This window comes from Hirsutella rhossiliensis (assembly GCF_020360975.1).
Source record: "Hirsutella rhossiliensis strain HR02 chromosome Unknown scaffold00011, whole genome shotgun sequence".
NCBI classification, from domain to species: Eukaryota; Fungi; Ascomycota; class Sordariomycetes; order Hypocreales; family Ophiocordycipitaceae; genus Hirsutella; species Hirsutella rhossiliensis.
The window spans coordinates 1,837,926-1,970,660 of record NW_025408677.1 but is presented as its reverse complement, the minus strand read 5'-3'; the positions used below and the strand labels follow the sequence as shown (position 1 = coordinate 1,970,660).

Below are 132,735 nucleotides of genomic sequence, written 5' to 3'. Positions count from 1 at the left end.
GTGTAGTGCGCCGCCAGCCGGCCATTACTGAGCCGCGAGGGGGGCGTGCTGAGGACGGTGGCGTTGCGGGGGGTGGCCATGTTCTTGAGAAAGGGGATCTTGGATATGAGCCTTGGCCGTTGGTGTTGTTGGGCCGAGGCGGATGAGGACGAGGACGAGGGGGGGGCGGAGGAGGAGACGGAGCCCTCGCTGTCGCTCGTCTCAGATGCTGCGGTAGTCGTTGACTCCATGGCGCCAAAGTACTGCTCGGCCAGCCCAACCGCCACGTCATGCTCCACGCCGGCAAAGGCCAGCACCATGCGTTCGGGCTTGTAGAGAAGGTCGCGATACCTAACCACAGTACCGCGGTCGATGCACGCCAGTCGATCCTCCGGGCACAGCAGCGGGTTGCCAAGCGTATTATCCTTGAAGGCGGCCGAGTGCAGCAGCTCCGGCAGGATGAGCTCGGGCTTTGCCCAAATCTCGGCAATCTCGTACCGCGCCGTCTCGAGCTGCTCGGCCACCTCTTCCGACGTGAGGCACGGGTCGCGGATCGTGTCGGCCAGCAGCGCCACCGTCTCGGGCACAGCGCGGTTGAACGTGGCGGCCTGGTACATCATGGACTCGCGCGACGAGGCGCACTGGATGTTGCCGCCCAGGGCCTCGACGCGCTCCAGCATCTCGTCGGCCGAGTGGCGCGACGTCGACTTGAAGGCCAGCCGGTCCATGATGTGCGACACACCGCGCATCTGGGCGTCCTCGAACCGCGACCCGGCTTCGACGTAGACACCCACGCCGGAAAAGGAGCCGGGCAGCGCCTCCGAGGCGACGCGCAGGCCGTTTGGCAGCGTCGTGATCTGGTCCAGGTCGGTTGGTTCCTGCAGGGGAGCCGCCATGTCAGTCACCAAAGAAGCACCATATAGCATACAGCGTGGAGTCATATCTTGCCTTGGGGATTCCCTCGACCGCCACCGTCGCCATGGTCCTCGTCGGCAAAGCAAGCCCTGCAGGCCGCTGCCGCAGCAGCCTCGAGCACGAGGCCGCGCCCCTGCGTAGTGGCTGTAGCCGAGTGCTCACGTGTCGCAACATGGTCGGGCTGCGAGTTGCGACGGTTTGCCGGAGCCCTCGTTATTCATGGCGAGCTGGAAGAATGGGTTTCGCAGAAAACCCATTAATAAGCAGGCCTCCACCACCCGCTCAGCGATGCGTCGGAACATTGCGGCGCCGACACAGGCACAATGACATCAGAACAAAACTGCGTGCAGTTGATTGATTGATATTCGCAAGCGCCTATGAGAATCACCAGCAGAGACCTGAAAAGGAGCCGATCTTTGATTATCAAGCCCCTGTCCACAGACACACCGCTGTCAATACCCCTACCAGGACCTGGCCGCAGCAAATCACTCGGCAGCCAGGCCAACATGCCCGTGACCATGTCCCTGCTTTCAGTCGGCCGCATTGTACAAGATGATCGCCGCCCACGTTGTGTCAAGCCATGTACGCAAGTACTCCGCCGCTACGTACGAAACAGAAAAGGGGGGAGACCCGACCAAGTGTGAATGAAGAAGATCGTTTTGCCAAAACCCGTCCGCCATGCCAAAAAGAAGGATTCCTCGCCAGCGCGATTCGCTGCCCAGAGACTCATGACCGGCTCCAGCAGCCTCTCAACTCCGTGCCGGGACCGCAAGCAAGAAACCATGGCGGAACCCCTGCCAATTCACAGTCTGCTCGCAATGGGATCTCCCTCTGCCGCCTTGGGCGGCCACCATGCGAAATGGAAGAGTAATAAAAAGAAGGCCTTTTCGAGTCCCTGCTGTATGCGCTGTCGTCTGCGTCCGTCGAGTAGATTAGGAAGAGTCGTCGCTTGGATGGTGACTGGTGGCGCCCATCTCGGCTGCCGCGTCGAGGCTTCGCATCCCGGTAGTAGCATCCACCGCCCGGCGTCCTGCACTGCCGTCAAACACCCACGGGCCAGCATTGTTTCTCGGGGTGACCAGGCCCTCGCCGTTGGCACCCAGCGACGGGGAACCGTTTTCCCGCAGGCGTCCGACCCTGCCGGCGCCCGAAACTGGGCTGCTTATGGGCAAAGGCTCCGTAGTCGCGTGGTGCAAAGGCGGCCGGGCGGCCGGGCTCTCCGATGTGCCAACGGCGACCGTCACGTCGACGGCATCGGCATCTTGAACCGTTACGTCTGCAGGCTCTGGCGCCGATGCCGGTGATTGGCTGCCCGAAGGCTCTTCTTTTCTTTCCTCGACGTCCTCCTCTCCGCGGCCCTCCTCCTCGAGCTGCTGCCACTCATCTGAGGGCTCGTCGACGTCGGCCTCGAGGTCCGCTCCGGCTCGGCAGTTGGGGCAGACGAATATGGGATATTGCGGCGACGTGAGCAGCGACCGCACGCACTTGAAATGCCACGTGTGCGAGCACGGGGCCACAAACAGCGACTGGCATGGCTAAAGGATGAGCAAGTCAGCCGAGCACAAACTCGACTCCGCCTTGACATGAGAGAGAAGATGGGGCGGGGCGAGGCGGGGAGGACAGGATTGAGGTGGACAAACCGCAATCGAATTTAGGCAGATGGAGCAGTCCTGGGAGTTTGAGCTTGACAGTGCCGAGGCTGCACCGTTGGAAGCCATGGTCCGCAGGCGCTTGTGGGCGGCGACGCTGGAGAGAAGAGGACGGTCAGCGGGAGCGCTGAAGGGAACCGGACGGAGCCAGGGGGATGAGCGACTCACTTGAAGGTGTTGAGCTTGTTCTGCCATCCGCGGTTGAGCTCGAGCCTCATCTTGACACAGCGGAAAATCATCTCCTCGCCGCCCTTGAAGTCGATGCCGAGCTGGACAATGTCGCCGTCGTTGACAGGATAAGCCTTACTCTCCTGCGAAGGCGGGCTGAGGCGGATGTGATTGAGAAAGGTGCCCGAGGAGCTCTTGACGTCTCTGATGTACCACTTGCCGTCTTCGCACCAAAACTCGCAATGGCGGCGGCTCACCACCTTGCTCTTGAAGCCGACGGGGGCGGCCGAGGGTTGGCTGCCCAACATGGTGGCGGCTGCCTGGCCGTCGCGCTCCGAGTAGCGGCCGACGCGGATGACATCTGAGGCGGCGGGCAAGGTGCGGGAGATGGGGGCGAAGGAGAGGGACGGGCGCGTGGATCGCGGGTCGTAGTAGGCGGAGAAGCGGATCGAGGGCGCCGTGTCGGGGCTTGCGGACGAGGCAATCTCGGCGGGCGAGGCGGTTGTCCTGGCCATGGGGGCGAGCTGGGACTGCTGGGGTTGAGGCGGCGACGGGGACGCGTCTCGAGGGTCCGAAACGACGACAGCGGTCGTCTCGGGGATGGGGCTGGCCGACGAAGCTCGCATCTGTGGGGCCCTGGGGCGGAGGGGCGCGTCGGGGGTGGAATTGATGAGGGTCAATCTATTGGAGCCGTGGGCGGCCGTCGAGGCGAGCGAGTAGCTGACGGATCGGGTGAGGTTGTGCGGGGAGGCGGCCGGGGAAGCGGCCGAGTGGTGGGTGTCGCGCGACAGCAGGTGGTTGTGCGTGTAGTTGCGCAGGTAGCTGAGGCCACGCAGGCGGCTGGGGCGCGACGTGGTGACGGGCGTGGCGGACTGAGGCCCTGGCGGAGGCGACGAGACGGGCTGGGTGAACATTTGGAGATGGGAGAGGGGATTTGTCGCGCTAGCCAAGAGACGAGGAGAAATGTCTGACGTGTTTGGGTCGCGGCGACCAGCAGGAGGAGATGGAGGAGTGGAGCAAGAGCGAGATGGAGAGAGAATGGGAATGAGGCAGAGAGCAGATGGAACGGGAGGGGCGATGGACAAGTTGGCGAGGTGGAGGTGGTGGGAGAGAGGATGAAGAGGGAGAGAGACGGTGAGGAAGCGGAGAAACCAGACTCTCCACTCCCAAGTGAGGAAGGGTAAGTAATAATAATAGGTGTCGAAAAAAAAGGTTCGAAAGAAAAAGATATCCAGCGGTGGATACGGGGAACGGGAGTGGTGTGTTATTGTCTGGCTTGACGGTGGAGGAGGAAGAGGAGGAGGGGGGAGGGGAAAGGGTCCAACAGTCGATGGGCGGGTAGGGGTGGGATAGAAGAGGCAAGTTGGCGTTGGGGTTGGATGTCGAGTGGCTTTTTTCTTCTAATTTGTTAATTCGGATGGATGATGCGCTGGGACCGTGTCAGCCGGCAGCGGCTCTCAGTTGACTTTGCCTCGGGAGCGGGGGGGGAGGCGGATTGCCTAGCGAGGTGGGGGGTGGAGGAGAGAGAGAGAAGCAGGACGAGGAAGATGGAGGACCGGGCCTCGGACGCTTCTGAGGGCGGGGAAAAGGGTGCGGAGTGAAACAAGTTCAGTGGGGGAGAGGAGGAAGAGCCGGAGAAGTGCGTGTGTGCTGCTTGTACGCGTAAGAGGTTATCTACCGAAAGATGCGCCCACACTCTTTCGTGCTGTGTCGCCCTTTGTTGGCCATGGACAGAGAGCCCGAGGCAGTGGATGGACCCGCTGGCTGCAGCAGAGATGAGCCGCAGCGGAGGTGCTGTACTGTACTGTAGACTGCAGTGTGCAGCTGCTGGGGGACCCCCTACAGTACTAGCAGCAGTGCCCTCGGTTTCAACGTGGGAGGTAAGACGGCGGCCTGCAACTGGTCGTCCAACGCAAGCAACGGTTACATGTGAGAAAAATTTCAGAAAAAAATAAAATAAAATAAGGGACGCACGACACTCCCGCTATACACCAAGCTTTGCCCCTTGGTCAAGTCGAAATGTGAAGCGACAAAATGCAAATAGACGAGACTTGCACCGGGCCACTGGCGACGAGGAGCACCAGCAGTGGAGACTCCCAGCAGCCTGCCTGCACAGTGGAGTCGGGACGGCCTGGGGCCAGCACGTGGGCCCACACCCACCTCGCCGGTTACCAGCCCGGTGCAGGTGGAACACCCTCCCTCAGTGGTCCGGGGCCGAGCTCCAGCACATGCACCCACTGTAGCCCGCCTGCCAGCACAAATCTTCATCTCGACCAGCGTCACAGACACCATGGCAGGTATTTATCTTGTTCCTCGCACACGCTGCGTCGGGAGCTGGTGGCACGACCTCGCGCCACAACCAACAAGCTGACCAACAAAGCCCTGCAACAAAAGCCCTGCTGCCGGCGGCGCATGGGCGTTGCTTCTTCTTCTTCTTCCCGTCCCGGCTCATTACGGGCACTACAGTAGCATCAGTGGTATTCGTCTTATTAGGGGCCTGCTAGCCTCTACAGGGCTTATGACCAGGTCATGCCTGGGCCGAGCGTGCACAGACGCTTGTCTGTCTCGACACTCGCCCACACAAAGGCCTGTCGGCGGACCCGTGCTCAGACAAGGCCAAGTCTTTTTTTAGAGAAGAAAAAGGAAAAGGGCAGCGGTCCGTCGCCTTGCTTCGGCAGCTCGGTCCGCCGCTCGTCAGCAAGCTTGTGCTTATTATGAGACGTACGGAACACAGTAGTGACTTACGACGCGCAGTAGTAGGTACGTACTTCGTATAATTACACATCCCTGATGAATCTCTTTGAAAATGGTTGTAAGTTAATTACTCCGTAATTCCACGCCCTTTTCCCTCTTCAACAGAAGCTGATGATGCATATATGCATGTGCGCTGAAATGATCAGCGCCGCGCATGACGCTGCCGTCGCCCCGTCGAGAATCTCGATGTACGGATATGACGTGCTGCTCCTCAGCCCATCCATCCATCCAGATATGTATTCTGTACATGGCATGGCACGAGACGTCGACACGTGCGTGCAGGCATTCTCGCTGCTGCCGCATCCCTTCCCGTACATACAGAACATGCGCAGAGTCATATTGTGTACTCGTGATATACTGTAATGTAGTCTGTACTGTACTGTACATACCTACAGCAATGTCGATAGATGCTGCTTCAACCAAGTGCCGCGTAATTATTATCCATCCATCCCTTGTCGGTCCGATACTTCATCGACGACAGATCAAAAAGCCGCCGCCGCAATCGCGTCAATACTCGCGGCCACCAACGGCACCGCTCCCCATGTCTCGACATCGTCCCCAACCGATCCCGTTGGCCCTGCAACTCGCCTGCCACTGTGAGACCGCTTAAACGGGCCGTCGGCTGGGTATGGCGTCGCCTAATGTCTCGCCCTTGCCGTGGTCCAGCTATTAATGGAAGCAGCGCCATCTCACAACCAACAAACAGCTATACATACGCCTTGTCCATGGCTCATGACAGCCATCAACGCCTTCAGGATATACGTGGTAAACGGAGTGCGCTACAACTCACAAGCTGGGCCCGGAAGCTCTCACCAGCCCATCACCATCTCCAGCAATGGGGGACACCCACCCCCTTCAGCTACAATGTGAAGGGGGCAAGTGGAAGCACCAACTCGTCTTGAAGCTCGTGTACACATGTGGCCAATGTATGCCTACTGAAGTACTCCGGGCCCTGGTGGAAACCTCATCTTGGTCCGCTCGAGCCATGCGAGGCACATGCCGTCTCACATAAGCTCCGTCGAGAAGCATCATCGTCGACCTGAAGCCCTGTCTTCCAACTCAGCAACCGCCCATTACTTCCTGAACACGGCCATGCCCAGCCTCTCAATCTCCCTCCCCTCTGCTGATCCTCTCCCCGCCGCCTCCAGCAGCCTCTGCCACGCCTCGCCGTCCTTGAGCCGAACCGCCTCCTCCGCCGCCTTGGTACGCATCCCGCACTTTTCGTACATGGCAATCGTCTCCCCCGCCGCCAGGCCCGAGCATTTGGGGATGAAGACGGCCGCCAGCCGCGGGTTGCCTGCCTGCAGCGTCAGGTTGAAGAATGGCTGGTGCCCGGCGTCAGCTGTAGTCCCGCCCGTACACGGGGGACACGGAGCGAGAACACTCGACTCACCTCCCACCCAATCGGACTCTTCTTGGCCTTGGCCATTTCCTCAATCTCGTTCCATTCACGCTTCGCCACCAGCGCCCGGAGACTGCAGGCAAGCGCACGTGCGCGTCAGTTCAATCTGCTGCCTTGGTAACTCTCAGTTGAACCTACCGGATCCACCACGCCACCTTATCCGGCACCTTGAATTCGCTTTGGACCTTCTTGGCGTGGCTGTTGAACCCGAGCCGTATCAGCTTGAACAGCGTCTCGTTGACGCTGAGTCCCGTAAACGAATCTGCCAGGTCGCGCCCCAGCGACTCCTGCATCCGCAGCAACGCCGTCGTCTCCTTGAGTGCGTGAAGCTCTAGTGCCCTCTCCTTGGAGTCGGCCAGGAGCTTAGCCGCCAGTGCGAGCTTGTCCGACGCCGTCCGTGCGTCTGGCTGCCGGAGCGATTCTCGGATAAAGACGTTGGCCCCGTCTACTCGCCGGTCGTCTTGGTAGTACAAGTCTTTCAGCAGCGCATTGTCGCCCTCTCTCATCGCCGCCGCCTCCACCATGGCCGTCGCCGTCGGCCGTGCGTTGATGACGCGGAAAAACGCCGCCAGCGGCAGCTTCTTCTTGAGCTGCATCAGCACGACGAGGATAAGATCCGTGTCTCCGCTCTCAATGGCCTTGTCCAGGGCGAGCTCGTCTTCTTCCATGTCCAGGAGCAGCGGCACCTGCCTTCCACCGCGCGGCTCGTGGTTGAGGAGCTCCGTGGCCAGCCGGGCCCGGCCCTCGTGGTAAGCCGCCCGCGCAATCTCTTCGAAAGAAATACCGGGCTTGCCCGAGAGCCTCTCGACCACCAGCCGGCAGATGGTGTCGTCGTCCTCGGCCCCGACGCGGACCTTGGTAGATGCCCAGTGCACGTAGATGCGGTCCGAGGGGAGCTTGAGGTACCCGGCAATCTTGAGCGCGAGCAGGTAGTCGTGGCGGTTGAGCAGGCGCTGTATTAGCCGCTCGGGCGTCAGGCGGTGGTACTGCTCGTACGACAGGGGGATCCCAATTTCGTAGTCGCGCACGCCATTCAGCACTCGCAGCGTCTCGCACATGTCGACAAACTCGTCGCTGTTGTAAATGTCGAGCACCGACTTGCCAAACGAGGCGGCCTTGAGCAGTTTCTTCTGCCACCGCGTGTCAAACTCCCGGCCAGCGGCGTTGACGCACGTATCGACGGCCTCGGTCAGGTTGGGCCGGATGAGCTGGATGTAATCGTCGGCCTTGGGCGACTCCAGCTCCAGCTGGCCGACGGCGTCGAGCAGGATGGACGCGGGCGAGGATTCCGAGGCATGGCCGAGCACCTCGAGGGTATCGCTCGGCACCCTTTCGACGAACTCGCAAAAGTCGTTTGTGATGAGTCGAGCACCATCATATTCTGGAAAAATCAGCAACGCCTCGGCCGACAGGCACGCACGGGCTGTCGGTACCGGAAATGACGTGGACGCGGGTGCTCTCGTAGATGAAGGACGAGGACTGATCCCCTGGCCCAATAATGTGCACCTCGTCCTCCCAGGCAATGAGCGCATCGCTGCCGCACCATTCTACGTACTTGGGCGGCGTCTGCGAGTCGGCATCGTGCTCGAATATCTTGTCCTGAAAATCGCTCGAGATGACGTGCGCTTTGCCATTCTTCCCGTACAGATTCGCATACCGCCCGTCGGGTGAGACGCTGATGTGGCTAAAGGGGCCAATGTCGAGCAGCCGATCTTCGCAGTCTGTGGCATCGACGACGTGGACGGTCGAGCCGACACTCAGCAGCACCTCGACAGACCGGGACAGGGTGTGATCGGGCGAGATGATGGCCCACGAGTGGATTTCGCCCCCGGGGCAAGCGGCTAGCAGCTTGGGTCGGGGCTCGGCATAGGACGAGACGGCGACGAGCGAGTTGTTGCCCAAGAGAGCAACCATGCCGTTGTCGTAGAACCTGGGAGAGGTGAGCGACGTGGCGTGCGAGCCGGGGAGCCGCGGCAAGCATACCGGCAGGATTCGACGCCATAGTTGTCGGCGCCGTGGCCGAGGGAAAAGTTGCTAAAGTCTCCCTGGAGATCGTAGCAGCGGACGTTGCCGTCGGCGGTCACGACGAGCAACGACTCTTGTTCGGACCAGCCAAGCCCCTTGACGACCGTCTTGTCCCAGGGGATGCTGCGCAGCTTCTTGCCCGCCAGGCTGTAAATGTCGATGGACGGCTTCGAGGATATGCCCGGCTGGTGGGCCTGGAGCTTGGTATCGTCGCGCCATAATGCTATGGGCCTGTCAGTCCCCATTCGACTCGTCTCCTTTGCAGTGCAGCATTGGCCATGTCCCTGGCCATGTCCCTGCGCGTGTGCTGATCAAGACAGCAAGGACATACCTAGAGCACCAGCATAGGGAGCTCCCGCCACGAAGTAGTTGTCGAGATCCAATTCTTGGTCAAAGACGGCCGTGTACTGCTGCGTCTTGCGGAACCATTTGTCCCCCACGCTCTCCCAATCGGCTCTCGCGTGCAGCGCGTCCATCTCCGATGCGCGCGTCATCTCATGGTGGGCGTGTGCAGCTCGTCCCCTTGAGCTCTGGTGGATTGTCGGTGACGATGGAGGGATGGAGCTCCGGGTGCGCGGAGGTTATTCTTCGGCTAATGAGGGGCTGGCTCGGCAGGCCACTGTAACCAAGGGTAGCTGCTGCCCCGCCATCGATGATGATGGCATCGCTCCATTCTCAAGACGTCAGTCGCACCAGCCCGCACGCTGCGACGCCCACCATCAGCACCCTCATACGCCTCCCTGCGCGTCACTGGGTCTTCAAGGCATCAGCAGCGCCAGCAGACCGTCTCCTCTCGTCTCCTGCAGTCACCATGCCGGACTGGAGGGATGAGTACCTCGCGTCCCTCAAGGATGTCGAGCTCAACAACCCAGTCAACATGGAGCTCGTCCAGGCTTGTTCGGACTCTCCCTCTCTGCATGACTACCTTTTGCTCCGGCTCACAAGCGACAGGCTCGCAAATGGCCGACCGCATCTCCGCACTCGAGGCGGAAAAGGTAGCGCTGCAATCCCGGCCGCCGACTACGAGCACATCCAAGCACCCGCGCCCCGGTGGTACACCCTCGGACGACGCTGGTATCGCACAGCTCCGCCTTGACCTCGCCGAGACGCTGCGAGCCAAGGGTGTGGCCGAGGCACGGCTCCGCACGGCAGAGGAAGAACTCGGCAGACTGCGGGCAAAGACCAAGGAGGACGCCCGGGCCGTCAAGGACCTCACGGCTGATCGAACATCGCTCATCTTTCGGGTCAAGGACCGCGAGCACGAACTGAGAGAGAAGCGCAAGCTGCTCGAGGTACTGTTCGACCCGTGGGACCTTGCCGGTCTGCGCATGTGCTGACACTCGGACGCAGCAAGTCCAGGACGAGCATATCGCCCTGAACCTGCAACTGTCCATGGCGGAAAAGGAACGAGACAGGGTCAAAAAGGAGAACAAGGAGCTCGTCGACAGATGGATGAAGCGCATGGGGCAGGAGGCCGATGCCATGAACCTCGCAAACGAACCGCACTTGGAAAAGAATCACTGAGAATACGCAGCCGTGACGCGCAAAGCAAATGGCATGCGAGTATGACCCGCATTCAGATGGTATGTCCTGTACGCTAAACCCCATTCACATGCTCATGATGCCATGTTCCAACCCAAACATCTCGCGCAAGATCCGCTGACGAGGCCCTGCCCCCCCGGCCTACTTGCGTGTAGAGATAAAGTACGGCCCGCCCGCGTTGGTCCAGCTCACGTAGCCCTCGGGATACGCACATTCCTCCACGTTGAGAATAGTGCTCCCGACGTCGTTGATGTTGTGGTTGCTCTCGGCGACAAAGGACCGGAGCGAGACGACCTTGCAGCCGGGCTTGAGATCGAGAAACATGCGCACCAGGTCGTCATTGAGCTGCGAGGTAAAGGCCTTGTTATTGACCAGCACCACGTCGGCCCGCTTAAGCGCCTCGTGGATGGCCGTGTTCTTGCGAAAATCTCCCCGCTCGAGGTGTACCTTGCCAGGTTTGATGCCCCAGAGCATGCTTCTCGCGGCAAACTCCTTGGCCTGTGCCTCGGCCAGGTTGCAAGCGTTTTCCATCATCTCGCAGCCCCAGCTCTCACACCCAATCTCGAGGGCCGCCTGCAGGCAGACGTTGCCCACGCCCGACCCCAAGTCGACAAACACCTGGTCAGACGTCATGCTCATCTGCTCAACGAGTATCTTGGAGATGAAGGGGTGCAGCAGCTCGCCGTATACGTAGTCGGTGCCGTTTTCATACTTGGACAGGAGCTCCACCTTGGGAGCCACGGTCCGGTCATAGACTTGGTCGAGAATAAAGGCGACGAGGCTGCGGGGCAGCTCATGCATTGCGTCGAGATTCCGTTCGACGACGCCGTCCTCTATGAGGCCAAGCAGCGTCTCGTTGTACTCTTGTAGCGCCGCCTTGAACCCGGCCAAGTCTTGGATGTTGCGGTTGGAAGCCTTTTCCAGGCGCCGTATCAGGCCGCTGTGCTGGTTGGTGAAGGGCTCGGCTTCTTCGTCGTTGAGATATGTCTCGGCGACGTGGCGGACGATGCGGATGCTGGCCTCGACGGCGTCGATCTTGTCCTTGCCCCATACGAGCTCGAACCTGCGAGGCGGGGTTAGCTTGGGGGACGTGAGGAGAATACGGGCCACGTACCTTTCCCTAGGCTGCAGGCTCGGGTACTGCAGCTCTATTGCCACGTCCTCTTTCTGGGCGCCCATGACGGGGACGCACTTTGCCTCGAGGGAGGCGACTTGGACGGCATGAATAAACTGCAGCTGCTCGTTGCGGCCTTCGAAAGCCCTCGAGTTGCGCAGCTTGCGGTTGGGATCAACGAAGCGACCGTCGGCGGTGCCCTGGCGTTGCCTTTTGCGGGAGTCGAGGCTCATCCAGCCATCGTCCTCGTTGTCGCTGTCCTTGTCAAAGGCGACGCGGTCACTGGCAGGCGAGGGTCGCGACGCGGCGGCACTGGCGGCCTTGCGTTTCCGCGCCAGCCGCCTCTCGTCGGACGAGGGAGGATGTGGCGAGTTGCTGTCGTGGCGGACGGACGGCAGTCTCGGCGACGGGCGTGAGGCGGCGGGCGAGGAGCTCGAGGAGACGGAGGCGGCAGCGGCGGAAGATCGGGAGCGAGGCTTGGGACTGGGCTTGGGCTTGGGCTTGGGCGGGGCGGGACGTTCGACGACGACCTTTTCGATGCGGATCTTTGGAGGGTCGACCTTGAACTTGTTGCCTTTGCCGCCGAGAAGAGGCATGGCGGCGGCGGAGGGTGTGCGAGTGCGAGAAGCAGGGAGAAGCCTCGTGTTTCGGTCCCCTCTGGTTGTCACGCTCGTCTCTGATGCCCCTCTCTCCCTTGAGGCGTCTTTTTGCGTGAGCGGTATGCACGTGCCGAGTCGAAAGCGGTATGATGCGCGAGTTCCAGGCAAGACACGGACTGAGTCTAGGGGTCTCCGTGTGGGAGGGGGCTCCGCTGGCGGAGGTACGGGGGAGGGCAGAGGTAGATTTGATGAGACAGGTTTGCAAAGAAGGGGTTTAAAAAGGAAGACTCCCTACATGAACAGATGCAGAAGTGGAAAAAATGACGCGGCTCATGAACAATGTTGTTGGTGGTGGGGGGGGGACGAGGCTTCTCTCGCTCGGTGAGGGAGGGTGGCGGTTGATTGGGGAAGAGTGTGTGTCACAGCCGCAATGCCATCTCGCCTCGAGGCCAAAAAAAATGCTGCCTTGGGCGTGCAGGCGGCGTGCAGGCGGCGTGCGGGCCTGCTATTACAGCAGGTTCCCGCAGTGAGGGGGTTACGAGCTGGGGGGGTTGCAGCGCGGTAGAGATACTGTACTAGAGCGGATGGGGCGGTGAACTGGCAAGATACAGCTACTTGACGGCAGCCCTTCAGGCAAGTCCCCCTCACCGGGTACTACCTGAGACCCCTACTGTAGAACCCGAAGAAATGGTTGGGGGGGTCCCGGACGGGGGGCATCGCCCGACGTAACGGGCGCGAGAGCCGCCGGGACAACCGTCGGCCCGCGGCGACACAGGAAAGCCCGCAGCCACCTTGGGCGGTGGTATCTCGTGACTCGCGACAAATGCGATCCGCCGGCAAACAGGCGGGCCAGAAACCTAACATCATGCCACCAGCAAACGCACCACCCCCGGGCGACGCTCGTACATGCGCGGTGCAAGCCAGGGCAGCCGTGTAGGTACACGCTTCGTACACGTGGCGCAGAGCGTCAGCCAGGACGAGCCGAGGGCGTGCGTGCTGCTCCTGCACCTCGACTCGTTTTCCTCCTCGCGGGGCCCTCGTTCTCTCGGCCCACCACGTCGCCGCTGGCTTGAAACAGGACGAGCTGCAGCTTACTGACTGAGTCCAGGGACTACGTCAGATTCCTGGGTGTGTCTGCTTGCTGTACGTACCTCCTGACAGGCCTGTCACGGTAGCCTGTTGTTGCATGGTGTTGCTGTTGCACTGCAGCCGTTCCCGACGCGAAACAAGCGGATGGGACGACTACGTCATGCCCAGGACCTTGGCCGGCGGCATCTTGGCTGGCCCTGGTTCTGCACTCCGGTTCAAGAGCTGCTGCACCCCGGAATCTTCCCGGTAGCATTGCAGGCGACAATCTTGCACCCAGTCTCCTCCCAATGCACCTCGGAACCCGCCCAAGAGGTCTACGAGTCCGCCCTGGCCGGCGGGGTTGTCTACTCAACAAGTTCCATTCTTATACAACTCACTCTTCTCCAATTAGGCAAGAGAGTCGAGGGAACCGTGTGAGGCATGCACGACCTCTATTAAATTAGGATATACATCTAAAGTTAGATAGATGCTTGAGAAACTACACGTACGTAGTGGCCCCTGTTAGCGCGCCAGCAATGCTCGTCGAAGGGCAAAATGAGTAATGTCCAAGGCTTTGGTTGCCTCTTCATTCAAGTCCAAAACTTGGCAATCAAATCGTCGGGCAGCGCCTTGGCGTCCTCTTTGGCGGCAAAGATCTTGATGATGCGCGGTCTCAGCCCCCGCTCACAGATTGCAACGCACGCCCTGGCCCCGTTGCGCCTGACTACTTCCTTGAGCCGGACCAGCACCGTGACCAGCTTCTGCAGATGGACCTGCTGCCTCGTCTCCCAATCTGTAAACTCTGCGGCGACGTTGTTGAATGTAACGTTGGTGAATGTTCCGTCGACGTGGCGGCCGACAATGAGCCACGGTGTGCGGCCGAACCAGAGCTGCGGGAGATAGGTGCCGGAGCTTTTGTACTTTCCAGCCGTCTTGACCTCTGCTGCTGCGGATTGGGGCATAGCCATGTCGTGGTCGGATGCGGTGCTCGTCACTTGGGTGTTTGTGCTTGCGGTTCTTGGTCCGCACTTTATTGATGGTCGTCTTACTACTTGGGAGACGTTGGCCTTCGCGCCTGACTTGGCGCTGCCCGGCCCATTGTAGCACGCATCGACCTCGAAGCGCACGGCACAGCGCAAATGTCCAAGCGGGTAGAGCAGGACGCGGTGATGTCCCGTACTGTCCCCTACTCGAGGAGGGTAGTCGGTAAAGGCCCTTTCAAAGTTGTGGCCGTATCCAGAGACGAGTGCTCCAGTGGTGCGCTCGCGCGAGCTCCTTTCCCAGCGCTCAATCAGCAGCGAATTGTGGACCAGGGTAAGCTTGAGACGAAACAGTCCGTCGCTCCGGTCGGCGCAGAAGTTGAGCAGCTTCCGCAGACTGCTCCGGTCTGACACGACGTCGACGTCGTTGAAGCGGAAATCTGGGTTTGTGGAGGCGGCGGCTCGGAAGAGCGGCTCCAGGGGGTGTCGTGGGACTCGGGCAGAGTTTTGGTCGATGAAGAACGTCCCTCGATCCCTGGGGAGGGTGACTGGCAAGGGAATGTTTCTCCATGTCGGGGCGATCCCTTCAACATTGTCAAAGGTGAACATGCATGAGATGACATATTGGGGATGAGGGAGACTCTTACCAGGAACAAAGATGTGGGCATACGCGAGATTACGCCAGTTGTATGTGCAAAGCAGCTGAGCTGCCGACGCACTCGAGACTCTGGATGCCGAGGGGTAAAGGCTGCGCTGGCTGATGATTTTGACGGGGTTCTGGTCTCGTAGGCCATCACGTATCCAAGAGTCGCGAGAAGCTTGCCTGCGCGCCGTCGAGACCGCGGTACCAAGTGCGGCGGGTAGACGACCGGCGTGAGCGGAATTTCCACGTCGAGCCGTCACCGCTGCTTTCTTCCGAACCGAGCCGGCTCTTGAATTGAGTCCACGATAACAAGAGAATACGGCAGGTGATGATGAGGCAGCGCGGACTCGGCGACACATTGTCTGCCCAGCCGAGTGAGTGAGCCTCGGACACAAGACGGGGCCACAGCGTCCAATGGGCTGGACAATATAGACTGACGAGCCTGCCGGTCTCGGCACCATGATATTGGGCAACACTTGATTCATCCGAGGTGAGAGAATGCTTCAAGTCGCTTGTATCTTCATCCCAGCAAGTCATGAAAACACGACATGGAAGAACGCGGGTCCCTGCAGCCTCTGGTTGGTCGCCCCTGACGTGCGGCACGCCATGAGGGGATGTCTGCGTGGAGGCGTCCGGAGGTGTGCGTTGGTGGAAGCCTCTGATGATGTTGGAGCCGCCCTTTCACCACATGTAATTGCTTGCACGTGATGCAGCACGTGACTCCCCGCTCCTTACTTCACGGCCCTTCTGAGTTCTGACAGAACCAAACCACTCTCTCTTCGCCTGCGCAGTACATACAGGAGGCACGAACTCGTTGGTGAGTCTCGGCCGGCGGGTCTTTTAGTCTGCATCTTCGTCTAATGTGTGTGTAGTTGAGCTGACCCTCCCCCTCGGGCCCTCAGTCTCACCATCACTTAAGCCCGTTGCTATGCGTTGGGGATGCGCCGTGTTCAGCATCGCCGAGAACGGCTTGTGTTGAGCCCTTGCAGCAAGGAAGAGAAGTCTCGGGTCGCAAGCACAGTTCGCGTGGAGGCGGCATTCCGTGACCCAATAGCCACCACACTTATCACGCAGGGGGCCACCAACACGCCTGAGCTCACGCAACGATGAGTTGGCTTTAGATGAGCATGCCTGCCCTGATCAGTCTTTTTGAGACTCGAAAACAAATTTCTGTGCTTGGTAGACACTACGCTTCGCGTGTGAAGATGGACCTATTCGTACACACAAGTCTCGTTCTCAATGTCCAACTCCACCAGGCCCTGATTTCACTCTCTCCACAGTCTCGGTGTATGTGGAGGAAGAAGCAGGAAGCCAAGCATCCATCGCCAGTTCCTCCCACCATCCTCAGACTCCGAAACTCCTCCGCAAAAGACATGCGTAACGCAGAGAGCAGCCCTCATCGCCATGGCCCTCCACAAGCCTCGACAGTCAGAACAGCAAGCCCGAGGGCCGGCAGGCACAGATTCGTCGCCCGGCTGAGCACACCGTCGGCTCAAAGGCTCCGATTTCGTCGGCGAGCGAGGTGCTCACTGGGTTGGCGCGGTCTCGCCCGATCTTGCCTCGTTCGTGGACTGTGGAAAAGATTGTGGATCTGTGAATGGGGAGGAGGACGATGTAAGCTTTGCAAGAAGACACAGGGTGTGGGCGTCGTTGCCCTTTGACTCATCCCCATGAATAACAAACGTGAGAAGACGGGAGAGAGAGATGGGGGAGAGAAAGGGTAGATGCCGTACTGAAACTTGATCAACGTGATGCCCTCGCAGATGTCGACGACGAGATGCAGCCCCCCGACACTGACGTACGCGGCATCAGCATCTCGCGACAAGCCGTGCTGCGGCAGCGGATCCGAACGGCTGCCTCGCCAGAGATCAATAGGCCGCCGGTGCCCACAGACATGGCACAGAATAACCAGCCCGTCGTCCCCATGGCGGCCCTCGCCCGAGATGGACGACGCCCGGTGTCCACACCCCGGCTCAAACAGCGAGTCCCCGCGGGCCCGGTGCGCCTCCTCGAAGAGCGCCGTCTCATCAGGCGCGAGCGCGCCGTGGTCGCCGGCCAAGATGCGGTCCCGCATCGTCGGCAGCAGGCCGCGCAGGCCGCCCACGCCCTCGGCCGCGGCGCACAGCACGCACAGCAGGACGCCCCCCTGGTAGCCGAGGCCGCAGCGCGGCGGCTGCCCGGTGCGCAGGATGGTGGCGCGGCGCGCCTCGCGCAGCCTGTGGGCTGCGTGGTTGATGGCGCGCTCGAGCACGCGCATCAAATGGTCCGTGTCGCGGCGGCGCCACTCTTCGGCGTGCTTGGCAGTGCGGAGCGATGGCTGGTCGGGGTCGACGCCCGCGCCTGCGGCTCCGTCGAGGTCGGCCGGGTTGATGCCGTCGGCGGCGGCGGCGGCGGCCAGCTCGTGCTCCAGCTCGGGCGCCCCTGAGCGACGGCGGTGCCACCATCTCGCCAGGCGCAGCAAGTGGCCCATGCAGAGCGTTGAAAAGGGGTCGTGGGGATAGGCCTGGTACAGCTCCAGCCTCATCAGATCGTCGAGCTTATGCGGCACCGGGACCTGAATCACCTGGTGGAACGGCCGGCCTGACGCCGACCATCCGTTGCCCATGCCATGTTGCTGTATGCCTGCAGATTCACCGACGGGTCAGGGCTCTCGCCCTCGGTCTGGACTGAGGGCCGTGTGTTTACCTGGTCGAAAAGGCAGCGGTCGAGGCTGCGGGGAGGGAGTTGGAGGGAGAGGCCGCGGCATGGCGGCAAAGTTCAAAGGAGGAGGCGTGGTTGACGATGATGATGCCTCGGTATTGATGCCTCTGTATCGGAGAAACAATGAAGAGAAGAGACGCGCTTTCTCAGAGGACTCAGGATGCTCTCGTAGCCAAGGGCGTTTCACTGCCTGGCACCTGGTCTGGTTGCCCGGAGCGAAGCCCGGCCAACCCCTGAACAGCTCGACAACGCCACACTCGCTCTCTCCAATGACGACAGCCAGAGGGCAGTGAGCCGAACCCGGCTGCCTCTCCAAAACACATTGCCTCGGCGTTTGAAGGGGGCGAGGCGGAGAAGTCTCCCCTTCCACAGAACACGACCGACGCCCCGGGCTGAACAACGGGTTGTGTTTATTTTTTCCTTTCTTCTTTGATCTTCGCTCGTCTGGAGTCCGCTGAGCCTGGATCCGCCTGCCAGAGGCCTCGTGCAGCAAGGCAAGCAGGCGAACCGCCCTCGACGTCTACGCCCCCGGGTATGCCAGCTGGTGGATATGGTCTCCGAAATACCTGCTCCGAGTCTGCCGTCCGCCGTGGGCTCCCGACCAAACACCCGTGTAGTTTCCGTTCTTGACGAGGTAAACTTCGTCGTCTTCCCTGACGCAGACCTCGACGCGCCGCTGGATGCCTCGGCCATCCTTCTCGCCGCTCCCTGTATGCGGGCTTGCCACCTCCCCGTCCTCTACGTACGTCGTTTCGACCGCGGCCCCCTCGCCGTCTTTTCTGCCGACTTGAGACATCGGCGTCGTTGGGCTGTCTTGGTTGCCATCGCCAGACTCGCGGATCCGGCTTGGCCCTTCCATCCAGCATGGTAGGATGATTGCCATGTTTGCCGTGACCATCGCGGCAAAGGCTTCGCGCGCCTCCCATTTACGCGCGAGTCTAAGATCCCTAAAGCTCTGCGCACATGCATCGGGTCGGTAAGTAAAGAGCTCAGCTCCCCAGCCCATGGCCACCACGAAAAGAGCCCTTACCGAGACGACAACCGCGCGGTTCACCGCAGCCAAGCCAGCCAGGAAGCCACACGCCAACAGAGCGGCCGTCAGCAACTTGTGCCTCGCGGGCGCCCCCGTCTGAAACAGAGACGGGGCCGGCACCGCCATCAGGTACAGATAAGTCGCCACGCCGAGGCTCATGTATGTCCAGATGAGCGCCGGCGACGAGGCGGGCTGGCAGGACGGCTCCGGCGCCGGGGAGAGCCGCCACATTCGCGTCATGGGACGACAGCTCAGCAGCAGCGTCAGCGTTGCGCCGAGCCAGCTGGCGCCGACGAGAGCCAGGCCCAGCAGCGCGGCCGGCCGGCGTCGGCGGTGCTGGGTGCTTGCCAGCCTCAAGCACAGCACGCACACGGCCGCCTTGAGGGACCAGATGACGATGGAATGGCTGGCCCAGCTGCCGAGTTGCAGCTTGGAGCCGAGGACTCTATAAGCAGTCAGCATCCTTCGCGCGCTGGGGGCTCATGCCAGCCGGTCGCTATCAGATCACGGTGGTACCTCTGCCTATGCTCTCTGCCGCCAGTCTGCGGCGCCATGGCTGCTCTCGTGCCGTCATCCATGAAGCTGCTCGTCAAGCCATTCGCCTCATTTTCGGCAACGTATGCCAGGGCCGTCTCAGTCCCGTAAGCCACCTTTCACCCATCCCCAGTCAGTAACGAGTCTCTGACAGAACGGGGCCAAGGGATCCTCTCATACCGCTGCCAACACCACGAGGCAATCATCAGACGCCAGGCCCTTGAGTCCTCCAACGGCGCGAGCTCGCAGATACAGCCGAAGAACCACAGCCGCCAGCCCGACGGCCAAGAGGGCGAAAATCTCGGCGTTAAAGGCATAACGGGGCGCGCTCATCGTGGCCGTGACATGGGCGCCTCTCCGGGCCACAGAAGGTCCAATCACAAAGGGTTTCAGCGAGGGCCGGGCCGGGTGTAGTAATGAATGGCGCGGGGCGCAACAGTAGGCATGCTCCCCCTTTTTTCTCTCCTCGTCAACTATATCCGACGAGGCAGTTGAATCGACCAAAAGGCCATCGATGCTGGAGCTCCCAGGAGTCGTCCGGGGCCCTGGCTTATCAGGAAAAGACACGGCAGCGACGGCGCCGGTGCATAATGTCCATTATGCTTTGCCTAGCAGAGACAAACAAGCAACCATCTGCAGCTGAGCACCTGTCGACGGAGCAGACGCGTGAGAATGGGTGTGCGTCAGAGCACACAGACTCAATGCAACGGCCAATACCTTCCGGGGCGTCTCCCTCCCTGTGCGGCTGATGATGAGCTCTAGCTACGCATCAAGTCGGCCCAAGGAAGACCAGCACTAGTAATCAATAATCAAAGGCCTCAAGGCAAGGCCAGCCTATGTGTGTCGAGCTTCCATCCTCTTCTCGTCCGTCCGTCAACGTCCAAGACATTCAGCCGCGTGGCTGTTGTTCAGGGGGCGTGAAAAGCAAGCGACCTCTCGCGCCCACTCTATGGCAAGGCAGTCGCGTGGCCGTGGTCTGGGAATAAGAAAAGAAAGCAAGGATTGAGACACCACATGGCTTCGCCTTTCAACATACTGTAATTACTTGGCTACCGGCTCGAGGCGCTTCGCAGGACCGAGTGGCTCGGGTCGTCCACGTCGATGTACAGACGACAAGACTGGGTCTCATGCAAGGAGCAGCCATGCTTCCTTTTTCTTCGCCCCGGTGCTGGTCCAGACCCGGTCCTCGTCGCGCACTGATCGCTAGTGCACGAGCAAGCATCAGCATACATACAAATGCTGCACCTCGCGCTTCCCCCTTGCATCCTCCGAAACTGTGCCTGTAGCCCGGAGCCCAACTGCCGTCCAGTGGAAGCAAGTCGTCCGCCGAGCATGCACGACACTCTCGGCCCGGCCATCGGGACCGAGAGAGAGGTCATCGCTTCAGCGTCTTTTGCTTCTCTGCGTCTGTCGCGACGAGCCGGCCCTCGACCAGCAGACCCTTCTTCCGCCTGACCCCGTCCATATACCGCTTCGCCACATTCTCCTTGTCCGCCAGCTCGCCCAGGTCCTCTAGGTCGTCCTCGGTGAAGGGCACCCAGAACGGGTCCTCGTCCAGAATCTCGAACCCCGCAAAGATCAGCTGTGGCTGCGCCGCTCCGCTCGTGCGCTTGCGCATCTCGTCTGCAAACCCGAAGCTCTCGGCCACGGGGAGCAGTGCCTGGATGGTGAAGAAGGGCGTGCCCTCCTTCATGGTCTCGGCCATGACGCGTCCGCGCCGCCGGGTCAGCACGTCATACACGCGGCCGAGGACCTCGGTCGATGCCTGGATCTCGACCGAGTACATGGCCAGCATCAGGCGCGGCGACCAGTCGAGAAAAGCCGCGCGGACCGACGACTGTAGCGACTTGATAATTTCGCCCGTCAACCTGCCGAGCCTGTCGTGGGCCGACGAGTCGTCCTCGGAAAGGCTCAGGCCGACATCCTCGATGAAGACGGCAACTCCTTGCATGGGCTCGTGGCACAGCGGCCCCTGCGCCGTCGCCAGTTGGAAAGCGTAGGTAATCTTGTCCGACAAGTGGGAGGCTCGAAGGGTCTCTTCTGCCCGAGGGGCATCATTGAAGCTTTTGTTGGCCGTGAATACCTTGGGCAAAATGCCGTCCTTGGTCGCGTCGACGAGCAGGTTCGGCCCCGTGCGTCGCGGCCCAAACGCTGCAATCTGATTCACGCGGCTCTTCCACACATCGCGCCCCTTGCCCGTCTCCAGCTGTTGCTGGAGCTGCTGCTTGAACTCGTCGACCGACAGTGTATTGCTAGCTGTGACCGCCGTGTCCGGCACAATGTTCTCCTCGCCGGCTCCGTTGCTGCCGCCATCCTCGGTGGATCTGCGTTCCGTGTACAGCCGCTTGATGGAGTCGCCGTTCTTGATGAGAAATTCGGTGACATCTGCCGGCAGTGGCCGGACGCGAAGTGTAATTGTCACCTGTTTCGAGCTCGTAACGCCGACAACGGCCCCCCGTCCGAGGTCTTTGTTTGCCGGCGGTCGCATCTCCTCTGCACGAACGATCGTCTCCCTGTAAGGCACGATGGGCGCGCCCGCCTGAATGTCGCAGCAGGCAAATCTTTCCTTGAGGTCCAGGAGGCATCGCTCGAGATGCAGCTCACCGGCGGTCAGCAGGACGTGCTCGCCGCTGGCAAACTGTTCGTACTCGGCGCAAGGGTCGCTTTGCACGAGAAGTTGCAGCCCCTTGATCATCTTGTCGAGGTCTGCTGGGTTTTTTGGCTCCAGCGCTACCCGCACAATCGGCTTTCCAGTCAGGCTTACGCCCGCGAGGTTGACGGCGCCTTGCAGGCGGCTGCAGAGAGTTCCGGATTTCAGAATCTTGCCTTCCAGCCCGCCAATGCCAAACACCACACCCGCCGGCACCGAATCCAGGGGTTCTAGGTTTCTGCCCATGAACATGTAGAGCGCGGTCACGGTGACTTGTTGCGGCTTAGCATCCGCACGAGGATCCGCAGGAGACCACTTGGGAGGCACAACGTAGAGAGTGTCGCCGACGGAAAGGTGGCCAGAGTATATCCGGGCGAAGCCCACCAGGCGCTCAGGGTCCGCCTTCTTCTCCTCCGTCTCTGGGACAGCATCGTCGATGTTGGCGGAATCGACAGCCTCCGTGAGACTCCCGATCCCGGTTTCCTCCCTGGCAGCTTGTGCTCTTGTTGCTTCGGCCCTCTTTCTCCGGGCCAGCTCCCGTGCTTCTTCTCCGCTCATCTGGCCCGTGGTTCTCCTTTTGTTCTCGGGGAGCTCGTTCTCGGGGATGGAGACCATCTTGCTGACGTACGCGACGACTGGATCTGACTTTTCGTCTTTGAACGACACCACGGCGTCACGGACACCCTTGTCAATGCATTGCGACCCCGGCGAATGCTCGAGCAGGTCGGGCAGACGTTCGGCTTGCGCCACCGGTGGGGATGGCAGGGATTCGACGACGGATACCAGCAGCGCCGTCGACAAGGGCAGCCACGAGGCAAAGACGGTCGTCAAAAGCAGCCTCGAATCTCTCGCCCGGATTACATGAGGCGGAATGGTAATGCTCAGGGACTTTGTGACCTTTTCGAGCATGTCCGGGTCTCCCTTACCGCTGTCTCCGCCGCATGTAGCCTGGTAGACGGTCCAGATGGGCTCGAGAACGAGCTGCACAAACATGGGCTTCAGGTTTCGTCCTTTGAGGTGCTTTGGGCCGAGAATTTTCTTTGTCTTGGGGTCGAGATAAAAGTTGCCCCAGAGAACTTTTTCCATGACGCCTCTCCTGATGCCGAGTTTCTTCTCGTATAGACTGGCAAACTGCCGGCAGGTAAACGCCCAGCCGTCGATGGCGCTGCTGAAGATGACGTTGTTCTTTTCCGGCGCAAAGTAGATGTCTTCGTCGTCCCGTTCTTCGAATTGGAGCTCTCCCGTCTCGCTGACCGTGTCCTCGGCCGCAGATGCTTTAGCGGCGGCCGCGGCGTTGACGCGCTCCTCCATGGTCTCCCTCCAATTCAGATCCTCCTCCATTCGTTCGCCTTGAAAGAAACTGCCCAGCACGGCATTGACCTGCTCAAGCAGCTTGCTTAGATGAACATAGGCCTCTGCGGGGGACATTTTCAGCTCCGTCACCAGCCGGTCCATCTTGTTAATGACGAGCAGGGGCTTTAGCTTTTCCATCCACGTTTGGCGAAGAACAGTGACGGTTTGGCTGCAAACCCCTTCAACGGCATCAACGAGGACCACGGCCCCATCGCATAGTCGGGAAGCTGTGGAGACCTCACTACTGAAGTCGATGTGGCCGGGTGAGTCAATCAGATTGATGAGATACTCCTTGGGGACAGGGTCCGCGCCAGGGGCGGATCTCCGGAGCATGGAGAAGTAGAGCGAAATGGCCGACGACTCCATGGTGATGCCGCGGGTTTGCTCATCAGGGCGCGAGTCAAGGTACCGGATCTTGCCGGCCAGTTTGGGCGAGATGATGCCGTTGGTGGCCAACAAGGCATCAGTCAGGGAAGTCTTGCCGTGATCAACGTGGGCCAGAATACAAATCTGGCGCAGAGCATTAGCGAACAGCTAATCTGCCGGGCGGGCGCGTGTCCTACATTGCGGATATCATGGGACTGCCGCTGCAGGCTCGCGAGCCGTTCAGGGCTGACAACAGGCATGATGGGTGAGCGTGTGGCGAAGCACAGAATATGTCAAGCTGAACAGGGCGATGAGAGATGCTCTCGAGCTCAGGGTAACGGCAGCGTGGGCCGCCTCTAAGGTCTCGGGTCTTGAAGGTTATGTTTATCTGGGAAACAGGGCTCTCGAGGGCGGCGGTCGGGAGTTGTCCTCGGCTGGTTCATGATCATCCGTGACTCTTGTCCACCCAAAATTGCCGCACGGCCAAAGGGGATTGGTGGTGACTCGTTGTGACTCAGCGATGACTTGCAGTTGGAGCTGAATCGGTAGATCCCAGAATCCAGTCACACAAGGTCGAAGACACATTAATTCCCCTCTGATATTCACGGAAGCGGCGGAGCATTGTCGAAGCACTTTTTCGGCCTCCCAACTTGACTCCGATGCATCTCTTGCCGCTGCCCCGCTTTGAGATGGCCCATGCCCCACAATCATAACACCCGATACGTGCATGGGCCATGCATCTATGCCGTCTGGCGTCACTCGGTAAGGCCATATCGGCACCACAAGCCCTAACACACTATCGGTCACCAAAATTCTGCCCGACGAAGCCTCAACGCCCCTCCGCGAGCGCAGAAAATTCGGTGCCGCGCTGCCTCTCTGCCCTCTGCTCCCTCGGCCCAGCTCGCACGAGGCGAAGACGAACCTGCCTGCACACGATGGCGACGTATCAGAACGGCGTGGCTCCGGCCCGCGCCCTCAATGTCGACAGCGACGACGAGGAGGCCTTGGTGGCCGAGTACAAGGAGCACGTCCAGTACGAGGACGGCGAGGAGCTGAGCCAGACCACGTCATTGACCATGGCGCAACAAACAGACGATATCCAGGCACGGCTGGTCCAGGCCGCGCAGCCGCTGGACTTTTCGGCGCCCCTCGAGGTCAAATTCCAGAGCTACGACTCGTACTGCAGCCTGTTCCACTTCATCCTCAACTCGGAAGGCCCGGTTGACCTCGAGCCCCCGTCGGTGCGTATGAAGCGACCTTTGCGTCCAGAAGAAAGACTAACGTCGGTGCGCGCAGTACTACTGGGCCTGGGACGTCATCGACGAGTTCATCTACCAGTTCAACTCGTTCAGCTCATACCGATCTCGAATCGCGCGCCAGGCGTCCAACGAGGAGGAGATGCAAATCCTGCGCGAGAACCCCAACACGTGGGGATCGTACAGCGTTCTCAACGTACTGTACTCGCTCATCCAGCGGTCGCAGATTACCGAGCAGCTGGCTGCCATGAAGCGCAACGAGGACCCCATGGCCGTGGCTGGCGAGTACGGATCCAGGAACCTGTACAAGATGCTGGGCTACTTCTCCATCATCGGCCTGCTGCGGATCCACTGCCTGCTGGGCGACTTTAGCCTCGCCCTCAAGACGCTCGACGACATTGAGCTCAACAAAAAGGCCATGTTTGCCCGGGTCATGGCGGCCCACTTCACGACGTACTACTACGTCGGCTTCTCGTACATGATGATGCACCGCTACGCCGACGCCATCCGCATGTTCAGCCACATCCTCGTCTACGTCTCGAGGACCAAGAACTTCCAAAAGAACGCCCAGTACGACTCGATTACCAAGAAGAACGAGCAGATGTACGCCCTGATTGCCATCTGCGTCGCCTTCCAGCCGACGAGGCTCGACGACACGATCCACGGCGCGCTGCGTGAGAAGTACGGCGACCAGCTCCTCAAGCTGCAGCGGGGCGGGCCCGACTCGCTGCCCATCTTCGAGGAGCTCTTCCGCACGGCCTGCCCCAAGTTCATCTCGCCGGTACCGCCAGACTTTGACCACCCTGAGTCCAACGTGGACCCGGTCGAATACCACCTGGCCGTTTTCATGGACGAGGTCAAGACCAACATGTGGAGCCCGACCATCAAGTCGTACCTGAGACTCTACACCACAATGGACCTCACCAAGCTCGCCGGCTTCCTCGAGGTGAAGCCCGAGGAGCTGCGGTCCTGGCTGCTGGTGACGAAGCAGCGGACGAAGCAGCTGCGGTGGCAGGACCAGGGCCTGCTCGATGGCGATCTCGTCAATGTCAGCGACCTCGACTATGCACTGCAAGGGGTAAGTGGAAGCCATGATGCGATTCCGGATAATGGCAAATTGCTGACAAGGACGCCACTATGCAGGACCTGATTCACATTTCGGAAGCCAAGGTTGGCAGGAAGTTGGTGGACTGGTATCTCCGCAACCTGTCCCGCACCTACAACTAGATGATGCCGGGAGGGCCCCGATGAAGCATCTCGCCCCGACCTCGTTGCGGTCAGCTCCAAGGGAAAGTTGGTGGCAGGAGCAGAAGCAGGGGGTTGGGCCTGGTGTACGCAGGGCCATCTGGCAGGTCGCATGGCACTGGCGTCACGGAGTTGGGGAAAATGTCGCTTGCACGGAGCTCGAGGCCGGCCGCCGGGAGACGATGTAATGCCGGGACCTCGTGGCCTGGGAAAGGCCGCAGTTACATAACAGATTAAGAAGAGAGCATCATCTCGTCGCTGAGAGGGAGTTGCATACAACGAGGGCGCGGCTTCTTCCGCCACGTCTTGGCCCCCAGGACTGCTGGGTCGAAATGCGCACTGCTGCCGAAACGCCACGCGGCGGGATGACAGCACGAGACATTCAGCTGCGAACCTGTGCAAGGCTTGGCAGCGTAGGGGGATGATGCTTCTGACGAGGGTCTTGGTCCAATGAGGGAGATTTGATTTGTCACTGGCCCACGCGGCCGTAGACATGGTGGGGCTAGGCTTGCCCGTGGCCTCTGTGCGTTGGACGGGGGAGAAGCGTGCGTACAGGTCAAGCATGTAGGGAGAGGTCCGGACGATTCTATTACGACACGTTGCGGCACCGTCGGATTGACGAGAGGCCTCGTTAGCTGCGAGTAGAGTTAAATTAGAGTCCCGGGCTCGCAGACGATGGATCTCTGATCGATGGTGACCTCAGCCCTGGCCCCATGCAGCCAGCTGCCGAGGGGGACGCCACTAACAGCTCCCTAGCTTCCTCCCTATTCATCCCAGGACTTGGCTCGACTTGTTAGGCGGGGGTGGCGGCAGGCGGGCGGGCAGTCGATGACGAAGCAATACAAGCCCACGACGCATTTGGCTGGAAATGGCCGCGTGATCGGGCAGCCGTGGGGCTTTTTCTGTCATTACTTGGCCAGTCTTTCTTTTTGTTGGTCTTCTCGGTTACCCACCTTTTGTCTTCGACGCGCTTGCTTGCCCCCCTTAGGGTTTGAAAGGCGCGGGGGGTGGGGAAGCGAGGGACAGCACACGCGGACTCGGTTTACCCCGTTTTCTAGTCAAGTAGCTTATTTTGCTAGTGGCTCTCGTCCAGCAGGCGACTTACACGGGGTTGCGATGACTCATGACAAGGGCTACCGTCGGATCTGCCCTTGGCCTCCTCTGAGCTCCGCGTCGTTCTCCCCTCTCTCGGCCTCATGTATAAAAGCTTCTTTCTGCTATTCTCGACACAGACAGGCATCGATGCTACGGTACCGGTAGTCCCGTCCTCATCGTGGGACCCACCCGCGCCGCCAGGCTTCGGACCCGAGGCAAGACATCCGTCAACCAACCCGCGCAGCATCTGCCGCAGTGCCGCTCCGGTTTGATCGCCACTTCTGGCGCCTAGCACCCGAGGCTGTCCGCCCCCCCGCCTCAGCCCCGGACGAGAGCAGGGCATTGCACATGCTTTGTACATATCCGTACTTGCATCCTTGTCTTCCCCGGGGCACATCATGCACGGCTGATGGAACCCGACGGTGCGGCGGCGGGCGGTGGCCTTGGCGACGTGCGTGCGTGTCTCGGTGTCGACCAGGCCTTGACTGCAGCAGCATGGCACTAGGAGTACTCTGCTGCGGTCCCCAGAAACTGCTTGCCTGTAAGGCGGTGCGAGGACATGTGGCCTAGCGCCTGTCACGGATTCGGGAGCTTAGCCTTGGAGATAGTCTTTGAAACGAAGCTGGAATGGATAAGGTTGGTAGGTAATTAGTCGTACTCCGTGGATGAGGTAGGTAGGGTTGGGCTGGGCCGGGCTGCTCTGCCTCTTGCGTCTTCCCCTTACCTCGCCGATTATTTGTCCCCATTTCCTTCTTTTCTTTCCTCTCGCGCAGACGTCGGTTGACTCACCTCCATCCCCTCGGGACGGTTCGTATACTGGAATGGAGGGGGAGCTGCGTGGCGGGTGGCTGGTGGTGGTAGTGGTGGTGGTGGTAGTGGTGGTGGTGGTGGTGGGTGGCATGACCCAGGCTCTCAGGCTTCTTTGCCTGCACAAGTCGACACGCCTCGGGACGCTGGGTCGGTCTTGGCAAGCTCGACTGCGTCCAATGGACAGCCGGCGGACGAGTCGGGCATGAGACGGCGCTTCTCACAACTGGACTCACGCGGTGGAATGCGCTGGTATATAGACCGGCGCCTTGTCCAAGAGGGAGGGGCGGGACCGACTCTGCACCGGCCGGCCTCGGTTCTCACTCACGCTCTGGTGTCTTCCCGGTCCACGGCCACCACTTGCCATCGCTTGCTGTCTGTCAAGTCCTCTTTGGGCAAGCCCGAGGTAAAGGAGAGACTCGAGGTAAGGCGCGGGCTTCCCCCACGAACACATGCATGTCTCCGCCCCCTGGCCCGACCCGTGGTCCTCGAGCGGTACAAACAGCACCGCGTGTGTAATTATATCATCTATGCATCCGGTACATGGCCACCGGACCACGAAGGGGACAGGAGGAGGGAGAGGCGGCGGGAGGGGCCCTGCGCGCATATCTTAACGGCGTCTCATCTCATGGCAAACGGCTTGGCAGTCGAGGAAATCTGACACGTTTTGACTATAGATTGTCCATCCTCCACCCCTAAAAGGTTGCACGCCGGTTGCACGCCGATTGCACGCCGATTTCCCTGCAGCGCCGCACCGTATCAATCAAGCCCCACGATGCGAGTCTCGGGCCCTCGTCGCCGTACCGCTGTCGTCATTGTCACTCCATCGCTGCAGCAAGAGGCCGTGGCCGTCCACTGTATTTCCCCGGGGGCCTGACATTGACTGAACCCGAAAGCGCTCTGGCTGGCCTGGAGATTGGCGCGTGCCTCCCGGCAGCAGCAACACGGCTCGTTCTGTTGGGCCTATACCGACATATATATGAGACGGACCGAACTCGTCAATCAGCGCACATAGAGCCCGCCGTCTCGGATCGGATATCTGACCAGAGGCCTCCATCGACTGCCGCGGACGAAGACGACCAATCCCCACGCAGGCCGTGTGCGTGAATGCGCGTGGATGTGCGTGTATGTGCGTGGCATGCATGCACATGCGTACATACAGTACATGCAACTTACATGTGGAATAAGGTAGACGCAGAGTAGCGAGGCCACCAATATAAGCCTTGGGAGAGGAGACGGACAGAAAGCAGAGACGGGAAGCAGTGCAGACCTCGCTGCCTCGTGCAATTCTTCATCTCGCCACACAGGACACAGCAACGCCAACACCGCGACAACTGTCCTCGGGAGGGAGCCAAGGCCAAGACAAGCCAAAAGCCCAGACCCAAAGGGGGGAAAGTCACAAAAGGAACTGTTGCGATACAGGCGAGAAATAAGCTCAAGCTCGAGCCCGTCGGCCATTGTCTTGTGTGTCCGCCTCGGCCCGTCCGTCAATAGCTGACCGGGGCAAGTGGACAGACGCGGTTCACAACGCCAACTGTCAGGAAAACTTGCCATTTTCCCCCATCATTTCTTATCTTGTTGACCTGCTGTTCCTCCCTCTTCGCTGTGCAGCAGCGGCAGCAGAGTGGCGGTGCTTTGCTCGTGGTCGTCCTCGGAGGAGAGCTGAAGACTCGAGGCAAAGTTACTTTTTGGGGTCCTCAACCACCAGCCGCCTCATTTCTCGACAAGTCAAGGAAGAAAGAAGAAAAGAAGAAAAACTGGAGGCAAAGAAGGATCGAGAAGCAGACAGCGCGAGTGCAAGAAGCAGGCACTCTCCCTCAGCCTGGCTGGCTAGCCCGAGGTACCTTGCTCGGTGCCTTGACTGCGCTTCTCGTTTTTCCCCTGCCTCTTTTTCTTTCCTTTCCCTGCTTGTTTTCCTTCTCCCCCGCGTTGCCCCTCCTCTCGTCCCCTTTTCCGCTTCTGGGCTTGTTGATGCCCCTTTCTTGTCTTGACTTGTTGGCGCCAGTGGCTGTCGCTTGGGACTGCCCAACAAGGCGCCGCCACCACTGCATCAGCAGCAAGCCGCAGCAAGCAAGCCCTGAGGAGCACTGCAAAGCCCCCGAACCTCAGGCACCACCAGCCCTGGCCCAAGCTCCTCCTCCCCTACAGACACCCACCCCATCTCCAAATACCGACACCCCCCCCCCTTTTTCTTCCTCCAACATATCCACCATCCCGGCACTGCAGCTACCACAGCGGGACTCAACAGCAGATAAAGCATCCTTTTTTTCTTCTTCTCTTCTCTCTTGAGCTTTTGGACCGACGACTCTGGGGCTCTGCCCTTCGGATTCGCTGTGGCGCGCCATCATCGCCACCACCATCATCGCCTCTTCTCGTCGTCGTCGCCTCGTCTCTCGCCTTTCCCCAACAAAGCTTCCTCTTCTCATCTCCCGCAGATTTCGACTCGGCTCGCGGGCTCGTCCATCTTGACCCTTGCACCGCCTCATCTGGTAGTGCTCTTGGCATCACGAGGGACCCTTCGATTCTTCGTCGTCGACGTACCTTGGCCCGGCCGACATTGCAGGCACAAATCTGCCTTGCCCTGGTCCTCCTGCCTTTGGCTTGCCTAGCCGGGGCCTGGCATCATTCGCCGTGCAGCAGCTGCGCCTTGGCCCATCCCCGTCATTCGGCTTTTGTCTCTGCGCCTTCCCGCCTTGTGCTTCCCTGGTCGGCAAATTTATGCCGAGCCGTGACACAAACTGATCACCCTGTCTCATCCTCCCGCTGCTCTCGACCTCGGCCAGCACTCTCGCAGGGGCGGCGACGGCAGCACTTGCAGCAGCAGCAGCAGCAGCAGCGAGCACTTTGCTGCTTCATCGACGCGGCGACGACTGCATCTCTCCCGTCGTTTGCTGTTTTCTTTGCTGGCTTCATCGGTCTTTGCTGGCTCTCGCCCTCTCTTCACTGCTCTCCCTGGTCCTCATATTCTGGTTCTGGCTCTCTCAAAACAAGGCCGCTTTGACGCGAGGTCAGCAGACGAGGCGGGCAACCAGCCATCGGCAGGGCAGAAAGAAAAGGGTCAAGGGAGGAAACAGCAGAGCAAACTCGACGGAGAGCCCATTCGCCTTGGCTTGCAAGGTACAGTCAGCACGCAGCTGAGCTCCAGCCAGTCCGGAGGCAGACAGCAACCGCATAGAGCCAATCATGGACTCGCCCAGGCCGTCCCCCAGCCCCGAGTCGGATGTCTCGCCCATGTCGTCAGCTCTGGCCTCGAAGCAGCCCGAAGTCAATGCCGACTACTTTTCTTCTTCGTCAAACACGTCCAAGAGCCAGGATGGACCAGACGCCGGAGCTGGCACCACCTCTACCGCTAGCAGCAGCGCCACCGTCGACTCTCCGCTCGCCTCGACGCACCCGCGGCGCAAGTCGAGCGTTTCCTTTCCTACCGACCTCCCGAAGTCCGATCCCCCAGCAGCCGCAGACGACGGCTCGGAGGGAGCCGCCGGCAGGAAGTCGTCGGCTTCGTCCATCACCTTTCGACCACCCAAGGATCCCTCCCTTCCGCAAGGGCACCAGCGGCAAACGGGTGGCTCGCGTATCCGCGCGAGCTCTCCGCCCTACCAACGGTAAGCTTTTTTTCTTCATCGTCTTCCTTGTTCCCCATCAAGACTCGGAAGGATTATCTGCGCATCAAGAAGCAACGTCGTCATGTGCCTGCTGCGGCGAGTGTTCCACGCAAGAGAGCACTGCCTGGACGTCAGCGGGCTTGTGCATGAAGTAAGAACTCTGCAGCGGAAAGATAGATGGCTCCCGCAAGTGCGCCGTACTGGGTATTTAATTGGCCTCCGGTTGCCCCATGTGCTGCACACCACGTTCGGCATCTTGATCCGGCCGCGACACCCTCTTGCGTCCGCTCTTCTTACCCGTCATGCCTCTGGCGTGTCGGTGGTTGCCGGGCTCCCCACACCATGGGTCGTCGTCTCGGCTCGGGTGGAGCGTCCCGCGGACTCGGCGGCGCGGCGGGCGCCGTTCACTGGCCGGCCCGTTAACCTGGATCCCTGGCCGACGGCTCTTGTCTCAGGAGTGGGGGATGAGAATCTGCCCTCGGGGCTGGGCTGAGGAGGAAGGGTTCTCTGCCGCCCGCTGCCCGTGGACGCGCTCCTCCCACATGGAGAGAGGCTGTGCAACGCCAACTCGCTCGGGGCCTCCTTCGAGCCGTGCTTCTGGGCCTACAGATGGGTTTCGGAACGTCGCCAGAGGCCATCTTCGCCCCACACGTCACTGCAAAGGGCATGGCGCCCTCTGAGGACCAGCTGCTTACCCCGCCGGGAGAAACCTTCGCTGGTCGGCTGATGACTCGAGGCGCCGCAAGCATTTCATTTGTTGTGCCTCGTCGCGCTCTGGGCTGGTTGAGGCTGTGCCGTTGCAGTGCACCGGGCGGCCTCATGCTCCACCTCCGAACCCGCACTCACATGCCCAACCCGTTCCTCTTCTTCCTTGGTTCCCTCCTCCCCAAGTCCCTGTTTCAAATCGTCTTCGCCGCACCTTGCATAGCCGGCTCGACTGTCCCGTCTACAGGCCTTTACTATTTACTTGGTGGCGATATGGCGACGCTAACCGAGACATCCAACGACAGGTTTCAGCAGCATGTCGGCTTCGACAACCTGCCCAGCGGCGAGGCGACCAAGAACAACACCCTCTCATTAACTCTCAACGTCAGGCACAAGGGCTACCAGGCGCGGCGCAGATCGCGCACCTTCATGGTCGGCGTCGACGAGCACTCATACTCGGACTATGCGATCCAGTGGCTCCTAGACGAGCTGGTCGACGACGGCGATGAGATAGTGTGCGTCCGTGTCAATGAAAAGGAGATTCGCTGCAACGACAAGCAGTACCTGGAAGAGGCCAACCAGGTCATGGAGGGCATCCTGGCCAAGAATGCTGCCAACCGCGCCATCAGCTTTACCCTGGAATATTCCGTCGGCAAGCTACACGCGACGTTTCAGAAGCTGGTGCGTCCTGTCTCCCAAAGGTGCGAGGCGGCCAGATCGGCGACTGACCCCGTGCCTCCAGATCCAAATGTATCAACCCGCCATGCTCGTTGTCGGCACCCGAGGCCGGTCGCTGGGCGGCATCCAGGGCCTCGTCAACTCCCGAAACTCGTTTTCCAAGTACTGCCTCCAGTACTCGCCAGTCCCCGTGGTCGTGGTCCGTCCGACCGAGAAGCGCATCAAGAAGAAGGTTAAACGTGCAAACGATTCCACTCGGCAAACGTACCTCAGCATGCTGGCCGCAACCCACGGGCGACACGAGGCCGACAGCGAAGCTAGTAGCACCTACGAACTCGAGATACAAAACTCGCCCGACGAGGAGGCGCACCAGGTGGCCAAGGTGCTCGGGCTGCCGGCCAAGTTTGATCCGACCATTAAGCCCCTCGCGTCGTCCCTGCGGCCTCGCTCGCGCCCGAGCAGTCCCCCGCCCAGCGCCGACCCCCAGCGCGCCGCCGACGCATCGCCCACTAGCGCGGGAGGCGAAAGCTACGACGACGACGATGACGACGACGATGCAGAGTTTGAGGTGACGGATGGGCGGCAGGCCCTGAACCAACAGCAAAAGCTGGCGCAGCTGCATAAGATGGAGGCGGGAGAGGCGGCCGCCCTTAGGCAGAGATTGGACGAGGACGACGAAGATGAGTCGGACAAGGCAGAGGACAAGGCAGGAGACAAGCCGGAGCAGAAAAAGGACGCTAAGAACGCATCATAGAAAGTGCAAGCTGGCCAAGACACCGGCTCGGCCGACACCCCGGCCGTGCTCGATCCTCCCAGGGGCGACGGGTGCGAAAGCCCAAGACCAAGAGACACGCCATCTCCAAATGAGGCCGACGATGTTGACGTGTATGCCGACTGGCAGATTTACGCCGGGCAAGGGAGCGATGAGACCCCGAGACAGGAACTACGACAACCAGGCTCAGGCGGCGAGATCCTGGAACGCAAGCGCTCCGTAACCGGAGAGACCAGCAGCATCACGAGACAAGGCGAGTCGGACGTCGATACCGGGGATGGCGGACAAGCCGAAGCCCGAGAGCCGGCTGTGGCATTGGGTCGACGCTCCGATGCCGAGGCGGGATCCCCGGCGCCCGAGACATCGCCTGCGGCGCCGGAAACGGGAAGCGAACGAGGCTGCAACCCGGCTGCTCGAGTCGCTGCCGGAGCTGATGGCGGCTCCAGCTCTGGGATCAGTGGACCTGCTCTCCGCAGGCGTGGCGCGATTTCCTGCCGTACCGACTATCGGTACTTGAACACCCGGGTGGAATTCATGCTTCAAGGCAGCGAGATCAGGCAACACGTGGCACGAGCCGATGCGATTCAACGGCGGCAGGACCTGGCTGCCCATCGGATTGCCGTCCGAGACTTTGCCTATGAAAATGGCGACGGGACGGCCACGAGTCCTCAAGGCTACTCGAGGGCACCAAGGATGGTGACGGGCCTCGAGGAGGGCGCCGAAGATGCCGCCGGAGATGCCGCCGAGGATGCCGTCGAGGATGCCGTCGAAGATGAAGTCAAAGATGAAGTCAAAGATGCAGTCAAGAGGCGGGGGAGGGGACGATGATGACGAAGTGACGAGCAGCGAGTAGGGTTACTGGCCAAAAGCATCGCAGCTGTTGGGCCAGTGTTGGGAATTTGGTGGCCAAGTGAGGCTAGGGTTCGAAGGCCGGGCGGATGCTGGGTTGGGAAGCACTCAGCTAATCTGTGCGTTTTGGGGCTGTTGAAAGCGAATTTACTGTCTCCTGGGACAGAAAGCGAAAGTAAATGTAGTAGTATATGACAAGAAAGCGTTTTGCACGGTGTGACTTGGGCTTGAGGTGATTGCATTACTCGGTACGCGGATATGCAGGGAGAGAAGGCAAGGATGGATGGCCAAGGAGTCATGTTGAAGTAATTACGTAGTGTATTCATGGCTCGGTGGGGTGAAGCGGGTCGAAAGGAATTCATGATAATGCCGTGAAGATTTTCGAGGATGGGCTCGATAACCGGTAGAAGCAGGGATCTACCGGCGTCATCGACAGCAGGCTTTGCATTGGCTTGAAAAGACTTGAACTGCGTATACATGGGGCGACTATAATGACAGAGTTTGTTAGGGAAAGTGTCTTGTTTACGGTACGAGGATGGGCGTAAGATGGAGGAACACGGGAACATGAATGGCCGACAGAGGGTGGGAGAAGAGATGAAGCAGCAAGGGTCTGTTTCTGCAACCCCGCAGCAAATGTGTTCAACCAGGGTCTTGTTTCCCTTGTCTTGAAACGGGCGAAGAAAAGAAAGGAAAGCCGTAGAGGCTGGAGGCGGAGTGATTCGAGAGGCACATGGCGGGCCGGGATGAGGCGACAGTGCATGGCTCGCTGTGCGGGGTGGTGGGAGTCGAGAGGGCAGAGTTCTAGTACCGGTACGGAGTACAGAGCATCTGTACTCCGTACTTGCAAGCGAGTAAAATTCGGCAGCCCACTCCACTGCCAGGCCTGAACCTTGCTTCCTGTGGGTACTTGTACTCCGTACTCCGGACATGGGACGGCGCTGACGTTATCGCCTAGACCCCGAGTGCCGAGTAGTTAGTAGGTGTGCCATAGCAAAAGTTATTAGTTGTCCCACCTCCATCCTCACTCAACCTTGCCTCGTCCGGCCTCGCTCTCGACTTTTCCTCTCCCCGACTGCGCGCATCGCTTCCCGACCGGAACTCCTTCACACGAGCCTGAATGTTCGAGACGCACGTCTGCTGCCGGTAACTTGGGCGACGCAGCCCTCTCCAGATATCTTGTCGGCTGACGTCGGCATCTCGACATCCACCGGCCGTGTCATGACCACGGAGACGACTTCTTGAATCTTTATTCGAACACAACTCCTTCTTCATAGTCTACCCGCCCGGATGCCCGCGAGACGGGCTCGGCGGCACCTCGACCCGCTGCAGAAACACCACCAAACAACCCATCGCAACGCGCCATCATGTGGCCGTCGATGATCTTGTTCTCGTCGGGCTGCGACGACGCCGACGCCTGCGCCCCCTCGGCCCCCGGCGCCTCGTCCATGTCCGCCTCGACCGTCCTCGCCCTCGTCCCCTTTGCCGCCGCCTTTGCCCTCGTCGACGCCCTGGCCGTCCGCCACGTATTCCCAAAGCTCAGCTCCGACGACGGCCGCGATGGCCACGGCCACGTCCTGCCCGAGCATGCGCCAGCTGCCCTGCGCCACGCCCACGCCGAGCATGCCGCCAAGACCTGGCGCCGTCGCGCCGTCGCCTGGACCTTTGGCGCCACCGTGGCCCTGGCCGCCACCCTCGGCCTGCTCATCATGGCCGAGATTGTCGAGGCCGTCGACCCGGCCGCCCGCAACCTCGCCCTCGCCCTCACCGTCCCCACCCTCCTCTTCCTCCTCGTCCTCCTTGTCCCCTGGCTCGAGTGCCGCTCGCTCGTCACTGCCGCCGGCTGGACCTTTCATCCTTCAAGGACGGGCTCCCCGCCCCGCGTCGCCTGGGCCCTGAACCTCGTCCTCTTTGCCGCCTGGCTCCTGGCCTTTTGGTCCGTCGGCAGGGCCGTGCCCGTCACGGCGACGTCGACGCCCGCCTCGGCAGCCCTCGGCCGGCCCTTCTCCGAGACACTGACGCGCGCTTGCCTCGAGAGGGTCGGCGTCGTCGGCATCTCGCTCATGGCCCTGCTCGCCGGCTTCGCCTCCGTCTCGTCGCCCTGGCACACCCTCCACGACACCGCGTCGCGACGCAGGCGGAGACCCTTGACCGAGGTCGATGTCCAGCGGAAGCAGGTCGGCCTCGACGCGGCCAACGAGATGTTGCTGACGAAGCGCCACCAGCTGCAGGCGCTCGAGAGAAAGGCGTCCCGTGCCGCGCCCGCCGTTGCCGCCGGCAGCGGGCTCATCGGCAAGATGCTCGGGTCGCTGCGGGCCGTGGCGGGAGGCGACGAGGCCGAGATGCGGGCCCTGCGCGTTGAGATCGCTGGCCTCGAGGCCATGGAGGCCAGCCTGGCGTCCAAGCTGTGCCTGCTCAAAAACGACCGGGCGGCGGCGGCGCGGGCCTCGACACCCCTCGGCCGGCTGCTGCTGGCGCCGTCGTACGTCTTCAGCGTCTACTGTCTGTACCGCATCGTGGCCACGTCGCTGACGACGCTGCGGCGGGCGTCGTCACCCTCGGCCAGCTTCGCCAGCAGCGATCCCATCAACCGCTTCCTCGGCCTCGTGGCGCGGCACTGGGACCCGACGCTGGACCAGGCGGCGTGGGCGCGCACCATCAGCTTCGCCCTCAGCGGCGTCATCCTCGTGGCCAGCGCAAACAGCGCCGTGCAGACCTTTCACCTCTTTGCGAGGTGGACCCCGGGCCTTTTACGCCACGCCCAGGCCAACCTGGCCCTCGTCGTCGGCCAGATTGCGGCCACGTACGTCATCTCGGCGTCGCTGCTGCTGCGCGGCCAGCTGCCGGCCGACGCGGGTGGCGCCGCCGTGGGCGGGGTGCTGCGCGGCGCCCTGAGCCCGCAGTTTGTCGACGGCTGGTTCGAGGCGTGGTTCCTGCTCGGCAGCGCGCTGACGGCGCTCGGCCTCTGGGTCGGCAGGCGGCTTGCGGCGGCGGGGGGCGCAGGAGGGGACGAGGTGTGGGACGACGACTATGGTGCCGAGGAGATGGGCGCCAAGAGGATGTGAGGGCCATGTCTTGTAGCAAAAAGGGGGGGGGGGGCATCTGGTCGGCGTTTTGTCACTTTCGTGTCGTTGGTATGCTGTTTTTCCGCATTTGCATTGGGTGCGAGCGGGGGGCCGGCTGTCCAGTCCTCCCTCGGTGTTTTGGTCTTTAGAAGGGGACATGAGTCGCTGTTAGTGTACTATACTATAGAATGTAGGCATAGTCTGTACGTGTATGGCATCTGTGGTGTATGCGTACATTGGTGACTTGCTCGACGAGAGGTGAAGTGAAGCCAGGTCATGCCGGACAGCCTCGAGGACAGCATTTTCCTGCACAAGACGGCGCGGGCCACGGCTTCTCCCATCCAACTACGACGCCACTCCGTGTCACGGCAACAAGGGTAGATGAGTAGCAAGCCAACGGCCGCACCCTCGGTGTGTGCGTGCCCTCAACGTCAAGGGCCCAGACGAGACCAGGCGAGCAAACAGATAGTGGTGGACGAAAGACCGCGGACTACTTACTGGTCTCCCCCCCCCCGCGGGCAACGATTTGAAGAAACAGAATAAGGGAGCAAGGCGGAAGAAAGCAAGGCTTTTCGAAGGGGGAAAAAGCAAAGAAGGCGCGGGAGGAGAACCGCCGGCGACGCGGAGGGCCGTGCCGGGGCGGGGGGGCGCTGTCCTCTGCCTTGGGGGAACAGCTGGCTCCCCGAGCTGCGGCGCGGGGAGGTGCAAAAACAACGTCGTCGTCGTCGAGATGGCTCCTGACGCTGCGTGTTCGCTCTCCTCTCAGATGCGGGACGACGAGTCAAGGGGAGAGGCTCGGCACTGAGATGCACGCCACGAGAAGCAGAACCAAGTTTTCAAATTAAAGGGAAAATAGACAATTCTCATCTCCTCGTCGGCTTCGTATGCTATTCTCGTCGAGCATCCCCCCGTGCCAGGAAAGAAACAAGAGGGGAATCAGACATCAGGGCAGTCTCTCCTCACAGGCTTCCTCTCTCCCTCTCTGAAGAGCCCTCGTCCATGGCAGCGAGCTCCGCTGAGCTTGAGACACCACGAAACCCTCCGACCCTCGAAACCGACAGCCACCATGGGAGCCAACAGAACCCCCCCCCCTTCCGGCATGGGAGCCATGGTGCGAACAGCGGAGGCAAAGGAGACGATGCTTCGTCAATACGGCCCGCCCACCTCACTTGGCCCGGGGGCAACCCGCTGGCTGGCGCATCTTGCGACACCATCTAAAGTCGCCAAAGCCCCCAAAATAAGCCGGAAATGCGCACTAAATGTACAGTCTCCTTTTCCCTCAGTCCTCGCGCTCCCTTTTGTCTCCGAGCCTTGCCTCTTTTGTCTCTCTTTGGTGCCCTCACGACGCCACGGGGCGGCCTTGGCGGCCCTTTTTGTTGGGCACCGTCGTCCAGCCATCCTCGTCTGGCGAGTTCGGGGACTCGACCGGCGACTCGCCCGCCGGAGCCGCCGGCTGCGTCGGCGAGCCGTTGGTGCGGCCCCCACGACCCTCGACACGGGCGCCGCGTGGGGCCCCGCCGCCCCGGCCGCCCCGTGGTCCGCTGGGCACCCCGCGGCTCGCGCGTTGCTCCGTCGACGCCGACCTCCAGCTGCCGGCCTCGGCCGCTCTCGACTTGGGGTTTGCCACTTGGTCCTTGGGCTCGCGGGGCTCCTGGCTCCGGATCGGCACCTTTTGCTCCGCCGACTCTCCGTTCTGCTTCTCTGCTTGCGCGCTGTCCGCCTTGGCCTCGGCCGCAGCCTTCTCGGCCGCCGCCTTCTCTTCCAGTTCCTTGGCACTCTGTTCCTGAGCGTCGGCCTCGGCCTTGGCCGCCGCCGCCTGCTTGGCCACGCGTCGCTCTTCCTTGGCCTTCTCCTCAGCCTCGCGCTTCTCTCGGACGCTCTGCTGTCTCTTCTCCTCAATCTCCTTTTCCTTGGTGGCCGTGTCGATGGGGCGGGCGGCGCCAAACGGGCTCGCCTTGGTGTCGCCGCTGCCCGTGGGAGTGATCACGGACTCTGTGACCTCCGACACGGTCCGCTTTTGCAGGTTCAGGCGCGGGCGCACGGCTGGGCCGACGGCGGCAACAGCCGACGGCATAGAGGGGGATGACGGGGCTTCGCTGCCCTCGCGGGATGGCGGCGACGACTTGACTGGCGCATCGGGGCGCATCCGATCTCGCCACTGCGTGTCCTTCTCGGCTGCAGTGACAACGCGCTCGGGCTGATCTCGGCGGGGTGGGCGAGAGCCCTCTTGCCGGCCCTCGCCCCAAGCGGGGGGCCCTGGTCGATTGCCGCGGAACGATTCGCTGCGTTCGCCGAGCCCCTCCGGGGCAGGACGGGGGCGGCTGTCGTCGCGAGGCCGGGGTGCAAACTCCTGCTGGGCCAGCGGAGACAGGGGTCCTCGGCGCTCCCAGGTCAGCTCGCGCTGGGGTCGAGGCTCCGCGGCGGGCTCACGCGGGCGGCGGTCACCAAAATCAGACGGCTGGCGGCTGGATCTCTGGCCAGGAAGGTCGGGAAGCGGGCCCTTGCGGGTCCAGTCGGTCAGGTCGCGGGAAGAGTCCATTCGCCCGTCGCCTCCGCGGGCTGCACAGATAAGTCAGCGGGATGAAGAGCGTAGGGAGCAGTGGAGGGAGCAGGTGAGCACGTACGAGGATCGGCCACCTTGATCTTGATCATTCTTCCCTGGAAAGACTGCCCATCGAGGTCGAGGGCCTTCTTAAGTCCGTCCACGTTAGCAAACTCGACATAGCCGAAGCCCTTGGGGCGCATCATCTCGCGGTCCTCAATGATTCGGACGCTGGCAACATCGCAACCCTCAAAAAATTCCTCCACGGTTTCCATCGTGGCGTCATAGGAGAGATTGCCAAGGTGAGCAGTGTAAGGTGGCTTGTCGGGGATAGGCTGGGGGCCAAAATCGCGGGGAGCGTATGCTGGTCATGGTCAGCGGGGAGCCGGAAAGGGCTAAGACAAGCGCCCATGATACTCACCTCGGTCCTGCCAGGACGACATGCCACCCATGGGGCGAGGCCTATCGCTGGGCGGCAGCGGCTGGGTGCCTGGTGAAGAGTCTGATCAGCACGTCGGCCGAGGACGACAGGCGAGGGCAACGTGGCACGTACCGGTAACTACATCATCGCGTCAGCGTCAGTGGTAAGAGACAGGACAGTAAAAAGGCACTCACCATAGGTCTCTTCAACCTCGTCGGCCCAAGAGCCTCCACCGAAGCCTGGCAGCGTGTTAGCAGACGCTGGATTGAGACGGGGGGAGCCCCAGAAAGCACGGAACTCGTCGGCAAGGGGCAAGGGCATGTGACGACGGTGCCGTGAACAATTCGGCGGGAGGTTTGCGCGGGATGACGGACCTGAGTCAGTCAGAAAGTCCCCGAGGGACATTTTCTGCTGTTGTTCCTTCTTTTTGGGAGCTGTTGAGACGGCATCAGCAAGGCTTGCTCGGGGGCCATCGAGAGACAGGGGGCGTACCCATGATTGCGGTTGGGCAAAGGCAGGACGGCTACGCGCGACGGATTCGAGGACCGCGGCGCGTAGGCGGGCGGGCTGCTGCTGACAGAGGAGGGGCTTCCACGACAGCTCCGGTGCTCTCTCGCAGCGGGGACGAGAGGGAGGTCGGAGGGATCCTGATGGGAGGCTCGACTGAATGGTCGGAAGCGCGCGGGTGTCGGTGCGTGACGTCTTTGGCGTCAAGGCGGTGCCGTGACGTGGGTAGGTCAAACGAAATTTGCTCGGCCTGGGGGAAAAAGAGGTCGTGAAGAGGCAGGACGGCGAGGGTTGCCCTCCAATTTTCACCCGCCAGCGAGTGGGAGCCGCTAGTCCGGTTGTGGAATAGCCTTTTCCTTCGTGCAAGCTCCGGGCCCTCCAACTGCTTTCTACAGTGAGCTCCAGCGCATCAACGGCCCGCGGATGGGCCTTTTGGCGCTCCGCACAGGGGCAGCCGCGCCGTGAAACCCCACCTAGCCCTGGCGGAGGCTTGCCTTGGTTGCTTGAGTGAGGTATCTGTCCTGTACCGAGCTCTTAGGTACACACCACGCAGATAATGCTACCTCTAGACAAGAGTCAGGTGCCACGCTAACTCTCAGACATCATCCGGCAGGTACACACTCACTGTGGCGGAAAAGGCATCAAACTCATCATCATCCACCCTCATTCCAACAAAGAAGCCGCCTTGAGTGGTCACCAATTCCTCCTGAACTCGGCGCGGCTCTCATCGGGGCCTCATGGTCTGCCGCATCTTTAACGCCAGACCCTGACTTCCTCCAAATCCCATCTCGATGGGCACGACTCCATCCCAGGATGAGCCCCGGCCGGCTTCCTCGGCGCCACAGCATCAGAGGCGAAGCCTGCTGCCCCAGGGGGTCGTGGAACTCCTCGTCCCTCCCTTCAAGGTGGCCGCTGGGTGCGGTACGCGGTGGCTGTCCAGCTCTTATGCCGAGTTTCTGACGCCTACTCAGGTACGGCCGGTGTCCTGGCCGGAGTCGGGGCAGCCGTTGCCAGGGACACGAACCCTTACATGAGCGGATTTGCTTCGGGTACCCAATTCTTTACTCTCGGATACAGTTACTGGTGTACGTCTTTGTCCCAGCAACTCTGTTGGACATGGAACCTCGGCTCACAGCGCGCGTCAAGTCGCCAGGACAGTGGCGATTAGATCGTGGGGAGGCGAGGAAGGGATGAGACCCGTCGACAAAATCACGGTCAGCGCCACGGCAGGCTCGGCGGCCGGTGCAGTCGCGGGCTTGATGCGTACGCTTCCAGGGTCTTCCCCCTCCCGTTGCCGTTGCCGTTGCTGAAACAGCCTCAGGTGGCCCTGCCAAAATCCTACCAGCCATGATATTCTGGGGGGTTCTCGGTGCCGGCGGACAGTCCGTTGTCAATCACTTTGGCTCCAAGCCCAAGGGCACGGGCGACAAAGAGGGCTGGCTTCGATGGATCCCTCTCAAGAAGCTCACAGATGACGAGTACATGGACATGATGAATGAGAAGCTCTTGAGGGTCGAGGCAGACATTGCACTCATCGACGAGAGAATAGCAGAGCTTGCGGTAGCCGAGAAAGCAGAGATGCGGCGTCAGGACGTCTCGACGAGAAAATGTACGAGGCTCTGACCTCAGACCAGCGCTTGCGGTTCCTCATGGGCTTTGGACAAGTACGGCCATGTCAGAGGTTGCCGCTGTAGTATGGAATGCAGCTTAACAGTGACGCCGCGAGTAGATGTGACGTAGTCTACAGTGAGTACGGCGCATGCGCGTGAGAAGCAAGATGCAAAGTGTAGACGACCCCAGGACCCAGCAACTCGACCGAGAGAGATATAGACAAGCCTGCCCCGCCTTGCTGTGCTTTTGAATGTCAGACTCCCGTACCGGTGGTTCAGGGCAAGTCTGAGCAGCTGCCTCCTTCTGGGGAGACATGGCACGGCTCCAGGCTCGATTGGAATTGCAGTCACTGGCCGCAGATGGTGGGAAGCGGGTGATTGACTTGTCCATGCATGTACAGTTGGTTTTCCTGCCGTGATGCGCCGCGGGACGGTCCAGTGGGTCCCCGAAACTGCACAGCTCTATGACGCCGTCGCCGCCTCGGGCTTCGGAGCTGTCCGAGCAGGAGCCTGAGCTCGAGAGCTTTCTGGACGTGTGCCTAGAGAGGCGGGTTGGTAGTTGAGTAGAAAATGTCATCCTGCAATTCGGATCGTCACGCAAGACATGAAATGATTTCCAAGGTCCATTTTTTCTTTTCATCACCATTAGCGCATCTGCGATGACCTGTTGAGCGTGTAGCAGTACCTGTAGTGGGGGCGAATTTGGCGCCAAGAGCTCGGCTGCTTGCTTTGCGATAGGTTCCGGGTACCAGAGACAAGGTGCCTGGGGATAGCAATAAGTCACGACTCCCTTTCCAACACCATCGTCATCATATATTCGGAACTGCAACCTCCTCCGCCTTGCTCTTCACCTCGAGCACCGCCCACCACCTCTCGACACCGCCGCCAACTCCATTCCCCGTGTCTCCAATTATATCGCTTCCTCGAACTCGGCCGATCCTTGCGACTCTCATCTCCGCGCCCGTTACGCTTGGCCTGAAGCTCCGACGAACAGACAAGCTAGCTCCCTGCGACGCCGCCGCTGCTCTCCGCGCGCCGTCTCGCTGGACTTCGGGCCTGGCTCTCCCATACCTCAATCGCATACGGTCTGCGTTGCTCAGCGCTCACGAAAACCGCTTTCTGTTTCGTACTCGACCTTTCAAGTGCCAGCGGTACGCGCTTCAAGAGGCCGTCGAGGGCGGGTCTGCCACCGCCTCCCCTATCAGACGAACCTTGGAGTTCGAATACCATATATATCCTCCTGGATGGCATAATCATGTTGCAGGTCACTCGCAGCCACCTCTAACGATTTGTGTCATGGTCCATCTGGCAACAGCCCAATGTATGCTTCCGCCACGTCGCTCCAAGCTGCGCTCTTGCTGATGCGTCCTACTCTGAACAGTGACATAACTCTCGCTGGCCCTCGCTGTCCTGGCCATCATGGCGCTCCTCAACCCGACCTTTCTCCTGGGCCTCATCGTGCTACTCTACCTTTCGTCCTTTGTCATCTTCGCCGTGATTCGAATCATCACCGGCGTATCCATCCAGCGCATCGGATACCTATCGCTACGCCGCCTCGCATACACGCCCCGAGACGGCTTCACGGTCGAAATCCGGGGCCTGGGGCTCAACATCCACCGCCCCACGTTTGCGCAGCCGACTTGGATTAGCCTCGTCCTGAGTGAGCTCGTCGTGACAATCGATGTTCGAGAGATTCAGCGACGAAAACAGACAGGGGACAGAGAGGCCGGGAACGAAGCAGCTTGCGAGGATGAGTCTTCTTTCGAGTCGGCACCGCTGCATGAGAAGCGATCCGCACACCCGAATGCGCAGGCAGCGTCTCGAACCGCCATCTGGAAACATATTGTCAAGTCAAAGCAGAGGGTCCAGCGGCTGCATCGCAATATCAAATGGCTGCGCATGGTCGACTTGGTTGCGACAAACTCAACCATCAGCGTTGTGGACGTGGGTCACGTCCAGGTCGGCAGCTTCACCATTGCCGTCGACACTAGACGCAAGATGGTCGACCGTGCCCGCTTCTCCTTTCAGAAATCGCAATCGCAGAAACAAGACCACCGCCAGGCCGAGTGGATCGTCACGTTGCGAAGCCTCTTGTTCACTGCCGACGGCAACGAGTCGCTAGAGGTACTCGATCACGCGCTGCTCAATATACACGGCTTTCTATACGAATCCAAAGACGGACTGCGAGAAGCCACCGTCGCCCTAAAGCTGGGCAGAGTCCACATCCCCTACGACGACATCCAGCTGTGTGTGGCTAAATTCAAGCGGTGCCGCGGAGCCCCTGCGACCTCGCCTTCGGACGAGCCCCTGGACATTGCCATGAGTCCAACCGTGCCGAAATCGGACGAGCCTGGCAGCGAGAGCGCGGACTTGATGAGGACTGTTTCCGACTCGAAGCAATTCTTCAGCTCCATCTTGCGGGGCATCAAAGAGGTTCAATTCGCCGTCAGCTTTGTCGGCCTCACAAAGAATGTCACCTCGGTCAAGCCCGCCTCGAGCCCCATCCTTCTCAACGCCTCGATGAAGGAAGTTGGCTTCGACCTCCACCGCCTCGACTCCAAGTCGCCGGCCCATCGCATGTACTTTTCGTCAAAGGACACTGCCCACGAGGCCCTGGCTGCCGCCCTGTCCATCTCTCTTGGCATCGACGACGGGCACGGCAAGCTGGAGAGGCTGGTCTACGTCCCAATGGCCACCACAACCGTCCGCACCACGTTGCCGTCGAAGACGGTCCAGCTGGCGCAGGATGGCATCATTGATGAGAAGAACGCAAACATTCTGTTTGCCAACTCGGTCGTCACCTCACCATCGGTTGACCTCGATCCTCGCCACCTACCGCTTCTCATTGCCCTGATGCAGCCGGAACCGGCACCCCCCAAGGCGCGGCGCAACAGGCATTACAGCCTCATCTCACGACTCTTGCCTAAGGCCAACATGAAGCTCTCCATGCATGAGCCCGTGGTTCGGATCAAACTCAAGCCCTTGCAGGACACACAAGATCCGGACGATTTTGACCTCATCATTTCGTCGATATCATCCGTGTCACTAGACGTGGAGTCGTCTCATTCCTCGGTCGAGGACCTGCACTACTTCCTCGACGGTGCAATGAGGTTACAGTCTCATCGCCTCTACTACCAGACCTGCTCCGGAGAAATCTTCAATCTCATCACAACCGAGTCCCTGGACCTCAGAGTCCATCTGGGGGCCCACCCCGACGTCTGCGTCGATGTCACCGGCAACATTCAGTCCTTTTCCATCAGCATGGTGAGGCAGGAAATATCGGATGGCCTGCGGCAGATTGTCCGGCAGCTGCGGACGGACGTCGAGCCTGAAAAGCGCGCCACCTCCAAGACGATCCACCGCCAAAACTTCCTCCGCTCCATGCCTGACTGGCTCATCCGCTATCACTTCGAGGCAGCAGATTTCAACGTCGAGGTCGCCGGCGTGGACGAGGACATCTCGGACGACACGAGGGGTGTTTCTCTGCACCTCGACTCCTTCTCTGCCGAGTACCGAGCACACAAGTTTGAAGGGCCGCAGCGGCAGCCGACGAGGAGGCGGACGCACAGTCGGTCCATTAACCAGTCTGACTCCGACTTGGCCTCCACTCCGACGTCCCCGAGATTCAGGAGGAAACCGCAAAACACCGGCGATGGCCGTCGGCTCGCCCTGCACGCTCGTGGTATGGAGGCCCAAATCGTCGAGGCCGCAGACCGCCTCGAGGCCGAGCCGTTTGTCAGTGTCCCGCGCCTGGAACTCGTTTTCTCGGCATCGAGCGACGGCCATGGCCCGGTGTTTCACATGCAGTCGTCGGTTCGGACCGTCATGATGCAATATTCCCTGTACCGACACTATGCAATGGGCGTCGCCGTCATGACCTTGCGAAGGGCCTTCCTGAGGACGGGCCGAGACGCCCCAAGGCCTCGGCAGCAGAGCTCGTACCTGAGCCCAGACCAAATTCCTGCCTCGCCAGGCGTGTCCGATACGATCAGTGCATCGACGGTCAATCCTGAACTCTTCACGGTAGACGTCAAAGCCGCCTTGGTCCAGGTAAAGGCGGAAATGCCCCACGAGCCGTTGATGATGCTCCATGTCTATGGCCTAGAAGCAGGTCGCCATCGATGGTCCACTCCTTACCTATCTGCCAAGCTCGTCCGCCTCTACGTCGAGCCCCCGCGCACGCGCAATGTGTGGGCGAGGATCGTCAGCGTCAAGAACGGGCGCATTGATTGGCGCGAGTCGAGACACAAGCTGGCTCTCGGGGGATACGCCGAAGAGAAAATGATTGACGTTGCCACCGAGGCTATCCGAGTCGCAATTCCTCACGAAGTCATTGTCAATCGAATCACGGACAACATCACTAACGTCATCAAGGCGGTGCAGCAGCTTCATCATCGCTTCAAGACGGGGACCAACGAGTACATACTGGAAAAGAAGCCCCAGGGTCCCAGGAAGGTGCCCAAAATATCCTTTAGGTCCCGAGCCCTTCTCTTGGAGCTAGAGGACGGCGCGTTTGAGTGGAAACTGGGCATCATCTATCGCACCGGCCGCGTGGAGCAGATGCAGAGGCTAGCCCGCCAAGAGGCTTTCCGGGTCAAGTCAAAGAAGGTACGCGAGGAGGCTGCGGGACGGGGAAGCAAGGTCCGCTCCAAATCGGCGCGGCCCCGTGGCCGCCCAGACCAGTCATCCTCGTCGTGGTTCAGAAGTCGAAGCCTGGACAGCTACCAACAAGACGTCCACGGCCTTTCTCGAGGGACCATGCCGCGATATGACCCAGACGGCGAGAGCCTTGGCATCCACGGGCATGCAAAGGTGTCGGAAGACGAGGCGCGCGCCCACTTGGATCTTTTTGACGCCCAGTCGTGGAAGAAGCGGATCGACCGTGCGTACAAGGCGTCTCAAGCCAGCATGAGGGAGTTGCGTGGAATGTTCTGGGGCCTCAGCCAGACGCCCGAAGACGTCGAGGTGACCGAGAACATCCTCGAGGTGCCCCAGAGGCCTGCTCTCATGTCCACTATGATATTCGACTTTCACCTCACCATTGACAAGCCGACTTTTGCCATGAAGGACCTCCCAGCATTCATCCACAAGGTCGGCAAGGGGATGCCGCTGGACACAAAGTACAGCCTCCTAGTTCCCATGCATGTCTCCATCGGCATGAGCGAGGCTCGGTTTAACCTGCGCGACTATCCGCTGCCGTTCCTGCATATACCAGCCTTGAAGACGGGACAGTCGTCCAGGGTGCAGTCCGTCTTGCTCAAGGCCAACTTTGTCGTGGGCGAGGAGTTTCGAGGTGTCGAGTCGACTCGGCGGGTGAGGGTCAACGTGATTCCCCCACGGAACGCCGACGCCGCCTCACCCAATGACGGGGGCTTCGCCATCGAGGTCCGGCGCACGATTGGGCCCATCAAGTCGTTTTCGGACGTGTACATGGACATCAATACGGCCCTGCCAACCCGAATCACGTGGGGCCCTTGCTACCAGCCCGCCGTCCAGGACATGATGATGGTGGTGGAGTCCTTTACGAAGCCGCAGGTCGACCCGTCAGAGCGAGCAGGCTTCTGGGACAAGCTGAGGCTCAACACCCATTCTCGCATCCACTTGGCGTGGAAGGGGGGTGGCGACATGCACCTGTCGCTCAAGGGCACCCGCGACCCGTATCGGGTGACGGGCAACGGAGCGGGCTTCCTGATGTGCTGGCGCAGTGACGTGAGGTGTAACATCAACACCGAGGACGACGCGAAGCGTTTCATGACGATTGACAGCGGCGAGTATATCCTAGCCATACCAGACTACAGCCACCTGATCCGGGAAGCGGCGCGCCGACGCGAGGTCGACGAGGGCCTGCTGACGGAGGACAGCGTCAAGGCAGGCGCCATGTTTAAAAAGGTAGTCATGAAGCTCTCGGGCAAGGTTCAGTGGATCACGGGCATCATGTTCGAACGCGCCATCGAGGACGGCAAGCGGAGCTTCGACTTCAAGCCACACTACGAGGTTGTCCTGCGGAACCCCATGTACGCAAAGTCGGAGGACGGACTGCCTTACGACGCCCTGCGGGGCTTCCGCAGCCGGCACATCCACTTGTCCGTCGCGGTGCGTGCGCCTGCGGACCGTGACTGGATGGCACAGAACCCCGAGCCGTCGAGGAGCTACAACTCGGTGCATCTCACGCCTCGGTTCTTCACGCACTTTTTCGAGTGGTGGGGCCTCTTCAGCCATCCCATGTCGCTGCCGATCCGTCAGGGTCCCCTCTTCCCCGGCCGCGAGAGGAACAGCAGGAAGTTTGGACGGCACATGGCGACGGTCAAGTACAGCCTACTCCTGGCCCCCCTTTTCCTCAGCCACATCTACAAGCACAAGGACGCTGAGGACTACTCGGAGCACGCCGTGTCGGCAACTGGTCTCAAGGTCCGGTTCGATAGCTTCATGCTCGATCTTCACCAGCGAAGGGAGGAGTTCAACACGCTCGGCAAGGGCAAGAATGCATCCAACAGGACATCCGGCATCAAGGTCCACGCCGCACAGCTCGACCTCGTCAACGCGGACGTCCGAGCCGTCTCGGCTAGCCTCAAGGGCACGACGACGGAAGCAATCAAAAAAGGGTCCACCACGATGCTCATAACCGAGCAGGACGAGAAGCCTGACCTGTCAAAGTTTACCATTCCCGACAACGACTTTAGCTGGATCGACATGGACGACTTTGTCGAGCTGGACTGGATTCTCCCGACGGAGCCTCACCCGGAGACCCAGATCCTGCCCCTGGCCTTTGCCCCTCGGCTGACGTACTTTGGCCAGACGGACATTGGCGGCACCATTGCCGGGGATCCCATGCGGACGAGCCCCTTTGGTAACGAGCCGACACACTTTTGCATCATGACGCACGATGACGATCCCAAACGCGTCCAAGGCCAGCTGATCCAGGAGCGGCTCGACCAGCTCGAGGTGCAGATGCTGACGCATTCGAGAAACGTGGGCGAGGCCGAGTTGAAGGCAGTGCAGACGGATTCGCAGGATCCCGAGATCATGGCGGACCTGGAAGCTCTGAGGAAGCACACTGGTGTGTTGAAAGAAAAGAAAGCGTCTCTGGAGAACATGCTCGAGCAGATGAACGCCCCGACGCCTGCAAACGGCGACGGCAAGCGAGGGTCGGCGATGTCGGCCGAGAGCGACGGCGTGCTCGACATACCCTCGGCAGCCGAGTTTGAGAGCGACTTCAAGAACCGCTTCGTTGTGCACAACATGCAGCTCAAGTGGAACAACTTGCTGCGCAACATTGTGCTTCGCTACATTCACCAAAACGGGCAGCGGCGGGGCTTCATCTACTACCTGTCCCGGCCGGCAGTCAAGTTCATCCTGGACATTGTGGAGGAGCAGAACAAGGCCAAGTCGAGCAAACCAGCCAGGGCAGCGTCGGTGGCGGGCACGGCGTCGCCTAGCCTGAGCACCGCGGAGAGGGACAGCATCCACGACCTCGAGGACCGCATCAAGAACATCCTGGGCGATAGGCGACGAGGCACAACGGGCGCCAGCTTCGCGGCCAACGCGGACGGCACGTGCACCTCGATCGAGGACCTGGAGAGTGGCATCTCCAAGGAGTTTAGCCCTCAGCACGGCTACCACGTGCGGCTGATTGCGCCGCAGATCCAACTGCAGAGCGACAAGAACAAGAAGCACGTGGTGCTGGTGACGGCCAAGGGCATGGAGCTCAAGGTGCTGGAGGTCATGGACAAGAAGCGGATCTCGGACACTGTTAGCGGCCTGGTACAGCGCCGGTTCCTCGTCAACATGGACAGCACGCAGTTCTTCGTCACCCACCAGAAGTGGTTCCTGACCAACCTGGTGTCCATGTACGCGGGCAGCAAATACGGCACGCCCCGGGGCTCGTCGTGGCCACCCTGGGTGCCGATGGAGGTCATGTTTAACTTCACGGCGGACCCCTTTGGCTTCAAGCGCGTCGTGCAGAAGACGTCTGCCATGCTGCGCTACGACAAGTACAACAACCTGCGTCTCAAGTACAACGACGAGGTAAACACGGACGAGGGGGCCAGCCTGACGTCGCCGGAGAGCACCGAGAGCCGCGCCGACAATCTCTGGGTCGAGTTTCCCCAGGCGCGCGCGCTCTGCAACTCGTCGCAGTACTACGCAATGTACGTCATCGTGCTGGACCTTCTAATGTACAGCGAGCCGCTGGAGAAGACGCGCAGCGAGCGCCTGGAGAAGATAATCCTCGCGTCCGACTTTAGCGACCTCAGCGGCGCGCCCCAGATGGTGCAGCGGCTCCAGGAGCGCATCAAGCAGCTCGAGGAGATCAAGCAGCACTTCCAAATCTACTCGAAGTACCTCGACAAGCGGGCGTGGGAGGACCGGCTAGCGCTGGAGCGCGACCTCGCGGCGTGCGAGGACGAACTCTTCTTCATGATGAAGGCCATCACGACGTCCCAGCGCAAGTACGACATTGACAGCGACACCAACGCGTTGCTCAAGTGGAGCATCTCAGCTCGTGAGATCGTGTGGCACCTGATCCAAGACTCCAACGAGCCCTTGGTGGAGCTGCAGCTCAAGGACGTCGAGTACGACCGCACCGACAACTCGGACGGCTCGCACATGAACCTGATTCGCGTCGGCAAGGTGCTGGGCCTCAACTTGCTGCCGGACGCGACGTACCCGGAGATCATCGCGCCCTACTACGGAGACGAAAGGGCGTCGTCTGCGCCGGCCGCCGGGCAGCCGCAGCAGGACAGGGACATGGTCCGCGTCTACTGGCACATGCTGGAGGCGATTGCGGGCATACCCGTCATGGACCGGTTCGAGGTCAACCTGTTTCCCGTCAAGGTGCAGCTGGAGCGCGAGGCGGGCAAACGGCTTTTCGACTACATCTTCCCCGGTATGGACGGGGACAAGGTGGCGACGGCGAGGAACCACTCGCCGTACATGATCAAGCAGGACATGGTCGGGCTGGAGGAGGAGGACAGCGAGTCGCTGGCGAGCTCCAACAGCCGGCTCGGCACGCCGTCAACGGGCGACCGGGAGCCGGCAGGGTTCTCGACGAGGGCGGGGTCGCTGGAGCTGCGGCTGCGGCCGACGCTTTCGTCCAACGCGGTGCAGGAGCGCAGCCCGAAGAAGGCCCTCAGCGTCAACAGCGGCGAAGGCCACGGGTTCCGTCTGTTCCGCTCGGGAGGGACGGGGCGGACAATGCTGTCCAAGAAATCGTCGCACGACTCCCTTCGCGGCTCGGGAACGCCGCGGCCCGGGACCTCGATCGGGCGGACGTCGACGGGCTTCTCGTCGCGGGACGGGCGCGAGCCGGACGGCAAGAAGGGGACGCGGTTCGGGCTGCGCGGCAAGGGGCAGGCGGACGACAAGCAGCAACAGCAGTCGGACGACCTGAGCAAGATGATTACGCGGGCGAGCAACTACATGACGTTTGCGTACATACGCATGCCGTCAGTGGTGCTCTGCCTCAGCTACAAGGGCAAGGACCAGCGCAACTTTGAGGACGTGCACGACTTTGTCTTTAGGCTGCCGACGATGGAGTGGCAGAACAAGACGTGGTCGAACCTGGACCTGGCGCTGGCGCTCAAGAAGGCCGTGGTCAAGGCGCTCATCTCGCACACGGGGGCGATAATCGGCAACAAAATCTCCAAGCACCGGCCCAACGCGGAGCAGCGCAGCAAGCTGAGGGAGCTGGCGAGCAGCTCGGTGCTCATCTCGGCCATGCCGGCGGCGCAGCACTACGCGGGCAGCGTCAACGACAGCGACGACTCGTCGAGCATGTACGGGACGTCGCCCGTCGACTACTCGCGGTCGCCGCCGCAGTCGACGCGCGGCAGCACGCACAGCAGCATCCCCGCGCCGCGATCGTCGAGCCGCAGCAGCAGCGTGGCGAGCGGGCGGTCCCGGCGGACGGGCGGCGGGGGCGGGGGCCTAGTTGGCAACGTGCCGACATACCTGACCATGACGCCGCCCACGCCGGTGGAGGGGAGGGCGGAGAGCCAGGGACTGGGGCTGGACCTGCTACGGCCGTCGTCGAGCAGCAGCCCGGGGCCATCGCACCGGCGGGCGCTGAGGAACGTGGGCGTGGCCGACAGTCGGCCGTCGACGAGCGCGGGCCATCTCGAGACGGGAGACCGGCGGAGGACGACGGGGGGTGGATTGAGGGACAAGCTCAGCGCGCTGACGCATAGGAAGAGTCACCGCGAGGATCACAGCGGCGGCGGGAGCAGCGGGTAGGGGGGCGCAAGAGAGGGGGGGGACTGTTTGGAGGAGGGGGACGGTGACACGCACGACTGGACACAGCGGCAGCCGCAGCGGGCGCTGAGGCAGCCTGATTTACTTTGACGCCCCCTTTTTTATAAATCCTTTTGGAGTGAAGAGAGATAGGGGTGGGGGGGCAAGCTTGGTGTTTGCGGATAAGCGGGGAGCATGCATCCAGGATGGGACGGCGCGTGTTTTTGAGGTTGAAGAGATGGGAGATGGTGGAGGCGGCGCGTGCGTTTGTCTATCTGATGTGGCGGCAGAGGGCGGTTGATGGAGGGCTGTACATATTGGACCTTGATGACGCATCTGTGAATACAAACAGGATACGCCTACACTATCGTCCCTTGCAAGTACGGACAGGTGGAGCGGGATGTGGTTCCTTTTTCATGAAGGGTTGCGAGGGCGAGGGGGAGGAGGTGCGTTGAAGATGGTCATGGTCTGTCTGCCGGCTCGGCATTGCACCGTCGACGGTTCTATTCCGTCTCTCGGCGTGAATGCCCAGCCGGCAGACGTCTTGCTTGACGGGCCCGCGCGCGGGACGGTCTTGGCCACCCCTTCCATTCGTCGTCATCCCCCCCCTGCAGGGTCCGGGTCCGAGCGGGGGAGCACCCCTTTTCCCTGAATGCGAAGGATGGTCGCTGTGAGGTGAAGTCATGCGTGACATGGCCTGGGCTTGGCGAGGCACGGCATCAAGCCCGGCCAAGAAACCAGGGACGTTTGTTTGGATCTTTGGATTTTCCAATCTATCGCCAGAGGAGAGCGGCAGAGCTTGAGAGGAAGAGAGTGATTCGGATGGAAACAAGGGGGGGGGTCACGGAGCTGGTCATCTGGCCACACACACACACACCACACACACACGCGCGCGCGCGCCCTGTTCCGGAGACAGACACGATGAGCGTGTCGGGGGCTGCGGGGGCGCTTCAGGTTTCTCTTTGTTCATCCAGACTGGCCGGCTGGCCATGCACACGAGTTTATTGTTGCGGCTCAGGCGAGCATGTATCTGGACGGACGGACGGCTTGTGTCGGCTTGGCTTGGGGAAGGTGGGCGGCGAGATGATGGGGGTGAATGAAGATGTCGAGGACCAGGCATGCTGAATAGGAGGCATGTACTGTACTGGAGGAATACACGTGCAGTACAGTAACGGTACAGTGAAGGAAGTGGAAGATGACGAGTTGAAACAGGTAAAGGGCCTTCTCGAACGGAGGAGAGAAGGGTGGGAGGATGCGGGGGCCGGGCTGTTTGGAGACACTATGGGGTCAGGTACTGGGAGGGTACCGGAGTGGTACAGGGCGAGTGAGAGGAATACCGCTACTCTACCGGGTAGCAGGTCGATTGTTAGCTGCCCTCCGTCTGTCGTGTCCCCGCATCTTTACACCTCGGTTGCATCAGCCGTTGTTTTGTGGATGAGCAAGGGTCCAGAGAGCCGAGGGTATTAATTTACTGTATGAAGTAGTGGACTTTGGGCATGATGGCTCTTGCTGAAGCATATGCACATTTATTTATACTGCAGACTGTACAGGCGTTGTTTGTATCTCGGCCAGGGCGAGCCGGACGCAACGCTCCAGGACGCTCCAGGACGCTCCAGGACGCGTGGTTGCGCAGAGAGACGGGGGTGCTGCATCCGCATTCGCTTTGCCAAGATGCATTTAATTATACCCGCGCCGTCTTTGGCCACACTCTAGAATCCATCTTGTTAACTGTACAGTACTCTCTCGTTGGCTCGGATGGCCGGAAAGGCTTTCTTCGAGGTGTCACGCGGCGGCGTACAGAGGTAGAGGTGCCTTACAGTGAGTGGGATAGATAAGGTGCAGCAGGACGGACGGACGGACGGACGGACGGACGACCGGTGGGCCAACCAGCAACAAGCTTAAAAAGTTCGATTGCAGACTGCGACGGCTGCCTACCTTGATGTGTGTCTGTTAGGTAGAGATAAGGCAGTCGGTCCCATGTGCGCCGCCTGCTGCCGTGTGTCCTTGGCCGTCGATAACGGCGTGCCACCGTGCGAGCCAAGAGCGCTAGTACAGATGTCCAGTCCAGTTGACTGACTGGGCGCTATGGCACAGGTGATGAGCACAGGGCACTCATCTCTTCTCTTCCCTGTCCAAATGCGCTGGCGCGAATGGGGAGGACCTGACAGACGCGCATCTACCCAAGATGCCTCCCGACCCCCCCGTCCGAGGCAATGCGTCCTCGGGCCCTTTTTGCTGCCTGATTCCCAACCTGCAGCGACGATGCTTACAGTCAGGACCCCTCGGCAGGGGACATGGCGCTACCTGCTCCGAGCCCGCGGCCCACCGTCGACGCAGCGCTGGCCGTTGGACAGCCATGTAGCTCGAGGTGTAGCTCGAGGTGTAGCTCGAAGTGCCCTCCACCACCGCCTTTTTCGGCTTCGAGAAGCGTCTCTCTGTCCTTTAATTAGCCTCTTTCTTACTTGGGGGGTATCCTTAGTAGGGCCTGGCCTCCGAGTTTGACCTTTGCTTCAGCCGGCGACTCTGCCTTGCCACAAATACAGCACAAAGACAGACGTTTTACCTAGACATATCTCTTGCTTGCTTTTACTTTTTCTGCTTCCTTTTCTCCGCCTCATCCTTCATCATCGTACCATGTTGAATTCACCTCCTCCCTCTTTTGGATCCCGTTTGCTGCCTCCCCGCCAATCGACGCAGCGCCTCAGACCCCACACGCACTACCAAGCCGGCGCAAGTCCTCAAGTCACTACATACACCCCCCAATCGCAGTGGGGCAGGATTGGCTGGCCCTCGTGTTTGTTGCTGCTGATAAGGGCCCGTATCATCATTCACACCCCTTCCCCCGGGGGCTTGATTCATCGCCCATTCCCTACCCGGGCTTATCGAGACCAAAATCCTCCTGATCCATCCGTCCTCCTTCTTTTCCAGCTTCTCCTTCATCCCTTGAACCGTCGTCTCTTGCCCTGCCCCTTCCTATCTTCCTATTTCTTCCTATTTCTTCCCATTTCCTCCCATTTCTTCCCCCTTCACCCACGCTCCATCTCTGCTTCAGCCCGGCCTCTGGCGTCTGCCGCTGCAAGGCACCCGTTCCGTCGCCCGTCGCTAGGGCCCTTGCTGGCGCACCACCGAATCCTCCACCGTCGTCGCCTTACGTACTCGCCGCGCAACCTGCAGCTCTAAAACCCATCTAGAACAAAAGTTACAACACCGCCCGCCGGTGCAACCGCCAAACCTGCCACTGCAGCAAACCAACGGCAGTGGGTGCCTGGCGTCACAGCAGCTGCCGATCCCCGCTAACAAAAACAAGCCACTGGGTCCTCTGCTTCCACCCTGCTTCCATCCAGCGTCGCACCACCTCGAAAACCCTCTCTTCCTCGTCAGCGTCTCTCGTCCTCAAACGACGCCGAAAGCATGCACCAGTCCGTCGCCGCCGCCTTAGTCGCCTCCACGCCGCAATGATGAAATCGCTTCTCTTTTCCCGGCACTCGTCCGACTCGCCCATACCCTCGTCGACTGGCTCCCCGGCTTCCGCCGACTCCTGCCGCCCCGAGGCCCTCGCGACCTCCAAGCCCGCCGCAACTCCGCCCCAGCAGCGAGCCGGCAGAAGCGGCAGAAGTAGCCCGAGATTCACCACCAAGCACGCCCTGTCCAAACCCGACGTCAGCGTCGTCGCAAAGTCGGCCTCGTCGTCGTCGTCCGACGTCGACGTCGCCATGTCCAGGCGTGGCAGACCCAAGCGCGACTCCTCCACCACTCCCTCGCTCTCCAACCTGACCGAAGCCTCGGCCACCGTCACGCCCACCGGCCCTCTTCAGATCCCCAAGCACGCCAACCGCGAGGCCAAGCGAGGCCAGCCAACGCACCGGAGGAGATATCCGCGACACGTCCACTCGACCGAGTCCATGCACCCCTCGCTCGCCGCCCTGCTGGCCCTCACCGACATCCCCCGTCACAAGCGCCGCCTCCGCTCCCCCGACCGGCCGCTCATCATCGACGACACTATCGTCGACGACCACCAAGTCTCGGAGAAGGAGTTGAGTCTAACGCTCGGCCGCGGCGGGCCCCTCGACCTCCTGCTCTCGCCTCCCCAAGATGTCGCCGACGACGTCGTGAGCCTCGCCGAGAGCACCGCCAGGTGTGTCCTCGCCAGGACCACGTCGGCCGACTCCATACCCTCCCTGGGCGGTGACTCCTTCACCTCGGATACCCTCTCCTCCCTCGACACGCCGGCCACCACTGCCTCTTCGTTGCCGAGGAGGCGACCCAGCCCCGTGCGCCGGTCGCTCGAACCCGTTACCTGCCCCTCGGACGCCGCTGATGAGCACCCGCTCGCCGCCGACGTCGTGGCCGCAGCGGACCTCGACGCCGACCTGGGTGCCTTTGACGCCGACGACGAGCGGCCCGCTGACGAGGCCCCCAAGCCACTACCGGCCCAGGCCTCCAAGCCGCTGCGCTCCGTCTTCAGGTCCAACCTGACGGCATCTCTACGCGCGCTGCGCTCTGCCGCCCGCTCCTTCTCCAGTGCCAACCAGCCCGCGGTCCCGGCCGACGACCTGCTGACCCGCTCCGTCCTCGCCATCGACCCCAAGGTCCCCTACGCCGACGAGCGCCGACCTCCCGTTACCGAGGAGATGCCCTCGGCCGAGCTGCGTCGCTACCTGAACCCGACGACGAGCAGCCTCATCGACCCCCAGCCCCAGTCCTCGCGCGCCTACTCGGCCTCGATCCAGATGCAGACGTACAAGGTCCAGCGCTCCCGCTCCCTGCACCCATCGTCTCGCTCCGCGGCGGCCCCGGCGTCGGGCACCGGCCCGCGCCCGCCGTCGCGCGCGGGCAGCCCGGCGCTAGTGCCCGGCATGCGCCAACGCGAGATGCGGGAGAACTCCGACTTTATCCGCATCGCCGTCATGGAAATGGCCATGCGGAAGCGCGGCAAGCTCGACAGCAACAAGCCCGGGCGCGCGCGCTGGGCTCTGCCGCCCCGGCGTCCGCCGACGAGGCCCTACGAGATTGGGCCCAACGGGGTACCCGCTCGCTGGGCGCCCATGACCTGCTAACGCAGCCCGCACGCAGGGCTCTCTCGATTGGGCCCACGTGTATGCCACCGGGGCGAAAGGTCATGTCTCGCCCATGCTGCGCGAGGGAGGCAAAGGGGAAAAAGAAAGTTGGGCCTGTACTGTGCAACAGGCTCGCCCCCTGCAGGGAGACCATTCTAGACTTGAGGCGCCCTTTTTCCACGTTGCCATCCCCACTGGGTTCCGCAGCTGGTTGCAGACTGGTGGCCGGCGCGAGCTTCGCCAGAAGCTTTTATACAGGCGGGGCGATCGCACGACTCGAGAGACAAAAGCACACTGGCAGCGCTTGTGCGACGCGGCAGTTGCGCGATTGCAACGGCAACCTGCACGCGGGTGCGGTGCAACGGAGACGGTGACATGCCATCGGCCCGGGGTCGGCTCGTTGGATGCCTCGGGAAGCATGGCTGGCTGCAGAATTCCATCACGTCGCGCCGATTGCCGAAAGTCGATGGTCCCCACGGCAAAGCCGGATCTCCCCGAAACATGGGCTCTCTGAACATCACGGCAGGGGGACCCTGATTGTCCAGACTACAGGGCGGCTCGTCAGCGCCAACGCTTGCGCCAGCAAAGACTTTCGAAGGGGGCCGAGTGCGAAAAAAGAAACGACAACACGGCGCTGCCAAGCCTCCAGCCCTCGCGAGGGAGGTGAGTCAGTGTTTGTCGAACAGGTGGCCCAACATGCCGTCTCGAGGCCCCTCATTCTACGGTTTCGTCTTGGTCTTTGACGCCTTCTTCGGCATTGCGGCTGTCCAGCGCCTGCAGCTTCAGCAACAGTCGTTGCGACTCCTTGGAACTCGTGACTCTGGCTCAGGAGCCGTGACCGAGAGTCACGGGCGGCCTCCGCTCCCGTGGCGCATTGAAGTAGGGAGAGAGTGGCAATATTGTACTCGTCTCACCCAACTCATACTTTCTCCCCTTTGTCTTTCCTTGGCTTTTGCTTTTTGTTCCCTTGGCAATGCATTGCGACGCGACGGGCAAGAAACGGCATTTTCTTCATCACTATCATCTAGCGGCCTGGAATTTCCGAGATACCTTTTTTCATTTCCTCCCCCCCCTTCGCTACGGTATTTCGCCCGACACTTGGGCGCGCGCGTCTTGATGGGGCCCGGCCTCTTTCTCCCTTGCCTCTCTCCCTTGATTTTCTTTTCCATTTCCTCCTCGCCTGGCACACCTCTTTTTATCGTTCCGGTACTACAGTCACCAAAGGCGAAAGCCCGACTTGTTTTTTTCTTAGCGGGAGCAGGCGACAAGTAGGTGAAGAGACATGCGGTGCGTGCCAAGTCATGCAGATGCAGACGTGCCCAACTCGTCGTGGCCGGCTCTGCAGGGCCAGGGACAGTCTGAGGCGCCAGCCCACGGGCGGGCTCGGTGTATGATTGGGACGATTGGGGCAAAAAGAAGAGAAGGGATCGGTGTGGCCGCGAGGCAACGAAAGGAAAGAGATGAGTGGGCGCGACAGATGACATGTGCTGACACGGACCGGAATATACGCCGTGTATGTTTGGCAATGGTTGGCTCGTAGGCTGCGACTGGTGCATGCGTGGTTGTGTTGTAAATGAATACTCTCACTCCCCCTCCCTCTGTGCCAGAACCTGCACAGAGCTCTCTATGTACTTGGACGAGCGCTGCTCTCCTGGCTTGTGAAGTCGGCAAAGGGTGACGCCAAGCCTCTTATCCAGCGAGTCGGCGGCCACAGGAACGAATTAGGCAGATGCAAGGACGCCCCCGAGGGCCGCCTCCTGATCGCGTGCGACGCACGGGAATTCGCAGTCATCCGGGGGGCTCTTTCTGCACATGCATCATTGCCCCCCCCCCCGTCTTTCAGTTTCTCGTCTGGCTTTTCCATCACTTGAGCTTTTCAAGGTGGAAGCCTGCCTGCCAACTTGCGACCGGCGGCTTTGATGAGCTTACAAACCGGATGAAGATAGCTCATGGGACACGTCGTGACAGTCGTCGTGACTATGTAGCAGCCGAGGCCGACCACGGGACTTGATGACAGGCTGCTCTCTCTCCCCCGGGCCCCTGGTGGTGGGGCACGGCGCCGGCGGCGACAGGAGTGGGGCCGGCGCGGCGGGCTTTCGGGGCGTGGTCCGGCGCCGGGGCGGGGCGAAGAGGAGGGGTATAAGGCGCCCTCTTTTCGTTGGCGTTTCCCCGTAGTGAAGAGGCACTAGGTCTCTGCTTGATCAAGGGCGGAGGCTAGGGCCACTACATGTTCCTCTGGGGCAGTTGAGTTGCTCAGTTGAAGAATCAGCGGTCCTCTTGACCTCAGCGCACTGCTTCCGAAGGCGGCGCAACGACGGCATCGTCCACGCCCCCCCCCCGACGGCCTCACATGTCAGGGAGAGGACCACAGCACGAGGGCACCCGCAACGGAATTGGTCGTGAAACCCTCGATGCAATGGAGCTGGGGGCGGTCCCTCTCTCCCCTCAGAGTCAGCTCTGCCCGAGACGGAGGGGCGGTTCTCTCTAGCAGGGGCACGAGCAAGATGGCACCGTGAGGGCTCGTGGTCGGCCGGAACGACTTGTTCATCACGTCGGCGAGTTCCTGAGGGAGAATGAGAACCGTCTTGGGAGAATTGCCGGACCTTGATCACTCGCCCGGGACGCCATCGAGCTGAAGAAGCCAGAGGTTGAATTGATAGTACCACATCATACACACAGCATCCGCGGCATCCTCAAAGCTTCCGCACACTCAGCCGTAGAAGCAAGCCGCCGTGACTTGTCGACTCGGTCAGGCGACGGGCTTTCCATCCCCCGCGTCGGAACCTAGACCCCGGATGTTCTGCTCACCGTGTATACGTATGATCAATCGTCAGTCGACTCTGCCGGCCCTGCCTTTTCTTCGACCAGCTGCTGTTTTTCAATTAACCCGGCAACTGCTTACCCCTATAAACGATTGCTGTTTGATGGCCTCCCTGTCGAGGGGGCGCGTTCAAGACAGGGCCTCAAGGGGGTTGGGCCTGCTTTGGATCCTCACGGCCCCTTTGGCGCAGCGTTTCCTTACTCAAGACCGACACCCGAGTACACCGTAGAGGGTGGACATGCCCTCCCCGGAGAACCGAGCAGGCGTGAATCATGTCGCTTTTGCGGGCCCCGGCCAGTTACAGGATCCGGCAGTCGCATCTGTTGTCAAGGGGTAGGATCCTTGCAGGGATCAGGGTGGTTGACAAGACTTGTGTCTCCGCATTGTCTCCAATGACAGCGAGGCAATAAACAATCAGCCCTCAAAAGTCACGCGCGCAACTCGAATTACCAATCATCCGCCCGCCTCGATCATCGTATACCGAGAAAGCGGAAATATTCGGCATCCTCTTGATTGGTCGAGCCCCGATGCCATGGCCCCTCGTATCGCGTCCGCCCGGACTCATGATATGTCCGAGGAGACCTCCGAGGCCATGCCCTCGGGGCCTCCATGGTACATATGGAAGCACCGGAGAAGCAGCTCGCAGACAGAGGCGCCGCCGGAGGAAACCGGCGGCTCGCACATGCAGCCGGGCTCGATGCCCTCAGCTGCTTGGGTGCAAACACTGTTTGTCCGCGGAGTTTGACAAAGCGAAGCAAAGAATCATACGAGGCATGGCCCAGAATCAAGGCCGTAGGCGACTGACGAGTGGGAATCGTGTAGGGAGCAGGAATTCTGGAAATGCAGCGGCGCAGGACTCGCCACGGGGGCTCAGGAGCCGTCCGCAGTATATATTCAATATAAAACGCCTCAAGGCTGCTGTCTAGGCGACAATCGGGTTCAATCTCCTCATGGTTTGATCTGCCCTCAACTCTAGTAACCTCACCCTCTGTTCTCGCTGCTACATACCCTCAGCCAGTCACTCCTGCAAGATGACGACGGAGCCACCCAGCTTCCCCTTCCAGCGGGCCTCGGCCATGGAGCCACCTGCCGAGTACGCCCGGCTCCGCGCCGGCCCTGATGCCGTCTCGAGGATCAAGCTGTTTGACGGCAGCGTCGCCTGGCTTGTCACCAAGTACAAGGACGTGACGGCTGTCGCAACGGACCCTCGGCTGTCAAAGGCATGCACCCCCCATGGCCACGTTGTTCCCCGTCCCCGCGACTCTCGGCTGACCCTGGTCCGCGCAGGAACGTACGCGGCCCGGTTTCCCGGAGCTGAGTGCCGGGGGGAAGGCGGCGGCCAAGGCCAGGCCGACGTTTGTGGACATGGACGCGCCAGATCACATGCGACAGAGGCAGGTCGACGTTTCCGGCCCCCTGGGGCTTTGTGTACATACATCGATGGTGTGCTGACCATGGGAGACAGGGGCATGGTCGAGCGGTGGTTCTCATCGGAGCACGTCGAGGCCCTGCGGCCGTTCATGCAAAAGACTGTCGACGACCTGCTGGATGGCCTTGCAGCCAGGGGGTGCGCGGAGGGCCCCGTGGACCTGGTCAAGGAATTCGCGCTGCCCGTTCCATCATACGTATGTACTCTTTGCGGCATCGAGTTTGCGAGGCAGTCTGGACGCTCACGCAAGCCACATGTGGGCAGATCATCTACACGATTCTCGGCATCCCTCCCCAGGATCTCGAGAAGCTGACCCGCCACGCCGAGATCCGCTCCAACGGAAGCTCGACGGCACGAGAGGCCTCTGCCGCAAGCCAGTACGTCGAGCGGTGTCCTCTCCCCCTATACCGAGATGGCGTGACGCTGTAGGTCCGGGACGGCTGATGCAGCATGCTGGTTCAGGGGGCTGCTCGACTACCTCGCCAAGCTCGTCGACCAGCGAAGCAAGCAGCCCGAGGACGATCTGATCAGCGATCTGGTCGTCCACCAGGTGCGGCCCGGGCGCCTCGAGGCGGCCGACGCCGTGCAGGTTGCGTTTCTGCTGATTGTCGCCGGCAACGCAACCGTGGTCAGCATGATTGCTCTGGTACGTGCCGCCAAACGCAACCCGCATGAGTCGAGCCACGGGACTAACGAGCGCTGACGACGTTTGCATCGAAACAAGGGAGTGGTGACGCTGCTGCAGCATCCGGAGCAGCTGGCGCGGCTGAGGGCCGACGCATCGCTGGCGCCGCTGTTCGTCGAGGAGCTCTGCCGGTACCACACGGCGTCTGCACTGGCCATGAAGCGGACGGCCAAGGTCGACGTCGAGATTGGCGGCAAGGTGCGTGTGCGACTCTCCCCCCTTCTCGAGACGCGGGCCAACATTGCCGCCCCGGTGCAGCTCATCAAGGCCGGCGAGGGCATCATCGCGTCCAACCAGTCGGCCAACAGGGACGCCGACGTCTTTGCCGACCCCGACTCGTTCGACATGTTCCGCTCCTGGCCAGCGGGCAAGGACCCCCTCGGGTTCGGATGGGGCGACCACCGCTGCGTCGCAGAACGGCTGGCCAAGGCGGAGCTGGAGACGGTGTTCTGTAAGTTCCCGAACCGCCCGCCCGCCGCCCGGTAGACGGAGCCTTGGCTGACCGGGACGGATGTGCGGCCGTATCAGCCACCCTCTTCCAGCGGCTGCCGGCGCTCAGGCTGGCGGTGCCGTTTGACGAGATCAGCTGCACGCCCCTGCACAAGGACGTCGGCATCGTCGAGTTGCCTGTGACTTTCTAGGGCTGTCATCCAGCGATGCGGCATCTCTTTGTCTTGGTACGCGTTCGGGCTGCTGTAAAGCCTGCCAGCACATGGAGACCTGGGGAGACGGCTGTCAGATTGAACCAGTGGCTGGCTGTTTCAGCGCCCTGTATTGTAACTTGGAATCACTGTGCGGAAACTCCCCTTTTTCAGTTGTTTTATAGCCGTCGTCTTGATCGAACGTATATGTCCAAGGACGACATGTTGAGCAGCCAGACCGGTAGAGACGTGCATCAGATGACAGCGCCAGGCATGCGGTCGACGACGGGTCTCGTCTAGAGGACTCATGAAAAGGACGAGCCAATCGTCGTCAACGCGCTTCGGGTGAATGGACCCGTCAAAGTTATAGCCTCGCTCTCAGCTCACTTGCAGTCTCCAATGCTCCCGCATGGCTTCCCCGGGTCCTGGACAGGCCATGGCACATCTGCGGCCTGTGCTCCCAGCAACCCGAATTCATCAGGATACTCCAACCTATACCCGGTGCAGCGGAATGCAACAAGGAGGCACCTCTGCCCCGTTGTGGCAACAAGAGACGCTTCTCCCATATTCCTGCATCTCAGCCTAGAGTAAAGATGTAACGAGATGCATGTACCCTCCAGCCCTCACGTCAATCGGCCTGAAGAAGTCGATGTCGGTGGAAAACATGTACCAGGGGGCATGGATGTCCAAGGCTCGCAAAACGTCATCGGCAGATGTAAGTCCGACGGCGCTTACCCTCCAGCACGAATAGTCAGGTTCGAACTCGTTTGATCCAAAGCCGAGTGTCGACCCTCACGCCGAGCAGTTCGTCTCCGAGAGGTGGCGTTCCAGGACAGAAATGGTGGACAAGACCGCCTTTGTTCCCATTTCCACCGGTAACTCAATACGCATGTTTGTCTGCTCATATAGTCAGCTAACGAGGCCTTAGGGGCTCATGCTTTCATTGGAAAGCCTCTGGCGATGCAAGATCTCGGCGACACAATCTCGGAGGTAGTTCTCAGATTCGACATTAGGGCCGGTCCTAATCAGGATATGCAAGAGTTTGAAGGTGGAATGAAAGACAACTTCGTTATGAGATTGCCCCCCTGGAGACTGTTCTTTTCAGAACTCTTGAATCAGGCGGGAGAGCAGTCAGTCAGGGGGAATAGATCGCCCAAGGACAGTGAAGAAAGGAGAGGGGAAGGGGGCGGCCTCCCCTTGACCAATGCTTCGCGTTGGAAGCAAGGTCAGTTGATGAATAGTCTTACGAAATGGGCCGATGGCGTTTGTGTGCCGCAACGTGTGGCATGTAGTTGCCGTTGAGGTCAAGATGGGGTGTGAACGGAATGGAAACATTGAACAGGTTGATGCATTATTTTGGGTACAATTCTAACTTTTACCTGCATTGAGAGCCACCCATCAAGACACCTTTCACAGGATTGATTCGGTACCGTCACCCAGTGTCGTAAACAACCTTCCTCCAACCCCCGTACATTAAGAGAACCTGCAAGATCCACAGGTGCCAACGCAAGGCCTGCATGGCCCGGCAAACAGAAACGAGCACTACCAGCTTTCCTAAGTTGACTTGTGCTAACTTCGGCACCTCTCAATGGCGTCCCTACATTCATCCTCGTCCTGTGTCCTTGTCAGCACGGTTGCCCGAGGGTCAGCAAGGACGTCGACTTGCCTTGAGATCGTCTTTAAGCGTGCCGATGTCGTCCTCAGTCTCGTCCGTATCCTGAAAGATCCGAATGGCGTTGAAAGCGCGGGCGCAGGGTTCCTCCACGTCGGGACACTGAACCAGTGTCAGGGGCGATTGACGAACTCGATTGTTCGTGGCGGCGTTGTACCTTTTCGGTCAGGTCCTCGATGGCGTCTCTCTTGGAATTACCTTGCCGGGCCCGGTCTGACGGTCTTCATCGTTAGCTGGTGTGTACTCGTTGGCTCGGGAGACTTGGGCGGCGCGTCGCACTGTGAGGAACTTGAGAAGTCGTCATCGCCAGAATGCCGGGAACGCAGAGCGCGACGCAGTAGAAGAGGGATGCCTGTCGAGTGGAATGTCAGAATTCTCGGGCGGTGCTTTGGACTGCTCTGTTGGTTGGGAAGCTCACTTTCATCTTGGCGATTTGATTTGGCCTTGAAGAGTAGCAGTAATCAAACTCACATCAACATGCGATAGTGGGCGTGGGCCGAAAGAGGGCCTCAACAGGGGGGGGGGGAGGCACGCTTTATACTCTTGGGGAGGGAGGGGCGTCTCATATAAAATGTCTCACGGGCAGTCGATGAGACAGGACAGGTACTGTATGACGTCTAAAGCCCGCCCTGTCCTGCCAGCTGGCCGGCCAAGTCGATGGATAGGGCTTGCCTGGAGGGGCTAGGAATGTGGCCTCAGTCGAGGAGAGGAAGGTTTTCCGATGAAGCAGATTATCTAAACCCCCCACGGCACGTCCAGCAAGATTGGACATGGGAAACGGTATGTGGCAGGCGGTAGGTTGGAATGCAGGAGGGCCTGAAGCATGAGACATGCCATCTCTGCTGGGACGCCTCTTGTCCCGTGAGCACTGTATTTCGACCTCACTCGTGTCTCTCATCGGGGGCAGGCGGCGACGCGTTGCTCGGGCACTGACTTGGCTGTCCGGTCCAAAGGGGCGCAAATGCTCCTCGCAGGCCATGCCAGACAAGGGCGCCGCCATCCATTGTGCAGAGACACGACGAGAGGCTCTCTCCGTGCCCTCCTTATCTCAGCTATCAAGCCTCTTGCGTGCTTTGTCTCCTTGCCGAATGTCTTTGGGCCTTGGCTCTTGGTTCCAGGCGCATGGACGGACGTCTTTACCTGCGAGACTGATCTATTTTTAGGTGGTTTTCCTTTCCCCTTACTCTTTTTTTACTTCTTCCCTAAGCCCTGTCCGCCTTAACAAGGGGCCCGGTCTCCAATGAGTGAGTCTCCTTGGGGTCCAAGTCAAGACGAATGCGCCGACGTGCCGGGACCCGCGGAGGTCATGCCGGACGTCGACGACTGAGCGCCGAGGGACATGCGACGGCGTAGTCATGTTGGCCAGCAACAGCCAAGGACCGGAATTCCAGTGGCTTGTCCGCCTTGTTTTCCATCATGTCTCATTGTGCCGGTACTATAATGACGAGAGAGAGGGGGGGGAAGAAGGGAGGGGAGACGCGACTTGAATCCCCCGCGTAATCCAGGACGGGGAGGCTCCATCATTTGCTGCTTGATTGACATGTTTCTTTTTCCTGTCTCCTCATTTCGGCTTTCGCCCCATTACGCGCAGCCGGATCAATCGGCCTGGGACTTGATGACTGTCTCAGAACTATTGATTACCTGGCATTCGTACACGGTCTTTCGGATGGCTCAAGTCCCCCCGGCCCCCCAGAGTCCACAAAGGCCTGGACGGCCGACAAGGACATACGATTCGATGTCCGAATCTACACAACGGCTTGGGGGAAGATCCATGCTGCGAACGCACAGACAGGGCATAGCACGCGCTTTAAATGCCTGCCAATGATTGATCCGGATCCTTGTTTGAGCGTCTCTGTACGAAGTAAGCCATGTCGTTTTGGCTTTTGGCCCTCGGCCGAATACAGTCGTCAGAGACCAGCCCGTCGAGTCGTGCTACTTGGACTTGTACCAAGGCTTCCACGGGTCACGGAAAGCGTTGGTCGAGCGACGGAGGTCTCCGGGTCTCGCAACGAAGAAGAAGTCTTCGGCAAAGTCCACCTTGAAGCCGCGTTTACTGTACCCCCTGACGACAGCCTCCTCCAGCATGTCCGTTTGTTGTTTATGATGAGCAGGCTTCACTGCTTGGATGCGACATAGACTAGTCGCCCAAGACGAGGCCATTGATGACACTGGGACAGATGTATTCCAGAACGTCGTTCATGTTGGTTAACCGCCTTATGAGGTTCCGCCTGGGGTTTCCACTGTGCCGTTGAATCTCAGGCCCGGCAGCCGCCATTTTCGAGATTCTGGTGCGATACAGCACCGGGATCCCGAAGATCTCGTCATCCGTCCGTCCAGTCTCTTGCTTGAGGATTTCGACGCTCTCCTGGACGTGCTGCTCTCTCCCGTTGTTGGCTTGAACATGCGGCTCCGACCTTCGTCGATCATCAAAAAGGGGTGCGGATGGTCAGTTCGCTTCTGGCAGCATTGAAGTTTGGCGTCTGCGAAACTCTTCGGGTGAGCTTCTTCCAAGACTCGGACGGCAGCTAATGGATCGTTGACCATCAGGCACCAGCGCCGGGAAGTGTTTGCTGGCAAAAGTTGTGGGTATTCGTCAATGTACTGTGCGTCTAGTCATGAAGAATCCATAACGAAAGGCTCGCGGACCCGTCGATCGCGGAAATAGCTAAGCATGCATGGCGAAACCTACCCGTTACCACCAATAATGATTCTCCCAGCCATTTTCATGCTCTGCTCAATGTCGGAGAGCATTCTCAGTCTCTCCACTATCAGTTTCGATTTTCCCACATCATCTCCAAAGAGTTCAATGCTGCTGGCTAAGCCTTGGTCTACCATTTGTAGATGGTGTGCTAGAACCGGTGCGGCACGCAAGTCGGAGCCTTGGGGTTCTTTCTTTCTTTCCGAACAACGTCCATCCGGATCTTCAATGTTATATAGAAACAGAGGACCGGCCGGTTCCAACCAGCTATCTCTGCCTGCAATATGAGTCAAGACCTCTATCAACCCAACTGTCACGGCTGGCATCTGCTCGAATGACCGCTGTGGCCGCTATCGCGAACGAATGTTGGCCCACGGCCGAAGTGGAAGTAGACAGACCGTTGACAAGCGGCATGCCGCCTTAAGCTTATCGAGAATAAAGGCAAATACGACGTGAGACTTCACAATCTGCCCTCTTTGAAAGTTAAATGTTTGTTAATGTCAACGCAGACCCCAGTGGAACCATGATGGAATATCACTGATGTCAAGCTGGTGGGAGTTGGCGGTCGTATCTCGATCTTATATACAACTCGATGGTTCGGAACCACGCTTCATGTGCTCGTGGCCAATATATGTCGTAGGATGCGTCCAGGTAACAAGAAGCATTTGAGGCGCTACTTGCTGACGCAGGACAGACGATCACGCGCCGAATTCCTGATATTGTACACTGAGTAATTGGTATCCTATCTAGTGAGATGAGCCTCAAATGCGAGAAGCAGATACGACTCGGGGAAATGCCGTTTGAAGTTTTGAGCTACGCTTTTTGTCGTGCGGCTGTCACGTATAGGATATGGGGTTTCGAAGGTATGTATATCACAGGCGTCCAATGAATAGAAGAGAGTTTGTTATTCATTATTCATCTTCACCCATTCGAGGCATATCCGGGGAATCTAGTATTGCCCGGGCAATGCCTCGCCGAACTTGCAGGCTCATCCCTTCAAAACTCAACGAGGTCAGTCGGACTTGGCAATCGAAAAGGGGGTGTCAAAACAGCGCCAATAACGGAAAACAACTCGCGTACCTGTATGCATGGTGCAACGGTATTTCCGAAATTTTAGCTACACTAAAAGAAAGTAAAGGTTAGGTTTAAAGAGGATTATTTATATTTATATAATATAAGGATAGCACCTTAATAAATAGGAGGCATTTATCCAAGGCTATAAAGATAGCTCTTCAATAAAAAGGCAAAAGATATGTAAAGGGTCCTTATTCTACTTATCTTACACCAGCTAGGCTAAGTCTATATAAACAAGGGGTAAAGGCCACGCAGAAGCACCACGCGCTCAGTCCGGCCTTTACCGGCCATCAACCCAGGCCTGCCATATCTTCTGGCGCACCTCCTCCTCCCTCTTGCCCGAGCCGAAGACGCCTAGCTTGCCGCCCTTGTCGACGAACCTGGCCAGCGCGCACGCCCGGGGCCGGCCGTCGCGGTGCAGGCCCGTGTCGTTGGCAAAGTTCCACCTGACGTGGCACTCGGCTTTGCAGCAGCACTCTACCCAGTTGCCAAAGGCCCTGAGAACACGTCGTCGGCCGGCCGAGCCGCCGGCTGGAACCGCTCCACGTGCAGCATGTAGAGCGTCGCCATGACGAGGCCCTTGGCCTGCCGCGAGTCGGCGATGCCGCTCCCCTCGTCGAGCAGCCGGCTCCACGTCCTCGAGATAGTCTCGGGCGTCAGCTTGTCCCAGGCCAGGAACTGCGCGGTGAAACTCGAGTCTTGGCGCAAACAAGAGTCAGTAAGACATCTTGGACAAACCCCCGCGATGCCATGACTTACAAGGGACCTCGCCTTGGTGGTCGCGGCAGCGGTCGTATATCCGTTCGTATATCATATAGGCATCCAGGGTCAGGTAGCGCCAGTACGACGTTGCGAGGGGCGCCATGTGCTCTGGATCACCAGTCAGGTTGTAGAAAAGTAAAGCCCCCTGAGCGAGCCCTGATGCGGATAATGTCAGTACGTACGCTATGTCTGGGGTGAAAGGGGCCTTCTCCCACCTTTAGCGAGTTCCGGTGACGAAATAGATGCGCGCGTCGGCCGCTCAGAACTCCGCATCTCGGGTCAGCGCCGCAAAGCCTCGCGAATCAGAGTAAGACGTCGAAGGAAGTGATGCTCATTTCATCGTACATGCAACGACCCTCCATCACATGCAGTCTGGGCTTGCTGCAACTCGTTGCATCGCCCTTCATGACTTCCACAGCCTCTAGCTCGTGAATGTGGCCGCCTGTGGGCCACTGTGCAATCATGTCAGCCCTCACGAGCGCGTCAGATCATCCGGCGAGGGGGCGAGCGGCACTTACTGTCTCTGGCAAGAGAAGAGCCGCCGGTAGCGAATCAGCTAGACTGATGTCGCTGACTCTCGCCCTCACCTCTGGTCCTCTCGGCCCATCCCTCGACAGTCGAGGGCTGACTTTCGCTTCCCGTCTAGCGCACTGGTCGCGCAGCAGCCTGACGACTGCCTCGTGCTTCTTCCCGGCAGCTATCAATAGCGGCGTGTGGCCATCATTGACCTTTGTCCATGGATCGGCACCCTTGTCCAGCAGCATCTTCACGATAGCTTCGTGTCCCATCTCTGCGGCCAGCGACAGCGGGGTTCGGCCCTTGTCGTCTTTGGACTCTATGTCGAGGGAGCCGTCCTCGAGCAGCAGCCTCCTGGCAGCGGCCTGACGGCCGTTCGCGCCGGCCCACGACAGCGGTGTCTGACTATGTATGATACCGAGACTGTCTGGCCTATCCGACAAGTCGACGTTGATTCTGCCTGTTTCAAGCATGCCCTGGAGCATCCCCTCGAGCCAGGTGTTCTTTTCGTAGTGTTCGGGCTCGTTCAGTTGTTGATCAATCGCTGATTCCCTGTTGGAGAGCCTGTCTTGCTGCTGCCTGAGTTTCTCCAGACTGGCCGTGAGCTGCTCCAGTTTCCGGTCCGCCTCCTGCGTTTTGAATAGCAGTACTCTTCTTTCGTCATGCAGCCTTCTAAACTCTGCATCCACCCTGGCCAGACGTTCTCTCTTCGGTTCTAAAACGGTCTTCGTTTTCCGGTACTGCCCGTCGGCTTTTTCGATGTCGGGAAGCAGGCTGTCTTGTTGACGCAATATCCTCACCAACTGCAGCCTCAACTCCAGCTGTTGCAGCTCCAAACTCGCATCGACAGTGGTTTCCGGAAGGCTACGTACGATGGCTAGCCGGACAATAAACCATGGCTGCTTCACCATCAATTCTTCGTTGACCGTGACCGATGTTTTGAGTCTGACGTAGCTGGCCCCCTGCTTTCCGAAAGCCTCCTTCCTCATAAAATCGAGATTATTGGATAGATGTTGTAAATCGAGAACCCTGCAGCATGTCATGACGTGGCATCGGGCGGAGGGCCGTGATCCCTGTGCCTCGAAGTCGAGCACCACGACGACGTCTTGAGACTGTTCATCCTTTGAACGGAATCGAGCCAACGATCGCTGTAAGATACTCCCGTCCGAAGCGTTGGGCGTCGCAATCATGGCGTTCTCTTCGTCCCAGAGAGAGCGGGGATGAACGTCGACGAGTGTAAGATCGTCATTGGTGTCTTCAATACAGAACCAGTAGCGCCGATCTATAGCCGTGACTTCCCGCTCAATACGGACGTAGACGGACGCGGGGGATAAGGGCGATTCGTTCTTAGGAAGTGGGATCGAGAAGCGTCCTTGCGGTCTAATGAACTCTTTGAAAGGTGCTCGAGAATCGGCGCCGCTAAGGGGGATCCCCACAGCATCTCCTGGGCGGTGCTTGGGGCCGCAGTTGAGCAGGCCGTAAGTATCGCCAGTCGAGGTCGTAAACAGAGGGAGGTGCGCCCGGAGATGGTCGACTGTTATGTTCCGGCGTTTTATCAAGCTCTCTCGAAACAATGGTTCTGCAATTGGCGAAATCTGCCGGAGAGATGGCGAAAATGCCCCCGGAAAGGACATCTGCTGCTTTGCTACATGTAGGCGATGAGGCCTCTGGGTTAAAGCCCCATGCAAGGATAGAATCATCTCTCGTCTTCTTCATGATTAACTCCTGAAGCCGATGAAAGGCCTTGTCACCCTCGCCGTAGGTCATGCTCATGTTCACCTGGAAGATCCCTAGCAGGCAATACGCAATCTCCTCCCTTCTTTTGGTGCTTCTGTTCGCGGCCCAGGACATACGCTGCGCCACGCTGGCCTGATTCAACTCGACGGAGCCCAATAGAAACAGACGGGGTATACCCGTGATCTTCCAGACGGGTTTCCACAAGGTCGATTTAGTTCCCAGGAAAGTCCAAGTTTGGTCGAAGAAGATCGGCAACGACATGGTTTTGTATAGTACCGCGCGGTAATCTAATTACCAGATTACGAGTGTGCCAGCCCGGGACCTATAACACCAGTCAATGCGAAATCATCTGATCAGATGCTTCCATTGATTTTCAGTCACTCATTTACATCGCCTATAACTACACATTACCTTCCCCCCTTTAAATGGTCCAATCAATAGTTCGTCCACGTCTAGATCCTCATGCTTGCTGGCTCATCCTCCCGTGTGATATGCGGGAACCAGAGTCGGCACGAATATCAGACCACACATGTCATACAAAGAAGTGACCATCCCAGTCCTGGGGTGTCGATGATGCTCCGACGACCGGAAACATTCAAGTAATGAGAAGACTTGTCGAAACAGGAGAAGCCACCAGCGTGGCTAAACAAGCCATCGCGGCGACTCGGCTCGATGGATGGATTTCTTGGGTGAGTCGAGGTGTGTAACGACCGATGACGACCGGAGAGTACTCATCGACGCTTTACTAGAGACTGCCGTACGTGAGAATGCTGCACAAGAGTGTGGTGGTGGAGGGCACAATACTCGAGAAATCATCCCCTATCCTGTCTCCCAGGAGCGAGTCGCTCAAGATCCAGGCCAGTCTCTTGCGCAGCGGCGTCTTGCTGTCGGTGTGAGCCTCGGGGCGACACTTTTCGACGATGCGACTGGCCTCGGCAAGCCCGCCCTTTACCTCGCTGATGACCCGGTTGACTTGCTCGAGGTCACCGGGCTTGGTCTGGAGAAGGGCGAGGTGTTGGTGGCGGAGGTCGATGAGGCGCTCGAGGTCTTGGTGGCAGACTCGGACGAGCTGGAGGCTGCGGCGGATCTCGTTGGGGACTCGGCCGCTGTCGACGGCGGCACTCATGAAGCCGCCATTTCACTGCCCGTGGTGATGGTTTGCATGAGCTTGAGGCCACCAGACAGTTGTGATTCGTGCTAGGTAGGGGAGAGGGTCTGGGGCGGCCAAGGATGACATATCTGGCAGTAGGAGACCGGCTAGGAACTTGCACTCGTTCGTGCTGTTGCACTGTGTCGGCATCTATGTACGGTGCAAACGGGTTGTTGCAACTTCCTTTAGCCTCAGTGCGTAGTGATGGATTATCCTTATGTTAATATGTATGTGTGGTTCCTTGGGCCCTGCTTATACAGGCATCCCTTGCCTAATTAACAGTTGTTGCCCAACACCTATACATGCTAGCGACTGGCAGTGATTCCCTTCGCGCGACATTAGGAAAGGAAGCTCGGGGGTGGCACCGAAGACGATCCCTTCCGAGCCGTCCCAAAGAGGCATTACTGGATGCCCATATATTTTTATTTTTATATTGAAAATACACTAGTGACCTAACTAGAGGTATCTATAACTTCGGCGTTAAACAAGAGGGAAAAACCAGAGTGCCTAGAGGAAAACCCTCCCCTCTTTCGTAGCTGGTCCGCCCATACGCAGGGTCGCTATTGCAATAGAGGCCCTAGGAATAATATGTATAAGTAATAACCGGGGAAAAGTGCACGCCATAATATATTTTTAGCTTTAGACGTATGATGTCTCTAATCTGTTTTCGCCCTTTTACCTAGGCTGAAGTGCGGCCGAAGACGAACATTCGTACAAGGCGATATATATGCGTCCCGTCCCACATCCCAGAACAGAGGAAAGCAGGCACCTTAGCAGAGATATATACGGTCCCTACTTATCGCACAGTCTATGTGTAGTTGTCAAGCGGTGACGAAAACACGAGCCGGGGTCAACGAGTGCGAGTTGGGATATAGGCTGCGAGTTATATGTTCCGAGCTCGGGGCCCCAATTTGCGTCCCTAGCTCCCTCCCAAGGCGACGAGGCCGCCATTTTTAAGAGCTAGACTTGGACGATCCATGAGCCGACTTGTCGAGATACTTCTTCGGATTCTCAAGCCGGTCGGCGGCGGCCTTCATGTCTGCATTGGACCACTTCTTGGGATTGGCCCCGTGTCCCGAGTTGGAATTGGCAGGCTGGCTTGAGGCGTCCTTCTTCCCCCCTCCAAAGGCTTTCTTGACGGCGTCAAATGGCCTCCCGGGGAGAGCGGCTCCTGTGCTGGGCCACAGAGCCAGGCAGATTGCCATGGTCAGGAAGAGGATGACGGAGAGGCTGCGCATTGTGTCCGGCTGTCTATCAGAGAAGTTGGTGGTGTAACAAACAATAGGGTGTGGAGAGAAAGATGTAGTTATTGCTAAGGTGCGAGAATAGTGTGGGTTGCTCCGTTGATCCAGTCGTGCAGGGTTGGTCGTCTTTATATGTGTAGAGACACAACTCAAGCAAGCACTTGCATGTATCCGAGATTATAGGAATTAACTTTCCGGGGATGTCGCGCAGCGCTAATGCCGACTTACCCATCGTATGACCGTACTATGCATTCTGGTTGTCGTTGGCAGGTCTTCTAGCGGCTACAACTTTAATGACGGCCCGGTCGCGAGCCAAGTCTCTCGGCTCCTATACAGCACCACGAGCCGCAACCTACTCACGGGGGAAAGGGGCGGCTCATGCCGGCAGCTGTTGGAAGTAGAGGACCCGCTTCCGCACAGCCCGCCGCGAAAGCCCGCCCCTGGCCCCGGTTGTCGTGCCGAGACCGCGCCGTGCCGGTGGCGATTCTAGGCTATAGGCCGGGATGAGTATGCATTGCCGAGCCGGCCCGGATAGTACGGCAAACCGGTTTCTTCTTCAGGACCTGCGAGAAATTTGGCCTTGGGATGGAACGCCGCCCGTGTGCTGCGGAAGCTACATCATAAGGTTTCAAAGTCCGGTTCAGACGGCAAGCAGATGCCGTTATCTCGTACCACCACTCCGCATATCCAGGAGAGAGTTTCCTCGGTCTTTGACTCTATTGTCCATTCGACACTTTTGCTATCACCACGTGCCCCTTTGCCATTTCTCACCCCACCCCGAGGCCTCTCGTGGGTCGGCTCTCCGCAGTTGGGTTGCAGAGTGCAGAAGGTTATCAATCCCCAGTTCCGGTGAGACCTCCTGACAAGGCCAATGAGATTTATGCAGCTAACAATATCAAACTCATTAAAAGGTTGGGGCGGAGGTGACTTGTAATTATGCGGCGAGAACATGATACTTTGCGGCATCAGAGAGCCGGATAGGAGCCATGTTGGACTCTCGCTTGTCCAGACCATCAGAAAAATCATACATGCCTCAACATGCAACTGTGGGAGTGCGTTCGGCTCTCGCCTGGCCAAGCAAATGATGTCATACACATGGCGCGAAGCCCAGCCGGCAAGCGAAGAAGGCCCTCGGAATAGTAGCTCCTTTTCCAATTGAGTGACCAAATAGCATGGCATTATATAACTCTTTCACCAAACAAAATAATCAAGACGTCGATGGAATGGGGGATATATGAACGAGGGCAGTGAATGTGTGTCGTCTGGATACAGATTCATGTGGGCTGGCCCTTTGCAACACAGCCCAATGCCAAGCTAGCTTGGTAATACAACGACCGGCACTCGCATCATGGCGGATGTGCAACTCGGAAGCCGAATCATTCGCGGCACTGGTAGGCTGGGAAACAGCCCGTGACGATGGGGCTGCGCCAACGTCGACCTGAGTCTGGGGCCTCCGCCCAAGTCATTTGCCAGACGGCGACTGAGTAGACTCGGCCGGCTTGCGCAACAGACGCCTAGCGTCGGCTTGCGGCCGTTCGGCATGCGCCCACCACTGCCAGAACATGGCCAGCACAAGCACAAACAAAGTTATGGGGATCGCAATCCACCACGTCAGCCAGAAGAGCGGCGTGACCATGGTGGTCCACGACTTGGAGTCGTCGTGCCAGCTCGTCGTCAGCAGCTGCGATCCTACCACGCTGGCTACCCCAGTCGTGGGGAGAAAGACCATGGTAATGGCCGCAATCATCTTCATGACGCTCGAGTCGCGCGTCACCACCATGGAGTCCTTTTGCGTCACGACGTTGAACGCCAGGGTGAGGGCGTTGTCGATTCGCCTCTGCAGGCTCGACAGGCGGAGCTGCGTGGAGCGGAAGAGGGAGCGCCGGTATCGCACGCAGTCACGCAGCTGCTGCTGTACACGGATGCGCGCGGCGGCAGAGCCTGGGTCGGATGGGTCTTGCGAGACGCCCTCGCTGTTGATCCCGACAGCATCCACTGCCATGATGCATGCTTCGAGCCCCTCGGAAAGATAGATGATGTGCTTTGCACAGTTGTGAAGCGCTGCAAAGGATATTTTGGAGCTGAGATTTGCATACTTTTTGGTGTGCGCCAGTTCAAGAATGGACTGTTTGCAGTGTCAGAGGCACGACCGACATTACAGGCTTTTCTTGGTGACGTACAGTCGGGTGACAAAAGTTCCGGTCAATCCGGCCCACCCACCACAACGCCGCATCAGAGCCCTCTTTTCAACAGCACATTACTTTGCCAAATGAACGTCAATTATGAAGCCGAAGATATAAATATATAGAGAATTGAGTGGAGATTATTGTTGTTTCGGCTAGTATTTGGTATACCAGCCACGTGCAGCCACAACAGCTTGAAGGCGCCGAGGCATTGATTCTATTAGGTGATTGAGGGTATCCTCTTCAAGGTCTTCCCACGCTCCAACCGCTGCAAAACAGAGCTTCTGCTTGAGCTATAGTTCTTTGGAAGGTCTGAGAGCTCAGGGTGAGTCTCCATAATGCTCTCTTTAAGCAGCTTCCATACGTTTTCTATGGGGTTTAGGTCAGGTGAATATGGCGGCCAGTCGACCAAATCTACCCTGTTTTCTTCGACCCAGCAGCCAAGCCACGCCTGCACAATGGCCGCCGTATGTGTTGAGGCGTTATCTTGGGCGAATGTATAGCCTGGCTCTGCAATTGTAGGTAGGCTTTCTTGTAAGGTCTCGAGCACACGGCGTGCAGTAACGCCACCACGGGCTGAGTCGGGGTCTCCTAGCATTGGTGTAAGAGAAGTCCGCCGATTAAAGGAGAAGCCGCCCCAAAACATCTGGGAATGTCGAGTAGGTTTTCCTCTTGCTTGTACGTTTTTCGGATTTAATCTATCCCCTTTTGCAATTAGGAGGATTTTTGAAGTAAGGGTATTAAGACGTACTGAATTGCAAAACCCACTTCTGTCTCTCGCCGTCCCCACGAGCGATTGACGTCTCATCAGAGAAAATCCATGTATGCCAAAAGGAAGCTGGCTTTTGATGGTATTGTAGTGCAAATTGTAGCCTCTTTGCAGCATGTTCTTCTGTTAATTTTGGACGTCGAAGAGCGCGTACATGTTGTATGCCATGGTGTCGAAGGTACCGTGTTAAAGTACGTGTAGAACACTCTAGAGAAGCCTCACGAAGAAGCTGAGCATTCGAGATGAAAGGGTCTTTCGCGATGCATCGAAAGATATATCTTTTATGGTGTCATTGAGCTTTGAGGGTCTCCCAGAGCGCGGCAAAGATTTCGCACTCGACTGTGTCCTGTAACGCCTGACGATTCCGTAGACAGCTCTAGGAGAAACGTCCTCTTTGACGCCGACGAGGGCAGCTGAGAAGCCGCAATCAAAGAGGGTCACAATCTTCGTCCTCTTATGAGGGCTCCAGTGTTTTTTGGGCGTAATTGGGCTCATTTTGAAGGCATGATGGTGATTTGAAGAGGAAGGGTTGGAATGTGGGAGACGCGCGTACGCGACGCGCTAGCGTCATTGACCGGAACTTTTGTCCCCCCACTGTACATGTTCCAGGGGCCCAAAGACGGTGTTCATGTTCCAGACCGTCTCGTCGACTTCAAAGTACAGGCCATCGAGCACGAGGTCGAAGAGGACATAGGGGTTGATGCCGGCGTCGGCCCACTTGCCGCTGTCGATGAAGAGCTCGATCCTCTGCCACACTCTCGGCTGCGCCCCAAAGCAAACAAGCACTGTGCCTCCATCGTCGTGCTGGCGGAGGAAGAAGCTGGACTTGAGCCAGCTGTAGTCAGCTTGAGGAAGCGTCGACGAGGCGTATCCGGCGCTGGCGGCGCGATTGTCCACCTCAGGCAGTTTGCCGTTTTGGTGCTTGAGGCTGATGTTCTTGAAGAGAAAGTGAAACCACGAACAGCAACCGTAGTTGTCGGTCTTGCGGCCAAAACTGTGACAGACGGACTGCAGGACGCTGGTCGTGAAGTCGCTAGGGACGTGTAGGAGACGAAAGAGCGCCAGGACGCTGGGCAGAGAACACGGTTCAGGGTCATGGAAGGGTGCAAAGCTGCTCGGTTCGACGCCGTCAGACAATTCGCCTGCATAGAGGACCTCGTCATGAGTCAATCTCACACTATGCGCAGCCGTGCCTTGCTCTGAAGACTTTGGGGATTCGACTCGACATGCCAGACGCCCTCAGGGTTTTCTTGAACCATGGTCAGCGAGTGGACGGTTGACGGCTGTCGAGTCCAACGTGCCGTCTGTGACGTCCCATACGTGTAGAAGCCACGGTGGAGGTAGTATTAAAGCATGGCCGTGGTGCGCAGCTCTCTTGAATGCTTCATAGTCATCGTCTATTGCCCACGACATGGTTGGCCGAGGAGCTGGTGAACCGGGACAGGTCGCTGCCTTGGCTTGGGTCTCTGGCCAGGTGAGAGGAGGCTTTGGGCAACAGACAGTCAGTCGTTAGCGGGAAAACGGAATGCTGACGGCGACTGGGGTCATGTTTCGCAGCATGCCCATGCCGTGCCTAGATGGTCAGCAATCAGCCTTTTTGGCTGGCTCCTCGGATTGTGGCCAAATAAGCCAGTCAGCTGGAAAGCAAGCTGTTGTGCGGCCTGTCCGTGAGGGTCCATGTCGGAAAGCAACCGGACGTTAACCCCGGGTGCAGGCATGCATCTAGCTTAGTCGAGACTTGTCTTCTCGACCATGGCGGATGGACGGCGGTGTCAACAAGTCGGGGAGATGCTGCAAGGGCTGGAGATGCTACGTATCCCGAGATGTGTGATAATTATCGATAACACTGCACACCAGGAGCGGGGCTCCCCCGGCTCCCCCGCCCCAGCTCCAGCTAGCCCCCAGCTCCAACACCTCGCCCACGAACCACCTCGCAGCAGCTGCCTCTTGCCAGCAGCACCATGGAGACAGCCATGAAGTCGTGGGGTGAGTTTCTCCGCGGGACACTGCCGATACGGGGCTAATGCTGCGTGCCTCGCACCAGAGCTCGACAACAACGTCCGCCTCATCGACCCCAAACGCGATGCCCTCTACAACTACGACCCGGCCGCCCAAAAGGCCGCCGCCGCCGCCCGCCCGTGGGCCAAGGACCCCAACTACTTCAAGAGCGTCCGCATCAGCGCCGTCGCCCTCATCAAGATGACCATGCACGCCCGCTCCGGCGGCGATCTCGAGGTCATGGGCCTGATGCAGGGCTACACCGACGACGACACTTTTGTCGTCACAGACGCCTTTCGCCTGCCCGTCGAGGGCACTGAGACGCGTGTCAATGCCCAGGACGACGCCAACGAGTACCTCGTCGAATACCTAGACCTGTGCCGGGCGCAGGGTAGGCAGGAAAACGTCGTCGGCTGGTACCACAGCCACCCGGGCTACGGCTGTTGGCTCAGCGGCATCGACGTCGACACCCAGGCCGTCCAGCAGCAGTTCCAGGACCCCTTCCTCGCCGTCGTCATCGACCCGGACCGCACCATCAGCGCAGGCAAGGTCGAAATTGGGGCCTTCCGCACCTACCCGAGCACCTACGAGCCCGATGCGTCCAAGGCGGCGGCGTCGTCGTCGGACGGCGGGCAGGCCGTGCCGCTGGCCAAGGCGGCCGAATTTGGGGCGCATGCGAGCCGATACTACAGCCTCGACGTGTCGCACTTCAAGAGCACCCTCGACTCGCACCTCCTCGAGCTGCTGTGGCACAAGTACTGGGTGCAGACGCTGAGCCAGAGCCCACTCCTGACGAACCGCGATTTTGGCAGCAAGCAGGTGCTGGACCTGAGCTCCAAGATCAAAGAGGCAACGGCGACCCTCTTTCGTAATCGCGCGCAGCAGAATCCGCTCCTCAACGCTCTCGGCAGCTGTGGCGGGGGGAAGGGAGCCGAAAGGGCCGTTGAGAAATTGGCTGGGGACAGCAATCTAATTGCCACCAAGGAGCGGTCGGGACTCATGGCCAGCGAGATCAAGGCCAAGCTGTTTAATGGCTTGGGCACTTGAGTACAACTCTTTAGACCGCTTTTGTTTCCTTTATAATGGCTTTGGCTGCGAGGTTTCATGGCATAGACTGGGCGTTGGGGGGATATTACACGACTTGAGCCGGGGCTGTCGTTGGTGCTTTCAAGGTTCAACTGTTTTGCATCACACTGGCTGATGAGAACAGTCAAAGATTGGGCATGCACGGGAGATAATGAAGTGGCCGCAGCTACCCTATACACAGAGTAGAAATGGGAGCAAACCCAACTCAATGGTGGTGGGTGGCCCGAGGGTTCCCGGCTGCTTCCACTCCTTGCCCAGGATTGCCAAGCGTCATGATATGCGTGCATCACGGCGTGCGAAGTAGCCGGAGTAGGTAATGTGTGGATTGCAGGCCGCCCTGAGGACTTGTTGGCAATTGATGTCGTTGCGTGACGGACCGGAGCAATTGGACCGGGGGCGATATGTACGATGATGCTGACGTGACGGTAGGAGAGGCAGACGCACTTTTACGAGACAACTTCGAGGCAAACGCAAGAGCTATTCGCGCGTGGCAGTGCCTGGACGAAAGGCTCATGTGTAGCGACAAGGGGGGATACGGCATACTGTAGATTTTTGGCTTCCATTGCGAATGATGGCAGGGGCTCACACTACAAGTAGTGTATTTCAAATGGCGAAATCTTGGGTGCAATGTCGATGACGTCGGCGCGAAGAAAAGAATTGGGTTATCGAAACCGGACATTCCAACGCCCCTAAGCTCCCTGCGTGTTGGCCGGCGGGAGTCCCGACTCCAAGGGCGCGGGCTGAGAGAGAAAGGTTCAGGCGAGAGGCCGTGCGCCGGGTCATGATGAGCTACGACGACGTCTGTGCCGAGCGAGCCTCTACAGTAGATGACATGCAGGCGGACATGACGTCTGCGTGTTTGACGATGCACGGCAGACGAAACGTGTGTGCAAGGCGGTGCTGTCAAAAGAGATGAGGAAATGCGTGCACAATGAGGGAAAGAGGGAAAAGAAAGGCGAGTGAAACACACCGGGTCGCTGATGGAAGTGTGCATAGCCACGGTGAGGGAGCTACAGTACAACAAAAGCATGGGCACGTTGCAGCATACCGAGCAAACTGGCGATGACCGCTGGCAAACACGTCATGGGCAGCCTTGATGGCCACCTCATCCGCGGGGTCCCACGCCCCCTCTGTACGTTAGTAGCCGGGGCAACGAACAGGGGAGAGCTCCAGCCACACCATCAATAGGCCCCGCAAGTCCGCACGGAGGTATGCATGTACAGTACACAATTGTGCACTCGAGAGGTGACAAAAAGGGAAAAGCCGTGTACGTCATAAACGTGGCCGATGATGACGGATGTGCGACGGACTGTACCCGAGAGCTGCAGGCGTACCCAAATGTAGACTGGAAACCTCGAGCCGAGTTGAGTCATGTGAACAGAGGAAGTGTCGGCGCCGAGTCTCTCAATACCTCCCGCCTGGACACAGCCCAATTCGTTTCTTTTTATCTTTCTCATGCGGTCATCGAGTACTCCGTACGGATACGGAGTACGAGGACCCGGTACCGGCACCTGTGTGCCTGTGCTGCTGAAAAAAGAAAAGCCGAAACGCATAAAGGTAATGAAGGAGAGGGCAGCTGAAAGAGAAGGAAGCTGATGAAACTCACATGTACCGAAGGCCAAGCCGCTAACCATCGGCCCCGCCTGGCATCCACGGGTCGGCAAAGTGTCTGGATTGGTTCGGTACTAAGTTAGTCTGCAGTCTGCTCATTTGTAATTGGCGGATGGAGGAGAATACTGGGAACCTACAGTCTTGTACTCCGTACCTTCAATGGGATGAGGACCGAGTTTGCTGCGCCGCTTATGATCTGTACTATACTGTTCTGTACATTATAGTAGAGGGGAGAGCTGGAGATTGCTGGCGAATGTCGATTGCCGACCAAGAAAAAAGTGGCCATGAATCATGCCGGCTTCTCTTCTCCAATTGGCCACCAATACTGTGCTGAATACTGTGCAGGGCCATGATGGCATGATGCCGTGATATCTACGGCGCCAGCGGCCGGCCAATGAATCGGAGACAGACGCACTCGGTACATGCATTAGAGGGCATTTGTACATGCTTGTGGCCAGACATGTGCTGCTAGCGAGACAATGGGGCCTTGTTCAATCAGCTTCTCCTCCTCGCTACCCCACGCAAACGGCCATGTCGTTGAGCCTGGACGCTGGTGCTGCACCGCGTGTGCGTGCTCAATCAAGCATGGCTGAGGTCTCCGATCATCACCGATCTCTCTCTCGTGCTTTGTGCAATCTTGTGCACGCTTCGTATCCACAGCGACAAGCGACTGTGGAAAGTACAGTACGTGGCTTTTCATTGTCTGTCCCGCCAAGCACTGTAATCTCCATCCCGGCCTTGTTTTTCGCTTCCTCTCTTCACCTCTTCTAGCAAGAAACTCGACTGTGTCCATCTCAGCAAAGTCAGTGCAGAGCATTATGAATCAGGCCCGTCAGATGCACTGCCACAGCTGGCCTGTACACGGTACAAGCCCGTAATGCTGCACATGCAAAGCTCCGTGCACCGATACGTACCCAGGGCCGATGACGTACTTGCCGGCCCTGCCCAACGTCACCACGCCAATCGCCCCTCCCTTGTCTCTGCGTAAATCAAGCTTCAGATGAGTCTCGGCCGCGCCTACCTCTGCCTTCCCGCTTGCAGCTAATTAGCGGCAGGCCCACCCACGCACACCGTACTGTACCGCACCTACCACACGGCACCCCACTCTTGCCTGCCTCCTCACCTCTGCGGGCTACGATACCGGCAGGTACTCCCGTGCCCGTACCTGCCCTGCCAGCTCACATTGGCTATAAACCTCCATTCCCTCGCGCCCGCGCCCGCTGTTTCTCCCTCCTACCCTTTCTCCTCTTTCCCCGTTCACATACATCTTTTCCTGGCGCTTACGTACGGAGCTCCCTGCCCCAAGATACCCCTCACGCGTCACTCTGTAATCAACCACCGACGAAACACTCGAGATACCCCGAGCCTGAGTTGAATTCGCCATTGCTCTTCCCGCTTCCCTTGTCAACTCCCTCTTATATCCTCGTCGCCCTGATCCTCGACGCTCGTCATTGATTCCGCTTCCTCAGGCCGTTCGAGTCACCATCATAGAACCTTTTCTGGCACGACAATTTGAATAACGAGCATTGATACCACGCAAACAATAGCCCATCATGGCCGCCAACGTCAACAAGCCTACCGACATCAAGCAGAAGGAGGCCGACATCAACAGGAAGCTCCAAATCTACGGCATCGTCAGCGCTTTCCAGCTGGGCAAGGTTCCTTCGGTACGTCTCGCAACCGCTCATCAGCAGCCCGAGTTTCGCTAACCAGTGTCGCAGAACGATCAAATCGATGTCGCACTCAACAGCTTCCTCGCTTCCAAGGCCCTCAGCAGTCCCCACAAGGACCTCTCTGATGATGGCAAGAGGCTCGTCCAGGATGCGCGAGACGTGGTGCAGCAGGCAAAGAATCTCTTGCTCTCCAAGAACGACGGCAATCTGATTCAAGACTTCGTCTGGCAAACGACGCAATTCGACGCCAAGAGTATTCAGAGTCCCAACGCCCCCGTCTCCAAGGACACCGCCAAGCGCGATGGGGACGAAGCTCTCCAGGGCCTGAGGACGCTCGGGACATTGCTCATTACTAATGGCCAGTTCCGTAAACTCCGTATGTGTCCTACATGTCCCCTCTGAGCAGACTGTTTTTGCAGAGAACTAACTAGCGAAGTAGTCAAGGACTCCACCACGCTTCTCCGAGACATGGCTGGAGACGCCGCCACCAACGCCGCCACCCGCGTTCGCCCTTCAGAAGACGAACTGGCCCAGATTGATCAGGCTGCCGCGGACAACACTTGGCATGATGCCCCCGACTTGTCCAAGGATAGCCTTCGCAAACAAGCCCAGAACATCTATGGCGGAAATGCAAAGAAGGACGCCCAGGACATCGCCACTTCCGGACGGGACGCGGCTGCCCCCCCGGGCACCTCTGACCCCAAGGCAGTCGACCGAAATGCTGGGCAGAACGCGGCGGTTGGCGCTGCCAAGCAGAAGATTGACCAGAATCTGGATCCCGAGACCAAGGAGAAGATCAAGCAGCGCAACGAGGAGTATCGTCGCAAGGCTCGCGAGTACTTAAACAAAAAGATGCCGCGGGAGCGCAAGGACCAAGTCATCTTCCGTCTGAAGAAAATGATTCTCGAGTGCCAGCAGCACCCAGACTACTCCGAGGCAATTCAGACCCTCCTCCGACTCGCCGAGTCGTACGGTGGTCACGGCCGCGCCCTCGGTCAGGGATCAGCTGGCTCGGCCAAGCAGGCTCGGACGGGCTTTGCCGCCGCCGAGTACGATCTGCGAACCCTCATTGAGCGCTTCGCCAACGGTACCTCGACATCGGAGCTTTGGTCCAACATCAACCAGATTTACAAAGATGCCGATAAGGATCAGGAACTCAAGGGCTGGTTCAAGAGCATGGATAACTACATCCGCCGCTGCCTGCTCGAGCAGGGCTACATCCTGGAAGAGTCCTCGAGCAAGGAATGGGACCGCCTCTACGAGCATGGTAGGTACTTGCTCCGCGACAAGTACCGCAACCATACCGACCAGGTCTTGGAGGAGCTCAAATTCATTGGCGACCAGTTCGACCAGGACGCTCACAACAAGGCATTTGCGCAGTCTGTGCAGAGGCTGTTCAATCACCTGGGCAGTGACGAGAGTGGCAAGTCAGTCTTCAAGCCTCACCTCATCAAGGATCTTGGTGAGGTAATCATCCCGGGCATCCTGCAGAATATCAACTACATTCCCATCCCTCGCATCGAGTATTCAGATCCCCAGTTCGATGCCATTATTGAAAACTTGGTCTTGGAAAGCGACAACTTCATGCCCAATGTGCTGGAAGTGGCGAGCGAGCACTACTTCCGCTGGGGCCGCAAAAAGATTGCCAACAAGAACCGCAACATGATCGATGTGAAGGTGGCCGGTATCCAGATGGACCTTCGCGATGTCAGCTTCCACGTGAAGCGTAAAACTGGATTCCCTTCACTCTCCGATACGGGCGTTGCCGACATCATGCTGCCCGGCGATGGTTTCTCGTTCCGCATGAAGGTGTCGACGGCGGATAAGTCTGACCGCCAGAACTTTTTCAAGGTGGACAAGGTCGACGTAGACTTTAAGGGCCTCAACATCAAGCTCAAGAAGTCGAGCCACAAGCTCTTGTTTAGCCTCGTTAAGCCGCTGATGCTCAAGGTGCTTCGCCCGCCTATCCAGAAGGCGGTGGAAAAGGCCATCAAGGACCAGTGCAATCAGCTCGACACCATCGTCTATCAGATCAAACAGGATGCGGATCGTGCTGCCAAGGAGGGACAGTCGGATGCTGAGAAGAAGGCCAACTTTTACCAGCGCTACTACCAGGCGGCGCAGAAGCGCTTCCTCGACGGCAAGAAGAAGACCAAGAGCGCCACCGACGACAAGAAGGTCAATGTGGCGATGACGACCGAGGACAGCATATTCCCCGATGTCAAGCTGCCGGGCGGCGTCAGCTCGAAGGCCAGTGAGTACAAGGAGCTGGCTCGCAAGGGCGAGAAGTGGGAGAGCCCTGTCTTCTCGATTGGCAGCGCCCAGAAGAGTACCGACGTGCCGGCGGCGCCGCGCATCGAGAAGAAGACGCGGCCTGCGGCGGGGGTGACGAATGGCAGCTCGGCGCCCCTGAATGGTAAGGCGCCGGTGACGGCCAACGCCAACGTGCACGGGCAGACGATGCTCGGCGCTCACTAGGGTCCCGCCCACCGACGAGTCTGAGCTGTTTGCGAGGGGTGATGCGAGGGAAGGTAGTGGTGGTGTACGGACGCTATACCCAGTGAATTGCACGTGAAAAGGGTTGAACGGCCTGTCATTGGCTGTGTGCTCGATTTCCTTTGTTTCATTTTCTTCTGTCGCCGTCAGTTTCCGGTTGTGATACCATGGGAAAGAGGAGAAACTCGGAGATGCCGCGTGTCGCGGTGGTAATGAAGGGACGCCTGGAGAAGGATGGAATATTAGTCTCCCAATACAAAACAACGATGTCTCCTTTGCCGTCAACCTTAAACGCGAAAGATGAGGTTGCTTGACTCGGCGGAGGGTCTGGCGGAGTAACGCTTTCGGCCGTGAGCAATAAGTGTCTGTGCGGCAGTCGAAAATCTGGAGGCTCGTCAACCACTCGCAAAGGAGCAAGGGATGAAACGGGGTCCAGGAATAGAGGCGACAAATTTGTCCCGAGACTTTTAGCGCACGACGAGTGCCCTTGCAGAGTTCCGGGAAGACGCCGTTGCCGCAGTGAGGATGAGTTGGAGCTCCAAGGCGGCCAATGATGATGAGTCAAGTGACGTCTTGTCTACTTTGGAAATGCTATATTTCGACGACAGCCAACCTCCCGCCTGTACCTCTCTCTTCTCGACGAACAAAGCCCTGTGTCTATTGTGCACTGGATTGCTTGTTGGAGACTGATTTTTAACATCTTGACTCAATTGATTGTCTTTTGTTACTATTTCCCCCCCTCTTGGAAGGCAGTCGTAGAGCTCGAGAACTCCCCCCCAAGAGCACTCATCATGATCATGGCATGCCCCCAAGAGGCTGCTCTGGCGCCGGAGCAGCGCAGGGCTCTCTTTGACATCCTGACGCACTACCAGACATACGCCGACATTGTGGCGTGCAAGGAGCCTGGCGTGGTGGCGCGCTACGGATATCCCTTCGATCGCTCGTCGCCATCTTCCTCGCCGCCGAGCGCAACCTCGTCGCCCACGACAATCGTGTCGTCCTCTGTGGCGCCGCAGCTAGCCCGGCTGAGCATTCGAGGCAACAGCGGCGATGACGACGACGACGACGACTTCCAAGACGCAGACGACGGGACGCAGTCGTCGGCGCCGCTGCTGCAGACGCTGCTGACGCAGTTTGTGCTGCCGCTGCCGGGTGTCAAGGACATGCCGCCCGAGTTCTGGAGCGTGCGCGTGCACGGCATGATTATGCGACTAGCCCAGGCCGAGCTTTCCGAGAGCTACGACAAGGGCGCGCTGGGGACCCGCAAGACGTTGGCGACGGGGTCCAGCGCCTTGCTGGAGATGGTGGCGCGCGGGACGTTTGGGGGCGTGCCGCGCAAGCCGAGAAAATTTGTCTTCCATGGAGAGTACGACTGTAGCCGGGCTGAGGATTTGGAGCGGGCGTGGGAGGATCTGGTGCAGGGGCTTGTGTATGGCGACATGGTGGATGACTTTTTCGACCACATGGACCGGACCGAGGATCTCGAGAGTCACTCGCCAGGGCTCAAGGCCGTGGCCGAATATGTCCTCATTCAGTGAGTCTCTCTCTTTGCCCCCGACGCTCTGGTGAAAGAGGATGAAGCTGACAGACGTCCACAGGCTCGCGGCGGGCGCGCACCACGTCTTCATCCGCTCGCCCGAGGGTCCGTACTTGCTCAAGCTGGTGGAAAACGTGCACGGGCTGATCCCCTACAAGCTCATCAAGCAGACGCTGCGGGTGGGCAACGCGGCGACCATGATGAGCGGCATGATGCGCATCCTGCTGGCCAAGCTGAGCGTGACGAGCGTCACCAACTGGATAGGCATCACGTCGAGCGCCGACGACGGCATGAACCTGCTGCAGCGCATCATATCGCTCGTGCTGTCGTGGGACGCCGGCGACTTCCGCAAGAGTGCCGACAAGGTGGAAAGGGCAAAAGAGAGGGAACGGCCGAGCGACGAGGTGCTCCGGGCGCTTCGCGACCACGTGGCGCGCGCGGAGCGAGCTGAGCACGAGGCCGTCAGGGCGGCGAGCGCGAAGAAGTCGCAGTCCATCATCGTCGCCATCCTCGAGGCCTCGTCGGTGGACGCAGCGTCGTTGACGGAGACGCAGCATGCGCAGTGCCTCGAGTACTACTCTGCGCTGCTCTCCGTCCGCGACCGCGACAGCATCACGGCCGCGCTGTGCCGCGAGCCGCCCGACCTGCTCACGCAAGCCGTCAAGGACGCCGTGGCGGCCTACGACCCCATGATCCGCAGCGTGCACGCGCGCGTCGATCTCAAGGAGCACCTCGACGCGCTGCAGGGCTTCATCGACGAACTCATCAAGGCCAGCAAGCCCAGCAGGGGGCTCGACGGCAAGGAGAAACTGCCGACCGTCGACGACTACGTGAAGCTGCTGCGCAAGAATAGGGGGCTGCTCTATCGCTGGGTGCACGCCATTGCAACAAAGGCGCCCGACGTGTGGTCGTGGTTCCGCGACTGGGCGAATGCGTCCGTTGTCAAGTTTCGCCAGGCCGAGACGCCGACTGGGGTGAGCGCAATGGAAGCCCGACTGGACCACCTGTTTGTCTCGCTCGACCCGCGTGCCCAGCGTCCGGTGCTCGACGCCCTCGACGCGCACGCCGCATACCTGTCCGCCCTGTCCGACCTATCCCTCTCGCGCCTCCAAGCCCTCGTCGACAGCGGCAAGCCCGACAAGGCCAATCGCAGCGTCGACGCCGCGGCCCCGGGCATGTACCTCTCGCGCTGGCAGGCCCTCCTCGACGAGACGCTCATCACGCCCGCGGCGCCAAGCGGCGCGGTGCGGCACGGCAGCGACGTCAAGCACATCACCACCATGGGCAAGACGGGCGCCTCGTGGAAGCGCGGCTTGGCAGCAGCGACACCGACACAGGGGCAGCAGCCGCAGCAGCAGCAGGGTCCGGTGGCGCCGGACGTGGGCGTGGTGGTGCGCGCGCTGGCGGCTGGGTTTGGCGGCGTGATTAGAGAGATGGCGGCCGAGGTGCAGGCGAGGGACGCTGCGGCGACGGGGAGGTAGGTTTCGGGTGTCCTATCTTTCTGATGCTTCCGGGAAGAGGGATGTAGAGGCTGACATGTATTTGCACATGGCGTTGGTCACATACGATGGGGGTTTGTATGCGTCAGCATATACTGGGACCATGGCGGTCTGATAGACTATAAGGCCCTTTGTCTCTCGCTCTTTTCGTCCATCTTGATATAGCCCTCCTCCATCCGCAGTGTAGCAACAGCGATCTTTCTACCACGTTGAACCTCCCCTCCATCGAGCCACTCTGACTCAACTCAGCCCAACGTGAACCGCATCATCAGCCTCGCTCTCACGTTCCTGCCGAGCTTTCACAACAAAAACCCGCGTCTTCCCTCCCAGTCTCTCACAGCAACGCAACAACATCAGCGCCCCTCATCTCCCTCACCACAATCGTCAGCCACAAAACGTCCACGTCTCCCATTGCCCGCCGCGTGCCACCGCCTCCTTGACCGCTCGCGCATCGCCGGCGCCATCGACGCGGGGGGCTCTGTCTCTGGCGTCGGGGGCAGCGGCTTGGCGACCCCCCCGGCGATGGGGCGTGGGGTATGGTGCTGGGCTCGCGGGTGGCGGCGGGCGCGGGTTAGGGGAGGGCTGGTGTTGGAGGAGGGGGAGCTTGCGCGCAGCGGGGGGGGTCGTGGCATGCTAGGCCACGGTGTTGAGGGCTTGGCCGTTGCTGTCCTTCTCATCCTTTATGAGGGTGGTGGAGGGAGCGGGAGCGGGAGCGGATGTGTCGGGGTCGGGGTCGTTGGTCAAGTCAATGACCTGGCCGTTCGTTTCCACGTCGTCCTCGCCATTTTCGTCTTCGTAGTCTTCGTCGTCCACGTCCATCTCATCCTCCCAATCAAGGCCATCGCCACTCCTCGGCATGGACGGGTCTCCCGGCGACTTGGCTTTGCGACCCTTACCCTGCGCGTATACAGCCGGCACCAGGCGCTGGCCCCATATAAGCCGCATCTCGATCCCCGTGAGACGGGACAGGCGGGACACAAACAGGCGACACGTGACGCAGCTCTTGTGGGAGAAGACGATATCAAACGCAGGGCGCGAGCCGTCACTCCAGCGTGCGCGGCGGAGCGCCATCAGCCGGCGGCGCGTGACGATGGCATGGCCGTCGTCCTCGCCCGTTGGTCTTCCCCCCTCATCGGTGGTAGTGGTGGCGGCGGTTGCAGGAAGCGAAAAGAGTCGCAACAGGACGTGGACGGCGTGAGCCGCCAGCTTCACCTCGACGTGCGAGGCCTGGAAAATGCCCCGCTGCGCGTCCTGCCAGGGACCTCCCATGCTGTCATACGGCCTGTCGAGACGGAGCCCCAGTAGTCGGGCGAGCTTTATAACCCGTCGGGTCCATAGGCCATTTGCAAGGACGTGTCTGCCTGCCCCCGCGTCGATGTCGTCTCCCCACCTACCGGCGCCGTGGCCGCTCTCCGCCCATGTCAGGACGGTGTGTCGGCCGCGACTCAGACTCGGCTTCTGCCCGCTGCCGCTCCCACTCCCGCTCGTTGGGGCCGGGTTGGGAGAAGACGATGGAGACGAAACCAAGGCGATAAAGCCTGTCGTCTTACGGTCCAATTTGTTAGCCACCTCGCGTGGGGTAAGATGGGCTTGGGCATGCGAATGTCTGAAGGTGTAGCCGATATTGGTGCCTAGAACCCGAACCTCAAGGGTGGCTTTGTCTCCATCGATTATATGTAGGAAATAGAGTGACTTCGAGGAGTCGGACAGCTTGAATCTACTGTCGAAACCATCGCCGACGTCCGAGTCGCCGCCCGCCACGGCTGCCGAGGTGTGCGTGTCGTCACCGCTCATGTTCTGGTTCTGCTTTCGAATCCCTTTTCGCTTTTTCTTAAATCGAAACTAATTATCACAGCGATCTCAGTCAGCCGGTCAGACAGAAAATGTCATCACGCCCCTCAGACGTTCAGACTTCACCGAAGCTGGATCTGCGGGTGCACCACCTCAACGCAAGCTCTCACTTACCAGGAACACCGGTCTCGCACAAAGCAGAATGTCCAGGAGAATCTTCCCAAGTCACTCCGGGTGATGAGTAGAAAAGGTTGTTCTCTAATGCAGGCCTTGAATCTCGTAAAAACCGGCGCCGTGTTCAACCTTGTCGGGGTTTCTTGCTGTGGCACTCCGGCACCCTCGGCTTTGGTGTGATGAGTCGAGCGCAGGAAGGATTGTTTCTTGTGCTAAGATTTGTGTTTTTCGAGCTTTGTCCGAAACAAAGACTTGGAGGAAGTCACAGGCGTTTGAATGCTCGCTCCCCTACCCGTGACGCTTCACCAGCTGACAGGTCGATCCAAGTGCAACTCAAACGATAACGAAGAAAGGAAAATCATAAGACCAGAACAAGGGCGGAGGAAGGAAGGGTCTCAGGCATGGAGGACTTCCGACGAGATAGCGATGGCTTGAAGCTGCGGAGGCGTGGTGCAGATTTAAATCTCAAATGACCTTGCTCCGTCGATCGCGTTTTGAAGAAAGGTTACCGCGGCGTAGTGTGTAAGGGGAGAAGTTGAGCTCAGCGAGCATAGGCGGATTGGCAGGCACCGCTTCTCCGTGGCCAGCTGCAGGCACTTGAAGCTGTAGCCGAGAAAAGAGGCAGCAAAGGGTACGCTGAAGAGAGTCCAAGGGTGGTGCTCGCCTTTGCTAAAGGGAAGTGGGTGAGGCAGGCCGAATATAAATAAGAAGAAGCTTGCTTTCTGCGCTGGGAAAGTTGCGTTGGCCAAGCAAGTTTCCCCGAGGCCTCGAAACAGAATCTCCGTCTCGAGTGAGTAGACGTTTCGTGGTGGGAAAAGGCTCGACAAGCAACCCCGAACACACGAAGTTGCTTTCTTGTGCACCGAGTAGTCAAAGTTATACCTTTAGGTGTAAGCTTTAGGCGTGATGAACTGCCAACAGCTGGCAATGGGTGCTGACCGCACAGGCACGTCTGACGATGCAGTCAACTCGGCCCAGCACGAGACTTCTCGGCATTGGAGCTGCCTTGGCCTTGCTCAGCTTCCCCAAGATGCTCTGTCCCCACGTCACAAGAGCCCATCACCAGCCACATCATCAAGCAACTCGGTCGATTTGCTGGGACGGGTCCGATTTGAGCGAGCCAGGCGACAAACTCAAGAGGGAATCTCATTCATACATTTCCCAAGAAAAATGAATTCTAAGACCGTACGCCCAGTTCCATGCCGTCAACCGTCCAAGGTTGCCTCACGCCCATTTTTGCCCGGATGCAATTTACTCGTCATCGTCATCCTCCTCCTCGGCCTCGGCCGTCGTCTGGGCAATGCGGTCCAGATCACGCTGGCCGGCCTGGGTGACGCGGCGGCCGCCCTTCTCCTCGTCATGCTCCAGGACGCCAATCTTCTCGAGGGCCTGCATGATCTTGCGGTCGACGGAGCCCGAGGCGTCGACGTGCTTGGACGGGCGGCTGCCGCGGTTCTTGGCAGAGCCGTGGACCTTGCGGAGGCGGCCGACGCCGACCGTCTTGCGCAGGTAGACGTGGCGGGCGACCGAGGCGGCGCGGACGTAGAACCAGTCAATGTCCTGGGGGGGCAGCTCCTTGGCAGGACCCGTCTTGACGGTGTCGACCCAGCCTGCGTTGCGTCAGTCACGACAGCTAGCCTGCACAAGGGGAGAGGGGAAAACATACCAGGGATGGGCAGCTTGCCCTGACGCTTCAAGAACGCAGCATAAGAGGTGATGAAAGCATGCGCCTGGCAGAGACGAGACCCATTAGCAAATTCCGTCTTCAGAAGTCTTGCGACCCCCTCGCGCCTGCTCCTCGATCTCGTATTGTTGTGCCAATCGCCGGCTCTTTGCCCTGCTGCGAGCGTCGGACTACCGGGGCGGAAGCCGAGGCTCGTGCCGCACGGGCAGTATTCGCCCGCATCGTGGTTTGAGGCCGAGAGATTCGTCGAAAGCATCGGAGGGTGGTGGAAGTCCCACGGGCGGCGGGGGCTTCACATTTTGACTCGGGGAGGACCTACATCAACGTCGCGAACGCCAACCATTTTTGCGGTGTTGAGCAGGACTGGGCGGGAGAGGATGGACGGTGTGTGGATGGTGGCGGTCGTGAGGGGACTCGTGAAGAAAAAAAGGTCGTCTCAATCGGCCGGACCCGCTCGTCGTGAGGGCTCGTTTGCGCTGGCGAGGTGGTAGGGTTTCGTGCCCTAGATGCAGGTGATGAAATATGATGACTAATCACGGGTGCATTAAACTTTACAGTGCGTGATCTGAGCCGGATGAACACACTGTACGGTTGAGAATGCGGGGCCAGTGAACCCCAGACTCCAGGACTTGGCCCTTGACAGTGAGAGTCAGCATCATGGACGAGACAACCTCGGGCAATGGAGGGTCTATTCCACGGACGTTGCTTCAATGCGCCCCGGAACGGAGGCTGTCGCAACGCACAAAGCTCGGATCATTCAGTCTTGGAGCCGGCAGAACACACCCGTTGCGACATAAGCTCACAACGAACATCGAGAGAGCTCGCTCATAGCAAGGCGACGACCTAGGTATCAAAATTCATCGATGATTTCTTGGTCCAAAGATCGCTGCAGATTCTGGAAAAGCACAGTACATACACATGCGCAAAGCGCTTTCATGTCCAAGGCCCACGCATAACAAGTAAACGTCCTAGACAAACTCCAGGGACGACATCATGTCCCAACCGAAACGAACCCCGTCACGCTAGACTTGTCCTTCACCATGAACCAGCAGCTTGCCCGGCTCCTAGGCCCACTTGGCGAGCAGGGCCATGATGGCGACGCCCAGGGCCACGCACGCAAACGCCGACAGCTGGATCCGCAACGGCGCCCTCCGCATGCGCGGGTTGAGCATGAACTCGTGGGCCAGCAGCTCCACCAAGCCCGTGTACATGAGGATGCCCGCGCTGATGGAATCGAAGATGCCGTTGATGAGCTTCTGGGTCGCCGCGTTGCTGGGCTTGGCGCCCATGCCGGCCGCGATGCCGATGGGAGTCGAGAGGCCAAACGCCAGCGCCAGCACGTAGGGCACCCAGCCCCGGCCTTGGGGCCACGGCGCGAGGGCCAGTCGCGATCCGAGGCCCAGCCCCTCGAACATTTGGTGAAAGATGAGGACGATGAAGAGGACGACGAGCTCGTTCTCAGCCGTGGTGCCCAGGGTGAGGCCGATAAAGACGCTGTGGAAGACGACGCCGAACTCGAGGATGAATATGGCCGTGAGCTGGCCGGCCATGTTGCTCCGGCCGTCGCCCTTGTTGTGGTCGTTGCCGCGGGCGACGTTGCCCTCTCCTGTTGGGGGATAACTGACATCTTCTGCCGAGCCTTGTATGGATGCGCCGCGTCCGCTCTCGACGTCGTCGGAAAAGGGGCTGGACGGCGATCGGGCCTTTTTCTTGGCCATCATCTCGGTGTTGGGGTCTGTTTCCGAGTCCGAGGCCGTGCCGTGGCCGTCTTCGCCATCGCCGTCGTCGCCGGACCTCGAGGCGAGAAGCTCAACCAGGAACATGACCATGATGGTCATGAGTGGGATGCAAAGGGCCCAAGGGTAGCTGCCCATGCTGGGCCACTTTTGCGCGACGCATTTGTCGCCCAGCTGTTCGACGGCCGGGGCCAAGAGGTGCATCCAGGCCGTGGCGATGATGACTCCAGTGCCGACAAACTTGCAGATGAAAAAGGTTGACTTGGGGACGTGCATCCTGGACTGTCGCGAGAGCATGATGGGGAGCAGGGCGCCGATGAGAGAGGCCACGAGGATGATGAAGATGGACGCGATGCGGAGGCCCTGTCTGCCAAGCTGGAGGGCCTCGACCTGGCACTGGTCCGCTTCCTGGTCCACGGCGGGCAGGTCGGTGCCTTGCCTGGGCAGTAGGAAATGGTGGCCGACTGCATCGGGCGGGATGTGAGTCGGAAACATTGCAGCAGTGTCGGGGCGAAGTGGCGGTTGAAGAGTGGTGAAGCGCGGAGACTCGCAACGCCGCGGATCAAGAGGCGGTGCTCGACAAGTTGGACGACGGCGGCCGTGTTCCTCGATGACGGCCGACGTAGGCAAGGATGAGAGCCAACGGGGAAAGAAGGCCGACGGTGATATCGCGGGAGTGGCTAGGAAGGCAGGAAGCACCTGGCGGACAGGCGAGGCCAGGGCAGCGGAAGTATGGGTGGTGAAGCAGCAGTGAGTGGGGTTCTACTGATGCTGCCGTACTTATATAGCGATGCTGATGCGTGTAAGGGCAGGGGGCGTGAATGGGAAAGTTGGGATGGCGCGCGGGTGCCTGGAGCGTCGACTTGGACGCTGCGGTGGCGTCGGAGGAGAGCGGATAGAGGCAGACTGGCTGGCACTAGCGCTCGTTTGGCTTCGTCGAGGCTGGCAGCGCGCAACCCTGATGGAGGCAGAAGGGGCGGGTGACGGAGCGGCGGCGGATGAGGCTCGAGGCAAGCCAAGGGTGCAGCACAGAAGTCGTCGGGGCTTGTTGTCGCGGCTTGTTGTCGCGGCTTGTCGCCTCCCTTTGCCCGGTGTAAGACACCCTGTCTACCCCTCCGGGTGCGTGTGGGCGGTGAGGCTCGGGGCCGGGAACAGCGGCACGGCACAAGGGGTCGAAGTCCGGGGACGATTGGACAGCAGGAGAGAGGCGGGCGCGAGAGGGGAAAAAGGAGCCATGTCGGAAGCCTGGAAGGCAATGGCGGATGGGTTGGTGGGAGGTTTCGACGACGGCTTGGCGAGGCGAGAACCTTGATGGCCCTTGGCCAAGGTGCTGACGCACTAGGGGCAGCCAACGTTTGCGGTCCGTGAAGCCCTTGCCTGCATAAGTAGCGTAAGTTAGTGTGTATATTGCTTCATGGCTTGGTCGACCATAGCTGGGCTTTCATATTGATACCGACCATGACACCAATTCTTATTTATTGGCAGTTCTCTTTTTTTGGTGATGCAGCAATCCACGGCATGGCTCGAGCGGCCCGTGCTGCCGCCCCATCCAGGAAAAGTCAGAGGAAACAGGGGTCCTGCACCTGTCGCTCACATGCCTATCCGTACTCCGTACACAGTGGAAAATCCCCTGGTCATCCCGAGTAATTGCTTGCGTGCGGTTCGGCAAGGGGGCCGAGGAGGCGGGGGCCCGACGCCCGGCAGCGGTGCGAGCGTAATCTCTCTCACAATCACAATAATACATACGGTGGGCAGCCTTTTCCGAGAGGCCACAGAGACAGGTGTAGATGAAGCGAAAACAAAGGAAATCGCAGAAGAAAATATACTTGTCGCATAGGGCTGTAGATGCGAATCATGGCCAAACTCTCCCCCAGCGTGGCTCAATGCGCCGTGGCATTAGGCACCCTTCTCCGCCACAGGCTGTATATACGGCGATGGAAGCTCGATAGCATCTACCGACTCATCGGACTGCTTTCCCCCATTAATATGGTGAGGTACAGTCAGTCATGCTTGTACATGGCATCCAGGAGACGATTCAACACATAGATGAGTGGCATGCAAGCAAATCTGCCGTCGTGTTTTTCACGCAAGAGCCTGGGGTCGCTTTTCAGACCTCTCGTCGATGGTTGGTTGGTGCCTGGGACAGCGCCAAGTACCGCCCGTCAAGGCTTGGGTCAATTGAGGCCATCACCAACCGCCAGGCCCTTGTCTCAGAGCACTGATGCAGACATTGCCCGACTACCTCCAAGTGCACTCCAATAGCTAATGAAGGAGAGGTCAACCGACGACGACGAGATGCGCTACCACTACAAGCACAACTCATTACACTCAAGAGTCATTGACAAACAAGATTACTCTTTTGCACTACTCATCCAATGCCACGACTTGGCCAAGCCACTTTACTGGAGTGTGCTTCTTCCAAGACTCAAATTGCCCGGGCCTGAACTCTCTCATGCTGACCTTGTGTATATAAAGTGGACTTGGGTCGGTTCTGCTCTCTTGAATGATTCGCAACAACGAACCTGGCACCTCCTGCACGCTCACAGCAAAAGGCAACTTCATCATCAGCACAAGCGGCTCGTTTACCGGGGACTGACCAACACTTGGTAGGCTTGTGCTTCGGCATCAACGCAATGTTTCGAAAGTTGTTCAAACGCCAAGCATCGCGAGTGCAGCCCACAGACCAAGACGCATCCCGGCTGGGTTCATCTCCACCACCGTACGTACGACTCTAACTAAGGCAAATCCCATACCCAGGACTCAAAATTGGCCTCACGCCCCAAGCCGCACAATTGTCCTGTCGATTCGACCAATGACCGACAAGCCGATCTCGCAAACATGCTCCTGCCAGATGCCAAGCCCCATCTGGCGGACGATTCGGAATGGGAAGCCAGACTAGAAATCTGGACTGACATTCCGCGTCTAAAGAACGAGGGCTTCCGCTGCACCGAGGCAAATGTGCAAGCACGATGCACGATGTGGATATTTCCTGCGCGAGAAGAGGCCCTCCCACCCACTGCCGCGGCAGATGGATGGAGGTGCTGGTGGTAGCTGACAGTATTTAACTATTGGCTCGGCGCTCCTATATGCTCTTTCAACACCGTTTACGATGATAAGCGGTTGGAGAACTGGTGGCAGACCAATAGGACCCAGGGGCAAGGTAAGTAACATCATTCGCAAACAAGTTTGAACATTGCGTATCGCTCGTACTTGTACACCTCGTCATTATTACAGTAAAGAACACTTCTTCTTAAGCTTAAACTGAAGAGATAAAGATCAATGGAAATATAATTTTCACTCCCCGCTCTTCACTCTCTGGTTTACCATGTCTTTCGTCCTCTAGAGATAACAACAATAGGTAACATCATCTCAAACCTAATCCCCTATAATAATGGTATTGGAGCAACCGGCCTTCGCACCGGCGAGGCCGATGGCCGACGCCGACGCCCCATTTCTTTTTCGGTACAGCCGGGCCCACTACGGCCGGCGTAATATTGGGCGCAGATCGCTGCGAGACGGGACGAGCAGCTCGGCAGGATTTTCCATGTAGAGCAGGGGTTTCCATGTAGAGAGTCCTCTTTGACCCGACCTTGACTGCTTGTCGGCCCGCGACCATCTGCCCAACCAGGGCGCGGAGGTGGCGTAGCGGGATTAGGGTGCTTCAGATCCCGAGTGTGGAGCCTGCAGGCCGCCCAGAGACTCGGGTTGCCAGGCCAGCCTATAACGAGAAGGGAGAAACAGAGAGGGCGGAAACATCCTGTTCAACTTGAATCATCCGACCGTTGTTGCTGCAGTCTAGTTCCGATGCAATTCGGTGCCGGCCTGCCCGCAACACACGGTAAGCCTCATGGCATCATAGCACATCATCGTCAGGGCGTCGACGTTCACGCCTGGCTCGCAAACGACACTGCCTCTTCTACAATGCTCCGCCAGTGGTCCAGCAGCCCATGCTCCGCCTTGAAGATTATGCGAGGCCAGCGGCGGTTTCGAAGCTGAGCTCCGAATGCCTCCGGCAGCGGGGCTGCTCATGCCGTTAGACTGTGGTGGGTGGGAACATGCCGAAGGCCATGATATAGTAGTTCATAAATGACTCGGTCGAGATGTACATGCCGCTCCGTGGCATCGGCCGCTAGCTGAGGCATTGATCGGCGCAGTGGTTTTCTGCCTTGTGCCTTGACTTCCTAGTTTGCTTTGGTCTATGCCCATACGCCTCGCCGGGTGGTCTCGCACTGCCCACTTGCGGTGCTGCGGCCGTCGGCTAACAAGCAGCATGCAAATGGACAATGTCCTGATCCGGGTGGTTTGAATTTATAACCCCCCTTCACCACCCATCAACGCCAGCGGTCGAGAAGCCAGAGACACCTCGTAGTCACTCATTATGCTGCCCAAGACTGTCGCTCCTTTACTGGCCCTTGGGTCAGCGTCGCTCGTTTTTGCCCAGAATCCTGTTGCCGTTACTGGCGTCTTGGTGAAGAACGGGGCTGCTCCTATTCGTCGAAACATCAATGACCTCGCTAAAGAGGCCGGTCCGCAGTGGTAAGCCTACTAATAATACTTGCCCACTGTTACGGCTTTCACTCCCTCTAACTACGACTGTGTCTACTCAGGGACCTCTATATCCAGTCGCTCTCGGCCATGTATGAGGTAAAATCAACAGACGCCTTGTCTTTTTTCCAGGTCGCCGGTATGGTTCCCTACTTCATTCGCATCGTCGGTTCCTTACCAAGAACAGGTATCCACGGGTGGCCGTTCGTCGAGTGGAATGGTACCGGCGCCGGGCAGAATAACAACGACTGGAACGGCTACTGTCCCCACGGCGTAAGCAGACATTATCATTAGACGCTACCACACGAGCCGTCACTTACCCGAGTTCCCAGGAGCCCCTATTTCTCTCATGGCACCGACCATACGTGGCTCTTTTTGAAGTGGGCTTCCCCGGCGACATTATAAGGGAGAGAGAGAGAAGGCAGCTGACATGGGACCCAGCAAATCCTGGTCGAGCATGCGAGGCAAATTGCCGCCGCGTATCCCAAAGATCGCCTCAGCGAGTACACGCAAGCGGCCGAGACGCTCAGGGCTCCGTTCTGGGACTGGGCATCGGCGAGAGCGGTTCCCGAGGCCACAGTTCCGGAGAGCGTCACCATCAACACTGCAGAGGGCCAAAAACAAGTCGAGAACCCTTTAGCCACGTACAAGTATCCACAGGAGGCTATTCAAGGCCAGTACGGGGACATGAATCGTATACGGCCCGAGGCCGGCCAGCAGCCGCAAACGTACCGATGCCCTTCTCCACAGTCGTATCCCAAGTCGGCCAACGAAGCTCTGAGTCTGACCAAGAACCAGGTCAGGACCAACGACTTGAGGGCCATGGTAGTAAGTCTCCGGTAACCGACTCCCCTACAGGCCCAGGCTAAGCATTCAATAGTATGACGTCTTCACCAACTCTCAAACTTTTTCCCAGTTTGCCTCGACGAGGAACAGGGGTTTCAGCCTTGAGCAGATCCATAACAGCATCCACGTCGAGGCAGCCTGCAGGTCAGACTTTCTTAACCAGTTTGTGGCTGGCTTCGATGTCCTCTTGTGAGTCCCCTGGCACTCCCGCAATGCACCGCGAACTTGGGCTGAGTCGAACTGCCAGCATGCTGCACCACGCCAATGTGGACCGCCTGTGGGCCTACTGGCAGGCCATTCACCCCGAAGAGGCCAACCTATCTGGCTCATACTCTGGAGGCGCACGCTTCACGACGTCCAGGGGAACCAGCATCAGCCTCAACTCGCCCCTCGAGCCGTTCCACGGTCAAGATGGAGAGCCCCACACCTCAAAGACTGTGGCATCGATTCGAGACTTTGGATACTCGTATGAAGGTTTGGAGGAGGGCAAATCTGACCAAGAGACGAGGAACGAGGCCGTGAGGTTGATCAACCGACTCTACTCAGGCAACAGTCCCCCTGAGCCTCCCTCGTCCAGTGGCAACCCGGACCGTCCCGGTCCTGGAAATGGCCCCGACAGCACTCGTCCCGGCAACAATACTGGCCCAAAGAATGGTACCCGTCCGGGTATTTCTCCTTCTGGGAGCCCCAACGATCCCCGTCCAAGCAACAACCCCAACAATCCCCGTCCTGGAAATAGCCCTAACGGCCCTCGTCCTGGCGACAATTCTCCCCCGGGAGCCAACAATACCCTTCCGGGCACTCGTCCTTCTGGTAACCCCAAGAGTCCCCGTCCAAGCAATAGCCCTACCGGCCCGGGCTTCCCCACCTCGAGCAATAATCCCAATAGCTCGGGCTTCCCTAATTCAGGGAGTAATCCCAACGGCCCAGGCTTCCCTAATTCAGAGGATAATCCCAACGGCCCAGGCTTCCCCCCGTCGGACAACGGCCTCAACGGCTCCGGTGACAACGGGGGCATCGACAGCAACCAGCGCCAATACGCCTATGTCCAGCTCGAAGTCGAGCAGGTAGAGCGGCCATGCTTTGTCAACATCTACGTTGGCGACAATCACGCTGGCAGTATGGTTGTCATGTCCCAGCCAGCAAGGGGCATTTTCAACGGTGCTGTTTTCCTCAACGGTGCCATTGACAAATTCGGTAGCCAGGCGAGCAATAGCACTTCGCGTGAGTTCAATAACAATATCTACATTGACATAACAAAGGTAGGCATAACCCTTGCATTGGTGGGCAATATGGGGGTGAATAGAGGACTAATAATCCTTCCTTTTAGCCCGATGGCCAGAGAATAGATCTCAGCTCCGTGGCCAGCTTGAAAGTCGAAGTGAGCCAGATCACCGTCACGCCTCCCACCAGCGATCACCAGTTCCCCGCAGTCGAAATCAAAGACCCAGAGCCGGTCAATGGCGGGCGCGAACTGATGCCACCACCTTCGTCAGCCCAAACCGAGTACGGGCCGAGGATCGACGGCGGCGGCAACAGTGAAGGAAGCGGAAGCGGAACAGGCGGCGGCGGCAAGAAGCCCGAGAACGAACGTAGCTCTGCAGTGGCCACGTTTGTTTCCCACTTATTCTTTGCGTCGGCCCCATTGGCAGTCTCGGGCCTTCTTGCAGTGCTTTAATCACGACGAGCATGTCTTGGGATCATAACGTTGAGGGCGGGGCGAACAGCGGGTTTCCGATTTGCGCGACTCGTTCGGCGCTGACTCTCATTGCTGCGCGAGGCCCTTGTCAAGCGCGTTAACCACCTTGGCCGCGCCCTCTCACCGACTCCTGCAATCAAGGCCGTCTTTCAAGGCCGTCTTTCGAGTCAGTCGTCTGCTACGGTCAAGACCCGCGTTTAGTGCCGACAACTGAGTCGGGATCTGAAAGACCTCTACAAAGGCGCTGCAAAGCAGACACTGTCCTTTTGCGGATGAATGCCTGCATCATACTAATCCGCGATGCACCTTGTGGGACACGGGATGGTGGCTCGGGAGATGAGGTTGCAGAGCCTCTGAGGCATAGTCTTATCCAGCTCGTGTCACGTACCGAAAAACAGATTTTTCGAGTCTAAGGTTGCCCACTAAGGGTTGCCCACTTACTCTGTCAGACAAAGCAACTGACCCCTAAATGACTCTCTTAGCGGCAAGGCGCATAAAGAGCATGGCTTCTGTAATTATAAGGACATATTAATGGCCTAAAAGAGATATCTATAAAGACTATTCCTACAAACACTGTCTTAACGTCACTCTAGATAGAATAGCAGATGCATCGCTGTTTTCACCCTTGTGTGGCCCCTTCTTGTTCCACTGTGCCCTCAAGCCCCCTATTTCCTCTGCTTGAGACTGAATTAGTCGTTTAGTTATCCCGACCAGAGGAGTCCAGCGTGCCACTTTGGCAATGGCTAAAGGCATGGGCTGGGCAACATGTTCACTGGCCATCACCTCCGTTTTTGTCTATAACCAGGCTGACTCAACTCGTGTTTGGGCATTCTCTTTGCTCATATAGCTTTGGTGAACCCTGCTGAGGACAGAGCGTCAACCAGAATGGCCCCGATTGTTGAGCTCACGCCTCCAATGCAACACTTTCCTGCATGCTTGCCTACAGTAGATGGCTGGCCGGCATCGTCGATAACTGTCTTCTCGGTCATGTAAATCATGGGTGCGAGCTCTCCAAGAATCCCGGTGATGTCGAGACCAGTCTCCTTGCGAACCTCACGGGAGAGCGTGTTCAGGTCGTCCGGTCAACCTTGCCGCTGGGGAGCTTAAACACGTTTGGGTAGTAAACTTCGTGGACTGCTATCTTGAAAAGGAGTATCTGTCTCTTCTGCTCGTCATTGTCCATCCTGAAAGCCGCCGCTCCGACTATCACCTTGTCGCAGGGGCGTCCTGAGGCGGACAGCTGAAGCTTCAAAATTCATGGGCTGACGAGTCCAGGACTGTCTCCTGGGCCGACTTATCGACCGGCAGGTCTCGGACACAATCTGGCATCGTCATGGCGTTCTATAACCGACTCCGATGCTTGGACAATATTTAGTTAGTAGAAGAGATCCTCTCGCTCGTTATGTGTTTACTTCGAGCTCGTCATAGGGCTGCAGCGAATGCCGCATCATGGCGATACGGAGATGCCCGCAGCAGCTATAACAAGGCCTACAGTCTTTCAGGCGTCTTTCTAGTCAGTGTCTGTTCGAGTGCCTCTCCACTACGAGCCAGCCGACTCCTCGTCCGTAGACAACGAAAGAGTTGCTCTGGCCCCCTAAAATACTTCTGCTACGAGCAAGAAAAGGGAACATGATTGAAATTTGCCTTGGTTCAATCAGTGAACAGGAGCATCGGACAGTCGGTCCAGATCCCGAACAGCGACATTTCACGACGAGAATTGAATTTCTAGCCCTAGCGTGCGAAACGGCTTGTCCAGCTTCCTCAGGTCAATCCCGCTGCCCAAGCTGAAGAGCAGCGACTTGACCCGCCCCTCCCACAGCACCCCGATGCGCAAGTTCTGGTCCAGCCGCGCCTTGAGCACGCCTGCGTACTCGCTCTTCTCGTCGGCAGCCCCGCCGTCCTGCCGCATCGCCCACGCCGCCGACGCGCCTTCTGCCTTGCCGGCTGCTGATGCCGTCGACGGTGACGAAGCATCATGCTCGTCGTCGAGCCTCCAGTCGAGCTTGGCCTGCCAGCTCCGCTCCCCGGGCCGCCGCCGTCTCCGCCGCCGCTTCCGCCGCTCTTCCTCGGTCCCGCCCTCCTCCTCCTCCATGGCCGCGACAGGCCGGCGAAACGGCTTCCTCCACAGCTCCATCCCCACGGCCCACGCGCTCTCGTAGCTAAAGACGTTAAACTCCATGCGCGTGGCCAGGCTGCAGTGCCGCCCGGCGACGACGGCGTAGCTGGCGGAAATATTGCCCATGAGCGGGTTGAGCGTCAGCGTCGCCGACAGGGGCGTTCCCTTGTGCTCCGGCAACGTGGCGAAGCGCCCGCCGAGACTGATGCCGCCCGACTTGTTTAGCGTGCCGTAGTAAATCTCGGCTCCCGTGCTGAACCGTCCGTAGATGCGCTCCCGGTCGTCTGTCTTACCGGTTGCGCATGTATTGTTGGTAGTAGCAGCAGCCGCAGCAGCAGCATTCGACGCTTCATCGACGTCGCCGCCAAAGTTGTAGATGCCGCGCAGGCCCAGAAGACCTCCGTCCGAAGAGGCGAGCCCCTCAAACGAGTACTTTGCGGTGTCATACTGCGCGAGCCCGAGGAGGGTGCCGCCGTCGCGCAAGTGCTGGGCCGACACGGCGCTGAGCTGGAGCTGCAGGGCGGGCGACACCCTCCGCACAGCCAGCGCCTCGAGCTGCGACAGGGGCAGATACAGCCTGCCGCATAGCAACGAAGAGGACGAGGACGCTCCGCGCAGGTTGGTGCCGTCGTTACAGCGCGGGGGCAGCGGCGACAGCGGGCGGTAGGAGCGCAGGAGGCGCGGCAGCGAGACCGTGTCGGACCGGGGCGTCAGGTGGACGTCGCGCAGGGCGACTGACGAGTAGAGGTACGAGATGGAGCCGTCGACGACGCCGACGGAGCCGAGCTGGTACGACGTGGCAAAGTTGGGGCTCGCGAGGGAGGAGAGCGTCAGCCGCAGGCCGCGAGGCGTCTGGAAGTTGAGGAGGGCTGGAGAGAGCAGCAGATCAGCAATCGACTCGAGATGCGAGACCCGGGGGGGGGGGGCCCACCGTCCGGGATGGCGTTGAGCGCGGCGTACGAGTTGTCGCGGCTCCAGCCCGTGGCCTCGTAAAAGGTGGCGTGGACATGGTCCATGAACTCGCGCATCTCAGCGTTCCGTCTTGGTGGCCGAGGATTTGGACGACAGGATGTCGGCGCTGGCTCTCACTGGGTGCTGCCCTCACGCCATGGCGGCAAAGCCTCGGCTGAGGTTCTCCGCCCAGCTATCCATGACTACCCTGGAGCTTAACCCTAAGCACACCAGCCCTTGAGCTCTCGACGACGCTCTCTTTCACGCCCAGGCAACGACAATATAGCAATAGATATGCGTATATATATATATGATATGTCACGTCTTCAACTGTATCTCCATGTATGGAGGACCTCTAGTTATCCACAGGCTGCACAATCGCCCCGGCCCGCCCCTGGTCCAGCCCATCCAGCGCAGCCATGTCGTCGCCATCAAGGTCAAAGCCAAAAACGTCGGCATTCGCCCTGATGCGCTCCGGCGTGTCGCTCTTTGGCAGCGGCACCCAGCCCTTTTGCAGGCAGTACCGCACCAGGACCCTGCTTGGCGTGACGCCGTGCTTGTCGGCGATGCGCACCAGCGTCGCGTCCTCGGCCTGGGTATTGCGCACCAGCGGGCAGTATGCCTCGACGACGATGCCGTGGTCCCTGCAATACTGGACAATCTCGCGCTGCTGCATCCAGGGGTGGAGCTGTAGAGGTCAGATGTCTGTTTCTCGAATCCTTGTAAATCAAAGGGCGCACCTCGATCTGGTTGACGTGCGGCGGCCACACTGTCGCATACTGCTTCAGTTCCTCAATGTGCTTGATGCCAAAGTTGCTTACGCCAATGCTCTTCGTCTTGCCCTGCTCATACAGCCTCTCGAGCGCCAGCCACATCTCCCGCCTCTGCGCCTCGCCGGCATTGGGGCTATGAATCAGGAACTGGTCCACGTAGCCATCCCCATCGAGCTTGCAGACACTCTCGACGCACTTGTCGTAGCTCCGGTCCACCGAGCCCGCGGCCTCGAGGATCTTGGTGGCGAGAAACACGTCGGCGCGCGGAATCTTGGATTGCTTGACGGCCAGCCCGACCTGGGCCTCGTTTGCGTAAAGCTGCGCCGTGTCGATGCGCCGGTAGCCGCTCTCGAGCGCTGTCTGGCACGACTTGACGCACACATCTGGCGGGGACTTGTAGACGCCGAAGCCCAGCTGCGGCGCCCGCACCGAGTTTCTCAGCGTCACGGTGTCGGTCATGGCCCCTTGCGCCATTTTCACGGCTGTGTTGAGTCAAGTTGTGGTGGTTCGAGACGATAGTTGGCTGCTGGTGTCAAACTGTCAATGCTGATGTCATTGGAGGCGCACAGATGCCCTCCGCAGACCTAAATCTCCACATCGCGAAGAAGCAGGCCAGGGCCTGGGCTCAATCCATTTTGGGGTGCGTGAACCAATAATCACGTGCGAGAAATAATAGCTGGGCAATCTTCTCACATCACGTTTGGACCTTGTCGTTTGTGAGATTTGAAAACGCCTATCAATATAATTTCCTCGTACCGAAGCGCTCTATCGATGCCTCTGAATCACGCAATACATGTAAAGACAAGGCAGGAACAAGTCGGAAGAATCGAGCATGTCGGCATGGCGAGTTGGAGGACATGCACACCGCAAGCCGGTGCCTGGCGAGAAGAGAAACAGAAGTGCAGCTTCGCAAATACAGTACATGGCTAGCACTCGCCGAGTCTCCCAGTTTTCAAGGTACAGGACGAAGGCTTTGGAGACATGGATTTCTCCGTGTACGTGGAGAAGGCTCTCGATGGAACAGACGGCTGTGCCCGTCTGGACCTGGAGCTCGGAAGCAGGGCTTGGCGAGCCGTGTGCGGCAGACACGGTTGGGCTTATTTGGGGCGCAAGCAATAGCACCAGTGGTAAATGTCAGGGTCGGTAGCCTTGCGCTTGGGCGTGTGAAGCTTGGCCATGACCTCGACATCAAAGGGCAGACGCTCGACGTTGAAGCCCGACGAGGAGTAGCTGAGAGAGAGCCAGACTGCCCCTGGAGCCATATAGGCCTTGATACCGTGAGCCATGCGCAGAAAAGGGGACTCACCGCCGCACGAGACGGCGTCGAAGGTGCTCTTGTCGATGACGAGGTCGAACATGCTGTGGGCGCCCAGGTTGCGGCCGGGGCTGAGCTGGGTGGCGTCGGCGAGGACGTATCGCATCTTGACGTCGCCGTCAAATGCCGCATCCTCGAGCTGGCGGCCGCGCTGGGCGGCGAGCGGCTCGTAGTCGAGGTTGGTGACATCGAGGAAGCCCCGGCGGCGCAGATGATTGTGCAGGTAGCTGGTGCCGGAGCCGAGGTGGAGGATCCGGGTGGAGGACCCGGGTGGAGGACGGGTCGAGCCGATCCAGGTGCAGCTGCAGGAGGGACATGAAGGCGCGCGAGGACAGCAGCCACTCAAAGGACGTTTCGGATGTGAATCGCTCGTGCCAGTAGCTCCGTTTGTCAAAGTCGGCCGCCATTCTTTGTTTCGTCCCTTTCTCTTTGCTGCTGGGAACAGTCAACCATTCCCCGCCGTCAACGTGAGACAGCCAACATCTATTAGCAGGTGGACTGCAAGCACTTCAGGGTCAAGACCAGAAGCGTTGGCGGACCGGGCCGCGACGCGGCGAGGCAGACACGGGTGCCGCTGCACAGTGGAAGTGTCGGCGCGTGTCGTAGTGCAGAATTGGCGGTTGTCGATGATTCCTTTTTCCTTCTGTGCTGTCTCGGACGTTGGAAAGCAGGCCTATTGCGTAAGCGATGATGGAATTGGTCCGGAGATACCTCGGTTAGCCGCCAAGAATAACAACGGCCAAGTGGGTCCAAACAGACACGAAACCCCCACCAGGGGCACTCTAGGCCTAAAAAAAGATGCCAGAGCTCAGCCACAGCACTCACGAGTCGCTGGAACAGCCCACCCGCTCTCGTTCACCCACCAACCTCGATGTTTCGACTCTCGTACCTCCGATGCAATTGCACACAAACTCTCTCTCCCTTTTCTTGGCTTCTCTTCCTCCTCCTCCCCCTTGCTCCCTCCCTATCCTTCCATATCTTGTCAACAACTTGACACTCGCGACGTCTAAACGGACGGACCGATCCCATCGTCAACATTCTTTGATTCTCGGCCGGAGCAGGCAACACAACATCCCGACCCTTTCGCGACCATGGCGCCGCCTCTCTCGTCCTTCGACGTCTTCGGTCGCGACAGCGGCTTGTTTCATGAGCTCGATGCCCGCGACCTCCAAAACCCGACGCGCACGCAGCAGATAACCCTGGGCGTCATCGGCGCATACGTCGTCGCCATCGCCATTCTGTGGAACGTGCCCTACGTCAAGATGATACTCTGGCCCTTCAAGGTGAGTGCCAACTTGGCCCGTCACGCTGCTTAATCTCGTCGCCAACGTCTTTCCGTCTCTTCTAGATGCTCGTCATCGCCTTTCACGAGTTCGGCCACGCCATCACCGCCGTCCTGACGGGCGGCCGCGTCAAGTCAATCAGCCTCGACCCCAACGAGGGCGGCGTCACCCACATGCAGGGCGGAATCAGCGCCATCACCCTCCCGGCCGGCTATCTGGGCTCTTCCATCATCGGCGCCCTGCTCACCTTTTGCGGCTTCAACATCGTCGCCTCCAAGATTGCCAGCATCGTCCTCGGCGTCTGCTTCCTCCTCACCCTCTGGTGGGGGAAGCGCGACTGGCTTACCGTCCTCACCGTTCTTTCCGCTGTCGGTCTCCTCATCGGCTGCTGGTTCATCGTCCATGCCGAGGCCCTCCGCTTCGTTGTCTTGTTCATAGGGGTCATGTCGTCCCTCTACAGCGTGTGGGACATCTGCGACGACCTGATTCTGCGCAAAGTCAACTCGTCCGACGCCAGCGTCTTTGCCAAACGCTACGGAGGCTCCTCGCAGTGCTGGGGGGTGATTTGGTCCATTATCTCGGTCCTTGTCATGGCCGTCGGCATTGTCGCCGGCCTGGCCGCCTTTTCGCAGTCTTTCGAGCAGCAGCAGGAGGACTCGAAGCACTTTATCCCGACGTAGGGAGAATATTTGCTTCATGCATACAACAGACGTGATCGTGGCGTCGACTGGAGCAGGGCTGTGTTTGGTAATGACTGGCGGCCGGCGGTTAAGAGATATATGGACCGAAGGTGAAGTCCTGAACGACCTGATTGACGAATGATACCCACCATGTTTCGGAAACGGTAATCCTACCATGTAGAGTAGCTTTAGCCACGTGCAAAGAATTTCAGCGAGGTTCTCACGGTGTACCCTAAATGGAATTGCTCGACTTACTTTCTCAGTGCTCGACTACCTAGTCCGGCTGTGACCACATTTCTCTTTTTGCTGGATTTTCTCAAGAATGAAGTGGATGGATGGTTTAGTTGGCCGGTTGGCCTTCGTTAATGTCGGCTTCAAAGTCACCACGTCATAAATTGCCTCGAGCGTACATAACTAAACACGCCATCACGATAGATTCACGCCATGCTGGCCGCAGCTACAACCATATCTTCGGAGGCAGAGTCGAGCCAACCTGGAGCGGAAGAGGCAGAAGACATTCCCGCTTGTCCATTATCGTTGATTCTGTCCCTCGGGATTTCCTTCCCGGGCGGCATCGCAAGCCGTAATGTGGGACCGTTACATCCGGCACCGAGGAGTCGGCGCACGGGATACACCGAAAGGGATTAGTGTCGCCTGCGGGCCGCGAATTGCGGGGTACATTAGTGCGGTTGGTCGGCATATCAAGACCTGCGAGGAAATCGTCGAGCATCATCAACATGTACAATCAATTGCTCAGTATACGCGCAGTACTATGTACAGACTGAACGCCAGTCATCTGGCACTTATCCACATATACCCTTTCGTTGCGCACCGCAGATCGCGCTTGCTTATAATCTCATGAGAGATCGCCCGCCACCTCGGCGAGGAAGCCGCTGTTGGCATAAAGCTGCGACATATCCCACATCATGATACCGCCGAAGCTGGTATAATTCCTCGAGTACGCAACAACTGCCCTGAGGCTCTCGCCACTGATATATCCACTTCCGGCGGCGCCGGAGCTGGCCGGAATTCCCAGAAGCACCTTGACGTTGGGGTTCTTGCTCCTCTTGGCCCACGAGTCCCAGACATCGAAGTTGAAGGCGTTCTGAGGGCCGCCGGGCTTGAAGTTGCTCCCAGAACACCAGTTGTTGTAAAACTGCGTGAAAACTGCGTCAAACGCAACACTGTCGAGAGTCGAGCCAAGAGTGGCATCCGGGAAGACGCATTGCGGCGCCGCTGTCAGGTAGAACTTTTTGCCGCCGGCGTTGTCCATGAGACTGCGGAGCCGGGCCCCAAAGGCGGGGAGGTTGCCCGTGTATGCCTCCATGTCAAAGTCAAAGCCGTTGACGACTGCGGAGCCAAAGGGCCGGTCGACGTTGCTGCCGGATTGGATGGGGCCGAACATGGCCCACAACATCTCGGCCGCCTTCTCCGCCTCGCTCGTCGAGGGCCAGCCGCCTTGGGTGTAAGTGGCACCGCCGAGGGAAAGGACAATAGTCTTGCCGTACGTGTTCTGGCAGGTCTTGATGTCGTTTCTGAGTTGACGAGCGTCTCCGTCAGCCGGCCGAAAGGGGGGGGGCGGGCCAAAGCAGGGGCTTTCACGTACTCTACCTCGGGGCACTTGAGAAGGTTTGGGTTGTCGGGGAAGGTACCGCATCTGTCACCGACATTGGCAAAGTTGACAATGGGCGGAGTGATGCCGTTCATAAAGGCAATCGGGATGATCTATCAAGCATGGTTGCTGACATCAGTCTCCGGGACACTTGCTCCAATCATGGGCGTGTCAACTTACGTTGATGTTGGAGTCTGTGAACAGGAAAACGACAAAGGCAGAAACTGCTTAGCCATGGACACTTATGGACAACCGCCGGGGGCGATACTCACCATTGCAGTACCCGGCAAGGTTGCGCTGCACGTATGGGCCACTGCCCTGACCATAGGAATTTTGGCCTAGAGAGACACACGAAGACAAAGAAAACTTAGCCTCTGCTCTTTTTCTCACTCATTGGAGAAACAAGCGCGGGACCATCTCACCCCAGTAGACGGCAATGTTCTTGGACGACCCCGGGTCGAAGCCGGCCAGGGCCGAAGGGACGAGCGAGAGCCAGCTCGCGACAGAGGCAAAGGAGCGGACTGAGAGTGGCATTTTGAGAAAGGAGAGAACAAGGCAAGTCAGGAACAAGGGTGAAGGTGAGGCACGCTGGCGACTACAGGCAGCATATCGAGTTGTCTCTCGGCGCTGGACATGTCGTCTATATATGTCCCGGACGCTGCATGCCACGACAAACTCAATGACTACTTACACGGCCGTTCTACCTCGGTTGTCAAGTGCCCGTCCATATGGAACAAGCATCCGCATGTCACGTTGGACCCTACCACATCCCTTTCTTGCCAGCATGTCCGGCCTTCCCCCTGGAGTGTAGGCAACAGGCAAAGCAAGACGTTGCGACGTGCTGTCATGAACAAGGCCGTTCGGAGAAGACCGACCAGGTCCCAGAGGGAGGCCCGACAACATGCGCGCGGGGCAGCGTGATGACCGTGGGGGATATGGGGGGCTCGGTGGCTTGAACGATGGTCCAAAAGGGGCGTATGTCACAAGAAGTCGGGGCCGGGGCGGGGGAGGAGATAGCAAATGTCAGTCTGCAAGACTGGTCGAATGGATGCTCGACTGGACAGGGTCGAGCGAGCGGCTGCCATGAACGGACAAAATTGGGGGGCCGCACGGGGGTGTCGGGTGAATCGTGATAGCGTGGCCGGAGTTTCAAAACCCCGAGAGGAAGACGACTGGGACCGAGACATCACGAGTCCGGGTTCACGGAAGCCATCCAGATGCTCATGATGAAACCTCGCGTCCTCTTTCGTCAACGGAGTAAAGGATGCAGGTCATTACAGACAGGCTAGGGAAAAGCTGGCAGCTTCCGCATTCGATAGCCCCATGGTGTCGGTGGCCAGGATCATTTTGGTACGATACTGTTTGCCATGGGGGTATATGCCTCCAGAGCGAGTGCTCTCGTGACCTCATGGACTCGGCAAGGATGCGGCTCTGATTGTACAAGTCGGCGGGTCCAAGAAAGCACTGCAAATTGTCGCAACCGGGATCTGTACTGCAACGTGAAGGACAAGGGGAAAACTGCAAGGGGCGACGCATGGTAGGGGCCCGGTCTCGTGGCATAGCATGGGGGCCAAGACGCACCCCCGCGGATCCAGACTACGCAGATATGAGGCAGGTACAGTTTGCGCTGGAGAGAGCCACCCGCCGCGTCAGCTTCCTCGTTCAGCCTTAGCCCTGGAAATGTGATGAGGGCGGCGCCGCCGACGCTCCTTGGGCTGCCGCATGATGGGACAGGCTGCCAAGATGCGTGACTGGACGGACTGCAGGCAGGACTTGTTGACGGTGGCGCACGTGCTTGAACGGAGGCTTGCCACAGCTGACAGGTAGAACACGTCTCTCCCACATGTAGGGCATGACGGTCAGAGACTAATTACCTGCCTGCCTCGAGACAAGGTCTCAGCCAGCCAGTCTTCTGCCCCCCGAAGCCATCGCGGCTTAGACCGGCGAGATATCGCCACGAAAAAGGGTCATGAAGACAGCTGAGCGTAGATGGTAAATCGCGGTCGGCAAGAGCATTTTCGGATTATAAAGGTTGAGGCATAGACACAAAGGAAATGGACGGCACGTCTTTGTCAAGTCGTCGACGTGAGGGATGGCGCTGGCAAGGGGCGGGACTTGGCCTGGTCACCTGACAACCCATCTGCCCGCATCACGTTTCTTCCCTCAACATCCGGAACAGCCTCAATGTTCACACGCTGGACCTGGACCTGGCCATCCTCTGCTCCGGCAAGCAGCTTGTGTCTTCCCTCGCAAGCACGCTCCAGTCTACTATGCGACATCGTCCGCACCGCCGTCTTGTCCTTCCTCAGTCTCAGCTCCTGGGCTTCCAGAACACCTGCTGCCGTCTTTGCTCCCCGTCTCATTGGGTGTAGAGAGAAGCTACGCAAAAGGGAGAGCGGAAGCCCAGACCGGGGGCATGAGACGTGTCCACGTGCCTCTCTCAAGCACCAAGCGGTGCGTACAGTCTGTACATGCCAGAGGCCCATTACCAAGTTTTCGCCTGGGTTCGCAAGGCCGCATCATCAAGCACCACATTTCATCCCATGCTCCGTCCTATCGGCAGCCGCGGCTCGCCCGAGTCCCCCAAGTCCCACCGAACCGAGAGGCTGCGACGCAGGCCAGAATCCCCTTTCGGGAGGCGCCCTGCATTGCCTGCTCTCCTGGGCAAGGCATGACATGAAGCTTGTTGACAGGAGCGCCAAGCCCGACGCCGCCATGCGCAACCGCTCGTGGCTTTTGGGAAGTTGGCCAGATGATCCCGGTCGAAGCAGCTCACCCCACGAGACCAGGGCGTCAGATTCCCCCAATTGAAAGGGGGGAAAGCACCCCCTCCTTCGACAAGTCGCCGCCAGTAACGTTACCTCTTTTCGGCTTTGTTATCACTTCTAGCTACTCCAAACTTTGCCTGCCTCTCGTCGCTGGAGAACGGACGCGCAGCTCGGGCAACGACAAACAAAGTGGTTGGCCGTCGATAAGGCCACCTCCCAAAAACAGCGTCGAGATGATTGCGACTCGGACAATCAGCAAGGGAATGCGGTCATCGGGCTTGCCGCTCTCTCGTTCACGTTGGTTGAGTAGCTTGCATCTGTAAGTGGCCTTTGCACTGTCGACATTGCCAGATTGCTTCGAGAACAATCCAGCTCTCCCTGAAAGCCACAGCCGAAACCGTCGCAGCATAAGTCCAGCAGTCACAGACCGTTTTGCTGCAAGTCAGTTCTCACCGTGGAGGCCTACTTACTTCATACAGGCATCCATTACCCCCAAACGCCATTTGTCTTCCATGTTCCCAGATCGTCTCATCCTGTTCTCATGTCGAGACGGGGTATCATTCCTCTTTGGGGCCGCTGGGAAAGGCTACCATCGCCCACGGCGTCCACGACCACCTCCAAACCCTCCCCGCCCGCCGGCGCCGCCCCCGGCAGCCATGCCTTGATCAAACCCGTAGCCACCTTGGTTGCCGCCGAAGCCGCCGAAGCTCTGGCCCTGGTTTCCTTGGGGTCCGGCGCCGCCCATGCCGTTTTGCATCCCGGAGAACATGGCATTCATCTGGCTGGGGTCCATCTGAGAAGGGTCCATGCCCGAGGCCATCATCTGCTGCATCATGGCCTGCATCTCCGGGGGCATTCCGTCCATGCCGGGCATTCCCCCGCCGCCGTTGCCGCCCGCGGAGCCAGGCATATTCATGCCTCCCATCATCATCATATTGTTGAAGTCCTCCATCATCTTCTTGTTGTTGGCGGCAAAGGCGTCGGCGCCAAACTCGCCCCGTATGCTCTCTTGCTTGGCGGCGTACAGGGCCCATGTGAATTCGTCAAAGCCATAGTTGAAGTAATCGCTAATGTCCGTTCCTGGTTTTCGCCAAGGCTTTTCGTTATCGGGGAGATCTGCATTGCGTAGAGCCGGCGTCAGCATGGGCAACCCTGAGCCCAAAGGACGACAAGGGTATACCGACCTTCGTCAATGTTGACCTGTGTTATGGGCTTGCCGGCGGCGGCATATACGGGGTTGGCGTTGATATCGATGGTCGACTTTGACGCCGCGGCGGATGTCTGGTCTGCACTGGGCGCTGCCACGTTGGCTGCGCTGGTTGACGTTCGTGGTGCATCGTCTTTCTTGGCCGGCGCAGGTTTCACGGGAGTGTCTGTAGACGTCGAACGCTGGGGTATGTTTCGGATTTCGCTGTACTTGGCTTGTCTGTCGATGAAATTGTCAGCTCTGCGCACTCATTGTCGCGAATTCGCTTGCAAGATGCGCTGTCGCGGCGGAAGCCCACGTACGGTGGAGGGGCGGCTTTGGTGCCGTCTTTGCGCTCCGTGATGATGTCTATATCCTGAGCGAGATAATGTTAGGGCAATAAATCCGAGTCTAGGAGCCGGGGATGCGCACAGAGTCGTCGTCATCCTCATCCATGGCGCCGCTCTCATCCTCTTCTTCTCCCTCCTCGAGCTCGTCGGCCTTGGGAGATGTCTCCTTGTGCTCGGCATCCTCGGCCTTGGGCTCCTCGGGCTCGTAGATATCGTCGCCCTCATCCATCTGTACCTCGTGTTCGGCCATGATGACAAGCGCAAAGCAGGGATTTACACAATGTCGTTTTTTGTAGGGAATTTCAAAGCAGGTGGTGACGAGTTGAAGCTCGCCAGGTAGAGAGAGCGCAGCTGGGCCGATGTTTCTCCGATCAACTGCTAGCAGACGACTGTAACTGGAGCTGGGCCCAAGCTCGAAGCGCGCGCCCGTTTCTTTCCTACTACCTAGTAGGTATTGATTATCAGCCACCATAAGCCAAACTCCACCCAAGCCCATCGATTCTTTGCGACTGCAAACCACGAACTCGCTGAATCTGCCGCATAGATGTTCTAGCCGCCCTGTCCGCGTCATTAATGTCTCTGGCGCGATCTGCTAGCGGACCAGGCGGTCTGACCATCAACACTGGCGCTGCGAACACACTGTAAGCAAATTCACGGCGCGAAACTTGCAGCGGCCTCGCCTCGTTTTTGAGAAGCTGCCTGTTGGTCGAAACTCCACTCCAAGACACTTGCCTCGTCTCTCCTCTAGGACTTGCCAGCTGATGAGCCGTCTTGCAGCGGGTCCCTCTCATCTCAACAACCAGCGGCGGGCGGGCTCCTTGGTTCCAGCAGCGCATCAGCGAATCCGACTCAGTCGACCCCGGGCGGCATGGCGACCACGGGCGGATTGTTTGGCGCGACGCAGCCCAAAATAGGCACGGGGATATTTGGCACCTCGACAGCGACGGCCGCGCCGGCGAGCTCTGGCAGTGGGCTTTTCGGGGCCGGCAACACTGCCCAGCAAAACCAGCAAGGCTCAGGGACCGGTCTGTTTGGCAGCAACGCGAACAATGCCCAGCAGCAGCAACAGCAGCAGCAGCAGCAGCAGCAACCAGCAAGCGGGGGTCCATTTGGGAATACTTCCAATACGCAACAGCAGCAGCAGCAGCCAGCTGCCGGCGGTCTATTTGCAAACACCTCCAACATGCAGCAGCAGCAGACTCAACTGCCCGCCGGCGGAGGTCTTTTCGGCAACACCAGTAATCCACAACAGCAGCAACAGCAACAGCCACAGCAACAGCAAAGTGGAGGCCTGTTCGGACAAACAACTCAACAGCCGCAGGCCCAGACGGGTGTGGGCTTGTTTGGCTCATCTACGGCCAACGCTCAACCAGCAGCAGGGGGAGGCTTTCTCGGCCAGTCACAGGCAAAGCCTTCGGGAGGACTCTTGTGAGTGAAAGACGTCGTTGCCTCTCACACCATGGATCTGACCGGGAAACCCTAGCGGTCAAACCCAGGCTCAGCAGGCTCAGCCATCGAATCAGGTTCCCGCTGTTCAGATCAACTATGACAATCTCCGGCCGCGTACAAGGTTCGATGATCTCGCTCAACCTGTCCAGGACGAGATTGCCCTCATAGATAAGGGCATCCAACGCGTCATCAAGATGAAGGACGAAATTGGCGAATTCATGCCGCAACACGAGAAGGACATTGTGCAGCTCGGGTGCGACGTCAAATTCGTCGAGTCCAAGTTCCGGACTGTGCAAGTCGCCCTCAATCGAGATATCCAGACGGTCAAGGTGCTCCAGGACATGACCAAGAAGAACATTGCCGACGCGCAACTGTCCTTCAAGGCCACAGACAACCTGAAACTGCCTACCCACTATCACCAAACAGGCCTTTTCGCCGGCCCGCCACCGCCGGCCGACTCCAGGACAACGGACGCGTCGTCTGCCCATGCTAGTGCCCAGGATCTCATCACGTACTTCAACCGAGTGTGCGACGACGTGGAGAGATACAAGAAGCGGCTGGACGAGTACCGCGGCGAGATTGAGCGCGATATGCCCGGCGTCGAAAATGGCCTGTACGAGCAGATCAGAACGTTCCGCGACAGGAATGCGGCGGCCGGCGGAGCGGTCCAGGACCAGCTCGGCCAAGTGCTGTCGGCGCTGCGGGAGACGGGCAGCGCCATTGTTGCTCAAGCAGGACAGATTGCGGACACGAGGGAGAGGCTGTCGAGACTGCAGGCCGGCATCTTGGACAGCGGGCTCTACGCCGCCGGCATGGCTGCATGATTATCAACTGCAACACGGTGATGAAATCGGGACATGGGTCGCCTGTGGCAGACGATGCGAACGACTGCACCCTCACTGGAAGGCCCTCGGCTAGGAGCGCCCTACAGAAACAGAAATGAGATTCGACCTCGTTGCAGCCAGGCGGAAGAGGATACCGGGGATTTCACGACTTGTACGATGCAGTGAGCTTACCCGTCGCTCTACCGCGGCAGGGTGGACTCACGACAAGGTGTAGAATAGACGGTATGCAGGGGTTCGTTTGAGCTCACAGAAGTGAGGAATCCCTCGACGATGGCATGGGTGGACGAGGAAATGTAACGTGAGGAAAACGCGGAGAAGAGGAGAAAAGGGGAAAGAAGACAATCATAATCAATGATTCCCCCTTTGCGCCGAGTATTTCTGCCGAGCTGTGAGCGCATGGGTATCATGCTGTCGGCCGACAAGCACCGGCGCATCCGCCTCGAGGGCATCCGGCTCCATTCAGGCCATGGTTCATCCTGTCGCAATACATGTTTCGCAGGCAGATCAATACGTGCCCTCGCCGTCATCGCCATCGCCATTGTCGTCGCCGCCTTCGTCTCCGTTCTCAAAGTAGAGTTCGGCATCGTAATCGCCCGCGTCCTCGTCGTCGTAGGCCTCGTCTTCATCCTCATCGTCCAGCGCCTCCGCGTCATCCAACTCGGCGGCGTCCTCGCCATCATCGTCGCGCATGGCATCGAGCTTATCCAGCAGGTTCCTCCCGGCGGGGGCAAAGTCGTCGGCGTCGAGCGAGGGCATGCCAAAGGCCTCCTCGGCGTTGGGCAGGGCGCTGACCGTGGTCAGCTCGAGCCTGCGCTTCTTGCGCACGCCGGCGCCGTCGTCGGGCTCGACCGTGTCGAGCAGCTCGGCGGGGAACAGCTCGCGGCAGACGGGGCGGGCGGCCCAGTCGGGCAGGGCGCGGTCCTCGCGGACAAACTTCTGCGAGTAGGTCTGGACGGCGGTGAAGGGGTCGAGCGAGGCCCTGTTCTTGACGCCGTGGTGCGCGTTCATCTGCGCCTGGCCGTAGAGCTTGCGCGGGGCCGTCGGGTCGTGCAGCGACGTGCGTCGCGACGTGTACAGCGGCGACGAGTGTATCTGGTGGCGCAGCAGCAGCATGTACTGCACGCCGGCCGATTCTCGCGCGCTCAGCTTCCGCGGCGTGGGGACGAGACGCGGCTGTGGGCGGAGCGAGGGTCAGCGGGCGCCGACTGGGCGAGACCATCGTGGCCGGCTCTTACGGGGAACAGCTCCGACGGACGGGCGTCGGGCTCGTCGCCCGTGTCCCAGGGGACGTTGGGCCGACCGCCTCGCGCTCCTCCGCGCCCACCGCGCCCGCCGCGTCCGCCTCGGGACATGCTGCGACGGCCTCGGGAGGGAGGGAGAGGGAGAGGCAGAGGCAGCGAGGAAGGGCCTCGTTGGCTGGGGGAGGCGGCGTTTTGATGCCGATTTTTTCCCCCTTCTCTTTTTTCAGGCGGGAGGTGGATTTTGTAAGAGTCAGGCTTCGGAGACGGACTTGATTGCCCCGCCATCCACTACCAGCTGCCGGTCCTCCACTGCGTATTATTACGCACCAGCGGCACCACCTTCGCCTGCCTGCACCTAAAGCCTCCCCACCTTTCTTACTTACTCCGTATACTCGATTCTATTCGTCTTCGTCTTCCCCAAGCCATGACGATGCTCGGCCGCCACGCCTCCCTCGCGCCCGATACAGACTTGTAAACCACCGAACCATGACCGACAGGATTGTCCCCGCCCCCACCATGGACGCCGTGCCCATTTCCGGCCTGCCAGAGCTCCAGGCGCACTTGCACGCGCTCGTCGGCGACGCTGCGCTCCCCATCCAAGCCCAGCTCCTCGACCAAGTCGAGCTCCAGCTCACAGGTAAAGAAGAAGGCCACTCTGCCCAACGACGCCGCAGCTAACCACGACCCCTCCTCAAGAGACCAACATCCCCCCGCTGCTCACAACCCTGCTGCCGCCCCTCACCCAGATCCTCAAGGCCACGTCCCAGGACCCCACGCCCCTGCTGTCCCTCACCGTCAAGCTGCTCACGCCGCTCTCCTTTGCGCAGACGCTGGCCATCGCCGATGCGCCCTCTTTGCTGACGGCTCTGCGCTCGCCCCTGCCCGGCGCCAACCTGCTTGCCTTGGCCGTCGTCCACAAGGCCGCCGCCGCCCCGGCCGACGCTGCCATCCTGAGTACCTTGCCCGAGGTTGTCGAGGAGCTGGTCCGGCGCTGGCTTGAGAGCCCCGACGTCGGCGTGGGCGAGCGTGCCGCAAAGGTGCTGGGCGATGTGCTGGAGACGGACTGCGACGTGGTCGGCAGCAATGGCGTGAGCAGCGTTGCCGGCAACGAGCTGGTCAAGCGCAGCGTACCCGGCCACGCTCGCCTCTGGCGTCTTATTCTCCAAACCAGGCCCCATCTCTCCCTCATCCAGAGCTCCTGCACTCCCAATCACCACCCATCTCGATCGACGCACGCCGTCACCATCTCTCAAGGCCGCGTCCTGCGCTTGCTCCCCCGTCTCGCCGCGCTCAACATCCGTGTCCTGAGCCAGTCGGCCTTCCCAGATCTGTTCCCGCTCCCCGACGCCACGGCCCAGCGTGTCGGCCGAGGCCTTCTCCAATGGGCTGCCCTTGGAATGGTGACCAAGTCGGACGTGCTCATGCACTTGAGCCTCATCGACTTCTTCGAGGCCTTTGTCAGCGTCATGCGCGTGGCCGACCACTCGACAGAGAGACACGACCTGGTCAAGAGCCTTGTCAGGACGGCGGTCCGTGATGACCCGGACCTGCACACCGCTCTGAGGTCGTTGCCGGATCGGACGGTGGAAGAGGAGGCTGAAGCGTTGAGGAGATATGTCGCCGACGTCTTGGGCTAGCCGACTTGATCAATGTACACATTACGCGCCATGCCGGGTCATGAGTTGTACCAAACTTTTGCTAAAGAAGTCAGCGCTGTCTATCATGTCTCCATCGTTTGCATGCACAAAAGTTCATGGTCCATCTACAACTGAAACGGGCCTCTTCTCCGCGGCTTCGAGATAGGCAAAAAACACCATGCTTCGGACTACAGCAGCCGTCAAATAGCAAGCCCCTCGGCGGCGTCGGCGGACTCTAGAGGCGACGTTACTCTTGTACATGCTTCGAAACCGAATGCCACCATGTCCCGCTGCTTGCGCAGAAACGCCGTCCTCACGGGAAAACCCGCACCAACAACCTACAGCATCCTCCGCGCAGCGGCTTCTTGGTCCCCCGCTACCGACCCCTCCCGGAAGTCGCTGATGATGCTGTCCTGCCTCTGCTCGCCCGCCTTGGTCATGCCGTCAATGCCCAGCCCGACCTCGCCCACGCGGCGCAGGACCACGAGAAGCGCACCCCGCAGGTCTTGGCTGAGGTCCTTGCTCAGCAGGTCCACCGCCAGCGGGTAGAAGCCGGGGATGTGCGCCTTGAAGGCGTCCTCGGGGAACGTGGCGTACCCCTCCAGCACGTCCACCACGACGGGCCGCCACGCCATGATGTTCCGGTGCTGACTCTCCTCGGCGAGCGACGAGTAGCCCGCGATGATGTCCTTGCACAGAGGGACCAGCGCCGCCTCGATGTCGGGCCTGCTCTCCAGTCTCTCCGGCGCGTTGTCCGCAAACATCCTGAACAGGATGGAGACGTAGGTCGCGGCGGACCCACTCTCCTGCTTGAGAAGATTGGGCGGCTGCTTCATGAACCCCTCGCGCCAGAGGCGCATACGAAGCTCCTTGTCCTCGTTGAATCGGCGAGCGAATTGAAAGGAGCGCTTCAGCAGCCCCATGAGCCGCAGGAGCTCCGCCGAGGGGATGTGGGTGTACACGGTGTCGTTGCTGAAGAGCTCGTTGACCGTCTCAATCATGAGCAGCTGCAGGACGCAGCGCGAGATGATGCGGTTGAAGAAGCGCCGGCGCGCCGCCGTCACCACCACGGGCTGCTGCTGGAGATTGGACGAGGGCTTGAACTCTTCGAGGGGGTGGCCGCTGGTCCCGGTGGGACTTTGCAGCTCGTCGTCCATTGGCTTTGGCGAAGGCTGTCGATTGATCAACTCTCCGTCAGACACGGCACCGTTTTCCTCATTGCCATTGATTCTCAAAGACTTTTCGTCCACAGTGGGCGGGGCCTCTTGGGGCGAGCCCAGGCTCGTCGGAAAGTCAAAGCCGTTGGATGGAAGCGACAGCGACGCCGTCGGGCTCATGTTCGTTGCCGTAAACAGCTGGTAAGCGGTTGTCCGTTCAAAGAGCTCACAGAACGCCCCGACAATCTTGGTCCAGTGTTCTGCCGTGAACTTGGTCACGTTTTTGAGGATGAGCTGCTGCAAGCAGTTGCTGCCGATCCGGGCAATCGTATCGTTCTCTTGGCAGATGCAGAGGGCGAGCAGTTCGAGAAACCTGTCGAGCATGTACTCGAGGGCATCAAAGTAATGCGTGAAGAGCGTGATCATATTGCGCAGCGCCTGGATCATGGTTGTCGACAACCAGACAGACAGCTCCTCGTGGTTGAGAACATTCGTCATTTCCGGCCGAGATCTCAACACCATGAAAATCGGGTACAGCTGCTGTCGCCATAGGATGTCCCAAAACTCGGGCGTGAAATCGCCGCCATACTTGACGAGTGCCGCAAAGAAATACTCCAGTGCGTTGGACCGCACCTCGAGGTCTTCACCGGTCATGAGCACGTCGTGGAAGGCAAACAGAATCGGGAACCAGAATCCCTCCTCGGCCGATGTTTTGGTTTGCTTCCGTTTTTCCTGAGACTTGCTGCTAGCGTCGGCCTTGCCATCAGCCTGCTTGGCCTGCTGGGAAAGCGGGCACTCTGGGGTCCTCAGCATCGTGGGGATGATGGACTTTAGGAGTTCCAGCGCGGCCAGGCTCTTCTTCTGAAACTTCATGTTCTTGGAGAATTCTGTCAGGCAGACAATCAAGTCCGTGAAAGCACCCTGAGAAATGACAACCCCAAGCTTGTCCTTATAAACTTGGTTGACATTCTCATACGCAAAGGTCACGATGCTCTCGTGCGGCTCCCTTGCGGCGACAGTAAAGACCCCAAACATTGTTCTCCAGCCAGAGCGGATGTTATCCCCTCTGGCCTGGATCATCTGGACGAGACACCGCAGCACCAGGTCTTTGACCGTGACGTTGTGAGAATTGGCGAGCACGAGCTCAAAGGGCTTCAAAAAGTCCTTTTGGAACTTGAAGCCCGCCAGCTCTTCAATCTCGAGGAACCTCATCGACAGTTGCCGCAGCGAATCCAAGGCAAAGAAGACAATATTCATGTTGTTGTGGCATCCGACCTGATTGAAGTGCTCGCCAAAGACATCCCAAATATGGCTCCACTCAAACCTGACACGGTTCATGTTGTAGTAACTAATCTCCACAATCTTCTGTAGGCTGTATGTTCGAGGGGAGTCGTTTGAGCCCGAGACTTTGATCTCATCCCAGCTGACCTCGGTGAGCGCCCTGGCGAAGTGAAGCATGGCGTCGCCGGAGAGATTGGCTGTGTTTGTGAAGATGCGATCGACGCTGCGAATGAAATCGTCTGAGCGGCTTTCCAGAGCAATCTCGTGGGAGAAGCCTCGGGGTCCAGTGCCAGCTCTTTGCCGAGGTTTCGACGGCCGTGAATGATTCGATGATCTCGATTCAGATGTGTCGGCCCGCGAAGGCGGCATGAAGCGAGCCTGAGAGACATCGGGAATCGCGTTCGCATCGACGCCTCCTGTTATCAGCTGCAGCCGATCTAGCTGGCTGATACACATGAGAATATCTTTCCAAGACTCCCGTAGCAGGTTGCCTTCGGTCTGCCCCAGGTCCAGGAGAACCTTGAGGGCCTCAATGTTCTTAGCTAGCATTTCTTGGGGATTATTGAGGTTGGTGGTGTTTCTGAGCGCCGAAACGAAGGCCTCCCTTGGGGTTGAAAGCTCAAACAGGCAAGCGATCCTGGTCGCGAGTTTCATGCCTTCAAAGCACAGTTTGCTGACCTCGATGTTGTGGGCCTTTTGCATCTGGCTGGAGAGGGCAGAGAAGAAGGACATCCAGGTAACGTCAAACATGGAGCCGACGTGCTTGAAAGACGTTGCCGGTATGAACTTGGGTCCGGCCTTGGTGGCACTGCGGCGCTGGCTTTTGAACAAGTTCTTGAAGAGCTGTTCAGATCGCAACGAAATCTCCTCCGACTGCTGAACGTAGGCTTCGCGCTGCAAATCGCGCCCGACATTTGACAAAGCGTGACCGAAGCCGGCGGCGAGGCCGGTAGGTTGCGAGGTCAGCGTGCCGGCCGCCGCTGCAGCCTCACGTTCACTGTTGAGAACGATTTCATTGCTCGCAATGTCATCGAAAATACTGATGAGATACTCGTCTGGCAGATCGGCGTTGTCGTTGATGCCTCGGTTATTCTTGATGAACTCTTCCTTACTCATCCGCTTGGCAATCTTGCTGCTGTGCTGGTCCGTGTTGAGCAAGATGACGGAATATGCCAAGACATAGGCCGTGTCAGCATTGGCAAATGCATTTGGGTTTCCCTTGACGTATCGCTCGGCGAACTTGAGCATGAAACGGTCAATTTTTTGAGCCTCTCCCGGGAGCCTGAACGCTTGTAGAAACTGTCGCAGTGCATCGACAAACCTCTTCCGGGTAAATTCCATTGCGTCGACAAAGGCATGCATGATGTCAATGTTATACTGGTCTCCTTCGCCAAGGAATTCGCCAATCTGCGCCTTGTCGAGCTTGTCCTCCTTGAGCAGGTAGTTGCCAATCTCCTCGGGGCTGTCCCCGGGTATGAAGCCATCTCGCAGCAGCAACTTGATACCCTTCTTGGGCTTGAAGTTGAACTGCGCAATGGCTTTGGTGAGCGCCGTCTTGCGCGCCTTCTCCTTTTCCAAGTGATCTGGGTCGTCTTCGACAAGAGGAGTCGACGGGGCCAGCGGTGTCTCTAGACGAGAAGCGCTGTCGCTGGCGGTGGGATCGATGGACGGCCGGACTTCATCCAGAGAAAATTTGTTTTCGCCCGTTGACTTGAGCATCTCGCCATCGGTTCGGACCGAGGCAGACCAGTTCACCAAGGACCTCAAGGCTTCCACCAAGGCTTCCAAAGACATGCGCTTAATGGCATACTCCTTGGGAAAGTCCGGTTCGCTCTCCTGGTGTGGCACGATCTGGGCCACAGTCAGCGGCGGGGGTAAGATGCCTTTTAGTTGCCACTCGCTCGCAGGCAGCGTCTTGGCGCGAAGATCCTCGTATATCTGTTCATTAGTACTTGTAATGGCAACCGGGGTCGTGGAGAACTTGGAGAGATCCTCGACAATGGTTTGGAAGATGTTATCGACTGTTTGGTCACAGTCATAGTTGAGGTAAATCTCGACCAAGGCGCGCGGGTCAGCACACAGTCTGTTCAAAATGGTCACAAAACAGAGCTTCTGCGTGACTGGCGCATTACGTCGAGACAGGAGCGCCAGGTAGATCTCGTTGAGGAAAACTTCAATCTCTTTCTGCAGCCAGGTTAGCAGCTCGACGAATGAGACTGGGGATGCCAAATTTGGACATGACTCGCCTTGAAGGATGGCCGCATGTACTTGAGCATAAGCCAGAATATCTCACAGCAAACGTCGAATATGCGGTCAACCGAGCTGGCGCCATTTCGGGTGATGCTGAGACAGAGGTAGAACTTGGTGGCTTGCAGGAACGAGGTGGGTTCGGTGCTCTTTGAGCTTTTGATGGTACAGAGGGGCGATGTGAAAACGGTAATGTTGTTGTTGAGGAGGGTGTGGATGAGGTGGAGGGAGATGAGCTTGGAGCGCATGGCCTGGCCGCGTAGATCAAAGAGTTGGTCGGGGGAAAGGACCTTTGTGGACAGGTTGCAAAAAGAGCGAAAGACGAGATAGGCATCGCGGACGTAGACCTCATCCTCGGCGTCCAGAGCATCGTCGTCTTCAGAAGACTCGCGCGCCGACTGCCCCGATGCCGAGGCATCTGTGTCGGCCTCCTTGGCGGGCGCCAACCTGGTCACCATGGTTGGACCGTCGCCGAGGTTGGAGTCGTCGAAGCTTTTGCGATGTTCTAGGTCCTTCAAAGTGAGTTTAGCACCATCGCCGGGCTGGTCGATGGAGTCGGGGTCGGACTGGGGAGTAGGCGATTCGTCTCGATGGCTAGGGGGCCCGGCGAGGGCGACAGCATCGGAGGGATCGAAGGTGACGTTGCTCGAGCTATGCTTGAGATTGCCCAGGCTCAATCTGGATTCTTTCATATGCAGCCTCGTCTTGACTCGCTCGAAGACTGTGCCGACCATCTGGGTCAAGGTGCCCTGGGCGACTTGCTGGTTGGCGGTACTTCGGGAGAGGAGAAAGACATTGTAGACTTGGCGCACGGCCTTGAGCAAGCCTGCGCCGTGGACGACGATCTTGTCGTTGAGGACGGCGGCGAGCAGGGACTTGACGATCTGTAGCTGGATCTCGACGGCCGTGGTCTCGCCTTGGAAGCAATCGCATATGGCATCGATGGCGCGCTCGATGAGAGGGGCCGCGGGGGCGGCGGCGTCTTGGGGGGCATGGCCATTTGTCTGGAGAGAAAAGAAGGAGTAGGAGATGAGCTTGCCGATGCAGTCGAGGGCGGCCGTGGTCAGCTGGGGGTTGTTTGACCTGGTGGCGAGTTGTAGCGGCGCAAAGATGAGCTCGGGGTCGGGAAGCTGGTCCTGTTCCTTGATGGCGTCGAGGGCCTTTTTCGCCGAGTCAACCAGCTGCTTGTTGCGCTGGGCATCTTTGGAGGTTGCGATGGCGTCCAGGGAGGACACCACGAACTTGAGGGAGCTCATCAGGGAGCACGAGGACCACCAGGGGCCATTCGCGAGCAGGACAAGAGGGCAGCTAAAGGATCGGAGCCGCAAAGGGGCCGGGCCGGCCGCTCAGGAGGCCCAGGACCAGATGGCTCCTTGTTCTTTCGTTCGGGGCAACGCGCGCGACAGATGCGGCCTGGCTGTGGTTAATGTTGGTGTTGCGGCGGTGACGAACAAGGTTGAAGCCTCGGTTGGAAAAAAAAAACCCCCAAGGTCGGCTTTGGGGATCGTTGAACCTTGAGCCGTTTTGCTTACATAGCCATCAGGAAAATGGACACCTAAGGGATGCGACGCGTGGGAGCACGGGAGCACGGGACCTGCGGCGGAGCTGCTAATAAAGCTAGGGGTCCTCCGTTGCCGGTACCCGCTACCCGTGGTATCTACAGTGGGGACACAAGTACCCGACCTTGGCTTACCTCTCCTCATACAGACATGTCGCAGTCAGCTCACTTGTTTGACAGCGTCTTCTCACGCGCAGGTTGGTCCTCGACAGCCCGAGGTACCTGCTCGCAGCAGTGGGACAGGTGGTTTCCGAGCTGCGGACACGTCGCCTGGACTTGAGCACCTTTGCAGTAATTTTCAGGCAGAAACACCCACAGGGCGAGGCTCGGAACTTACTGTTAAGTTTATGCGGGCACTCATTACTGTACAGACTTCTTCATGCCCTATCCGCTCTCCTAAAGGTCAGACTTGGACTCTCGTGACTGCACCCGCAAATTCGTGGCGCCGAGTTCCAATCCCGTGGTCTGACTCTGCGGCGATGCTATTCAACAGCACGACAAGGCTTGCCGTGCTGTCGAGGGTTGTGGCTGTCAGACTTCCAAGTACTTCGAGGTACCTACCGTGCCATGACCGCCGAGTATGCGCCTCAACAAACTCGAAGAGAGGGGACCTGGCCGCTGGGATGAGGCGTGTCTGCTGCAAGTAGGTACCTAGCAGTACCTGCCTGGGCTTTTGGCAGCGCCTCCTTCAGCCCAGTGCAAGAGATGCTTTCTCAGCTACAGCATCCTACCAGAAACCCAACTCTCCCTTACTTGTGAAATCTGGGACGAAGCGCATGGGCTCGCCAAAGACACGGGTATAGAAGGTGTTCCCGGTCTATAACGGTCATTTCTCCTCGTCTGCAGTCATTATGCCTCTCAAATGCCGCAAGCCCATCAGGTACCTTGTGTGTACTCACAGGCCACCCACGTCCGAAAGCGGTCTAGGCCGTAGCTCCAGCTGGCGACGGAGCTCAACGCCAGAAGGGAAAAAACTAAACGTCCAACGACAACCCCAAAGATATCCCCGTCTCCTGCTCGCGTCTCCCAATCCGCCCCTTCGTCGTCAACAATCTCGGTGGCGCGTCCGCCTCGGCCTCAACTGCTCCTCACCCTGCGCCAGACCCGGTCTGTGAGGTCCTCCAGTAATCCCCTCGCCCGACCCGAGACCCTGCTGTCCCCGAGCCATTTTCCTTCGACATGCTCAGCGCCGCTCTTCGGAGGCGAGCTCTCGCTCCAACGCGCTGCGCCCTGCGTGCGGGCTTCACCCCCCATGTCGTGCGGTACTACGCCTCCTTCCCGGACCACCAGGTCGTCAAGATGCCCGCCCTGTCGCCCACCATGCAGGCTGGCAACATTGGCGCCTGGCAGAAGAAGCCCGGCGACTCAATTGCCCCCGGCGATGTCCTGGTAGAGATTGAGACAGACAAGGCCCAGATGGACTTTGAGTTTCAAGAAGAGGGCGTCATTGCCAAGATCCTCAAGGAATCGGGCGCCAAGGACGTCCCCATCGGCAGCGTTGGTTGCCCAGCCCCCTTCAGCGCCTCGACCCTCTGCTAACGTCGCATGTCTACTCGCAGCCCATTGCCGTGCTCGTCGAAGAGGGCACCGACCTCTCCGCTTTCGAAAAGTTCACCCTCGAGGACGCCGGCGGCGATGCGAAGTCGGCGCAGCCCAAGGAGGAAAAGTCGGAATCGCAACCCAACGAGGCTTCCGCCCCTGAACCTTCCCCCGAGCCCGAACAGTACGCCCCCTCCGAGGGCAAGCTGCAGACTGCACTCGACCGTGAGCCCAATGCCTCCCCGGCAGCCAAGCGCATTGCGCGGGAAAAGGGCATCAGCCTCGACGGCGTCAAGGGCTCCGGAAAGGGTGGCAAGATCACCGAAGAGGACATCAAGAAGCTTTCCAGCAGCCCAGCCGTCGCCTCGCCCGGCGCCACCTTCGAAGACATCCCCATCAGCGGCATGCGCAAGACCATTGCCAGCCGCCTGCAGGAGTCTGTTCAGAAAAACCCCCACTTCTACGTCACCAGCTCCATCTCCGTCTCCAAGCTGCTCAAGCTGCGACAGGCTCTCAACAGCTCGGCCGAGGGCAAGTACAAGCTGTCCGTCAACGACTTTTTGATCAAGGCCATGGCCGCCGCGTGCAAGAAGGTCCCCATGGTCAACTCAAGCTGGCGCGACGGGAGCATCCGTCAGTTCAACACGGTGGATGTCTCGGTTGCTGTTTCAACGTCTTCTGGCTTGATTACGCCCATCGTCACTGGCGTCGATGCCCGAGGCCTCGAGTCCATCTCGACCAAGGTCAAGGAACTGGCCAAGAAGGCTCGCGAGAACAAGCTCAAGCCCGAGGAGTACCAGGGCGGCACCATTTCCATCTCCAACATGGGCATGAACAATGCCGTCGACCACTTTACTGCCGTCATCAACCCTCCCCAAGCCGCCATCCTGGCCGTGGGCACCACCAAGAAGGTTGCTGTCCCCGTCGAGAGCGAGGACGGCACGACGGGCGTGGAGTGGGACGAACAGATTACAGTCACGGGCAGCTTCGATCACAAGGTTGTTGACGGTGCCGTCGGCGCCGAGTGGATCCGCGAGCTGAAGAAGATCATCGAGAGCCCTCTGGACCTCCTTCTCTAAGCGCCGCCATGCCAGCAAATCAAACTCAAGCGTACGGACGCGCGAAGGGGCGTTTGTGTGAAGAACTTATAGACTTTGTCAAGAGCGGGATCCGGACAAGCAGTGAAGGGTGTGAGGGGCGGGAGGGGCGAGGCTGACTCCCGAAACTCGCCCGAGGAGGATGACGAGGCGATATGCCTATGTACAATGACCCATTGATTGATTAATGCTGCGTTTCCGAAGGGGGTGAAGTCCAGTTTCCGGTTGGCTCACTCTTGTCCCTCGCCAGCAATACAGAAAGTTCATCTCCATCCGTTTCCCCCACGCAGTGCCGAGGTTTGCCAGTTGGAGGGACCTGTATGGTTGAAGAAGAGACCTGGAATCTAATGGATAGTCTAGTCAATGACCCGATGGCGGCTTCGGAGGCGGATAGGAGTATAGCTTTTGGATGTCGTCCATGCCAGTGGTCATGACGCATATTGACCAGGCCCAAAATCATGCATTACGTGCCCCCGGCCTCAGCCTCGCGACGTCAGCACGAGCCGCATATCTGGCTGGACGGACGTACGGATGGCGGCATTCTGTCGGATGAGCATTGGGCGGACGGCATTCGGCAAATGTACGGAAGACACCAACCAGCGGCGTCTACTCCTCGGTGAATCCGATTGTCCGCCCCCTCTCTCTTCTCCCTTCTCTTGGGCGAGTGCTTCAACATGGTGCATTTGCTCTTGGTTCCACCACCCCCTTTCACTTGCAACCCTATGCGTGACGTGTGACTTGACTTGATTAGAGCTCTTTGGCCCTCTCTGTCTAGGACCTCGCATGCGGGCCGCCACGTCGGAACCGCACCCGCGTCTTGGCCACCGGGCCGCCGTGGACGACCAAGCAGCATCAGAGCCGGCAAAATCGCAAGTGTCCTCCACATCAGCCATGGAATGGAATGGACAAGGCGTGGGGGATTGGATCGAGGCCGGTCAAGATCCTCTCCGGCACCGTCCTCAAGACGCGTTATTATGGCTTGACGCACTGCATGAGCGTCAATGGGCTGGTAGGTTCTGATTCCACGGCAGCTCTCCGGCCGGCGCCCTGTATTTTGCCTGGTGTCTGAAAGAAATGCTTGTGTAGCTTCCCATCAAGTTCAATCGCCGTCATGAGCAACACCTTCGAAGCGGTGGCGAAAGGGCCGCGGGATCAATGAATCTCGCCCCAGACCGCTGTCGTCTGAGAAGGTTGGCAAGCAAATCCGTCGCGGGACACTGCAGGCTGGCTCTGGCTACGTTTGAGGGCGTCTTCCGAATCCTCCATGTGCCGTCCTTTTGCTCCGACTACCAGCGCTACTGGCAGCGCCCTGGAGCAGTCAATGGGGCTTTTGTCGTTCAGCTGCGGCTCTGCCTTGCGATAGGCTCGACTCTCTACAATGAGCACTTTACGATGAGGGCCTTGGAAGCGCAGTGCATTTGCGGGGCCTAGCTATGGCTGATGCTGCCCCCGGAGAAGAGCAGGATGACAGCCTCAACTGTTCAAACCATGTCTACTGATCCTGGTCAAGTCGACATGCGGAGCCGGCCATGACCTCGCGTGGATCACTACTGGCAGACTTGTTAGGCAGGCCATACTGATGGGCTTGCGTCGCGAACCGAGACGTCTAGGCCAGATGGCGACGTCCCAGGCTGAGATGAGGCGGCGTCTGTGGGCGACCATTCTCGAGTTGAACCTCCAGTCTTCGTTTGAAGTCGGCTGCCTGCCGCTATTGTCCAGCACCGACTACGATACGCAGCCGCTGGCCAACATGGATGACGATCAGCTCAATGACAAGACTGATGGCGAATGTTCGCAGGGGGGACCGGCCGAGGTGCCGACTCAGACCTCGGTCCGGTCGCCTCGGTGGAGTCGCAGGCCGACGTGCTCAGACAAGTCAACGACTTCCGATCGAGCTGGTCATACGACGAAGTCCTCGGATTGAACTCGGAGCTGGCCAAGGCTTGTCGAGAGCTGTCGCAGAAACTGCCGTGTCCCGGCGAGCCCCGAGGAGGGCGCCGTCGAGTATTGACGCATCGCCACCAACGACACCGGCGTATTCCGATAATGTCCCGGCCACTCTTCTTGGTCGCCATTGAGCTCATCCGCGAAAGGAAGGGCATCGAGGCGGCGATGCTGCAGGCGTGCACGGAGACTGACGGGGGCGAGGTGCCGGCGAGGTGGTTTGCCGAGATGGCCGCGGGACTGGATGGGGGATTGGGCGTGGGACGACTTGGGCGCGCTGCTGTGGCCGTCGGGACGTCTGATGGCATGGCTGCTGGACATTTCTCGGGTCGCCGTCGAGCCGTCTTTCCCGGCCGCTCCGACGCCAACCACCCTGCCTGCCGTGGCTTCTTCCCCCGATGGCCCAGGCCTCGAGGCGCGGTCCAGCAGAGTCGCAAGATCTCGTGCTTTCCCCGATCACCTCAGCCGCGTAAGCGCTTGCAGGGGCTTGGTCGTCCGCACGGCGCCGCTCCGCAGCCAGGGCAGCGCTCGATGCAGCCAGGGACAACTCACAAGGGCCCTTGCCGTCGCTGCCGGGGCGATGGGCCCGTGTCACCGGCCCATCGGCGCGCGGGAAGCGGACCCGTAATCGGCTCTGCGATGCCGAGAAATGCACGGGCGATGCATGTACGAGGCAGGCAGGGCATCACAACTACGCACGTCTGACGGGCTGTCGACGCTACTCGGCTATCCGTACTGTAGGCTACGTGCGTCCTGTCTATATGCAGGCTATGTATGCGCATATAGACTGCACGGGGGCGCAGAAGGAGAGCGACAGAGGCCCGCTCCACCACGCTGCTTTTAAGCCGCCACTAGACGAGCCGCCTCTCCTGCCCCGTGCCTGGCAGCTGTCTCTCCCCTCGACGCATCGCGGCCCGTCGTGCACTGCCCCGGCCGTCATGGTGACGGCGACGACGCGGTCTCGGGACGGCGGTGTCGGTGAGATGACGCCGAGCCATTGGGGGCGGGATGGGTGTCTGCGGTGAAGGGTTTGGTGTGCCGGCTTGCACAGCAGACGGCCGGGCAAGGGAGGCGAGAGGAGAGACTCCCGTGTCCGCCCCATGCTGTTCTTCTTCCCTCGGTCTAATCGAGCCCCGAGTCCAGGTCATGGCAACTCAAGCATCATGGCAAGAGAAATAAGCACTCGGAGTCGTTTCCGTTAGGTAACTCCCCCCTTTCCCCATACTGTGCGCTTTTCCCACGAGAAGCCGCAGCAGCCCGCCATGTCCTCCGGGGGTTCTTCTGCCTCTGCCCGCCCCCCCCCAAAGGCCCTGCAGGACGCGGAAGACGCTCGACGAGAATCAAGTCAGCCCACGCCGACCGGCACCCCGTCGTCATCCCCCATCCGCTCTATACGTAGTCTCACCAAGCCCTAGGGCTCTTGGTGCAGGACGTATCTCGAGCTCGCTGCTGGAACCCCGGCCTTTCTGCACGTTCGGCGGCCCGGGGCTCGTCGGTCGGACCGAAGATGGGGCCACGGGGCTGGGGCTGCCCTTGTCCTTACACATACCTACGTATCATTATACATACGTACATGCGTGGTCAATCAATCCCAGGCTTTCCTTTCTTCGTCTTCGCTTTCCGTATGCTGCGCGACAAAGCCACCCTCGCTCGCATCGGGCCTTTGGATCCGAAAGGGCAAAATGCAGCGAGGGCCGGTTCCAGCTTTCCCCCCTGTTTCTTGTTGTTGTACACCGGCTTCCCCCATGGCCACGGGCATCAGCCATACGCCTGAGAGCCATCACCAGGCCAGTTGCAAGCCGAAACTCACAGATGGCTCTCTCTCTCTCTCTCTCTCTCTCTCTCTCTCCACACCACTTCCGAAGTCTTGGACTCCAACCCCGATCCGGCGTTTTAACCTTGTTTTGTTTTAGCCCTGCCCGGTCCAGACTACGGGATAATAAACTCGGGCCAAAGCCAGGTCAAGGCTCTACTGTACCTGTATATATTATATCGACGGTGTTCGTGACACACGCAAAGTATAACCAGATATGCTTCC

At 59.2% G+C, this 132,735-nt stretch overlaps 39 protein-coding genes across 39 annotated transcripts in view; 16 read left to right on the top strand and 23 right to left on the bottom strand.

The window, feature by feature from the left end:
* The window catches only part of HRG_09017 (peptidase m16 inactive domain-containing protein), a gene marked incomplete at both ends in the record, with an annotated part of 1,792 nt that extends 724 nt beyond the window's left edge, over positions 1-1,068 (bottom strand). The window contains 2 exons of the mRNA XM_044867488.1: positions 1-857; positions 928-1,068. The exon at positions 1-857 is cut by the window's left edge and continues 724 nt beyond it. Coding sequence (XP_044717509.1) covers positions 1-857; positions 928-1,068 — 998 coding nt within the window. The remainder of the gene's footprint in view (positions 858-927) is intronic.
* A 758-nt stretch (positions 1,069-1,826) lies between these two features.
* HRG_09016 (FHA domain-containing protein) lies at positions 1,827-3,625 on the bottom strand (the record flags this gene model as incomplete). The annotated part of the gene is made up of 3 exons (XM_044867487.1): positions 1,827-2,429; positions 2,535-2,640; positions 2,712-3,625. The coding sequence occupies 3 exons, from the start codon at positions 3,623-3,625 to the stop codon at positions 1,827-1,829; spliced, it is 1,623 nt and encodes a 540-aa protein (XP_044717508.1).
* A 2,913-nt stretch (positions 3,626-6,538) lies between these two features.
* On the bottom strand, positions 6,539-9,386 carry HRG_09015 (uncharacterized protein; the record flags this gene model as incomplete). The annotated part of the gene is made up of 6 exons (XM_044867486.1): positions 6,539-6,790; positions 6,859-6,940; positions 7,006-8,248; positions 8,301-8,797; positions 8,851-9,115; positions 9,224-9,386. The coding sequence occupies 6 exons, from the start codon at positions 9,384-9,386 to the stop codon at positions 6,539-6,541; spliced, it is 2,502 nt and encodes an 833-aa protein (XP_044717507.1).
* A 317-nt stretch (positions 9,387-9,703) lies between these two features.
* On the top strand, positions 9,704-10,416 carry HRG_09014 (autophagy protein 16 (ATG16) domain-containing protein; the record flags this gene model as incomplete). Its single annotated transcript, XM_044867485.1, has 3 exons — positions 9,704-9,788; positions 9,844-10,184; positions 10,243-10,416. 3 exons carry the CDS (start codon positions 9,704-9,706, stop codon positions 10,414-10,416), a joined length of 600 nt encoding a protein of 199 aa, XP_044717506.1.
* A 159-nt stretch (positions 10,417-10,575) lies between these two features.
* HRG_09013 (histone methylation protein DOT1 domain-containing protein) lies at positions 10,576-12,144 on the bottom strand (the record flags this gene model as incomplete). Its single annotated transcript, XM_044867484.1, has 2 exons — positions 10,576-11,497; positions 11,549-12,144. 2 exons carry the CDS (start codon positions 12,142-12,144, stop codon positions 10,576-10,578), a joined length of 1,518 nt encoding a protein of 505 aa, XP_044717505.1.
* Positions 12,145-13,805: 1,661 nt separating this feature from the next.
* On the bottom strand, positions 13,806-15,299 carry HRG_09012 (geranylgeranyl pyrophosphate synthetase; the record flags this gene model as incomplete). The annotated part of the gene is made up of 3 exons (XM_044867483.1): positions 13,806-14,779; positions 14,843-15,018; positions 15,277-15,299. 3 exons carry the CDS (start codon positions 15,297-15,299, stop codon positions 13,806-13,808), a joined length of 1,173 nt encoding a protein of 390 aa, XP_044717504.1.
* A 967-nt stretch (positions 15,300-16,266) lies between these two features.
* Positions 16,267-17,443, bottom strand: HRG_09011 (uncharacterized protein; the record flags this gene model as incomplete). Its single annotated transcript, XM_044867482.1, has 2 exons — positions 16,267-16,429; positions 16,572-17,443. The coding sequence occupies 2 exons, from the start codon at positions 17,441-17,443 to the stop codon at positions 16,267-16,269; spliced, it is 1,035 nt and encodes a 344-aa protein (XP_044717503.1).
* Positions 17,444-18,058: 615 nt separating this feature from the next.
* HRG_09010 (uncharacterized protein) lies at positions 18,059-19,438 on the bottom strand (the record flags this gene model as incomplete). The annotated part of the gene is made up of 3 exons (XM_044867481.1): positions 18,059-19,016; positions 19,088-19,221; positions 19,286-19,438. 3 exons carry the CDS (start codon positions 19,436-19,438, stop codon positions 18,059-18,061), a joined length of 1,245 nt encoding a protein of 414 aa, XP_044717502.1.
* Positions 19,439-20,480: 1,042 nt separating this feature from the next.
* On the bottom strand, positions 20,481-23,734 carry HRG_09009 (elongation factor tu GTP binding domain-containing protein; the record flags this gene model as incomplete). Its single annotated transcript, XM_044867480.1, has 2 exons — positions 20,481-23,618; positions 23,672-23,734. 2 exons carry the CDS (start codon positions 23,732-23,734, stop codon positions 20,481-20,483), a joined length of 3,201 nt encoding a protein of 1,066 aa, XP_044717501.1.
* Positions 23,735-24,409: 675 nt separating this feature from the next.
* Positions 24,410-25,957, top strand: HRG_09008 (RNA polymerase i-associated factor PAF67 domain-containing protein; the record flags this gene model as incomplete). The annotated part of the gene is made up of 3 exons (XM_044867479.1): positions 24,410-24,715; positions 24,771-25,808; positions 25,874-25,957. 3 exons carry the CDS (start codon positions 24,410-24,412, stop codon positions 25,955-25,957), a joined length of 1,428 nt encoding a protein of 475 aa, XP_044717500.1.
* A 5,103-nt stretch (positions 25,958-31,060) lies between these two features.
* Positions 31,061-33,619, top strand: HRG_09007 (universal stress protein family domain-containing protein; the record flags this gene model as incomplete). The annotated part of the gene is made up of 3 exons (XM_044867478.1): positions 31,061-31,482; positions 32,493-32,868; positions 32,930-33,619. The coding sequence occupies 3 exons, from the start codon at positions 31,061-31,063 to the stop codon at positions 33,617-33,619; spliced, it is 1,488 nt and encodes a 495-aa protein (XP_044717499.1).
* Positions 33,620-35,850: 2,231 nt separating this feature from the next.
* HRG_09006 (abscisic acid g-protein coupled receptor domain-containing protein) lies at positions 35,851-37,548 on the top strand (the record flags this gene model as incomplete). The annotated part of the gene is made up of 1 exon (XM_044867477.1): positions 35,851-37,548. The coding sequence occupies one exon, from the start codon at positions 35,851-35,853 to the stop codon at positions 37,546-37,548; it is 1,698 nt and encodes a 565-aa protein (XP_044717498.1).
* A 1,339-nt stretch (positions 37,549-38,887) lies between these two features.
* On the bottom strand, positions 38,888-41,007 carry HRG_09005 (RNA recognition motif domain-containing protein; the record flags this gene model as incomplete). The annotated part of the gene is made up of 9 exons (XM_044867476.1): positions 38,888-39,089; positions 39,132-39,924; positions 39,994-40,107; positions 40,173-40,454; positions 40,512-40,580; positions 40,644-40,649; positions 40,706-40,750; positions 40,886-40,945; positions 41,004-41,007. The coding sequence occupies 9 exons, from the start codon at positions 41,005-41,007 to the stop codon at positions 38,888-38,890; spliced, it is 1,575 nt and encodes a 524-aa protein (XP_044717497.1).
* An 802-nt stretch (positions 41,008-41,809) lies between these two features.
* Positions 41,810-42,641, top strand: HRG_09004 (Beta-ketoacyl synthase; the record flags this gene model as incomplete). The annotated part of the gene is made up of 4 exons (XM_044867475.1): positions 41,810-41,939; positions 41,990-42,103; positions 42,165-42,281; positions 42,340-42,641. 4 exons carry the CDS (start codon positions 41,810-41,812, stop codon positions 42,639-42,641), a joined length of 663 nt encoding a protein of 220 aa, XP_044717496.1.
* A 1,406-nt stretch (positions 42,642-44,047) lies between these two features.
* Positions 44,048-52,858, top strand: HRG_09003 (mitochondrial protein; the record flags this gene model as incomplete). The annotated part of the gene is made up of 2 exons (XM_044867474.1): positions 44,048-50,389; positions 50,447-52,858. The coding sequence occupies 2 exons, from the start codon at positions 44,048-44,050 to the stop codon at positions 52,856-52,858; spliced, it is 8,754 nt and encodes a 2,917-aa protein (XP_044717495.1).
* A 3,455-nt stretch (positions 52,859-56,313) lies between these two features.
* HRG_09002 (uncharacterized protein) lies at positions 56,314-57,044 on the top strand (the record flags this gene model as incomplete). The annotated part of the gene is made up of 2 exons (XM_044867473.1): positions 56,314-56,964; positions 57,006-57,044. The coding sequence occupies 2 exons, from the start codon at positions 56,314-56,316 to the stop codon at positions 57,042-57,044; spliced, it is 690 nt and encodes a 229-aa protein (XP_044717494.1).
* A 4,720-nt stretch (positions 57,045-61,764) lies between these two features.
* HRG_09001 (cytochrome p450 domain-containing protein) lies at positions 61,765-63,488 on the top strand (the record flags this gene model as incomplete). Its single annotated transcript, XM_044867472.1, has 9 exons — positions 61,765-61,826; positions 61,887-61,953; positions 62,021-62,127; positions 62,199-62,358; positions 62,427-62,539; positions 62,625-62,808; positions 62,887-63,045; positions 63,106-63,298; positions 63,376-63,488. 9 exons carry the CDS (start codon positions 61,765-61,767, stop codon positions 63,486-63,488), a joined length of 1,158 nt encoding a protein of 385 aa, XP_044717493.1.
* Positions 63,489-69,212: 5,724 nt separating this feature from the next.
* HRG_09000 (ankyrin repeats (3 copies) domain-containing protein) lies at positions 69,213-71,400 on the bottom strand (the record flags this gene model as incomplete). Its single annotated transcript, XM_044867471.1, has 6 exons — positions 69,213-69,312; positions 69,414-69,630; positions 69,692-69,850; positions 70,213-70,217; positions 70,346-70,839; positions 71,083-71,400. The coding sequence occupies 6 exons, from the start codon at positions 71,398-71,400 to the stop codon at positions 69,213-69,215; spliced, it is 1,293 nt and encodes a 430-aa protein (XP_044717492.1).
* A 1,292-nt stretch (positions 71,401-72,692) lies between these two features.
* On the bottom strand, positions 72,693-73,073 carry HRG_08999 (uncharacterized protein; the record flags this gene model as incomplete). Its single annotated transcript, XM_044867470.1, has 1 exon — positions 72,693-73,073. The coding sequence occupies one exon, from the start codon at positions 73,071-73,073 to the stop codon at positions 72,693-72,695; it is 381 nt and encodes a 126-aa protein (XP_044717491.1).
* Positions 73,074-74,050: 977 nt separating this feature from the next.
* HRG_08998 (uncharacterized protein) lies at positions 74,051-74,335 on the bottom strand (the record flags this gene model as incomplete). Its single annotated transcript, XM_044867469.1, has 1 exon — positions 74,051-74,335. One exon carries the CDS (start codon positions 74,333-74,335, stop codon positions 74,051-74,053), a length of 285 nt encoding a protein of 94 aa, XP_044717490.1.
* A 3,525-nt stretch (positions 74,336-77,860) lies between these two features.
* HRG_08997 (uncharacterized protein) lies at positions 77,861-78,706 on the bottom strand (the record flags this gene model as incomplete). The annotated part of the gene is made up of 3 exons (XM_044867468.1): positions 77,861-78,404; positions 78,470-78,542; positions 78,595-78,706. 3 exons carry the CDS (start codon positions 78,704-78,706, stop codon positions 77,861-77,863), a joined length of 729 nt encoding a protein of 242 aa, XP_044717489.1.
* A 548-nt stretch (positions 78,707-79,254) lies between these two features.
* HRG_08996 (JAB1/Mov34/MPN/PAD-1 ubiquitin protease domain-containing protein) lies at positions 79,255-80,338 on the top strand (the record flags this gene model as incomplete). Its single annotated transcript, XM_044867467.1, has 2 exons — positions 79,255-79,279; positions 79,338-80,338. 2 exons carry the CDS (start codon positions 79,255-79,257, stop codon positions 80,336-80,338), a joined length of 1,026 nt encoding a protein of 341 aa, XP_044717488.1.
* Positions 80,339-83,541: 3,203 nt separating this feature from the next.
* Positions 83,542-86,139, top strand: HRG_08995 (uncharacterized protein; the record flags this gene model as incomplete). Its single annotated transcript, XM_044867466.1, has 3 exons — positions 83,542-83,655; positions 83,710-84,037; positions 84,101-86,139. The coding sequence occupies 3 exons, from the start codon at positions 83,542-83,544 to the stop codon at positions 86,137-86,139; spliced, it is 2,481 nt and encodes an 826-aa protein (XP_044717487.1).
* Positions 86,140-86,948: 809 nt separating this feature from the next.
* Positions 86,949-89,175, top strand: HRG_08994 (PX-associated domain-containing protein; the record flags this gene model as incomplete). The annotated part of the gene is made up of 2 exons (XM_044867465.1): positions 86,949-87,691; positions 87,756-89,175. 2 exons carry the CDS (start codon positions 86,949-86,951, stop codon positions 89,173-89,175), a joined length of 2,163 nt encoding a protein of 720 aa, XP_044717486.1.
* Positions 89,176-89,826: 651 nt separating this feature from the next.
* On the bottom strand, positions 89,827-90,462 carry HRG_08993 (uncharacterized protein; the record flags this gene model as incomplete). The annotated part of the gene is made up of 1 exon (XM_044867464.1): positions 89,827-90,462. The coding sequence occupies one exon, from the start codon at positions 90,460-90,462 to the stop codon at positions 89,827-89,829; it is 636 nt and encodes a 211-aa protein (XP_044717485.1).
* A 1,947-nt stretch (positions 90,463-92,409) lies between these two features.
* HRG_08992 (ribosomal protein s19e domain-containing protein) lies at positions 92,410-93,185 on the bottom strand (the record flags this gene model as incomplete). Its single annotated transcript, XM_044867463.1, has 3 exons — positions 92,410-92,768; positions 92,825-92,888; positions 93,162-93,185. 3 exons carry the CDS (start codon positions 93,183-93,185, stop codon positions 92,410-92,412), a joined length of 447 nt encoding a protein of 148 aa, XP_044717484.1.
* A 721-nt stretch (positions 93,186-93,906) lies between these two features.
* HRG_08991 (ZIP zinc transporter domain-containing protein) lies at positions 93,907-95,073 on the bottom strand (the record flags this gene model as incomplete). Its single annotated transcript, XM_044867462.1, has 1 exon — positions 93,907-95,073. One exon carries the CDS (start codon positions 95,071-95,073, stop codon positions 93,907-93,909), a length of 1,167 nt encoding a protein of 388 aa, XP_044717483.1.
* Positions 95,074-98,956: 3,883 nt separating this feature from the next.
* HRG_08990 (tyrosinase) lies at positions 98,957-101,647 on the top strand (the record flags this gene model as incomplete). Its single annotated transcript, XM_044867461.1, has 8 exons — positions 98,957-99,114; positions 99,186-99,262; positions 99,311-99,396; positions 99,456-99,503; positions 99,565-99,951; positions 100,004-100,158; positions 100,217-101,231; positions 101,300-101,647. 8 exons carry the CDS (start codon positions 98,957-98,959, stop codon positions 101,645-101,647), a joined length of 2,274 nt encoding a protein of 757 aa, XP_044717482.1.
* A 1,726-nt stretch (positions 101,648-103,373) lies between these two features.
* On the bottom strand, positions 103,374-104,812 carry HRG_08989 (mitochondrial distribution and morphology protein; the record flags this gene model as incomplete). Its single annotated transcript, XM_044867460.1, has 2 exons — positions 103,374-104,653; positions 104,716-104,812. 2 exons carry the CDS (start codon positions 104,810-104,812, stop codon positions 103,374-103,376), a joined length of 1,377 nt encoding a protein of 458 aa, XP_044717481.1.
* A 278-nt stretch (positions 104,813-105,090) lies between these two features.
* HRG_08988 (aldo/keto reductase family domain-containing protein) lies at positions 105,091-105,982 on the bottom strand (the record flags this gene model as incomplete). Its single annotated transcript, XM_044867459.1, has 2 exons — positions 105,091-105,423; positions 105,476-105,982. The coding sequence occupies 2 exons, from the start codon at positions 105,980-105,982 to the stop codon at positions 105,091-105,093; spliced, it is 840 nt and encodes a 279-aa protein (XP_044717480.1).
* A 623-nt stretch (positions 105,983-106,605) lies between these two features.
* HRG_08987 (hyoothetical protein) lies at positions 106,606-107,230 on the bottom strand (the record flags this gene model as incomplete). The annotated part of the gene is made up of 2 exons (XM_044867458.1): positions 106,606-107,125; positions 107,175-107,230. 2 exons carry the CDS (start codon positions 107,228-107,230, stop codon positions 106,606-106,608), a joined length of 576 nt encoding a protein of 191 aa, XP_044717479.1.
* A 684-nt stretch (positions 107,231-107,914) lies between these two features.
* On the top strand, positions 107,915-108,786 carry HRG_08986 (peptidase m50B-like domain-containing protein; the record flags this gene model as incomplete). Its single annotated transcript, XM_044867457.1, has 3 exons — positions 107,915-108,106; positions 108,172-108,497; positions 108,567-108,786. The coding sequence occupies 3 exons, from the start codon at positions 107,915-107,917 to the stop codon at positions 108,784-108,786; spliced, it is 738 nt and encodes a 245-aa protein (XP_044717478.1).
* Positions 108,787-109,642: 856 nt separating this feature from the next.
* HRG_08985 (glycosyl hydrolases family 18 domain-containing protein) lies at positions 109,643-110,932 on the bottom strand (the record flags this gene model as incomplete). The annotated part of the gene is made up of 5 exons (XM_044867456.1): positions 109,643-110,321; positions 110,393-110,511; positions 110,579-110,592; positions 110,671-110,736; positions 110,821-110,932. 5 exons carry the CDS (start codon positions 110,930-110,932, stop codon positions 109,643-109,645), a joined length of 990 nt encoding a protein of 329 aa, XP_044717477.1.
* Positions 110,933-113,752: 2,820 nt separating this feature from the next.
* Positions 113,753-114,952, bottom strand: HRG_08984 (fip1 motif domain-containing protein; the record flags this gene model as incomplete). Its single annotated transcript, XM_044867455.1, has 4 exons — positions 113,753-114,282; positions 114,351-114,592; positions 114,676-114,728; positions 114,785-114,952. The coding sequence occupies 4 exons, from the start codon at positions 114,950-114,952 to the stop codon at positions 113,753-113,755; spliced, it is 993 nt and encodes a 330-aa protein (XP_044717476.1).
* Positions 114,953-115,275: 323 nt separating this feature from the next.
* HRG_08983 (nucleoporin FG repeat domain-containing protein) lies at positions 115,276-116,975 on the top strand (the record flags this gene model as incomplete). The annotated part of the gene is made up of 4 exons (XM_044867454.1): positions 115,276-115,343; positions 115,480-115,795; positions 115,838-116,130; positions 116,186-116,975. The coding sequence occupies 4 exons, from the start codon at positions 115,276-115,278 to the stop codon at positions 116,973-116,975; spliced, it is 1,467 nt and encodes a 488-aa protein (XP_044717475.1).
* Positions 116,976-117,500: 525 nt separating this feature from the next.
* On the bottom strand, positions 117,501-118,348 carry HRG_08982 (DNA-directed RNA polymerase III subunit rpc31 domain-containing protein; the record flags this gene model as incomplete). The annotated part of the gene is made up of 2 exons (XM_044867453.1): positions 117,501-118,169; positions 118,232-118,348. The coding sequence occupies 2 exons, from the start codon at positions 118,346-118,348 to the stop codon at positions 117,501-117,503; spliced, it is 786 nt and encodes a 261-aa protein (XP_044717474.1).
* Positions 118,349-118,753: 405 nt separating this feature from the next.
* HRG_08981 (uncharacterized protein) lies at positions 118,754-119,874 on the top strand (the record flags this gene model as incomplete). The annotated part of the gene is made up of 2 exons (XM_044867452.1): positions 118,754-118,874; positions 118,934-119,874. 2 exons carry the CDS (start codon positions 118,754-118,756, stop codon positions 119,872-119,874), a joined length of 1,062 nt encoding a protein of 353 aa, XP_044717473.1.
* A 338-nt stretch (positions 119,875-120,212) lies between these two features.
* HRG_08980 (sec7 domain-containing protein) lies at positions 120,213-125,815 on the bottom strand (the record flags this gene model as incomplete). The annotated part of the gene is made up of 4 exons (XM_044867451.1): positions 120,213-122,396; positions 122,460-124,496; positions 124,559-124,680; positions 124,729-125,815. 4 exons carry the CDS (start codon positions 125,813-125,815, stop codon positions 120,213-120,215), a joined length of 5,430 nt encoding a protein of 1,809 aa, XP_044717472.1.
* Positions 125,816-127,296: 1,481 nt separating this feature from the next.
* Positions 127,297-128,735, top strand: HRG_08979 (2-oxoacid dehydrogenases acyltransferase (catalytic domain) domain-containing protein; the record flags this gene model as incomplete). Its single annotated transcript, XM_044867450.1, has 2 exons — positions 127,297-127,614; positions 127,677-128,735. The coding sequence occupies 2 exons, from the start codon at positions 127,297-127,299 to the stop codon at positions 128,733-128,735; spliced, it is 1,377 nt and encodes a 458-aa protein (XP_044717471.1).
* Positions 128,736-132,735: the final 4,000 nt, after the last annotated feature.